The sequence below is a fragment of the Vipera berus genome (assembly GCF_964194415.1).
Source record: "Vipera berus genome assembly, chromosome: 9".
NCBI lineage: Eukaryota > Metazoa > Chordata > Lepidosauria > Squamata > Viperidae > Vipera > Vipera berus.
The window spans coordinates 15,669,827-15,798,813 of record NC_138212.1 but is presented as its reverse complement, the minus strand read 5'-3'; the positions used below and the strand labels follow the sequence as shown (position 1 = coordinate 15,798,813).

The window sequence follows — 128,987 nt, the reverse complement described above, 5'->3', positions numbered from 1 at the left end:
CTGGAGAGGTCACATCATCTGCTCTGGTCTCCTAATTCAGCCCGGTGTTTGAGAACTATACAGGAGACACTTCACACCTCCCTCGGACTCCATGCCCTAGAACTAAGGAGAAATTTCCTGATAGTTAGAATAATTAATCAGTGGAATGACTTGCCTTCAGAAGTTGTGGCCGCTCCATCACTGGAGGATTTTAAGAAGAATTTGGACAGCCATTTGTCTGAAATGGTATGGGGCTTTCCTGTTTGAGCAGGGGGTTGGACTAGAAGACCTCCAAGGTCCCTTCCAACTCTCTTATTCTCTGCACCTCTCCAAAGGAGGTCACCGTTTGGGAAATCCTGCCCTATATGTTTTATTAAAAACCGTAACATACAGCGCGGGGCTTCCTAAATTGGGAGGTGTACAGCAATGTTTAAACCCACCTTTCCCAAAGTTTCATTGCACTGTTTTCATAGTTCATTTACTGTATGTTCATTGTAGTGTTTGGATTTTTATGGAGATGCCTGTATGTTAAGATTACACTAAAGGAAGGATTTGAGGGCACAAATTTTAGGAACCTCTGATTTGGGGGATCTCACTCCTCTCAGCCTGTTGGCCGTTTTGGAATCTACCATCTGGCAACAACAGATTGGAAGGAGACAAAAAAAAATCCAGCTGTCCAACAGACATCAGAAGTTATTTATCTGAACTCTGCCATTCATCTGCTTGAAAAGAGCATGTGTTGGTACTGCCAGTGTTGTTGGCAGTAAGCTAAAGCAATTCTTTCCCAAAATGTGTTACACAGAGTTCTGTTTAGGAAGATTTATTGAAATGTCTGGATGAGCTTATTAGATTTTCAGCAACTGAATTATTTAGAATCTATCTCTTCTCTCCCTCTCTCCCTCCCTCTCCCTTCCTTTCCTTCTCCCTCCCTCCCTCCCTCTTCCTCCCTCCCTCTCTCCTTCCCTCTCTCCCCCTCTCTTCCTCCCTCTCCCCCCCCTCTCTCTCTCTCTCTCTCTCGTCCTCTCTCCACCCCTCTATCTCTTTATTTATATTGGAGCAGAAGCTTTCCGATTTTCTTCCTAACAGCCTTCTGATGAAATCATTGAGTAGATAAGTCTCTTCATTGTTAACAGGAAACTTTGCCTCCCTTATTTGTCTCTTGAATCTCTACTCTGTGAATCAACTTTCAACCACATAAGGAATTTGGAAATGCCTTTTGTGAAGATATAAAAGGCCATTAGAAGGGAAAGGAAGGAAGGAACCACTAAGGGGAACTTGGAGAAGAAATGATATAGTCCAGAGACAAAAGTATATATCTGAATGAAACACAAAATAATATCAGCTTGATTTTCTTTAGAAAACTCTGGCAGGCTTTGAAGATGGATATCAGTGTAGGCCAGGTAAAGAAACAGGCATGACAGAGGCTGCACAAATGCTACTTGATTGTTGTAGCATCTAGCAACAAAATCTTGAAACCCAGTGGCAAAGTGATGTGCAACTTGGCAGGTTGGGATAGCTTGCACATTCAATGAGCCATGTTTTGTAGCTTCCAATGATCAGGACTGACTGGCATCTGACAAGGTGAAGCAACCACTTTGGGAGGCTGGCAGAAGGGTTGCAAATTGTGGAGCATCTGGATGGGAACATTAGGTCATGGTTGTTCATGCTGCTGCTGTCTGAAACAGAGCCAGATGCTGACAGAGTAAGGAGGTAAGAATAGGGATTGAGGCTGGAGGTCTTCTGGACCACCCATGGCCATCAGCATTCCTGTATCTCAGAAACAGCACAATCTTGGCTTTTGCCTGAAAAGTAGCAAAATATTTTGGACCACCCCATGGACAGCCAGATCTTCAGAAAGCCAGGAACAAAAAAACATCTTGAGAACAGATGACTGGTTTAGTAGAAGGAAGGAATCTGGTCAAATATGTAACATTTTGTTTTAATTTGAAAGGTCTCTTTTACTGTCATGTTTTATACACATGTGAACTTTTGGTGTATCCAACAGTCTGATTTTTTTCTCTTTCTACAATATTTGGTAAAAGACATGAATCAAAACTTAGGAACTTCAAAATGTTTCCTGAATCTTACCAATCTGATTTGGGTTCACATATATAAAACATTTTGGCTTCATAGGCATGAGGGATTTTGCTTCACTATCTATCAAGAAACCTTGGTTGGATTCACACATTATGCAAGGACATCACACACTTTTTTGGCTCCACTTTGGCATGTTGTGTGAATCCAGCTAATGCAGTATATAAATCAGCATGTCTGGCTTAGCCAGAACACGAAAACCAATCAAAAGATTTCCTTAAGAAAATCATGGTGGAATTATTTTCTCTTTCTCTCTTTAATTGATTTGCTAGCAAGCAAGAATAATAATGAAAGAGGTGATACAAAAACATAGGGTAATTATGACAGACAGTACAGTCTGGTCCCTGAACAAGATTTTGAAAAGAAGCAGGATAAGAGAGAACATGACAACACTGATAATTTCAAAAATCTATTAAAAACACCCTTCCCTATAGTTTATATATTCCTTTTATTTAAGGAGATTTGATTTTATGGCATGCCTCATATTGGACCTGAAGGCATTTTTTAAATTTTCATCAGAACATATCAGTATAAGACTTTTAATAAACTGTTTACGCCTGAACACAACTGACAGGTTTTAAAATAGCCCATGTGTTACAGTGAAGAAACAAAAAAAATACTCAGCACACATGTCTCTATCACTCTTACATTGGTGAAGCTCAGGACAAGAAGACCAGCTTCAGGAATCCAACAGAGAGATGAACAACTGTTTTCTTCAATTCAAAATTCAAAGTGTTTTTGACAGGTTGAGGAAGAGCTAAGGAAAGAGAACTATTGCAAAGTGAAGTGAGGGTCAGGCTGGATGAAGCAATAAACATCTGTATCAAGGATTTCTGAGGAACCTTGTCCAGACTAGGAGTGTCAGGGACAGGCGGAGACACGGACATCTCAGGAACCTTTGGGTTAGTTAGGTGACTGCAGTGCCCTGGGCTTGGTGAAGATGGTTTGCCAACTTCAGTTAACATGGACTGGAACAACCGCGATGTAATGTGCACAACTGGAGCCACACCATACTTATTCTCAGGTCAGTTGTGCGGGTTGCCCAATGACTTATAAGATTATCTCAAGGTATAGATGTGTTGACATCAGGATCATAATGGCTTGGATGATCAGATTTTGTTGGTAGACCCTGGCATATCCACTGAATCTGCGAAAATGATCTAATTTGTGGTGCAAACAATGAATAATGGCTGAGTTACAATTAACAACAACAACAACAACAATACAGTTGGAAGTGACCTTGGAGGTCATCTAGTCCAACCCCCTGCTCAGGCAGGAAACCCAATACCATTTCAAACAAATGGCTGTCCAGTCTCTTCTTAAAAACTTCCAGTGTTGGGGCATTCACAGCTTCTGGAGGCAAGTTGTTCCACTGGTTAATTGTTCTAACTGTCAGGAAATTTCTCCTTAGTTCTAGGTTGCTTCTCTCCTTGATTAGTTTCCATCCATTGCTTCTTGTCCTGCCTTCAGGTGCTTTGGAGAATAGCTTGACTCCCTTTTCTTTGGGGCAGCCCCTGAGATATCAGAACACTGCTATCATGTCACCCCTTGGCCTTCTCTTCATTATTCATACAAGCTGTTCTTGATGTGGCCAGCCTCGTTGATGAGCTTTTTACCATTAGACCTATATCAGAATACATTTTCCCTTGAGTTTAATGTGTTTGCTTCTGACTGAAGAAGAGAGTTTGATCCTATTATTTTAATGCTTTGTTGGTTGCATGGTGATTGCATTGTGGCAAACTCTTTTATGTCAATTAGATGAAAAGCAGTATGCAAATGAATATTATTAAGATATTCTGGTTCTCATGATCTGCAAGAGGAAGGCCATAATGGATCAGAGGGCATCTGAGAAGAGTTTTTCCCTTTGCAAAATGCCATGAATGAGATGCTCTTGAACTCCTAGTTCTAAAATCCTTACACTTCTTTCACAACAGTCTTGTCTGTGTAAGGCAGCCTGGATGTTTTTCACCTAGGATTTTTTTGCTGCAAAGGTGACGTAATTCTTTTCATCGGAAAAGAAAAAAAATTCTTTTCATTCAGAAAAAGGAAAAGCAATGGGTTTGGCCTTGAAGGAAGCCCTGCCTGTCTCTCTCCCCACCTGAACTGATACTTGCCAAAGCTGAGAAAAGATTCTGCACAGGACGCTCAGCAGGTACAAACACATCTTTCGAACAGGTGGCTGATCTGAATGGGGTGGAAGTCAGATGCTCCAGGATTTTGCAAACACCAGTTGAGACAGAGAGGCTGAAAAGAATTCTTTTCATTGCTCCCGAACGGGCACTGAAGGGGCACCTGGAATGGTTGTGCTAGGGTTTCAAGAGAGGGGAATCAAAAAAGTTTAAGATGGCAGCTATGTCTCATCCTGTTTTACGGGTACTGTTCCTCTGATGCAAATTTACAAAAGGAACACCCATCCCAATCTCAAAACATCTCAAAATTGCAAAAAGAGTTTGCAATGCAAAAAACAAGTACCCTTCTTGATGATCTATTTCCCAGGAAATTTTTGTGTTTGCAAATCATACTTTATATGCAGTATAAATAAACATATATTTGGCAGGTTCTTATCAGGATTATGGTAGTAATTTTAAATCAAAGATTTCTGTTGATCAGTTGCTGTAGAAATACTCTTTTCTCTCTCATACAAGATTAGTTCAATAAAGCTAAGCTATGGGGAAATCTAGGACAGCTAAGAGGAATTTGATCTGTGGAATTCATCACCACAAGATGTAATGGTGGCCACCAGCTTGGATGGCTTTACAGTAAAGGCAATGAAACACATTTATAGAGGAGAGAATTGTCAATAGCTACTTTACACAGTGTTGCCTCCTAAGAGGTATAAAAACAAAACAGGAAGAGGTCATGTCCCGATTATTGTCTTTTTTTCAGATTTGGGGAAGTAGGAAATATAATATCTGTTTATACAGGTAGTCCTTGACTTACAACCACAATTGGAATTAAATTTCCAATCTTAAGTCATTATACTCAAGGCATCTGTATGATCGAACCTAATTTTACAACATTTATGCAGCAGTTGTTAAATGAATCCTCATGGTCATTAAGAAAATGCTGCAATCATAAGTTCAAATCCATTCTTTTGAGTGGATGTGTTTTGCCAGAAACTGGCAAAAAACATCACAGTCATGTGACTGTGGGAGGCTACCAGTTCTAAATTCAGTCTGGATGCCAGGCATCCAAAATGCAGTCACATTGATAAGTGTGTGTGTGTGTGTGTGTGTGTGTGTGTGTGTGTGTGTGTGTAAAATGACATTTTACGATGGCCAGAAGTGCTTTGTGGGCCGTAAAGCAGCTGTTCTGGTGTGTCAGAATTTCAAAGGGTCGGAAAGCGCTAATTGTAAGTTGAGGAAAACAGTCGCCTTTATCTTACTATTGTGTATCAGGTTCTGAAGTGTAGAGAAGATGCCAGGCAGATGAGTACAAGTGAACTATTGCTTTATTGGCAATCATGTCTGTACTGTACTGGGGAGTTAGGGCGTACATGCAAGCTTATATACTTTCATACAACCAATCAGATTGAACCTAACAATCCCACCACTAAGACTCCCACCAGAACTGTTAGCGTTCAAACATGTGAATAGTTGATTCCCAAAACCTAATACACAACACTTACCTTTATGGATTAAAATGAGAAGGAAAAGCTACCCTTTAAATTGTATTCCGGAGATCGTATGATACCATTATGGAGACTGCAGCAGCTGTGGAAATGTACTTCCGTAATCCCAGCTGTGGTGACATGACATACTCATTCAGGTCCCCTGTTTTCCTGTTATCTCTGAGAAGTATTACAAGTTTAACTTTACAGAAGAGTGGAAATAACCTATGGTCTTCTGACACAATAAATGGAAACTGGCTGATTTTTGCATGGACTCTGGCCCATAAAAACCTCTGCCAGAAGAAGACCTCTGAGGCAGCACAGATTCCATCAATGTCTGTTCTAATACTCTGCTGACATCCTCAGAAGCTCACAAGCTCAAAGGATCTGCTGTACTCTACTTCACATTGCAAGATGATTCAGATGTGAAAATGGAGTCCAAAGGCTGCAGACATTCTGTCTGTTCCTCTAGGTTGGAAGAATTTGCTCATAGGGATTTGTATCATGGTCATCTATAAATCCTGAATTGCTGTTCTTCATCTCTGAGCCCCAAAACTCTGGGACCTAGAGAAAAATTGGAACCTATAAGCTATACTTTGCATTTACCTAAAACAGAAAGATTTAGTCATGAATTAAGTTAGATGTGGCCATGATTTGATATGATGTGATGGAAATATCTCACTGTCACCCAGGCTACCTTTATTGATAAATAAAGGGATGCAACGTATTTTAGAAATAATAAACAGAAGCTATTTGGAGCCTAATATAAAAGAATGGATCTTTTGTTTTTAATTGTATTCCTCTTCATAGTAACTTAAGGCAGAGGGGAAAAACAGAACAAAATGTTTTTGTAAAGTAAGCTGGTGGGATAGTTATCAAACTAGTATTTCATGCAAAGCAAAACTGAAGAATCTCAAACAACCTTTCAAAGCAGGTTACATATTTGAGAAGGGAGACGATCACGTACCTTGATTTAATAATCTGAGGATGATAAATATTTCCCCAATGCTTAGGATCCCAGCGGACTAGAGGAAAACCTGAGCAGGGTTGGTGAAGTTCTGAGTTCTGAAGAAGAACAGCACCCACTGGAACGATGTTTGTCCCTTTCTTGATGGCATTAAGCATGACTATCTCCACAAGAATGTGTCTAAGGATAAACTGCCCACCCCTTCCGCCTTAAATATAGAATTATCTCATGTCACTTCAATGACAATGGAGGAAACCATCCAGGATTTATGATCTCTCTGCATTGAGACATCCAGATTATTTTTCTGGCTCGGGAGCAGTCATATCCATTGTCAGACCAGAGCTAGCAAGAATAGCTGGCGTGTGGATTCGCTCATAATGCTGCTTTGAACAGATGTCCATTTGGTGCATGACGAATTGGCTGCCTCTTTTGAAGACCATTCGTATGGAGCTGCCCTGAGAAACTGCCCCCTCTGCAATTGTCTCTGAGAATAATAATAATAATAATAATAATAATAATAATAATAATAATAATAATAATAATAATAATTTGGAAGGGACCTTGGAGTTCATCTAGTCCAACCCCCTGCTCAGGCAGGAAACCCTGAGGAATTCTGGGAGTTGAAATCCACAAGTCATAAAAGGGCCAAGTTTGAAGACTCCTTGTCTATACCCTCAACCCTTCCTGCCTTCTGTCCCAATTTAAATCTGACATAATCAAAACCGCTCTTGATTATAAAGTGAGCTACAGTTCCCAAAAGCTTATGGCTTTTAATAACATTTGTTCGCTGGAAAGGGATTGCCTGGCTTTTTGATCAAAATAATGAAAGTATGATTGAAAACAAAGAAAATGTCCATGGGGTGGGTTCATTAGCCTAAGGTTGTGTAAAACAAAGACACACACAAATGCCTCAAAGCATACAAGAGCAATATAACTGGAGGGCACAAGGCACACTTAACTCCGGCTAAACCCAGTGGCTGAGTTTCGGCAACAGAATGAATGACAGCCCTGTTTTAGCCTAGTATGTTATACAATCCTAGCCTCTCTATGTTGCTGTGTTTAGTGTACTTATGAAATGCAATTATGCAATTACCTCAATTTGCTACAGCGATTAGTGCCATTCAAGTAGGATAAAATCTAAGCAGTCCTTGTGCGTATTAGAAACAGGCAATCTGACCCAGCACATGCTTTTCAGCAAGTGACAAACCAGAGTTACTGGTGAGGGATTTCACTCTTTTTGATCTGTCGTGACCCTTGAATGGTGTCCACTTGAATGAACAATGGGCCCACAACCAGTTATTGCAAGTGGGAAACACCCCCCCCCCAATATACTGTATTGCTGACATGGAATCCCTGGACATTTGCTCCGGAAAGCCTGCCCTGTGAATCTCTTGGCAGATGAAGAGGCACACAGTCAGTCAATCAGAATAGAGTTGGAAGGGATCTTGGAAGGTCTTCTAGTCCAACCCCTCTACTCAAGCAGGAGACTTGATACCATTTCAGACAAATGGTTGTCCAATCTCTTCTTGAAAACCTCCAGTGATGAAGCACCTACCACTTCTAATGGCAAGATAACAACAACAACAACAACAACAATAATAAAGTCGGAAAGTACCTTGGAGGTCATCTAGTCCAACCCCCTGCTCAGTCAGGATACCCTATACCATTTCAGACAAATGGCTGTCCAATCTCTTTTTAAAAACTTCCAGTGTTGGAGCATTCACCACTTCTGGAGGTAGGTTGTTCCACTGGTTAATTGTTCTAACTGTCAGGAAGTTTCTCCTTAGTTCTAGGTTGCTTCTCTCCTTGACTAGTTTCCATCCGTTGCTTCTTGTCCTGCCTTCAGGTGCTTTGGAGAATAGCTTGACTCCCTCTTCTTTGGGGAAGCCCCTGAGATATCGGAACACTTCTATCATGTCCCCCCTCATCCTTCTCTTCATTAAAATAAACATACCCAATTCCAGCAACTGTTCTTTATATGTTTTAGCTTCCAGTCCTCTAATTATCTTTGTTGCTCTTCTCTGCACTCTTTGTAGAGTCTCAGTACTTTTTTACATAGCGGTGACCAAAACTGTTCCACTGTGTAATTGTTCACATTGTTAGGAGGTTTCTCTTTAATTCCAGGTTGCTTCTCTCCTTGATTATTTTCCACCCATTGCTTATTGTCTTGCCTTCTGGTGCTTTAGAAAATAAGTTGACCCCCCCCACCACCGCCGCTGCCCCTTGATGCAAGCCAAAAAAAAAAAGGAAGGGAAAAGCAGATAGGCAGACTACTGGTAATTTTCTGCAATTGGTGAATCGAAAAGGGGAAAATTCTTGGCAGTCCCTCCGGCTGAGCACTTTATTGCTTTTCAGAGAACACCGCAGTCCAATTCACTCTGCCACTCATTTTTTCTCCCCTAAATTATTTTGTTGCTTGCACAGGCCAGAACCTAGACTATTAGCAAATTCATGGAGATCCTCTTTCTCTCTCCTAATCTCAAAGTATAAATCACATGTGAATTATTTAGCCCATTTTTGTGGCCAATTGCTACTAGAAAGAGGTGCTGTGAGGATAAATGTCAAAGAAAGAAAAGAAAAGGTTGGCTGTGTTTACATTCTAGGCTTAACCAGGTCAGGTGTAAACCTAGTTGCTGCTTTTAAACATGCTAGTTACATGTTAGACTGGGTTATTTCTAACCTTGGTTAGATTTTTTTTTGGGGGGGAGGGAAATTTCACTGTGTTGCATCCATCCTACTTGTTTTGCCATTTTTTTTCCAACCTTGCCAACTTTTTAAGACTGGCTGGGAAATTCTCAGAGTTGAAGTCCGCCCATCTTCAAACTGTCAAGATTGAAAAAATACCTCATTGAAGTTTTTAATGCAAAGCACAACCCCAGGAAAAGGGACAATTCTGTGTAGTGGCATGTGAAAAAATGAATTTGAAGTAGGAGGGGAAGGGATGTCAGTGGCTTAAAGGAAGAAACATAGGATAGATTTGCCTTAGACTTGCCCTAACAAATCAAGCAGTCAAAAGTGGTGATGGGAAGTTTGTATTCTGTTCATGTAGCCTTATAAAAAAAGTAGATTTAGCTCCTCTAGTTGTGTCTCTTGTCTGGTTTACCTGGGAGGGCTGACATTCAGTGAATGAAATGTGCAAACAGATCTTAATCCTTCCCTGTTCCAGCACAGTATCCTTTGGATCGTCTTACTGATAATCCTCCCTTCTCTATTCTTTTGTTCCTCTGTTTTCTAAGTATTGTTCTCAGGACAGCAATCATTGGCTTTATTATATTACATCCCCAGCTACTTTTTCTGGTGTTTGTTTTGGAGGTTGACCCCAATAGAGGAGCCTGGGGGCTCTGTGCTAATAGGACTCCAGTAACGTCATCTTTGCCCATTTGAAAGCCCTTGGTGTGGGGAAATCTGGCCTGAAAGCTGATGGGGGCAGGTAGGACTCTCACCATTCCCTCTACCTGCTCACCCTTGGTTGCCATCTGCAACTGTGTTGGGGGCCAGGAAGGGGGTGATGCTGGGATGGAAGAAAGCAGCAGGTACTGGGAGTTGTTTAGAAGAGGTAGGGCCTAGGGGTGGAGTCAAAAGAGGACTCAGCCTAGAATCATTATGTGTCCACAAACTCTCCAAATCCAGCCCTCCTTAAATTCTGTTGATTCTTATTTAGTGCCAGTTTAGTGCTGACTTTTAGTTGACTAGATTCTTGTGTATAGGCTTCAGCAATAAATAGCAATAGCACTTAGACTTATATACTGCTTCATAGTGCTTTACAGCCCCTTCTAACTGGATTACAGAGTCAACATCTTGGCCCCAACAATCTGAGTCCTCATTTACCAACCTTGAAAGGATGGAAGGTTGAGTCAACTGTGAGCCAGTCAGGATCGAACTCCTGGCTATGGGCAGAGTCAGCCTGCTATTCTGCATTGTAACCACCACCACAGCTCCTCCTTAACTTAAATCTTCTTAACTGGAACTTAACGTACGGTCCTGACTCTTTGCACGTGACAATTGTTTGGGAATGAAGCCCTGCTGGACCAGTGGGGTAGGGGAGGGTTATGTCATGAAGCCTTGCCAGGATTTTTACAGACCAGTAATATTTAAACCATTTGATCCCAATTGTCCCTTTTCCCATGCTCCAATAATGTCATTACACTACCGTCACTAGCACCACCACTAAAGCCAGTCTGTGGCTACAAACAGGATTTACATAAGTGCAGCAACAGTTCCAAATTCAATTTTACAAATTGCCAATCACAAATTGCTCCATTTCCCCCAAGATGTCCCCAAGATACCCCTAATACATGTGCATGTGTGTATGTGCCTTGAAATCAGTTTCTGACTTCTGGGAAGTACCTGGACAAGTCCCTGCAGTTTTCTTGGCAAGATTTCAGAAGTAGTTTGCCCTTGCCTCCTTCTTCCGGAGGGGGGAGAGAGAGAGAGAGAGAGAGAGAGAGAGAGAGAGAGAGAGAGAGAGAGAGAGAGAGAGAGAGAGAGAGAGAGAGAGAGAGAGAGGTTATCTTTTTCACTCAAAGAGCCACACTGATTTCCAGGTCAATTCTCTTCTCCGACGGATCACAATTTTTTTTTACCAAAGTTGGTAAACGAGGAGGAAAAGAATGCCAAGGTATGCCAAGTTGCTTTTCCAATTGTTCTGGACCTGTCGGATCCTCTTTAGATTTTTTTGAAGCTGGAGAGAGACATCCAACCCTTTGATTTTTTTTTTTTGTAAAAAGCAAGTTTTTAAAAAGCGGGGAGGAATCCAGAAACTTGGATAAGTAAAGGGAGAAAAAACAAAATTGGAATAGGTTGTCCTACTACAGCTGATATTCTAGAAGCTAGGGGGAGCTGTTATTTTAATGGAAAGTAAAGATTAATCTAGTTGCATGTTTTCTGTCCTTAGCCCTGAATTTGGAGCAAAGTGCATTTGATTTCACAAACCTCTGTAAGTTCAGTGATAAACATATCCCCCCCCCCCCGGGGTGAGATTCCATGTTTTACAGGAATGATATCTCAAGGCAAACGGAAGATGGTGAAGCTAAAGCACAGACTTGTCAAATCCAGCCCTTCATGTCATTTGAATAAGCAGGGCCTGTTTTATGATATCGTTTAATTTCCTGGTCTCCAAATTTATCTTATCATTAAAATATACATTCCAGGAAGGATGGTCCCACTGTGTTCTGCAACTACTTTTTCCAGGCTTGCTTTGTTCCTGGAAAAGAAGAAAAAGTAAAAGAAATCTAGACACCTTTTAACATGACTTTAGTTTTTGTCAAACCGATAGCTCGCTCCCCATTAAACAGTAGCCAAGTTAGCTAACAATGATATGATATGAAGTAACGTAAAAACAGAGCAGGAAATAAAACCAAATTGACCCAATAATGAAAGATGACCTTTGGCTCAAATAAAAGCAACAGTTGAGAATATGGGCAGCTCAAGGTTGATTGTTAGGATCTTGATGTTCAATGAACTTTGCTTTTTTTCTTGCAAACATTTAATTACCAAACCAGGTCATACTGTCAGCATTTATCATTGGCTTTCAGGCATGGTAGTGGAGAGGAGAGAAAAATTATCAGATTATATAAACCAGCTTGGGAAATGGGTTTTTAATACTAGCTTCTCATCTCCACTGACGTCTGCCCTACTTGGCTGTCCCTGGATCATATCTTTCCTTCAGTGACCTGCAGGCTGTTTCTGTTGATCAGTTATTGCAGGGTAAATACTTTCCTATCATCTTTCTCACAGGATCCAAGGAAACCTGTTTTGCTAGTTATGGGGCACTTCAAACTTTATCTTGAAGGAGCCTTCAGACGTCCTAAAATAAGGTGGACTTCTAGGGACCATGCAATCCCAGGACTCGTTTGAAATGAGCACCCCCTCTATAGATTATATGAGTTAGTTGCAGGAACTTGCCAAATCAACCCAAATCTTTAATGGTACGTGGGAATGATTTTGGGAGATAGGAGGAAGAGCGGCAGATTTGGCAGCGATCAGATAAGAGATGGCTGAACCCCTAGAAGGAATGGGGCCATGGCAAACATCTCAGAAGGAGCAAACATCTTTCTGGCTTCTTGCACTGTAAAAGCGAGAGGGGTGCGTGGGTGGGAAGAGTGTGGTGGAATGTATTCTGGATTCTCAGTAGGGAGGGGCTGCATTCCAGAGGAGCAAAACACCAGAAAGCTTAGATAGTTTGCTGGGAGAAAGAGAGTTAAGACAGCTCCTCCCTAATAGTTCCCAGAGTACCGGTATATGTTTCCTGGTACAAGTCATCTGCTTTAGCTCGGCAACATTTCTATTTGTGGGTGAGGGACATTAAAAGAGGCTGCTTGGAAGAACCTCAGTGTATCTTTCTTGGCTTTTACAGCCTGACAGAGAGAGACGTACTTTCTGTCTCACCAGATTATGCTAGTGTAACCTACAATAAAGTAAGAACTAGTCCTTCTGAGCGTGCCTTTTTGTCTGGACTACCTCACAAGGCTGACAGCATCAGAGCAGTGGCATAGCGTGGGTTGTCAGCACCCGGGGCAAGGCAAGTAATTTGCGCCCCCTAACCCGGCGGCTCGGATCGGATTCGCACAGCCAGCACTGCAGTGAGAGAGAGTGAGTGAGCCAGGCAGGGGCAGAGAGATGCGAGTGCGAGCGCCCCCCCAGATGTTGCGCCCGGTGTGGCCGGCCCCCCCTGCACCCCCCACGCTACGCCACTGCATCAGAGGTGTATCTGTAGTCAGGGAAATGCCATTGCAGAGCAGTGGATGCCGCTCCTGCATTGACAGGGCATCACTACCAGATCTTGAAGAGATTGTCCATGCTCCTAGGGAAGGGATCCTCACTCATCCCAATTTTCGAGGGGTTATAATTGCAGTTGCTGGCATGACGAGTTAAGGAAGCCCCATGCACGACAGGCACGGAAACAGAGGGCAATTTCCAGGTCGTTTTTGACTTACGACTGGTTGCTTAGTGATTCCTCAAAGTTACAACAGACTCCCCAAAAGGTACTTGTGACCAGTTCTGAAGGTCTGATGGCCCACCCACCCCCTCCATGGTCACATGGCTGTATTTCAAGCGCTCAGCAACCAGCTCCCAAGATTTGGCACTGCTAAAATCAGATGCCGTAATTTCTTAAAAGATGGAGTAATACAAACAAAATAAAGCTAAACTAAAACTTATAGACAGTCCTCTCCAGCAACACCAACTTATCGCTGACATATCCCCTGCGGTATTTAGAGCAGCGGTCCCCAACCCCTGGTCTGTGGACTGTGCACTGGTCTGTAGCATGACAGCAACTGGTCCACGCAAACAATCGAAGCCCCATCTGTGGGATGCAGGCAGCAAATGAAACCAGCCCCCCCCCCTCTGGCCCACAGAAAAAATGTCTCCCCACGGAACTGATCCCTGGTGCCCAAAAGGTTGGGGGCCGCTGCTTTAGAGGATTTATGTATATATTTTTTCCCCAAAAAGTGTATTCCACAGCTGTAAAAGGATGCTATCTGATTACGCGTCAAACATAGACTAATATTTATTTCATTCTATTTTCACATTTCCACCTAGCCAGTATAAATATAAATGTGGAATGCAGTTTTCAAAAATGTCCCTCTTTTTAAAGACAGAGACATGCAGCCCACAGAGAGCAGTCAGGGTGCATTTGAAAAAAGAGTATCAGCTTTCCACTTCATTTTGTAGGAAGAGATTCCCAAAACTTTTGCACGTCTTAAGAAGTTGCTGCATCTTCCTCTGGGCTGCCATCCCACTGGAGCTTCAGCTCCAAGTCCCTGAACAAACTGGGGAAAGGTCCATTGACCCGATGAGTGCCCAGGATATTTGGGGGAATATCTGAAGTCTGAGGCTTATTTTTTAATCCCCAGCTTTCTTGAGCTACACAGTCTGTGATTTGGAATCCAAATGAGTTGGAAGGCAAGAAATTATCAGTCCAGGCTGAGAGGCTGAAGGCTGGCGGTTGCCCTGTGCTGTGATCCTGAGGGAGGTTGTTGCAAGAAGAGTGTGCAAATAAGGGTGGTGGGGAGACAGTTAACAGTAGAGAATCACCTCCATCCAAGATAGCATTTTGGCCGACTTCTGAGCTGGGAGGTAGAACCTCTGCCTGCTTTCTGTAGCTTCCTCCGCTTCTGTCCACAGTGATAGGTCTCCATTCTCCCAGAAGTCTCGGAGATTCTTGTGGTGGACCTTTTGAGTCTTCCTGAAGTGGGAGATGTTGAATATGGGGGCTGGTTTCTACTCCCAACCCTTCCTCCTGTGGAGTTGTGGTCTCCTGCAACTCTTTGTTAGTCCTTTCTGGTTTCTGGGTTTTATAGTGTCTATTGCTTATTAAAGAATTACGCTTAATTCCTTGGTTTGCCTTGTGGTTGGCTCCTTCAACGCATAATCCATACGTTAATGTGGAAGGATTGTCCCCTAGGATATGCAGATGGCTGTTCTTGATCACTTGTGGGGCATATCCAACTGAAAGACCATTCAAGGGTTGGGCAAGAGGCTGGAATGGCGGCATTTTGGATTGTTGCTGGCAAGATGTCGCTGTTGGTTTGAATAATTTTTGGTTCTCTGGCACACCCTGGATGTAATGGCTAATCTCATTTGAACATACCCCTGGTTGGATAATCTTGGATAAATCATAAGGGCTCAGGCCACGCTCCACATTTAATATGAGAGGTTGGAAACGAGAAATGCCTTTGAAATCCTATCAAGGAAGAAAATTCAGTATTAGCTGCTAGTTCAGAGCCTTGTAAAAAATGTGCAGTTTAAAATTTAGATTATTGATTAAAAGTTAACTTATCCCTCTTCAATTTCATTATTATATATTGATAAATTCAAAACTAAGTTCCAGTTACATGTACTTTCTTCAGGAACACTTATAACCTTAGACCAGTGTTTTTGAACCTTGGCAGCTTGATGATATGTGGACTTCAAGTCCACACATTTTCAAGCTGCCAAGGTTGAGAAACACTGCATTAGAAGGTGCCAGAATCATAGATCACAAATTAACTAGATCATCAGATTACTTTAATTTGAATATAATTAATTTTTCACTGAATCTGGTGGTAATCCATTCAATGCAATAAAATTTTGGTTTAACCATTTTTAACAGACAATGGACAATTTTTATTGTTCAGACTTTAGCCACATTTAACAGACTTATGTCCATTAAATCAAGAGTTTGTCCATAAAATCTTACTTCAAATTTCTCCACACTTTTTACATCAATTATCTCACTATCCAAATGATGTAAATTAATGCAAATGATATAACTCTGGATTTAGTGGACATTTGGATTTAACAGACATCCCCTCTCCCCAAGTACCCGATTAAATTCAGACTTTATCGTACAACATCTGCCAATTACAGAACAGAATTCATACTGGCAAGCCGTGCTTAAGGCAGCGGTATTCAGAATCAAAGAAAAATTCCATATTGTAAGAGATTATGTCACTGTGACTCTATCAAAGTTGAGATAAGGGAATGTCGTCTTAAGGTTTGCATTCACTAAGGATACATGATGCTCTGTCATTGCCCTCATTTTACAGTCCTATCGGACTTCTCCCAGACCAATTACATAGGAACATAGAACACCAAGAATTTTGGAGTTTTATTACAGTGACTGCTGCATATGAAATGTGACTTGAATATGTTGAACCTATTCTTCTGAACCAAATGAAGTTTATCTGGTTTCTGTCTCCAAATGGAGACACTTATGCTCAAGACAGAGGTTTTGTTTCATTGTAATGGACTTTAGAGGAGCAGAGAAGAAATAGAATTCCGGTTTTGATCTTTTCCAAACAATATTGATAAATGAGATATATATTGAGATCATAAATAAATAAAGAGCCTTGGTGGAGCAGTGAGCTAATGCCTCCTTAAGTAACACCAGCTGCCTGCAATTAGTGCAGGTTCGAGTCCCACCAGGCTCAAGGTTGACTCAGCCTTTCATCCTTTCCGAGGTAGGTAAAATGAGGACCCAGATTGTTGGGGGCAATAAGCTGACTTTGTAAAAATGCCGCTGGGGGCGGGGCGAAAGCCCTAATAAGCAGGCATATATACATAGAATGAAGGCTATTGCTAAGCACATTGATTTGTGCTTTAGATTGTAAGCCGCCCTGAGTCTTCGGAGAAGGGTGGGATATAAATGGGATAAAAATAAATAAATCATAATTTATGAGCCAGCTTGGTCTAGTGATTAAGGCATCAGGTTAGAAACCAGAAGACTATTCTAGTCCTGCCTTAAAACCAGTTGGATGGCTTTGGGCCAATCACAGGAGATTGTGAGTTGTAGTCCTGCCTTAGGCATGAAAATCGACTGGGTGACTTTGGGTGAATCACCAGGAGACAGTGAGTTTTAGTTCCGCCTTAGGCATGAAAAACCGACTGGGTATCTTTGGGTCACGATTCTCTCTCTCTCTCTCTCTGCCCAACCCCATCTCACAAGGTTGTTTTGCAGAAAATAGAAGGCGGAAGGAGTATTAGATATGTTCACCACCTTGAATTATTTACAAAAATAGCGTAGATGAAAAAAGGCAGATGAAAAAATAATGAAGACTTTTATAGTAATTGAAAATTACATACCAGAGATGTGGGCTGCTGAATGGTGTACTGTTTAACATACTTATACATAAAGTAAAATACAGCTCCAAAGGTAAATATGATTATAAATATAAACATTCCAAACAAATATGGCAGCCAGGTGTTATCTATGGACAGAAGACAACAAATTAATTAATTAGTTTGGAGACATGCAGAAGAAAAAAAAATTCCTGAATTGTCCAAAACGTCTAGGGCAGGGCTGATAATAACCATCTTTCTATCTGTATTTAAAGGAACCAATAATTTCGTTCTTTTGAGTTATCAAAACATGCCTAATTATATGGGAAAGAGAACAAAAATAAAAATCAACCAAAGATTGGCCAAAAAAAAGGCTACGTGGAGGCATAACCTCTAATCTAGATTTATATAACTGAGAGTCACTCTTACAGGGAAATCAAATAATTCTAGTTTGTTCACCTCATTCCTACTTGTTTCATTTTTAATCCCGCCAATACCTCCTACAAATGGAGGGGGACAAACAAAAACAACAGCAAAAAAGAACTGCTACAAGTAAAACATGATTTTTATTCAGATATAATGGCAGATCATGATTAGAAAATAGGATTATAACTCAATGGATTATTGCTGCAAATGGTCACTTGTTGAAAAAAATGAGCCATGGTTTCGTTTTGAGGTTGGGTCTAGCATGGCAAGCAAAACTAAACCAGGTTAGGGGCGTGTATACACAACAGAAAAATTCTGTTTGCTAATCCAGATTTAAATGTTAGCATGTTATATGACCAGCCACATTTCAGTCCTCGAGAAACATCTTAATAGCTGGCGCAGCTTATTTTTTCAAAAGTGTTAGTTTGTAAAGGTAAAGGTAAAGGTTCCCCCGCACATTCGTGCTAGTTGTTTCCGACTCTAGGGGCCGGTGCTCATCTCCGTTTCAAAGCCGAAGAGCCAGCGCTTGTCTGAGGACGTCTCCGTGGTCATGTGGCCGGCATGACTAGACGCCAAAGGCGCACGTAACGCTGTTACCTTCCCACCATAGTGGTCCCTATTTTTCTACTTGCATTTTTACGTGCTTTCGAACTGCTAGGTTAGCAGAAGCTGGGACGAGTAACAGGTGCTCACTCTGCTACGCGGCACTCGGGATTCGACCCGCCAAACTGCCGACCTTCTGATCGACAAGCTCAGCGTCCTAACCCACTGAGTTAAATGTTCTGCTATTCTGTCTGATGAAATTAAATTAAAAAGACCCAGTTTAAAACTATGATACCTATTAAAGGGCTTAATTTGTATTGTATCCAATACAATACGGTATTCAAGATGGACAGTGATTAATATTTATATCTTACTTATATGTAAGGGTGTAGGTCTATACATATGCTGTGTATAGTATGTTTTAATGTGTGTTATGTATGTTTACACTTTGAGAGCAAGCAACTAAATTTCATTGTGCCACAGTGAAAAATGACAATAAAGGTTATCTGTCTGTCTGTCTGTCTGTCTGTCTGCCTGCCTGCCTGCCTGCCTACCTACCTACCTACCTACCTACCTACCTACCTACCTACCTACCTATCTATCTATCTATCTATCTATCTATCTATCTATCTATCTATCTATCCATCCATCCATCCATCCATCCATCCATCCATAAATTAAAATATGGAAACCAAACAAAGGAGTCAATAAAAAGGATGAAATTAAAACTTTAAAGATTTCTCCTAGTTCCAAAGAGGATAGAGATAGGAAAAGAAAACAGGTAACACTTATGAATTTTAAAAGTTTGTTGTTTGGCTTTTTATTTTTATATATTTATTAGGTTTTTAGATCACTGCAATCTTATGACCATCAACAGTTTACATGAATAAATTGTCCACAATAATATACTAAAAATATAATAAAACCCCAAAGCATCATAATCATGAATTTAGTATCCCAACAATAGAGGAATAATTACCTATAATGTTCTCAGAATTAAGTTAAAAAGCCCCCTGAGCAGTGGTGGGATTCAAATAGGTGAACAACCGGTTCTCTGTGTGGATGCTGCTTCTGGAAGTCCATTCTGGGCCTGGGCAACAAAAAATTAGCTACCGGTTCTGCCAAAGTGGTGCGAACCGGCTGAATCCCACCGCTGCCCCAGAGAGCCCCATTTATCCGTTTTGTTATGCTAAAGATAAAGGCAGAACTATATGAGGACATCACCTGCTTGAACTGTTTTATTTATTTATTTCATATGGCGTCATAGAATAAAGGATTAATGCATTTTGTTGTTGTTAGCTGCGAAGTCGTGTCCGACCCATCGCGACCCTATGGACAACGTTCCTCCAGGCCTTCCTGTCCTCCACCATCTTCTGGAGTCCATTTAAGCTCACGCCTACTGCTTCAGTGACTCCATCCAGCCACCTCATTCTCTGTCGTCCCCTTCTTCTCTTGCCCTCAATCTTTCCCAGCATTAGGCTCTTCTCCAGTGAGTCCTTCCTTCTCATTAGGTGGCCAAAGTATTTGAGTTTCAACTTCAGGATCTGGCCTTCTAAAGAGCAGTCAGGGTTGATCTCCTCTAGGACTGACCGGTTTGATCGCCTTGCAGTCCAAGGGACTCACAGGAGTCTTCTCCAGCACCATAATTCAAAGGCCTTAATTCTTTGGCGCTCAGCCTTTCTTATGGTCCAACTTTCACTGCCATACATTGCAACTGGGAAGACCATAGCCTTGACTATACGCACTTTTGTTGGCAGGGTGATGTCTCTGCTTTTTAGTGTGCTGTCTAGATTTGCCATGGCTTTCCTCCCCAGGAGCAAGCGTCTTTTAATTTCTTGGCTACAGTCCCCATCTGCAGTGATCTTGGAGCCCAGGAAAATAAAATCTGTCACTACCTCCATTTATTCCCCATCTATTTGCCAGGAACTGAGAGGGCCAGTTGCCATGATCTTGGTTTTCTTAATGTTAAGTTTCAACCCAACTTTTGCACTCTCCTTCTTCACCTGCAACAAGAGGCTCGTTAGTTCCTCTTCACTTTCTGCCATTAGAGTGGAATCATCTGCATATCTTAGGTTGTTAATATTTCTCCCGGCAATCTTAATTCCAACTTTTGATTCATCTAGCCCTGCCTTTCTCATGATGTGCTCTGCATATAAGTTAAATAGGGAAGGTGACAGTATACAGCCTTGCCGGACTCCTTTCCCAATTTTGAACCAATCAGTGGTTCCGTGTCCAGTTCTCACTGTTGCTTCTTGACCCGCATATAGGTTTCTCAAGAGACAAATAAGATGGTCTGGTACTCCCATCTCTTTAAGAACTTGCCACAGTTTGTTGTGATCCACACAATCAAAGGCTTTGGCATAGTCAATGAAGCAGAAGTAGATGTTTTTCTGGAACTCCCTAGCTTTCTCCATGATCCAGCGTATGTTGGCTATTTGATCTCTAGTTCCTCTGCCTCTTCAGAATCCTGCCTGTACTTCTGTTAGTTCTCGATCCACATACTGCTGAAGTCTAGCTTGTAGGATTTTAAGCATAACTTTACTAGCATGTGAAATGAGTGCAATGGTGTGATAGTTTGAACATTCTTTGGCACTGCCTTTCTTTGGAATTGGAATGTAAACTGATCTTTTCCAATCCTGTGGCCACTGCTGAGTTTTCCAAATTTGCTGGCAAATTGAGTGTAGCACTTTTACTGCATTGTCTTTTAAGATTTTGAATAGCTCAGCTGGAATACTGTCACCTCCACTAGCTTTGTTGTTGCTCAGCTTTTCTAAGGCCCACTTCACTTCACATTCTAGGATGTCTGGCTCGAGGTCAGTGACCACCTCATCGTGTTTATCAGGGATGTTAAGCTCATTCTTGTATAGTTCTTCCGTGTAATTTTTCCACCTCTTCTTAATCTCTTCTGCCTCTGTTAGGTCCCTGCCATTTTGGTCCTTTATCATGCCCATTTTTGCATGAAACGTTCCCTTCATCTCTCCAATTTTCTTGAAGAGATCTCTGGTCCTCCCTATTCTATTGTTTTCTTCTATTTCTTTGCACTGTTCATTTAAGAAGGCATTCTTATCTCTTCTAGCTATTCTTTGGAATTCTGCATTTAATTGGGCATATCTATGTTTTTCTCCCTTGCCTTTCGCTTCCCTCCTTTCCTCAGCTATTTGCAAAGCTTCCTCAGACAGCCATTTTGCTTTCTTGCATTTCTTTTTCTTTGGAATGGTTTTAGTTGCTACCTCTTGTACAATGTTGCGAACCTCTGTCCATAGTTCTTCAGGCACTCTGTCTATCAGATCTAATTCCTTAAATCTATTTGTCACCTCTACTGTATATTCAACAGGGATATGATTTAATTCATACCTGAGTGGCCTAGTGCTTTTCCCTACTTTCTTCAGTTTAAGCCTAAACTTTGCAACGAGAAGCTCATGGTCTGAGCCACAGTCAGCTCCTGGTCTTGTTTTTACTGACTGTATAGAGCTTCTCCATCTTTGGCTGCAGAGCATATAGTCAATCTGATTTCTGTGTTGACCGTCTGGTGATGTCCATGTGTAGAGCCGTCTCTTGGGTTGTTGGAAAAGAGTGTTTGCTATGACCATCGTATTCTCTTGACAAAATTCTATCAACCTGTGCCCTGCTTCATTTTGTACTCCAAGGCCAAACTTGCCTGTTATTCCAGTTATCTTTTGGCTTCCTACTTTAGCATTCCAATCTCCCATGATGATAAGGACATCATTTTTTGGTGTTAGTTCTATAAGGTGCTGTAGGGCTTCATAGAACCAGTCAATTTCATCCTCTTCAGCACCGGTGGTTGGGGCATAGACTTGGACTACTGTGATATTGAATGGTTTGCCTTGGATTCGAACTGAGATCATTCTGTCATTTTGGGAATTGTATCCCAGTATTGCTTTTCCTACTCTTTTATTGACTATGAAGGCTACTCCATTTCTTCTAAGGGATTCTTGCCTGCAGTAGTATACCTGATGGTCATCTGAATTAAATTCACCCATTCCTGTCCATTTTAGTTCGCTGATTCCTAAGATGTCGATGTTTAGTCTTGTCATCTCTTGTTTGACCACGTCCAGCTTTCCTTGATTCATGGATCTTACATTCCAGATTCCTATGGAGAAAAAATCTTTACAGCATCGGACTTTCCTTTCACCACCAGACATATCCACAGCTGAGCGTCCTTTCGGCTTTGGCCCAGTCGCTTCATTCTTTCTGGCACTACTAGTACTAGCCCTCTGCTCTTCCCCAGTAGCATATTGGACACCTTCCGACCTGAGGGGCTCATCTTCCAGTGTCATATCGTTTTGCCTTTTGGTACTGTCCATAGGGTTTTCATGGCAAAGATACTGGAGTGGGTTGCCATTTCCTTCTCCAGTGGATCACGTTTTGTCAGAACTCTCTGCTATGACCTGTCCGTCTTGGGTGGCCCTGCACGGCATAGCTCATAGCCTCATTGAATTACGCAAGCCCCTTCGCCACGACAAGGCAGTAATCCATGAAGGGGGATTAATGCATAAAACCTCACAAAAACAGCATATAAAATGTGTATCAGAATATAAAACACGAAAGCAGTGAACCATTTTAAAAACATGCAACACACGTGATGAGTAATATTATGAATAAAATTCAATTATGTATGAGACGACGTATTTCATGCAGTATGATGCAGAACGCTTGAACTTTTAAAGAAATATTTCTGGTTCATGAAAAGAAAACAGCTGTGTGCAGAATCAAATTGGGCATCAGAACCACACCTGATAACGTCCGTACTCGAAACATGCAGGACTTGCTGACTTTGTCAGAATATCGGATGTATATCGTTCCATTATATTCTGTGTCAGGATCCAAGTCATCGATGTTAAATTCTTCACTATTTACAGTTTTTTTCCACTAAATCGAGAGGAGAGAGAGAGAGAGAGAGAGAGAGAGAGAGAGAGAGAGAGAGGGAGGGAGGGAGGGAGGGAGGGAGAGAGAGAGAGAGAGAGAGAGAGAGAGAGAGAGAGAGAGAGAGAGAGAGAGAGAGAGAGAGAATCAGTTTCCAAAATCAACTCAAAGTCCACACAACAGAGAATTTATGGAGAGCGTGTATGTAGTAGTGGATTACTTTGGATAATTTGGGGGGCGCTTATTCTAGTGGTAGAGCTCCCTGATCCAGCCTATAACCTCAAATCCCATCTTCTTTAACCTCTCCCCTTCCTCTGATCCTGTTTTTCCTAAGCCGCCAATTTCCCCCTGCATACTCCATACCCCTGGTATATGCATTGTAAAAGAAGGGTTGGGCTTCAATTATAATGTTATTTTTATAATTTTTAAAATTTTCATCTTAAATTAGCCTGATTTTAATGTTAATTTTATTGATTATACTGTATACCACCCAGAGGCCCTCTCTGAGGGAGATGGGTGGTTAAGAAACATGACAAACAAACAGACAATAGCTGTAGTCCTCATCTTGACATTTTTACGCTCTGAGGACATCCATACATGATCCAATTCCTTTTTAGGCTTATTGTACATGCTAGTCTTTGACTGTAATAATTTACATTTATTGTATCAACTGCATGTGCCATTAAGGTAAGCCAATGGTCATTCATGGGTCCCCTTTCTTACCTTCAGTTGGGTCTTTGCGCAGAACATAGTTATTTCATAGTGGAACTCAATATCAAGTTGATTGAAAATGTCCACTACAGTCAGAAGGGAGTCATTATCATCCTTCAAAGGTGTGTAAGGAGGATGAATAACAAACTTGATGGACTGAACGCTGGGTGTATATTTTACGTCAATATTCTCAATATGAGCTAAAAAAAGAAAGAAAAAGAAGGAAGAAAAAAAGAAAGAAAGGGGGGGATTAGTTTCAGACTAATGATAAATGTAGTCAAGTGTCTGAGATTAGTTGTTTTCTTGCAGACATTTTATGACCCACCTAGGTAACCTCTTCAGTGCTAGAAGGAAGTAGGGTTAACAGAGAGCAAACCCCATTCCTTTCTAGCACTGAAGAGGTAACTTAGTTGGGTCATGAAACATCTGCAAGAAAAACCAACAACATCAAAGAACACTAAGTAACCCACAATTCAACTGTGACCTACAAATGTTGTTTACAGAGTATCCTTCACAAGATTAGTTCTACTGGTAATCAGTAGCATCTACAGGGAGTGATAAAAAGAAGTCAAGGAGTGGTTGCAGCACAAAATTGAAGCCTTGCCCCTTTGCATGTATGTGTGCAGTCAGCACATACACAAAAAGAGGGGATTTCATTGCATGATCACCATTTTGACTTTTCTGGCAACCCCCTCCTGTACATCACTGGAGGTAACATTTGTGGACCGTATTCTAAACTTAATTTAAATGTCAAACATCCAGTGAATCACATCTGTCTATCTGCCTGCCTGCCTGCCTGTTCATCCTTCTGTCTGTCTAGTCATTCTTTTCCATTTTTGAGATTGGAAGCCATTTATTCTGTGTTTTCACAAGGGTTCCATGTACTACTCAAAACATTGCTAATTTCCCCCCCCCATCACTTCAGCCTTTACATTTAAGGTTCATCATGGTTCATTGGGGCAACCCAGAAGATGGCTCCATTCACACAGCCCACTAAACCAGCCATCACACTCTTGAATCACCCAATGTATTGAAGCATAACTTAAATGACCTGAGTTCACCCAGCAGGATAAGCTAAGCCAGGGGTAGGCAACCTTGGCTCTTTTATGACTCATGGACTGGCTGGCTCAGGAATTCTGGGAGTTGAAGTCCATGAGTCATAAAAGAACCAAGGTTGCCTACCCCTGGGCCAAGCAAAAACTGAACTTAGCCTGTTGTGAGAATGCAGCTGCTGGGTTTATAACTGATTGTGTTAAGTATTACTGCAACGTGCTTCTCTTTTATTCATTGAGGCCAAAGAAGGTCTACCTTATGGCAGATAGTAAAGAAATTAGTGAACAATTAGCAGAGCTTCAAAACATTTCAGAAGTCCTCAGCAAGTCTCTGGGAGCCTAATGTGCTGTAATTCCTATCTGGATTTCCCCCCCCCCCCAAATTATTCTTCCTCAATAAAGGCAAAATGCAAGAGGATCACAACATGTAATGAAACAAATCCCCTTTTCCTACCCATGAATTACTTCAGTTAAATACCCAGAGCCAATGGACAGTCCTGTCCTTGTTTACACAAACTTTCCTTTTTGTTTCTTGTATTGTTCATTATGTTTATTGATACCTTCGCTTATCCAAATGGTGCCCCCGTCTTTTGGAGAAAATTCAAATCGGCTGGCAATTTCCAGCATTAAAATCCACCCTAGCTGATCAATAAAACAAAGGTATCACGGGGGGGGGGGTAATAAAAAAAGTTAAAATGAAAGCAATAAACAGCTACTTGACAGATGGAAACTGACTCAGAAAAAAAGATCAATTCTGCCTGTCCTGGAGGGGTTTGCTGGGAGGTGTCCTTTGGAGGAGAGGATGGCACTCTTAGCAAGCCCCATGTCATGAACAAACACGCTGGAGATCCAGAATTCACCCTGTTTACAGCACGGTTCACAAGAAGCACTTACTGTCGTCACGAGGACAGAATCTTGAGGATGTGGCCCAATCGGAGACGCAACAATTGGGAACCAGAGCCCTCACTTGGGCATGATAGCGTTCGGTGAAATTCTCAGTCTCATGAGTGAGATTGCAGACGTTCTGGGTGGTATTTTGGCACTCGGGTTTACTCTGCCAGGTCAGGTCACCATACCTGTGATCAGACCAGACAATGACTCACAACAGGCTTTGCGTATGCTATACAGGTGTAGACCAGGAATCAAGAGAGATGGCATCCAAGATGATTAAAAGACAAAGTAGGTATGGGTCAAGGTAGGTGACTCTCAATCCTGCATTTACCAAAACTGAACCATGGGCCAGAAGGTGCAACCCCTTGGTGGCTTGACCCATAAATGTCACCATCACCTCACCACATCTTGTGGAAGGTATAACTTATTTTTAAATTTGCATGCGTATAATCAGTTTAATAGGTTACAAGATTTATTTTCTGGATGAGTTCACTCAACACACGTACATTCACACCAAACTAATTTCTTGGTTAGTTTTGTGTGTGCATGTGTCTGTCTCTCTTTCTGTAGCTAGCCATCTTGGATGAACAGGTAAATATGCTTCTTCTCCCATCCTTTGTAATGAATTAACATTTTTGTTCATTTTGGACGTGGCAGCATTTCACAACCTTGGCAACTTTGAGATATGTGGACTTCAACTCTCCAAATTCCACAGCCAGCATTCTGGGAATTGAAGTCCACATATCTTAAAATTGCCAAGGTTGGGGAACATTGGACTATGGTTTTATTGCAGAATGAGTGAGGCAGGCTTATAATCTGGAAATGTCCCAGTGAGTCATAGATTTTGGACCTATACCATTTCCCTGTGCAAGACAAGTTGTAGACAGTACCAAGGGCTCCACATATAGGCATGCTTTATACATCCCTTTCCCTAAGATAATTTATCATCATCATCATCAATTAAAAAATATAATAACCATGCAACTGTAAAGGACTTTGGGCTGTGTTTAATTGGTGAACTGCACTGTGCCATTTAGAGAGCAGTAAATTTTGAATAACTGAGGTTCAAATTATCCCCCCCTTTGGTGGGGGTTAATAATGAGGGGTGATGATATTAGCACATATAATGTTACCCAGTTTGAGTAATGAAACATCTGCAAGAAAACAACCAAGTTCAGAGAACACCCTCTCAGTTCAACCCAGAGCTACAAATATTCTCCTTTATGGGGATTAATAAAGAATGTATATCTAGAGGAGAGTCCCAACAGGGCAAACAAAATTTGAACTTTTTATCATAGGGCAGAACTAACTGTTCTTAGCCCAAAAGGTCAGTGGTTGCTATGAAAGGAATCAGTTACAATATTTGCTTTGGAATTAAAATAAAGTATATACACTTAGAGTATTAGGTATACTCACTGAATAAGGGAAGCCCATGGATGGCAGAGGTTACTTTTAGACCACACTGCTGTCCCCTTATAGCAGCAGTTCCCAAACCTTTTGGCAACAGGGATAGGTTTCGTGGAAGACAATTTTTCCATGGATTGGGCGGGTGGGGAAGGAGAAGCGTGCAACCTACATCCCTCGCATGCAGTTTTGTTCACCTGTCGCTCACCTCCAGCTGTGCAGCCTGGTTCCTAACAGGCCAAAGACCGGTATTGGTCCATGGGCTGGGTGTTGGGGACCGCTGCCTTATAGCTTCTCAAGGATACAAGCCAGGGTTCAAATCACAGAATTCGAAGCCAAAGAAAAGTATAACTTCAACTGCTTTCAGCAGAAGTAGAAGTTATTTATGGCCTCTAAAGTTAAAGGTAAAGGTTCCCCCACACATGCGTGCTAGTCGTTTCTGACTCTAGGGGCCGGTGCTCATCTCCGTTTCAAAGCCGAAGAGCCAGCGCTTGTCTGAGGACCTCTCCGTGGTCATGTGGCCGGCATGACTGGACGCCAAAGGCGCACGGAACGCTGTTATCTTCCCACCGCAGTGGTCCCTATTTTTCTACTTGCATTTTTTACGTGCTTTCAAACTGCTAGGTTGGCAGAAGCTGGGACGAGTAACAGGCGCTCACTCTGTTACGCGGCACTCGGGATTCAACCTGCCAAACTGCCGACCTTCTGATCGACAAGCTCAGCGTCCTAACCCACTGAGCCACCGCGTCTACTTCTAAGCAAAAACTGTCATTTCAGAACCTGTCAAGCAGAATAACAGAATGGCAGAATACTAGAGCAACAGACTAATAGAATAACAAAGTTGGAAGAGACTTTGGAAGCCTTCTAGTCCAACCCCTTGCTCATGCAGGAGACCCTATGCCATATAAAGAAGCAGATAAGCTTCTTTCGATTTCAAAAGAAAGTTAATAATTTGGCCACTTCACTTTTGCTGGAAAATGTGTGGGTTGACTATAATCTCTTTGTTTGTAGAAGTGGAATTTTAATGGATATCTTTGGCCCACTCCTCGTAGGGTTGGATTTGAATTCAGAGCTGAGGTCAAATTGGATGCATGCATTCCTTAGCAGTTTCCCCATCATGTTAGAACTGGTGAAGACCCTGACAGGGAACAGATAACAGCCTCAGTCAAGACAGTTGCAACTTTTGCATTGCATTTGCACAGCATCCTCAACTGGGATAGTCTTAACTCTATATGTGTGGATATATGTGGGTTTTAGTATGTTGTGTGAACTCCCCACAATTTGATTAGTTTAGGATTTAGTGAATTGTAAGTCAGAGCAGGACACAATAGGGGTAATTGACATAATTCAAGAAACAAATGTGTTGCAAGGACACAGTGCCTGAGAAAAGAGGAAAGTTAATCATTAGAAAGACTTTAAGGTCATTGTCTACTGATTTTTAGCAATGGATTGTTTGGGGAAATTTTGATCTTTCATTTTCAACAATGAGATAGGGAAAGGGGATTTGAATCTGTTTAAATTTCCTGAATTTCCTATCTGATTAGATATGTTAATACATTTTTTCTTCTCTTTTAAAAAATCCACTTAACAATGCAATATTGTATGTTTATCGGTAACTATTAACATGTGACTTTACATTTCACGATAATGAGTGATGCATTGAAGTTGATACTTAGGGGTAAGGACTGAGTTTAATTTTAGAAAGTTCCTATTGGAGTTGCACGTAACCTAATGTTTCTTCATTTGGTGACAGTAGCCTATTTGAAATATCCATGGATTTAGCTCATACAATACAGGACACCAATTTTTATGAAAAAGCAGAACATCCTTACGTCTTATACTGAACATCGTATAGGGTGCCTGGGGGTGTCTCCCCTTTAATCTTCCACGTGAAGATATTTTCAAAGTTTGTGGACCGAAAAGTTGCTTCTTGAATGACTGGTGATCTTTTCCCCAGTGAATTCCCTGAAAGGAAGCATGAACAAGCATTCAAGATTAGCTTCGGTGGAAAATTCTGTTATAATTCTTTGCTTCCATGAAAACCGTTGCTTTCTCTTATCCGAACTCTACCACAACGGGTCTCAGAGTTTGTAACAAGAAACACAGAAAAAAGGCATATCTTAGAATATCCCACAAGAATTATAACTGAGTTGTAAATTGTAATACACACACTCACTCACACACACACAAACACAGAGAGAGAGAGAGAGAGAGAGAGAGATTTTCTTGTCATTGGTTTAATTTCCTTATGAAGGAAGGATTTTCAGGCTATATCCGGCTACACTGTAGCAGGATTTCCAACTATGTTTGCAAAAAATGCTCAGGAAAAGATGAAGCCAGTGGCTCCAATCTGTGGTGGTTGTGTAATTTTAACTATGTTTAGAATTTTGTGAACTATGTTGGACCCATTTGGCAAGGTTAAGGTTCAACATGTAGCACAAATACCTCCAAAAGGTCCAAGCCATTAGCCCCGTTAAGCAGGCTGTGTGAAGGGGAGCCTCTGGGTTAGAAGATGCCTTTTCTAATGCTAAGGAACTCCAAGAAAGTCAAATTGCTCGGTCTCCCAGGCCTAATCCTTAGCCATAGAAGATGAGGAGCAAACCAATCATTTTTCTAGTTGTGCCATGGGACTCTAGCTGGAAGGAGAGATGGCCTAATCTGAGACTGGGTATCTGAGCCTGTCATAATTGGGCATCTGGTAAGTCTCACTTCAGGAGTGGTTTCTGATCCCCTAAAATCTCCTTCTCATTTTTGGAGACTCTCACTCATCCAAGTCATGGATCTCCAAAGGTGCTTTTCAAAAGGCAACTGGACTGGGGTGGTGGGTGGTTCCCCTTTCGCTTCTCATCCAAGAAGCTTCTTCAGAACTGAAGATGGTTTTTGGATGAGAAGCAAAAATGTTTTCATGGGGGGAAAAAACAACCAAGGAAGTTCAGTACCTTTTGAAAAGCACCTTTGGGATGTCTGCTCTTTCTCCTTTTTTGTATTTCTTAAGATATTGTGAGCAGCCATCAGATTAAGGAGGAAGTTAAGAAACTCCAGATCCCTTGACCTTTCTTACTAGGTGGTTTCACAAAACACGCCCAGTGTTGTGATTCAGGGTCAGCCTGTGGGTTCGGCAGTTGGGTCGGACGACTCAGAGGAGGAGGGGGGTGTTGAAGAGCTTGCTGAGGGGGTTGGAGAGCTTGCTGATGAGAGCCCTCAGCCAGGCCCCTCCAACCTGGTCACGACGGAGACCCAGCTGTGTGAGCCTGACAGCGTGGATGAAGATGACCCACAGCTGGCCCTGTTCAAGGACGCCCGACACAGGAGCCAGTCAATCAGGAGTAAACAGAGGAAGGCAATGGGGCACCTCGGAAGGAGGCAGAGAGAAGCCACGCCCTGAACTGTATAAAAGGGGAATGCGTGGGAGGGCTGGTTTGCTGAAGGCAACCGCTTGAATAGTTCCTGTTTCATAGCTCCTGTTTCATGGTTGGTGTCTTGTTTTGCTCTGTTTTATGTTAATAAATTTGGCAGGCTTAATTCCAGCCTCTTGCCGTTTGTAAAGGGGTTGTCCCTGCCTTTTCTGCAGGGCCGGTAGCAGGCTGGTACAGAACACCCAACTAGGACAATTAGAAGACAAACTGTAGCCAGCAAAATTTGTTAGCCTCATGTCCATTGCCCAATTAGAACCTGATCCTCTTTATTTATGTGTAAGTGAGGACTGGCACCCCATGGATACAAGGTGAGGGGCTCCTTAGAGAGGTAAGGAATCACTTTATATACGGTTCAAGCATGCTGGGTTGTTTAGCATCATTTGACTCATCTACTGTATGATCTAACAAGATCAGTTATTTTATATGTACCATGTAACATTTCATAGCCATCCCATAATTTCTTAGCCTGAGCTTGTTAATGATCATATTAAGTGGGGCTGGTCTTTAGATTACAATGAAGAATGATGAGTTTGCAAGTTACTAAGGTTCAACTCTTTGCACAATCTCTTTGAACCAGCTCTTATTAGAATCCACATTCCACATAGAGAATCTCCTATGTTACTTCAAAGAACTAGAAACATTAATCAAAGAGACACCTAGTTACTGAAATCATTACTCAAAGCCTTCCTCCCCAACCCAAGGCTTCTTTAAGGTTAACCTGATTAGCACCATTGGAGTTTAGCATGTAGGGAAAACACAAATCATTGTGTTAGCATATGACCAGAACATAAATAACTAGGTTAAGTGTGTGTTTGTTTGATTCCTATTTCTAAAACTCTTTGCACGGTTTTTAGCCTCTACCCTTTCCTGAGTGTCAAGAAGTAAACGTCTACCAGGATGGAGGTTCCCAATTTGTGACTTTTGAAGATAATTTGAGGTCCTCTTGATAAAATGTCTTATTTAGTTACATTTAAGATAGGATATTTCCTGAAGTTTGATACAGCCAGCTTACCAGAAAGATAGTGAGAGGGAACCATAGCTATCTCAGGGAAACAACAACAAATAGTTATAAAAGGTGACAGGTAGAAAAAATTCATGAAAACAAAAATTGCAACGAAAGTATTAAACCGATAGGACACAAAACATGAGAAAACTGTCAGGATAATGGGACAATTTCCATGGGATAGAGGTAAACAGAAAACAAGCTAATTGCAATTCCTTGTCAATTCTTATGGTTGGGTGGAAAGACAGTTAAATATCAGTCTTTTACAGTCACCGTGATCAACAAACAAAGAAATGCATTGCTTAGAAACTGGATCATTACCCTCTGAATTGTAAAACTCAACAAACAAGGCTGGGATTTGTGCACGACCTAGAATGGAATGTAAGAACTGGACTGTATCCCAAACTCAATGCTTACATTATCTGAGAAGTATAGTGACCTTAAATCCTTCATCCCAGCCCATATGGGGAGAGCCCTTGTGAATTATTTTTCCATACAAGAATTAAATTACATTGATACTGCAGGAGGAATGAAGAGAAGATATTGGTAGTCCTTGATCAGAACGGAGCTCAAAATTTATGCTGTTAAGCAAGACAGTTGTCCTATTTTGTGACCTTTTTTTAACCATGGTTTTTAAGTCAGTCACTGCAATTGTTAAGTGAATCATGAGGTTGTTAAGTGAATTTGGCTTCCCTCCTTGACTTTGCTTGTTAGCAGCCAGCTAGGAAGATTAGACATTAACCTGGAACAGTGCAACTTTTATCAGCGCCACTGCACTTTTGTGCAATGTCTGTGCCATCACTTATGGCCATTTGTCACACTTAACAACTACTGCAGCATCCCCATGGTCACATGATCAAACTTCAAATGCTTGGCAACTGGCATGTATTTATGACGGTTGCAGTGTCCCGGGTCATATGATCTCTTTTTCCGACCTTCTAGCAAGCAAAGTCGATGGTGTTCCTAATTTAACAATTGCAGTGATTCACTTAACCCCTGTGGCAAGAAAAGCCATAAAATGAGGCAAAACTCACTTAACAACTATCTTGCCAAACAGGGGAATGTTTAAGCTCAGTGGCAGTCATAAGTTGGGGACTATCTGTACTTAAATACTACTTCCCTCTACATGGGAAACTCAGCCATAGATTCTCCCTAGGTGAGTTGGGCAATCCCCGTTTCGCAATCGATGGTTGTTCTGCGTATAAACACGGAGAAGAAATGGTTGGGTATCTGATCTCCCTGGGGGGGGGAAACTCTAACAATGATTAACTCCCATAAAATATTCCCTGGGTCAGGGTCACCTGGTGAGTTTCATAACTGGGTGAAAATATGAACACAGGCCTCCTCTGAGTATAATTGTCTTTTGTTTGCTTTCGTAGATAATGAAAACATTTAACCAAGGGGAAAAACAAGAAAATAAAAAAGAGATGACCAAGCTGTACACAACTGACTCTCCAATGCTTAGCCATTTATTCTGTGATTTATTTATTTATTTATTTATTTTAATCCCATTTATATCCCGCCCTTCTCCAAAGACTCAGGGCGGCTTACAATCTAAGAAGCACAAATCAATGTGCTTAGCAATAGCCTTCATTCTATGTATATGCCTGCTTATTAGGGCTTTCACACACACCCCAGAGGCATTATTACAAAGTCAGCTTATTGCCCCCAACACAATCTGGGTCCTCCTTTTACCTACCTCGGACGGATAGAAGGCTGAGTCAACCTTGAACCTGGTGGGACGCGAACCTGCACTAATTGCAGGCAGCTGGTGTTACTTAAGGAGGCATTAGCCCACTGCTCCACCAAGGCTAGAAGCTAACATTTATCTCTGGAATGAATTCATTGCTGATCTGATGCTCTTTCCTGCAATCTTGTGCTTGCTCTCTGCATGAAGAAAACCCACCTCAACCTTCTATCCTGTAGGTGGGCTGGATTTCAGCACCACAGTTCTCAGCTAGTATGGCCAACACACCACTGCGAAGACCAAATGATGGGAAGTTATTTTATGTCTTTCCATATTACATATTCTAGTAACCTTTAGAAGCCACTGAAGCTGAGATTACTATCCATGTAAAGCTAAAACAAAGGGTGGGGTGTTTGCCCAAAGGCACCTAGGAATATTGATGTCATACTGAGATTCAAATCAAAAGCTTCCAAAATAAAATTGCAGGCTTCGGAACAGTCTATATCTGTAACCTTAACTTTATGATGTGGTCTGCCAAGAAATATTTATTTCCCATTGCATTCCCCCCCCCAAACCAGTTGGGCATCCTTTAAGTTCAGGCCAAGGACAATTCCTCCCTAAGACTGCGATGTTTTGGTACTTCACAGAATTTAGGCACTGTCTGCTTCACAAGGGCAGGAAATAAATCCAGTTACATCCAAGATCAAAACAAACATGATACGGCTCAGATCCTATCCAAGAGACGCATGATGTTTATCTGTTAAAAATATTATGCCGCCATCCACAGTATATAACAGAACTCTAGGTGGCTAACCAATACAGTAGATATACAAATAGTAAAATACATCAGATTACAAAGCAATATACTTATGGTACTTGTACTCCATCTTTTCGTGGGATGCATAAGGGAAGGCGTTTGATTTCCCATCACTGCTTTTATTTTCATGTTCAACAGAATAACAGACAAAAGGAACCTTGGAGGTCTTCTGGTCCTATACCATTTTTATACTGAAAGACATTCAGCTTGCCTGCTTGCGCACACTAGTTTATTTCCAGGAGGTTGTGCCGCTCTGCTCTGCAGTTCTTCAAAAACCCAGAGACAAAAAACCCAGGATCTTTAAAAAAAAGTTATTTATGAAAAAACAAACTCAAGCGGATTGCTTACCTGCTAGAGAGCACAAGGCCCAGCAAATGAAAAGCTCCTTCATTAATAGTGTAATGAGATTAGCCAGACACAAGCAATTTCCTTTGAGATTGGCTAGGTTATTCTCCAGAAGTTTTCAAATCTCCCTGGCCGGCAACGCTGGACAATTAATTCCTTTCCACTAGGTAGAGAAATTAACTTGGCATCTCCGTTCCCATGTAGCCCACAGAAGAATAAACACCTTTGGATATGATTAATCTTCAGTCTCTCCCCCAGAGGATAGACTGCTGCCAGATCAATGAGCTAAGGAGCTGGAACCGCTCCATCCTTATGAAGCAAGCGTTTCTTCTGATATAGAAGAACTTCCTGCAACCATTCCTTGGTGTCAGAGCAGTTTTTCTGGTCTGGCAGCTTATTTATTTATTTTCAGCTGCACCTCAACAGGCAGAAGCAAGACGCTCGCCACGCCCCAGTCTCTGAGACTTCTGCAGTACTGCTTAGGTGACTGCTGGAATCAAGAAAATTTAAGATAATCCAGAGTCAGTGGAAGAATGTCTGGACTATCATTCTAAGGCTAGATTTTTATTTTTTATTTTTCTTCCTTTCTTTTTTTGCAGCACCGGCATTCTCAGGCCCAAGGTAGGAACATCTTTAAAAGAAAAAGAATTGATGCCAATAAATAATAGTTGAGTGTTTCGAATTTCAGGACCGCTGAATTTATAAAGGATGGAATTGTCTAAATTGCTGTTCCAAGAGGTTTTTTATAAAAAGGATCGTTCTGTGGGATACCTGGAAATTCCTGGAGAATTTCAATGGAATCATCCAACTAATTTTCTTGTCTTCAAGTATGATGGGAAATTTCAAGAAAGCATTTAATTCTGCCCCTAGGCTCCTAATGTCTTTAAAGGTGCTGGGTTTAGAATTTGTTACCAGGGGTGGGGGGTGGGGGTGGGTGGGAAGTCTGAATTATTAGCTTATTGTGGTTTCTATAGCTGAGAAAGGGATATTTTGCTTCAGACAAGAAAACTGGGGGACACGATCCTCGAGATTCTAACCATGTGTAGGATGAGGTAATATATCTCTTTTGTTACTTTATTGTTGTGCTTTGCACTGAAGGTAGCATTGACATTTTTAGAGAAAATATCTCTATCAACCTCGTGCTTTGTTCTACAACGTCAGACTGTTTGTAGTGCCAATCCAAATACAGGCAGTCCTTGACTTATGATCACAATGGAGCCCAAACTTTCTGTTGCTAAGCAAGGCAGTTGTTAAATGAATTTTGCTTCAATTGACAACCTTTCTTGCCACAGCTGTTAAGTGAATCACTGCAGAAGTTGTTAGTAACAGGGTCGTTAAGGAAAATCTGGCTTCCCCATTGACTTTGCTTCTCAGAAGGTCACCAAAGGTGATCCCACGACCCTGGGACACGGCAACCGTCATAAATATGAACCAGTTGCAAGCGTCTCAATTTTGATCACGTGACCCTGGGGAAGCTGCAACGCTTGTAACTGTGAAAAACAGTCATAAGTCATTATTTTCAGTGCTGTTGTAACTTGAAATGGTCACTAAATGAATGGTCGTAAGTCAAGGACTATCTGTATTAGCAAACATTTTTCCCAGTCGTAGCCAAGCAGAATAATTCAGTTTATGTGGGTTTTCTGGCATGAGATCTAGTAAAAATCCTATGCCGGCTCCATTAGGAAATACGTTCTATTTTGAATGTGAAAGAACTCCAGATCCATTCTTGAGAATTGAATTTCGGCATTTGGCTTCCATTAGATTTGAGCAGAAAAGTTCATTAAAAGAAAAAAAAATACCTGCATGGTATGGAAAGTTTATTTAAAAGAGCTTACGGTGGGGGGGAATTTGCATTTTAAATGCCAGAAGCGTGTGCTTTTTAATCGCATTCATGGGCAATTGGTACTGTTACATATTTTAGTGAGAGATACCCGGAAAATGTTTCTGTGATCTGAAACTCTTTTTTTTTTTTTAAAAAAAATCAAAGCAGAAAAAAGAACCAGGAAAAAACTGTGTCACTCTTTTATAATCTGGATTTTTTTTTTCTTTACGAAGGCTTAGATTTCAGATCTTTCTATGCTTAGTCTAAGATGGTAGATAACCTGGCAGAATGCTTTTTCTACGAACAGCAGTGGGGTTTTTTTCTTTCAAATAAGTATGGCTCAAGATATGTACAGGTACTGATGACTGATGGAAGTAAGTTGCTTCTTGTTCTGCCTTCAGGTGCTTTGGAGAATAGCTTGACTCCCTCTTCTTTGGGGCAACCCCTGAGATATTGGAACACTGCTATCATGTCCCCCCTCGTCCTTCTCTTCATTAAACTACACATACCCAATTCCAGCAGCCGTTCTTTATAGGTTTTAGCCTCCAGTTCCCTGATCATCTTTGTTGCTCTTCTCTGTAGTCTTTCTAGAGTCTCAATATCTTTTTTACATCGTGGTGACCAAAACTGGATGCAGTATTCCAAGTGTGGCCTTATCAAGGCATTGTAAAGTGATATTTACACTTCACATTAAATGAATTATTGTCAGTCAAGGACTACCTGTATCACAAAACTCCATCTGGTGCAAATCGGATTCCACCATGCTGTTTTCTCTGATGCAATCCTACCACATTGATATTACATCATGGTAAGGCAGGTGCTTTCGTGTTTTTGTATATGTGTAATTTGCAGAGCCTGCACTGTTCATATATAAAGAGCTCACCTGACCTGTTGGGCCTCCCGTCTGCCTGTGTGTGTTGAGAGTGTGACACACCAAGGACACCACAATCTTAACCTCATTGAACCCTTGGGAACCAGTGCACGGTATGCTTGTTCTGTCTTATTCCAATCGTTCTCAGGAATGAGATAACATTAGCGTAGAGTCAACAGAATCAAGGCTACATAAGAGCCCTTGTAACAATAAAATAAAATAAAACCACTTCTGGAACAGGAAAGGCAGGTCAATCAAAGAAACAAGAAGCAAGGACATTGGGATTAAGGTGCTCAGAATGGCTTCAGAGGCATCTAAAGGGGTGAAGTCAGAAAAGTCAAGATGGCACCCACAACACCAAGGTTGAAACCTTACTCCTTTTCTGGACTGGAGTGTTGCAATTAAAGGCTGTGGAGATTTGGCTGCACAATTGCAACTGCCATCTTGATTCCTTTTTACCATACTTTCCTATTTCTGATTATCCCAAAGGGTTCCTGTGTCTGCAAGGTCAAATAAGTCAAAATGGCACCTGTGACTGCATTGTCACACTTCTAATGTGCAACAAAGGGGAGGGGGTTCAATTGCAGAATCCTGTGTGTCTCCCAACTAGAAGGCTGTGGCAATGGGCAATCCTCTTACCGTTAAAAAATATTCTTTGCAACAATAAAATGGGTGAGGTATAGATAACATTGGGGCTTTTTCAACATAACTGAAAACATCCCAATTAGTGTTATTTTATTTATTTATTTTATTTTATTTTATTAATGGGACTTATATCCCATTAATAACTTATAACTTATATCCTGCCCTATATCCCGAAGGACTCAGGGCGGCTAACAACAACAAAAATTAAAGGTCTCTGTACAGTAAATTAAAATTAAAAATTGAAATAAATTAAAGATTAGAGTTAAAATTGTAAACATAATTAAAATCCCTGTCAGTCCAGGTCAGCCAGGTGGAAAAGGAGTGTTTTGAGGCCGCGGCGAAAGGACCGGAGATCTTGGGCCATCCGAAGCTCAGGGGGGAGCTGGTTCCACAGGGCTGGCGCTCCCACAGAGAAGGCTCTTCCCCTGGGGGTCGCCAGCCGTCATTGTCTAGCCGACGGTACCCTGAGGAGGCCTTCTCTGTGTGAGCGTACTGGGCGATGGGAATTCGTTCCCGGCAGCAGATGGTCCTGCAAGTATCCCGGGCCTAAGCCATGTAGGGCTTTAAAGGTAAGTACCAGCACCTTAAATCTCACCCGGAGGGCAACCGGTAGCCAATGCAGCTCACGCAGGAGGGGTGTAATATGGGAGTATCGGGGTGCTCCCATCACTACCCGTGCAGCTGCACTCTGCACCAGTTGAAGCCTGGTTAGTTGAAGTGTTAGTCCTTGACTTATGACCACAACTGAGCTCAACATCTCTGTTGCTAAGTGAGACAGTTGAGTTTTGCCCCATTTTATGATCATTTTTGTCACAGTTGTTAAGTGAATCACTGCAGTTGTTAAGTTAGTAACATGGTTATTTAATCAATCTGGCTCCCCCATTGACTTTGCTTGCCACAAGGTTGCAAAAGAGGATCACATGATCCCGGGACACTGCAACCATCATAAATATGTGTCAGTTGCCAAGCATCGGAATTTGGACCACCTGATTATGGGCATGCTGCCATGGTCAGAAGTGAAAAATTGTCATAAATTGCTTTTTTCAGTGCCATTGTAACTTCGAACATAAACGAACTGCTGTACGTCGAGGACCACGTAAAAACAGAAGAAAAACTCCTTTCCTCCAGCAGGCCAGCAAAAAAAGCTGGAATAAAAAGCAGGAAGGACTCTCAAAGGCAGCACAGAAGCGAATTACGGAGAAGTAACTCAGTAATTTCCCACTTGGTGACTCATTGTCTCATTTCAAGTCAGTTCTCAGCATATCCTTTGGCTCTTCCTGTCTGATCTGAAATTATTACACATCCCAGAGAGGTGTAGTAATGAAGGTGTGGAATAAGGGAGGGGAGGTTCAAGTCCTCACTCAGCTACAGAAAGTGGGGGTGGGGAAAAACTGGCCAGGCCTTTCTTTTCTGCCCCACAGCCTGCACTGGGTGTTGGCTAAGGTGCTGAGCAGAGAGACATGAATTCTAGTCCTCCCTTAGGCGAAGTTGCTCTCTCCTAGCCCCAGGTTGGGAACTGGAAAAATACACATCTACTACAGGTAATTGTTAGACCACGGCAGAAAAGGTGATAAAATCAGGTACGGTCATGTGATGACCCGCTTAATGTCTGCTGTGACTTATGACTATAAATCAAGGACTACCTGTAATCTATTCTGGACCCAGCATGGAGTAAAGACGTCAATGAAAGGGATTTCATCCCACTCTGGCCTGCTTTGGGATAATCACAACAATAAACACATTCACACATGCACGCATACACGCACCCAGGCACACAGACGCACATAAATACAAAAACACCAGTGCATTTTAAAATTTATATTTACAAACAATAAAATGAACCACAGTGGGTATACATAAACAAGAAGAAAGATGTAGAAAAATAAATGAATCATTGGAATTTTTTTGTTCCATGTCAACTTGCTCAAAGAACTCCCTTTAATGTATAGGAGTCTTTTTAGTGCATTTTAGAAGAGGAATTCAGGCAGTTTGTTCACCAATTTATATTCATGAGCACAAAATACGAAATTATGGAATTTACAGAAGCACCTAGGTAAAAAGGGTAGGGCTAATGCAACTAATTATGGATACTATATTGGGTGTTTTTTTAAATTTCCCCCAATGGAAGCCTCTCCTTCTGAATACTTACTTCAAAATCAATAGGAAAGGCCACTCTAATGCCTCCCAAGACCAACACTTCCCTTTAAACCTGTGTTTCTCAACCTTGGCCATTTTAAAATATGTGGACTTCAGCTCCCAGAATTCCCCAGCCAGCCTTGCTGTGGGAGTTGAAGTCTTAATAAGAGAAATAACAGAATAATAAGAGTTGGAAGAGACCTTTGGAGGTCATCTAGTTCAACCCCCTGCTTAAGCAGGAAACCCCATACCATTTCAGACAAACGTTGGAGCACCAGCGTTGGAGTCTTAAAAGTGGCCAAGGTTGAGAAACACTGCCTTGGACTGTATTCTTGGCTTGATCTCACCCACAATTTTATCTTCCACAATTATAAATGAAGTTCTGAATTGGGAAGGGAATTTGGGTTCAAGAGAAGTTCATCGCTCTACCTTCCCATTCAGCAGAACACTTGGAAAGTCCGTGCTGAGTTCTAGTTGCAGCCTTATTTATCAATGAACCTAGGTTTGGTTAACTTAATAATACTGTCTCATTTAAGACATAAAGGCTAGTTGCCAGCCAATTCATGTAGAAAGAAACTGTTGCTCCATTGAAGCAAGCCAAAAATGTCAGTAAGAGGGATTTCAACAGTTAGTTGAAACACGTATTTGCACATAAAACTTTATTGCAATAAAATCCCTTACGTAAACTCTGTTAAAATGCCATTAAGTGTATATGGGCCATGTCTCCAACCTGGTATCCTCCGAGTCTCCTAAACAGGTTAGCTGGAGAACTTTGAGAGATCAAAACTTCTAGAAGACACCCAATAGAAGAACACAGGTAAGGATGGTGATTTCCCATGCCCTCAGCTTGGTGAGGAAGAACTAAGAGAAGAAACTGAATAGCAGCTTTAGATAAGTAGCGGGTCCCCTCTTAAGACGTGACCAGGAGAAGCATCCAGTGTACTCTAAACTGATTGAAGGAACCTCCCATGTTAAAACAGGAATTAATGTCATCAGTTGGATGAAATCACATCCCGACATCCCCTGACAAAGCTTGAGAGCCCTGAAGGAAGATGTCTACAAACGAGAAGAAAAATGGAGCATTCTCTTAACATGCTTGACTCTGCTTTTTTTCTTATGCCATCCTTCTCTCAACTCCCCAAACTTGTTTATTTCAGGGGTGTCCGAGCTTGGCAACTTTAAGACTTGTAGACCTCATTTCCCAGAATTTCCACTCTATGAATTTTGTCACCCCAACCAATGAGGGGCACACCACGGCAATCTCAATATGAGATATAAATGAAGGCATGTAACACAAAAACACAAATTCTGTAAAAGTATTTAGAACCTGAGAGTGGCTCTTGGTTTGAAATACTTCAAACCTTGGTGCTCCCCGAGTTGCTTGTTTTCTTCATGGCCCAAACCAGGTAACATCAGTGACAGCATCACTAGCATCTATTGGCACTGACGATGTTACCTAGTTGGGCAGGGACCCCTCATTTCGACCCTGAGCTACAGATATTTTCCTTTGTTGGTACTTCAGTTCAATATAAACTTAGATCCAAGTTTGTGTGCAGACAGTTACACAGTAAAGAGCATATCTGATATTTCTTTCTTCTCTTTGCAATGAGTCGATGAAAAAAATGTTATCAGGGGCCTAGTGCAAGGTTGGAAAAACTTTCTCCAAAGAGGAAGAGATTATCCTTTCCTTAATTCTAGAAAGTGTGCTTTTCAGTTTTAAAAGAATAGCACCAGTCTGGATTGGCTTAACACAGGGGTCTTCAAACTTGGCAACTTTTAAGACTTGTGGACTTTAACTCCCAGAGTTCCTCAGCCAGCCCTGGCTGAGGAATTCTGGGAATTGAAGTCTACAAGTCTTAAAAGTTGCCAAGTTTGAAGATCCCTGGCTTTAACACTTCCACAAGAATCTTCTGTATTTTCTGTTCTCAGTTCTTGATCACAGACTGAACTGTTATTTGTTCACATATTGGGGTCAGCAAGATAAATCCAATTTGTGAACATTGAAACAGACTTGTGAATGCTAGTTATGATTCTGATTGGAATTTGCTGTTCAAAAAGACTAAAACAGGCAGGGAAAACATATCCAACTATTCACAAATGGAGAAAAGGACACGGATATCTAAAATATGGATAGACATTATTTTCAAGTTGAACATTACTCAGTTGAGAAAGAATGCTCACTTTTCCAGGACAAAAATCCAATTTTCTATAGCAAAATTCCAATTTCCATGACAAAATCAACCATGAAAACTGCTTGTTCCGGTTTTGAATCTCAATGGAATTTCACTTAGGAACGTTCAGCTTTGCTTTGTTTTGTTTTTAAAATAAGGTGCAATGTAAGAATATGGCAACCTAGAAATACACTGTAAATATACTGCCTGTCCTTTTTGGTTCATTCTGATTCCAAACAGCTCCAGGGAAGGGGATTTTTTTTGTTTGTTTCACAAAGTGAAATGTATGTATTAATATATACATATGCAGTCTTCTGCTATTTTTAAAGTGCAACTCTCACCAAAGGATCTAATTTAGAAAAATCACGGTAAGATCCTCTCTAGTCTTAGAATATATACCAGTAACCAGCATCAGTTTCTTGAAATGTAATGCCTCTGTCTGGGTTGATAATTGTGGCACGTAGATTTCACAGTATTGTTTTCAACCCCTTCTCCATTTTCAACCCTGTCTTTACAAGACATGTCAAGCAGAGGTTCTTCTAGCTGGAGATCCTCACAATTGCTCGAGTCATTTTCACATCCTTTTTCTTCTGTGACCTGTCCTTCGGCCTCACTACAAAGAGATGTCTGTGAGTTTTGTAGACTGGCAGAAATGCTTCTGCCTTGGACTCCTGCCATCCTGATTTTCAAGTCCGTAGAGAAGTCGAAGCCATGGCTTTCTAAGAACATTAATTTGTTCAAAAAGTCAATATCTCTGTTTGTGACTTCTTCACTTTCTCCACTAGCAGCTGAGAAATCTCCTGCAAAGCTAATTGATTCATCCATAACGGACTCCTCAGAAAGGAAAGTCTTCTCTAAGAGTCCAGAAGAAGCATCCGTTGTCATCCATTCGGCTGTAAAAAAGGGCTTTGACATCACTGCAGGCAGCCAGCCTTCTCCGCTTAGCTGAGAATTGCCAGATCCAGAAGAAGAGTCAGAACATTTTGGAAGCGTCTCAACTGTTGAGCAGTTTTCATCCTTCTTCTGGAATCGAAGAGTTTCCATGTAAGGGATGAGGCTACTACTATCCTCCTCCTCCTCGCTATCCTCATCTTCTTTGAATAAAGAATGCGCTGAAAGCAGGGAATGTGTGTTTTTCTGGGCAGGTGTGTTTTTCTGTTTCAGAATAAAGAGGACGTTTACGGTCAAATTCCTTTCATCAAATTCCAGTAGGTTCTTTGGGTGCTGATACTTAGAGAAATCCTAATTTGGAAAGGAAGATGGGGGAGAGGGATAAAAGAGAGACAACACATTTTCATTTTTTTAAAAATTGAGAAACGGGAAGTAAGAAGAACAGCTAACAAGAATAAGTGGAGAACAAGAAGATTCTGCTTTGTTTACTTGTTGTGTAAACACGAATTTATTACAAATGGACATCTGCATTAGCTACCTCAAAATCTTGACTTGAAATTTAGAAATGTGGCAGAAAGTAAAATTAAGCTTATTCAACAAGAACAATATGTGGAAGTTAAATTGAATTCATTTAAGATGGCAACTAAAACCAGTAATTTATTGCCCCTAATAGTTCACAGAGAATATTGTAGGTGCTAAAAGTAGAGTGCTTAGTTGGGCAGCATTTTGACTACAGGTATAAAACAATAAATAACTCAGCCTAGAGGAACTGCCAGGTGTCAGAAAAAGGTGTTAGTGCCTACTTTTTCCTGGTGCAGAGAAAGCTTTTGATCATTTGGAATTCTATCATCATGAGCTTGAAGAAGATGAATTATGCCGAGATTTTCTTTTAAGGGTGCAGAGAGTTTGCAATGGACACAAAACTAAGATAACTGTAAAGGTATTCTGTCACAAAATGCATTATTACAAAAAGACAAGGTTTGCACCCCCTTCTCTGTTTTTTTATTGGCATTGCAGTCCCTGGCAAGGAAGATAAGGCAAGAGAGTAAAAAAAAATCAGGAATTTTTCTCGCTGCTTTCAATATCTTTGAGTTAAGTAACACAGTTTAAACAGAGCCAGAAAAAAGATGTCCTATTTAGAGATCCAAATTAAATGAAATGCTCATGAAACAAAACTCAGAACATCTGTTAAAGAATATATATAAGCTGCTACTGAAACATGCTTAAGAAATGAAACAGGTCTAAGATTACAGGATTAAGTGGATGCACGGTTTAAAAACAGAACAACTGGTACTGCCCCACGAGAATGCAGTTCATCATTTAAAGTTCGTAGTTGGATTTTTTTTAAATGACCCATTTTAGTTTGAAACTGGTATTTGCACTTATTAATACACCGTGCTAAATCTGAATTCTCCATAAATCTGATTCTTATATAGGCTAAACCCACTGGGGTCCTTAAGATGGGCAACTCTGAGGGAATCTCTAGGTATAGAAACCAGATATGCTAAAGGGTGGAATAATTGTCATCAGACATTATTACTCCTAGACCATCAGCTGCTAAATACCAATTATAAATCCCATTTATATGAGCAAAGGACATACTGCTCAATGACAGCGCATCTGTTTAAAATGAAGAAAATCTCTAAGTCCACATTAGCATCCTCAGTTAAAAAGGTGTCGGGGCACAAGGAAACAAGACATCTCCGAAGGATCGCACACTGATAACATTAAACATCTGTCCACAATGCAGGGCAATATTTATCACGGGATACATTAAACAATTGAATACTTTGAAGAATTGCTGATCAATGGTCTTATTCAACATCAGCACTCTGGGCTAAGAGAGTGGCAAGCAAATTTTGTGACCATGGTTTAATTGGCAAGGGTTATCAATGTAGTGTCTTCCAGATGTTCTAAAGCACAACTCTCACAATCTCTTCCCATCGATCACACTAGCTGCTATTTCTTCTGCACTGACCAAATGATGGTTGATGAGGCCAAGAAGGGTGGTGGGCCTGGCAATTTCTCAAAGATAGTCACTCCCTTTAGTTACTAAAGAAAGTTTCTCAGGTCCCTTTCCTCTGCTCGCTGTCTTCTTTGAGAACCACCTGCTTTGTGGCTACTATATTTAACTTAATTGCGTTCATGTCCACCAGAATGTGCAACTGAATTCCAAGCAAGAAGCAAATACTACTTCCCCAAACTGATTCAGACAGATGTTACCCAACAGTTTACATTTATGGCTTATTTTTCACATTAATTTGGGATCTCTGGAGTTCCTGATGCTCTCTAAACTTGGTTGTTTTTTTTGCAGATGTTTCATTAGCCAACCAGGTAAAGTTATCAGATGGTGTTACCTAGTTGGGTAATGAAACATCTGCAAGAAAACAACCAAGCTCAGAGAGCACCAGGGACTCCATAGTTCAACCCTGAGGTACACATATTCTCTTCTATTGGTACTATGGAATCTTGTTTATCAAACCAGGACAGTCATTGCCACATTCAATGTCCCCTCCAGTTGACCAATGGGGAACAACAATGTGAAAAATGACAGATGGTGTACTTAACCTTGTTTTTAACTCGCTGTGCATACCTTCTACAGTAAGAAAAAATAAATAAAACTCTACTCGCCACTGTCTAGAACTGTAAAGCTGTCCCTCCAAGCAGCCAGAAAGCATATAGACGAAGACAGGAAAATGCTACATTGTCTTGACTTAGGATGCGAGGTCCTCTAAGCTAGGAGACAAGAATTCCTGCTAGAGGCCTGATCCACGTGTCCAGAAGAAATACTGAAAACTGTTTTTATGGTATTTCTTCTGAGCTGAAAATTGGTTTTGTTTGCAGGAGCAGTGGTGGCGCAGTGGTTAAGTGCAGTACTGCAGGCAAACTGTGCCCACAGTCTGGAGTTCGATCCTAACAGGTTCAAGGTTGACTCAGCCTTTCATCCTTCTGAACTCGGTAAAATGAGGACCCAGCTTGTTGGAAGCAATATGCAAATGCTTGCATTGTAAATACCTAAAGAGTGCTGTAAAGCACTATGGGGCAGTATATAAGTACTAGTGCTATCCTATTGCTATTGTGAAAAACCCATGCAAGCCCCATGTGCCTGCACGTGCAGGCAGGGCATCCATCTCACATCTGTGCAGCCTCTGTGTATCAAAAGATGAACATTGTTATGGAAGTCCAACTTTCCCCTACTCATTTCCAACACCTTCCATATTTCCCATACCAAAACTGAAGACATCTCAGCTTGCTTGATCATCTTTTTGTAGCAGAAGTAAAGCATCACACCACCAAAACCCAATATAGCAAGCAAAGGAAGGGCAATGATTTTCCATTTTCTTGCTGGAAAACAAACAAACAAAAAAACAATTATGAGATACTAAATGTATTGTTCAGATATTAATAGAGAGGATGTTGGAATTGTTAATTACCATGTTATCTGAAGTCAGGCCACTGATGTCCAACACTTCTAGAGAATACCAGGTACAAAAAGACTGAGCTAAACAACACATTCCCGTTTGTAGCAAACTGACAATATCAAGTAATGGCCTAGGATCCAAAATTTCAAGTATTTTTTCCTAGCTCTCTCTGGTGATGCCAAATCAGGACTTTGGCAGACAAGCTGCTTGTTCTACCAATGTATTATTGTCCTGCTCAACTCTGGTAGCTACTGGGCCCTTTGTGGAGAGAATCCCAGTAATTGTCATGTCTCTGTGTTAAAGGTAAAGGTTCCCCTGCACATGTGTGCTAGTCGTTTCTGACTCTAGGGTGCTCATCTCTGTTTCAAAGCCGAAGAGCCAGAGCTTGTCCGAGGACGTCTCCGTGGTCATGTGGCCGGCATGACTAGACGCCAAAGGCGCACGGAACGCTGTTACCTTCCCACCGTAGTGGTCCCTCTTTTTCTACTTGCATTTTTACATGCTTTCGAACTGCTAGGTTGGCAGAAGCTGGGACGAGTAACAGGTGCTCACTCTGTTACGCAGCACTCGGGATTCGACCCGCCAAACTGCCGACCTTCTGATCGACAAGCTCAGCGTCCTAACCCACTGAGCCACCGCGTCCCTTTGTCTCTGTGTTAGGAGGAAGCAATATGGGACTCAAATAAGATCCCTGAACCTGGTAGCTAACCTTGCTCCAGGCCACTAGCAAAGGCAAGGAGGAGCTGCACCCCAAAACCAAGGTAAATGTTCAGAAGCCAAACCGTGATGAGGAAGAAAATGCACCCATGTAGCAGATAATTCTCTGGAGCTGCCAGTGAAAAGAAGGACAAAAAAAAAGAACCTCTGCAACTCTGTCTTGAAATTTCTTGGTTGATTTGATTTCTACAGCCACTCATCTCTGCAAATGTCTCTAGGTGGCTCACAATTCAAAATGAAGGAAGAGTCATCACGGACTCCTGTGATTCTTGGATTTGGGGTGTGTTTCTTGTCTATCTCAAAAGACCAACCACATACTATTTTAATGGGATTGCACTGGCCATGGGTGCACAGAACTGGAAGTTTGCAATCCTACGCCAAGATCTCCTGTGTCGGATCAAGCTCACTGAGCTCTAGGCCTTTGACTCCTCCTGTACCTTCTTTGTGCAACAACAGGCAAAGTGGTTCCGAGAAATTGCTCCGCTTCCTGTCTCCATTTCTGAAGAAGGATGTTCGGGCACGAAGGCAGTGTTCTCCATAGGGCCACTCTGTGGTGTTGACCTCCACTGAAGGCTCGTGAGTGTTCTCTAACGTCACCTGGAAAACAAGCAAAGCCAGACTCGAACCCAACAGAAACATTAGCGAAAGAGCACAGCAGACAGACGGAGGGCAGGAGACTTGGCCCTCATCCCTAAGGATCCATCTTTCCTTCCCTGGTTTTCTTCTTCTGCGTCTTTAAGAATGAGTCACACAATTAACGGGGGATGGATGAACATGGAGGGATATGGATTACTGCTATTTGATATGGAGAATGGTCTCCAAGTTGGATGCCTCGAACAACAGATGAAATATTTCTGGGGCATTGGGCTAACAAGAGGTACTAATTTTGCTGGCTATTTGCCTAACTTCCAAATCAAGGCAGCAGACTTTAGACATCAGACATCACCAAAGAAGCCGTGGCGACGCAGTGGTTAGAATGCAGTAAGGTAAAGGTAAAGGTTCCCCCGCACATGCGTGCTAGTCGTTTCCGACTCTAGGGGCCGGTGCTCATCTCCGTTTCAAAGCCGAAGAGCCAGCGCTTGTCCGAGGACGTCTCCGTGGTCATGTGGCCGGCATGACTGGACACCAAAGGCGCACGGAACGCTGTTACCTTCCCACCGTAGTGGTCCCTATTTTTCTACTTGCATTTTTATGTGCTTTTGAACTGCTAGGTTGGCAGAGGCTGGGACGAGTAACAGGCGCTCACTCTGTTACGCAGCACTCGGGATTCGACCCGCCAAACTGCCGACCTTCTGATTGACAAGCTCAGCGTCCTAACCCACTGAGCCACCACGTCTGCAGTATTTCTGCAGTATTGAGCCACCATGTCTGCAGTATTTCAGGCTAATACATTGCCCACAGCCAGGAGTTCGATCCAGACCGGCTCAAGGTTGATTGAGCTCCTTTTTCCTTCCAAGGTCGGTAAAATGAGGACTCAGATTGTTGGAGGCAATATGCCGACTCTGTAAATCGCTTAGAGAGGGCTGTAAAGCACTATGAAGTGGTATATAAGTCTAAGTGCTATTGCTATTAATTGCTGGGGAACAATGGTGGAAGAAGCCTATCCCTTTCCTGCTGTTCTACTGAGTTCTTCAGATGCATCTGGTGGCAACAGATTTAACTTTCAGGATGCCACCCCCTGGTTTGTCCTTGTCCATTTATTTTATTTATTTTAATCCTTGTTTTATTAAGATGCTTTATTTTTAGTATTTCTGAATATTCCATCCAAGGAGGAAGGAGACACAGCTCTTCACATTTAAAGAAACCCTCCACTGTTAGATAGCAAACATGGTCAAAGAATGTGCAGAGGATCCTGCATTTTATTTCATTGGTCATGGCAAAAAGAGTCTTCTCCAACTGAAGATCTTTGGAAGAAGGACACAATACAGTTGTAATACATATTTTGCAAACAAACCCACAAGAGAAGAGTAGCACCATTCTCTGGCTCACCAATTTCTGGAATCCAACTCTCCAAATCTCCAAATCATATGTCAGATCCTGAAAGACTTCCTTTATACAAGAAGGGTAGGTGAAAGAAACGTTCACATCAAGGATATTTCTGCTATATTTTACTTTGAGAACTGGGGGAGCGAGTTGCACTGGAAAAAATAAAAGCAGGTGGTTAGAACAAGTGTGGATGTAATCTGGATTCCCAGGAGGGAGGGGCCGCATTTTAGAAAACCAAGAGACAGTGAAGTTTAGATAGTTTGATTGGGAGGAAGAGGGTCAAGGCTGCTCCTCCCTAGAAGTTCTCAGAGTCCATCTTCAATGATGCAAGTAGTTGCTTCACTTTGGCAAGATTTATGTCTTTAGGTGAAGGAGCAATAAAAGAAACTGCTTAGAAATAGCTGTGTGTGTCTTTCTGGATTTTTGGAGCCAGAATGTCATATTTTCTTTAGACCAGGGGTAGGCAACCGTGGCTCTTTTATGACTTGTGGACTTCACCTCCCAGAATTCCTGAGCCAGGAATTCTGGGAGTTGAAGTCCACGAGTCATAAAAGAGCCAAGGTTGCCTACCCCTGCTTTAGACTAACCTTCCCTAGCTGGCTGCCTTATAGACGAGATAGGAATACAACTCCCATAATTCCTGCCACCAGGAATTTTGAATCTACAAGTCCTATAAAGCTGAAAGGTTGCAGAAGCTACTCTATGCGCACATCCTTCACCATCTATCCTCGGAGTGGCCTATCTCGACATCTTTGAAACCTGCGGACTCCGACTCCCAGAATTCCCCAGTCAGCATGGCTAGCTGAGAAATCCTGAGAGTTGAAGTCCTCAAGTCTTAAAGTTGCCAAAGTTGGACCCCCTTGATCTATCCTGTTGTACAGGCTCCCCTCTCTTTAATTTCGCCAGGAAATTAAAAACTTGTACCACTTAGCAATCCTGCCCACTTTGCTGATGGCTACAATTCTTCTTTCTGCATCACCTGGATGCTCAAAAGGATCCTGCTGGATTTTCCATCTTCTTCATAAAGCCGTAACTCTCTAAATCAGGGGTAGGCAACCTTGGCTCTTTTATGACTCGTGGACTTCAACTCCCAGAATTCCTGAGTCAGCATAGTTGAAGTCCACGAGTCATAAAAGAGCCAAGGTTGCCTACCCCTGCTATAAATCTTTCCCACATTTTTTTTTTTACTTCTTCAAGGCTATCTGAGAATTTAGACTTTATCCCAGAACACCCCTAAGTGGCTCAGTTACAAACCCTGGTGCATGATGGCAAGCTCATGACATGTGTGTCACAAGTGACTTGCCATGTCCCTTTTGGTGTGACGCCAAGCTTTTGGACCCTCCAGAAGCTGTGCAGGAGGTCTCTGCTCTGAAGATGGCCTTTGGAGTCTCTGAAAATCGTGTGAGAGAATGGGGCAGGCTTTCCTGCTCTTTTCGGAAGCTGCAAGGCCGTGCAAGAGATGTCTAAGGCTTCTAAAGTTTCCAGGGCTCATGCAACCTGGAGCTGCCTTGGATAGGCATTTCAATATATATGACATGTATATATATATATATATATATATATATATATATGACATATATATATATATGTCATATATTTTTTTTAATCCCATTTATATCCCTCCCTTCTCCGAAGACTCAGGGCAGCTTACAATCTAAACACAATGTGCTTAGCAATAGCCTTCATTCTATGTATATACCTGCTTATATATATATATATATATATATATATATATATATATATATATATATATATATATATATATATATATATATATATATATATATATATATATATATATATATATATATATATATGTCATATATATATATGTCATATATATATGTCATATATATATATATGTCATATATATATGTCATATATATGACATATATATATATATATATATATGTGTGTGTGTGTGTGTGTGTGTGTGTGTGTGTGTATATATATATATGTGTGTGTATATATATATATATATATATATATATATATATATATATGTGTGTGTGTGTGTGTGTGTATATATATATATATATTGTATATATATATATATTGTATATATATATTGTATATATATATATACAATTCAGTAAGCATTTATTTATTAAATACTAAATTTAAATCATTTAATGTAATGCATTATGCCTTCTTATGAATTGTTTATCTTTTGCCTGGGTGGGTGTGTTTGTGAGATACATCAGTAGAGTTAAGGTAAGTGGTTTTTGGTTTTTTTAAATTGACATGTCATGCTCAATTATTGTTTAGGGCTACTTGGTTTAATTTATTTTAATTTTTGTATATTATGTGTTGTATATAGTGTTTTAATTGCCCTGTACACTGCCCCGAGTCCTTCGGGAGAGGGGCGGTATATAAATCCAAATAATAAATAAATAAATAAATAAATAAAAGGTTCGCCATCACTCTCCTAGTGGTTGCATTAATACACCATGGCAAACCTGGTTAATTTTAACCTTCTCTCGTTTTTGTGGTTAATCGTATTAAATGGAGTCAAGCCTAGGTGGCTACAAACCCAGAAAAGCAGCCCTTTCAGTGAATAGCGTAATCATAGTTATGCAAAGTGCTCTTTCGCCTTTTGCCCTGCAAGGAAGCAGCCATTTTCCTTCCCAGAAATTGCTACCATGAATCAAAACACATTCAGCACCTCCAGGGTTCCTGGGAAGAGGAGAGCTACACCCACCAGATCATCATACCCTGAAGGATGTAATCAACGGTTTCAGGCGCTGATGAGACGAATCCAGCCCAGGTTCTGCTGCGAGCTTCCACCTTGAACCAATATCGGTTGCTTGGTTCTTGAAACGCACAAGTAATATTGCAAATGGTTTCAGTGATATTTCGGCAGTGCTGCACCTCCTCCCACTGAAGATCAAAAGACTCCCTGAAGGAAAAAAAAAACAAAAACCAGAAGGACCATCTAAGTTTTGCATTCACCTGAAATGCTGTGATTTCTCTCTTTCGCATTGAATCCTGCAGAATGGCACACGTTGGGTCTTAAATGCCTCCCACTAGGGTTGTCCATGCAAAAAGGTCAAAAAAGTGAAGATGGCGTTCAGAACTGTGCAATCAAAGCCCTGGTGGTTTTTTTTACACACGTCACAAGATGGTTGCAGTCGTCATTTTGACGTTTGTGATCCAGACACTGCACACCCTCTGCTACCACGTAATGGTATGTGAGAAGGCCCTCAGGAGACATGGAGAAGAGCCACAGCCTAGACTGGCTGAGGAATTCTGAGAGTTGAAGCCCACAAGTCTTAAAGTTGCCAAGATTGAGGACCCCTGGCCTAGACAATGATCTGAGAAGCAAAATTTGAGTCCAAAGGAAGGGTGGAGATAATATTTCAGAAGGGATCCTCCCTATTTTTCGGGAGGGTAAAGGTGAAGGACTTTCAGACATGCAATAAAAACACAGCGTTATTTTTCATGGTTTGTAAATCTTGTCTGGATTAACTTGTCAGGCTGACATCCATCTTGCAAGTCTGAAAGTAAATCCCCCCCCCCATCCTTCCCTTTTACTGTCTTGAAACCTAGGGGGTCCCCATATCGCTGGCTGCAGCTCTTTCTCCCATCTTCAGAGGACGTTCCCACACAACATAACATCCCACAAAAAATTTCCTTTCTGTTAAAACAATAGGAAGAAGAAAAAGTACCTGATTAGCCAGGAGTTGTGCTAAGATTATATAAAGCAGAGTTCCCCAACATTTCCAGCTTTGCAGACTGGCCGGGGCGGGGGAGGGAAAGTGCCTGCTCACACAAGTGGGGATCCATGCAATGGCGTTTGTGCTCCCCTGCCACTTCTGCGGCCCGTTTCCAAAGGGCTCAAGGCCCGGTAGTGGGCTGTGGGCCATGGGTTGGGGAACCTGGTATAAAGCTTTTAGCTGGCTAGAAAAATAGAAATCGATGGACAGATAGACTAGATAGATAGATAGATAGATAGATAGATAGATAGATAGATAGATAGATAGATAGATAGATAGATAGACAGACAATCAGACAGACAGACAGACAGACAGACAGACAGACAGACAGACAGACAGATAGATAGATAGATAGATAGATAGATAGATAGATAGATAGATAGATAGATAGGATAGACAGGCAGGCAGGCAGGCAGGCAGCAGGCAGGCAGGCAGGCAAGCAGGCCGGCCGGCAGGCAGGCAGCGTTCCTATTTAAAAGGGGGGGACTGTGTTATGGGCTATATCAGTATGGGGAAACTGTGCTTAGGATTGGTTTACTTTAAAATAATGTCCAAATCAGGCAGTACATTAAGCCATGATTTGCTTTACAACAGTTTGTTGAGGATACCACAATTCTCTGAGTTCATACAGCACATGACACTATAGCCATTCTTTGGTTTACCAGAATTGCAAATATGCATCAAACATGCCCCACTGTGGTCTAGCAGCCAAACTCCTGTCCCGTGCAGAGGTATGCATTACATCTGCTCCCCCTCCCCCAAATCTGCTATCTCTGAGATGGGTGGAGAAATGCACCATGGCAGCCCTTTGGGGAGAATGAACACAATATGGCCTCAATGTACCCACTGGAGCCCCCAGACCTCAAAACCAACGTCCCTTTCCGTCAATGCTCACATCCAAAGGACAGTATAGGACATTCCTGGTGGGGAACCGTCAGGCGGCAACCACTTCATGAACAGACTGTAATCCTTGGAGACAAAAGTGAGGTTCCGGGGTGGCCGGAGGTCATCACCTGTCAGGGATTAAAGCCAGAGATTGTGTTGCTTTTTGGGTCAAAAGGCTGGGTTGTATAATCCATTTGGACGCTTGGGGACAGCAAGTTTCCCCACTCCTCCAATTTGCACCTGGCACAAACTACAGATAAGTTCTCAACTTATAACCACAACTGAAATCAGAATTTCCACTCCTAAGCAAGGCCATTGCTAGTTGTGAATTGTGCCCAATTTTATGACGTATTTTGCCATGAGTTTTAAATGAATCACTGCTGTTGTTAAGTGAATCATGCGGTTGTTAACCAGATCTAGCTTCCCCCGCTGACTTTGCTTCTTGGCAGCCAGCTGGGTAGGTGGCAGATGGCGATCCTGTCCCCCTGGCATGCTGTAACTGTCATAAATACATGCCTGTTGCTAATACTGATCATGTGACCCTAGGGATGCTGCAGCGGTTCTAAATGTAGGACTGATTGTAAGTCACTTTTCCAAGGTTGTTATAGCTTCAAATGGTCACTAAGCAAATGGTTGTAAGTCAAGGACTATCTGTAATTAGGAAGTTTTCCCAACCCTGTGTTTTGGAATGACACGTTCCTAATTTGTTGATATCGAACAGGACAGAGATAGTTTTGAAAAACTATTTACAAAACTATTTACAAAAAACTATTTACTATTTACAATGGTAAACTTGGGGAAAACAGCTTAGTCTGGAGAAACAAGAAACTGTGAGAAAGAAACTCAAGACTGCCCCACCTTGACTCTCTTTCCTATAAAGTGGAGTGGAGGGAAAGTCCTAGTCCTGCCTTAGGTTCAAAGCCATCTCCGTGACCTTAGGCCTGTCACTTTTTCTCAGCCCTAAGAAGACAACGGCAAAGCACTTCCAATTTTTTTCCCCAAGAAAACTTCAGGAATTAGTCCAGGCAGTCAACACTGACTCAAAGACACAGAGACACACAAATAAATATCTGTCAGTCTATCTCAGCAGTTAAAAATCATGAGAAGGTTCCGAGTCTAGCAAGAACTTGATCGTGGTCTGGTGGGCTATAATGTCTCACTCCCAACAGGGGAAGTGTATGGGACACTGAGGCACCAGGGCCTGTCCCAATTTTAGCCAATTGTTTCTATTTTCTATTTCATTTCCAAGAGCCTTGGTGGAGCAGTGGGCTAATGCCTCCTTAAGTAACACCAGCTGCCTGCAATTAGTGCAGGTTCGAGTCCCACCAGGCTCAAGGTTGACTCAGCCTTCCATCCTTCCGAGGTAGGTAAAATGAGGACCCAGATTGTTGGGGGCAATAAGCTGACTTTGTAATAATGCCGCTTGGGGTGTGTGTGTGAAAGCCCTAATAAGCAGGCATATACATAGAATGAAGGCTACTGCTAAGCTTGTAAGCCGCCCTGAGTCTTCGGAGAAGGGCGGGATATAAATGGAATTAAAATAAATAAAATAAAATAAAATAAACCACCTCTTTCCCCTCTGAATACGGGAGATGTACAGTGTGCACTGTGGGCTTTGCCTGAAATATCTCCCACCCACTCCTGTGGCTCAAATCAGGTGCCAATGGCTACACCCTGAATCCAGAGACTTTTGAAAAGGGAAATGCATTCCTGCTTTGGTTGCATTTTCTGAAAACCCTACGGTTAAATCAGGCTGTCCCAGAGATTCGGAGGGAGGGGAGAAGATCGTACCTTGAATGGGCTGGAAAGGAGCAAAAACCATCAGTAGCAAGACGCTAAGCTCCACAGCAGGCATTCAGAAAGATGTCAGCTTAAATCTGGGCCCGATTTGCTCTCTTACTTTCACTTCCGTGCTTCCTGTGTGGTATCAGCACACGTGAACCGTGGCCCCCTAGAGGAAAGCATCTATGTCACCTGGTGCTGAAAAAAAACCCCATCTCTGCCCTCGTGGGGGCCGTGGGAAAGCCCCACGGACGTCTTCTTGCTTCTCCTGGCACCGTCCAGCTCCTTGCAATCAAAGTGAAATTTATTACAGTTCTAAGGCGGGACGCAAACAAAATATCGGAAAAAATAAGCATTGTATCCTTCAGCGTGTATGCGTAGGTGTATAAGAGGAAAACAATAAGGATCACGGGAGTCTAAAAACAATTCAGAACACAGTTACTAAGCTAAATCCAAATAAAAGACAATGATAAGAAGTTCCAATCCTCAGGAATGATCTGGTGTATCGTACAGATGGTAACCGCAAAATGGGAAACTTGGGAGGTGATTTTCGAAGTCCTTGTTTTTGATGTAGTGGTTAAGGCACCACGCTAGAAAGCAGAAGATCGTGAGTTCTAGTCCTGCCTTAGCCATGAAAGCCAGTTGAGCGACTTTGGGCCAATCTCTCTCTTTCTCTTTCTCAGCCCAACCCACCTCACAGGGTTGTTGTTGTTGTTGTGGGGGAAATAGGAGAAAGAAGATGTGTTGGATAGGTCTTCCACCTTGAGTTACTTATAAAAGTAATAAAGGTGGCAAAATATTAAGTAAGTAAGTAAGTAAGTAAGTAAGTAAGTAAGTAAGTAAGTAAGTAAGTAAGTAAATAAATACAGAATCTGCTTTGTGGGGAATGTGCACATTCCGAGGCTCTGTAGCCCTATTATTGGAGATCTATTATCACAAATTATGGGATTTGGGAGTCTCAGGACTGGTTAAAGAAATGATACAAGAACAGAAGGAGAAAGCTCACACCAACGCGTTTTTATGATACGTTGTTGATTTAAAATTGTTTCCTTTCTTCCTTTTTTTGAACAAAGAAGGCATTTTTCCAAAAAGTCACGTGTTTAGTTCTGTTCCTAATAACGTTTCTCACACCTCCCCTTTTGTTCTTTTGATATCAGGATTACTCACGTTGAGGTTAAAGTCTTTTGCTAATATATCGATACCTTTTCTTTCATCCCTCTCGATGGTGGTAAAAGAGTTTGATATTGTGGAAATCCAGAAAACGCGTAAATTCAGCAGCCCCGCGTCCAAAGACGCTATTCCGCGAATTAGGGAGGAAGCCCGTTTGAAAAACGATACGAAGAACAAAGTGTAAATAAATAAATGAATGAATAAATAAATCCGCTGAGCTTTATTTCTCCTGCAAAGAGGGGAAACCAGCTTTGACGGCCCGCCTACAAACCTCGTCCTTTTCCTCACAATTTCCACGTGAGTCAATCTCAACAGGCAATTTTGACCCACGCGATTCACGAAGCAATTGGCCCTTCGCCAGATCGCAAAGGAAGCCCCGCCCGCTCCGCGGTTTTTCTCCAGTCTCTGTTGCCGCCGCCTGGCTCCAAGCGGGACTTGGCCAGCCGCCGGTAACTAAGCCCGGGTGGGCAACCTCGGGCCCGGGAGCGCCACCGGGGTTACTGTTGCACCGTTATACCGTTCCTGCAGCTGGATGGCCGTCAAATCCAGCCTTGCTCAGTCCAAATTGAAGTTTCTCCAACAGACGACTTGCCTCGTTCTGTTGGGACACATTCGGTGATGGGGAGCCAAGCACAAGGGGTGTGTGTGTGTGTGTGTGTGTGTGTGTGTGTGTGTGTGTGTGTAAGATATAATCCCATCAGAAATGTGCTTGCTCCCCATCACCGAATGTGTCCAAACAGAATGAGGCTGTCTGCCTGCCTGCCTGCCTGCCTGCCTGCCTGCCTGCCTGCCTGCCTGCCTGCCTGCCTGCCTGCCTACCTACCTACCTACCTACCTACCTACCTACCTACCTACCTACCTACCTACCTACCTATCTATCTATCTATCTATCTATCTATCTATCTATCTATCTATCTATCTATCTATCTATCTATCTATCTATCTATCTAACTAACTATCTAACTATCTAACTATCTAACTATCTAACTATCTATCTATCAGAGAATAGATGTTAACAGCTATAATGTAAGCAAATAGCTTAGTTTCCTTATTTAAATGGTTATTTTCCACTTAAGAACTCTCTCTTCCACGGGACACAGATAAGGTGTGAGTGGCCTAAATTTGGGGTGTGTGTGTGTAAAGTACTTCATTTTGACATTTCAGGAGCAATAAGGGCTATTCTGAGCATTGCTGAAAGAGTTGCGCAACATTTTGAAACAAAATAAGGATATACACCAGCTTATTTGGGACTGAGTCTGTAAAAAGTATAACATGAATCAGATTATTGAAGTATAGAACCTGTTCAATACTCCAAAAACATGAGGAATAAACTTGGAACTTTAAACAATGTGCATCATCATCATCATCTTCATCTTCTTCTTCATCATCATCATCATTTGATGACACTATCAGGCTGCTAGAATCCCCCCCCCTAATTTCATTGGGATCTGCCTTCCTGTACTTTTTGTTGTTCAGTTGCTAAGTCATGTCTGACTCTTCATCACCCCATGGACCACAGGATGCCAAGTTCCCCTGTCTTCCTCTGTCCCCTGGAGAATGCCCAAATTCATGTTCATTGCATCGATGACACTAATCATCTCCACCTTTGCCTTCCCCGTCTCCTTTTGGCTTCAGCCTTTCCCAGCATCAGGGTTGAGTCCTCCTCTCTTTTCCTTGAGCGGCCAAAGTATTTGAGCTTCGGCTTCAGTATCTGTCCTTCAAAAGTTTAGTTTAGTTTAGTTTTATTTAATTTATATACCGCCCTTCTCCCTAGGGACTCAGGGCGGTTCACAGGGCATATATAAATTACGATACAAAAGTTAAAATAAGATTAAACCAATGCCCAAATAAAACAATAATACAATAATAAAACAACAATTTTAAAAGCCCATATTCCCCCTTCAGGCCAGACCAGCTAATTCGAATAAGTGGGTCTTCAGGCCGCGACGGAAGGTTCGGAGGTCTGATGTCATCCGGAGCTCCACCGGCAGTTGATTCCATAGTGCCGGAGCGCCCACAGAGAAGGCTCTCCCCCTGGGGGCCACCAGTCGGCATTCCCTTACCGGAGGCACCCTGAGGAGGCCCTCTCTGTGGGAACGCACAGGGCGGAGGGGAGTTGACGCCGGCAGCAGGTGGTCCCTGAGGTAACCCGGACCCATGCCATGTAAGGACTTAAAGATCATAACCAAGACCTTGAACCTCACCCGGAAGACAACTGGTAACCAATGCAGCTCGCGGAGCAAAGGTGTAACATGGGAGTACCGGGAAACTCCCAAGACAACTCTCGCGGCCGCATTCTGTACCAGTTGGAGCCTCCGAGTGGTCTTCAAGGGAAGCCCCATGTAGAGAGCATTACAGTAGTCAAGACGAGAGGTCAAGGACCGTCTGGGCTGATTTCTTTTTAGGATTGACTCACTGTTGACTCCTGGTGATTGGCCCAAAGTCACTCAACTGGCTTTCACACCAAAATCAGGACTAGAACTCACAGCATCTTAACCACTACACCGAACTGGCTCTCCTTCAGGTCCTGCCATCCTTGAGGAACTGTGTCAAATGAACAAGGAACTGGTAAGTAGCAAACCCGTTAGTTTATTTTAGATCACCTTTATTGTCACATTAAAAAATGAAATTTAGTTGCTTCCTCTCAAAGTGTACACATACCTAACACACATTTAAAACATACTATACACAACATATGTATAGAGCCACACCCTTACATATAAGTAACATATAAATATTAATCACTGTCCGTCTTGAATACATAACGGCAGGAGGAAGCTTTATTTTATTTTATTTATTTTATTTTAATTCCATTTATATCCCGCCCTTCTTCGAAGACTCAGGGCGGCTTACAAGCTTAGCAGTAGCCTTCATTCTATGTATATGCCTGCTTGTTAGGGCTTTCACACACACACACCCAAGCGGCATTATTACAAAGTCAGCTTATTGCCCCCAACAATCTGGGTCCTCATTTTACCTACCTCGGAAGGATGGAAGGCTGAGTCAACCTTGAGCCTGGTGGGATGCGAACCTGCACTAATTGCAGGCAGCTGGTGTTACTTAAGGAGGCATTAGCCCACTGCGCCACCAAGGCTCTTTAGAGCTCACAAGGTTAATACTGTATGGAACAAAGCTGTGGCTGAATCTGGATGTTCTGCTTTGGATACCACGAAGCCCCCTCCTCCCAGAAGGTAACAAGGAAAACAGGTCGTGAAGAGGGTGCGTGGTGTCCCAGACAATCTTGCGGACCCCGCTCGAGCAATGCTTCTGTGCCATGTCCTGGATGGGAGGGAGAGAACTGCCAAGGATCTTTTCTGCCGTCCTCACCACTCTCTGCACTGCCTTCAACTTGGGATGATGCCCGGAGCCAACATGCGCTCGTGACCTCCCGTTTGGACTACTGCAACGCTCTCTACATGGGGCTGCCCTTGAGGACCACTCAGAGGCTTCAACTGGTGCAGAATGCGGCCGCGCGAGTTGTGATGGGGGTCTCCCAATACTCCCACGTAACACCTCTACTCCGCGAGCTGCATTGGCTTCCGGTTGCCCTCCGGGTGAGATTCAAGGTGCTGGTGATGACCTATAAAGCCCTACATGGCTTGGGTCCGGGATATCTGAGGGAACACCTGCTGCCGGCATCAAGTTCCCTTCGTCCAGTGCGCTCCCACAGGGAGGGTCTTCTCAGGGTGCCACCGGTAAGAGACTGCCGGCGGGTAACACCCAGGGATAGGGCCTTCTCAATGGGGGTGCCTGCCCTTTGGAACCAGCTGCCAGTGGAGCTGAGGACTGCCCCCGACCTCCGTTCATTCCGCCGGGGCCTGAAGACCTGGCTCTTCAAGCTCTCTGGCCCAGGCTGAGGATTAATTTTATTTTAACTGGGGTTTTACTTATACAGGGATAAATTTAATCTTTTTTAAACTTGGTTTTTAACTTTTGTATTTTTGGTTTTTAATTACCCTGTAAACCGCCCTGAGTCCTCCGGGAAAGGGCGGTATATAAATGTAATAAAATAAATAAATAAATAAAATAAATAAATAAATAAATAAAACATGACGGTGGGTTCAGGAAACCAACCCAGAGAAAAGGGTGGCTTGCAGACCCTGGGGTGGACTTTGTACCCTGCCACTCTTCCCCACCTGTGCAGATGAGCATGCAAGAAATAATGTTCCTCCTTTATGGACGGGTGACTGCAGCCAAAAAAGCTTTCAGAACAATCTTGCCCTCAGGCTTCTGATCGAAAAGAAAACAGCCACAGGGAAAGAGACGAGGGAGGGAGGCAGAGAAAGTTATAAAAATATGGGCTGGTTGCATCGCTCTTTTTCCCCCCAGCTTTCTGTTTCTGATTCTGTTCTTGAGACCAGGCCAAGGTTGTAACATCACTGGAAAAAGTGAGTTGTGACTGTTTTTTCACACTTATGACTGTTGCAGCATCCCCGCGGTCACATGATCAAAATGTGGAGACTTGGAAACTGGCATTTATGACGGTGGCAGTGTCCCAGGGTCATGTGATCGGTTTTGGTGAGCTTCTGACAAGCAAAGTCAATGGGGAAAGCCAGATTCACATAACAATAATGTTGTCAGGACCCACCCCAAACCACGTCTTAGGAAGACAAAACTCTTGGAGGCAAATCTTAGTCCAAAGGGAATCTTTACTATGACATGCTTGGTTGTAGGAATACAAGACAGGACTTAATATTGTTCTACAAACTAAAACCTTATAAAGAGTTCCCAGTTCAACCCCCCCCCCTTAACCCCATTTGGTCAGCCCCCCATCATTTACCTCGTATCATCCCTCTCGTGGGAAAAAGGAACTTAGGATCTTTTATGTTTATTGCTCTCTTCCTTGACACAAGCCAGATGCTACCTGCCCTAACCCCCCCTTTTGTTCCCCCAGTTCAAAAGGCTTCTCTTTTCCTTTGAAATGCCTAATACAGGCTCAATACACATTCGTTCCCTCCTCCTCGGGAGATGGCAGAATCCAGGAACAACGTTTTAAACATACATTTATGAATATGATATAAATGGATTCTGACAAATGTTACTAAAAACTGCAATGATTCACCACGATGTGAAAAAGATGTTGAGACTCTGGAAAGAGTACAGAGAAGAGCAACAAAGCAGTCTGGAGGCTAAAACATACGAGGAACGGGTATATCTAGTTTAATGAAGAGAAAGATGAGGGGGGACATGATAGCAGTGCTCCAATATCTCAGGGGCTGCCCCAAAGAAGAGGGAGTCAAGCTATTCTCCAAAGCACCCGAAGGCAGGACAAAAAGCAACGGATGGAAACTAGCCAAGGAGAGAAGCAACCTAGGACTAAGGAGAAACTTCCTGATGGTTAGAAGCTGTTAATGCTCCAACAGTGGAAGTTTTTAAGACTTTGTCTGAAATGATATAGGGTTTCCTGCCTGAGCAGGGGGTTGTACTAGATGACCTCCAAGGTCCCTTCCTATTATTATTACCGTACTATTATTGTTATTGCTATTGTTGTTGTTGTTATTATTATTATTAAACTGCGGCAAGGAAGGTCATAAAATGGGGCAAAGGTCAGTGAATAACTGTCTTGCTTAGCAACAGAAATGTTGGCCTCAATTGTGGTTGTAAGTTGAGAACTACCTACTCAGGTGACTTACAAAATGATAAAAGAATAAATATAAAGCCAGTTAAAATTAGTAAGTTAAATAAAATGTTGGTCTAGCACTAAACAGATCCAGATTCATATTCACCTGTTTCATAGAAATTTACTGCAGTGTGTAGTTTTGGTTCAATCATTCCTACTCAACCCAATCTACCTCGCAGGGCTGTTGTTGAGAACAATCGAAAAAGGGAGTGGTACATAGGGCACTTTGAATTCTTGACTGAAAGGTAAGATATTAATGAGTGTCTAATACATAAATCATTGTATTTTATTATTACTATAGCTATAAATTATTGTACTATAGTCTGCCTGGAGTAGTCCTATGGTGAGATAGGGGCAAACAAATTTAACAAACAAATAAATAACAATAAATAAATATATTTCTTTTTGGGAAGACTTTTCAAGAGCAAAGCTGCTGACCTCTCTATGGGAAAACCTGGGAGAAAATCTCGAGCATGCACATCCACAAATTCGACCGGAAATTTCGGAAGGAGGCCGCTCTGCCGATAATTGGTGATGCCATGAAGGAGGAATGTCACTGGGTGGCAGTGTTTGCCTTCAGAATTGCATTAATTCATTGCTTCAATTTCTGAAAATCAAATGAACGCCCTGCTTTGGCATTACTCTCCTCTAGAAGTGGAGTTACCACATTTTCACTATTAATTTTTACTCCACATTATCATTATTGTCGGACAGACAAATGCTAGAAAAGTAGCTTTTTTGAAAGGAGGGTCCTTGGTGCTTTTTGGATTTGGTTGTTTTCTTGCAGGGGTCTCTCTCTCTCTCTCTCTCTCTCTCTCTCTCTCTCTCTCTCTCTCTCTCTCTCTCTCTCTCTGTGTGTGTGTGTGTTTGTGTGTGTGTGTGTATTCCATAGCTTTCTTCCTTTCCTTTCCCTTCCCTCAAATGGGTCATTTTCCTCAGTCTGGGTTCAAGTTCCTTATCAAGTTCCTTCTGCTTTTCACAGCAGTGCAACATTCACCGTCCTTGTTGGCCGTGAACAGTTACCGAAAGAATCTCTGTCAAAACAGCCCTAAGGCTTAGGCTAGCCACCGCCTTGCCCCACCCCCAGGTATGTCTCTGCAGCCAGGTGAGAGACAGGAGGGCTTTGGGAGAAACCCCCACACCCCGTCTCCAGACAGCCAGGAGGCCTTTTTCCCTTATGGAAAGTGGCTGGGATTAGCTGCCCATCTTGGGGATGCCAGGCTGACATTCTTTCCAGCTCCTCCTTTGAAGGGGCTTTTAACCCCTAATTGCCCTTGGAAAGGAAAGCCAGGTGAAGCCTCCTGAGAGAGAAGAGTCCAGGGTCAGGGGAGGGAAGGGAGGGAGGAAATGAGGGAGGGAGGGAGGGAGGAAGGGAGGAAGGAAGGAAGGAAGGAAGGAAGGAAGAAGGAAGGAAGGAAGGAAGGAAGGAAGGAAGGAAGGAAGGAAGGAAAGGAAGGAAGGAAGAAAAAGGAAGGGAGAGAGGAAGGAAGGAAAGGAAGGAATGAAGGAAAGGAGGGGAAAGAAGGGAGGGAGGGAGGGAGGAGGAGGAGGGGGAGGAAGTAGGAAAAGGAAGGGAGGGAGGGAGGCTGCAATTATAGATGAAATGTGCAAGAGGTTCTTCTTAGCCTTTGAATCCACTTTTTTTCCATTTGTAGAACAATTTATTACTTTCTCTAATCATCCAAAGTAAAAGACCAAAACCAGAATACCCCTAAACGGAGTGATCTGTGGATTTGATGGTTATTTTAATTAACAAGTGGAAGAGTGTCAAGCCTCAGAACAGTCAATTTTCCTTATGTAATCATTTGTCGGATTATGTCTTTATTTGGTTTTTTTTAGATTTTTTTAAAAATCCCATCTTTATTATTTTTATAAATAATTCAAGGCGGTGAACATACCTAATGCTGCCTCCTCCTATTTTCCCCTCAATATCAAAACTGTCGGGTAAGCTCCATTGAGAGATATGTTGTTGATATTTATTTATTTCTGCCAGGGGGCGGGGGGAGTAAATTATCTAGGAATAAGTGGCACGATACAGGAACAAATTGTTCCAACTGGCACCATCTCCTTTTTTTAAATCACTTGCTTTAATTGCAAGCTTTGCAGCCTTCCTTCCATACTTTGGTATGATCCAGGGGTCTCCAAACGTGGCCACTTTATGTCTGGTTGGCTGAGGAATTCTGGGAGTTGAAGTCCAGAAGTCTTAAAGTTGCCAAGTTTGGAGACCCCTGAAAGCTATCAGTCTCTAAGCACTTTCCTACAGCAATTGCTTAAACTCAATTTACTTCTTCTGGAGTAAACGTGGTCTAATAGTGGGGACTTTGGAATGAAAATAGATTAAGCTTAATTATCCACAAAATCAACAATAATTTTGTTTCAGCTACCAAATAAAGATACATTTGAAGAGGAAGATTTTTGTACATGTTTACTTTGGCCCAGTTTAAAGAGGCCAATTCCCTCTGAGTTGGCCTGGAGTACCCACAACAGGAGCCTGAATGACGCCAGCAGCATTTGTGTTGTTCCGTCACAAGCCCCACCCCTTTCGACTTGCACATGCTTGCGGGGCAACGCACCGCATTTGTCATTTGGACAAAAGCAGGAATCTGCAGCAGATGCTCAGGCACTTGCCTTTTAAAATGTTTCCTTAATAAATCATCTGCTATAAATAAAGAGAAAACAGGGGCAGAGGGCGGGGGCAAAATCTCAGGCTACCAGATAAAATTAATTTTAGGCTTGGCTGGTTATGAGAATCTGGGACTTGTGGGTCTCCAGCATGAGGGGGGGGGGCGGGCTGTCTGCAGGGAGGCAGGTCAAAAAAAGACGACAGCCCCCAGCCTCCAATTGGCCCAGCATTTGATTTATGTGACAGCTGCAAAAAGAACTGGGGCGCCCACTGTGGGACTGTGGCTGCCATATTGACTTTTTTGACCTTCGTCCCTGAAGATCCTGTTGGATGAGGTAAAACCTGACTTTTTTTTTTAACCTCCATGCAGAAATATCCTTTTCTACCATTCTGAAGAGCTCCCAATTGGATTAATTTGCCCCTGTTGGAATTCAGCCTGAACCAACCCTTCTTTAATAGCAATGGTTAATGACAACCAAAGACACAAGATGGTGCACAGGTAGTCCTCAACTTACAACCATTTGTTTAGTGACCATTTAAAGTTACAATGGCACAACAATCATTGTGCTGGCAAACAGGGCAGCATCCCCACGGTCGCACGAGCAACGGTTGTAAGTGTGAAAAATGGTGCAAGTCACTGTTGTAACTTCAAATGGTCACTAAATGAACTGTTATAAGTCGAGGACTACCTCTATGTCTTTGCAATTGATTTTGTGCCCCAGACCTATTTAGGCCAAACCATGTAAAGCAGGGGTGTCAAACTGGATGCGTCACGCGGAAGCTGCGCCCACCCTATTGCCGGCAATGGCAAAACCATCCCCATACGTTGCGCAATATCACGTGACATCACGAGTTTGACATGTCTGATGTAAAAGCTTCTTTGGAATTTGAGAAAATAAATTTCTGCTGGAACTGTGTTTCTTTTGGTCTTCATTAAGACTGGATGTTTTTCTGATTCTTTAGGCCCGATTACCAGATCCACCATGTGAGAAGCTGAATCAACCAAGGTGTGTCAGTCACTTCAACAGGGCCCAATAGCACCTCAGCACCTGAGAAAGGTGGGTGAGGAAGAATTTCTCTGCTGCACCAACCCTTCCTGATTACTCATTGGAAAATAATGGCTTGCCCTGATGAGGAAAAAAAAAAGATGATTTTTTCCCCCAGTGCTGTTTTTGTAAAATATGAAAAATAATAATAAATTAACCTTAAATAAAGTCTTATTTTTGTGAATTAAGATAAATAATGGCGCTTAGGAGCCTTAGGCAAAATGCCTGGGTATCTCAAAACACCTGAACACTGATCGTGGTTACAAGATACACTTAACCCGGTTACTGAATTAATCCATTTCTGATTTGTACAATATCCGGCACCTTGAACTTGTATAGGACTTGAAGTCATTCAACGTATTAAACAGCTGTAATAAACTGAATCAAAAAGCAATATTAACGGTTGGGTTAAGACTAAGCATATTGTAGGAATGCAGTCTCTAGAATAGAGCCAGTTTGATGTAGTGATTAAGGCACCAGGCTAGAAAGTGGGAGACCATGAGTTCAAGTCCCACCTTAGTCACGAAAGCCAGCTTGGGCCAGTCACTCTCTCAGCCAAATTCACCTAAAAGGGCTGTTGCTGTTGTGGGGAAAATAGGAGGAGAAAAGTGTATGTTCACCCCCTTGAGTTAGCTATAAAAATAATAAAAAGATGGGATAAAAATAAAATAAATCGAAGCAGATCAGGCCTATTATTTTATTTCAGGGCTCTTCAAACTTGGCCCTTTTATGACTTGTGGACTTCAACTCCCAGAATTTCTCAGCCAGGCATGCTGGCTAAGGAATTCTGGGAGTTGAAGTCCACAAGTTCTAAAAGGGCCAAGTCTGAAGACCCCTGTTTTATTTGATCAATACAGATTTTGTAAACTTGTGCATGGGATGTCAAAGGAAAGGCACCTGGTCATCAGAAAGAGGGATTGTGACACTTCATTGCGACAGTAACAGCCTGTTCATCCTGACTCATAAAAATGTCCGCCTTTGCATCCAGGAATTCCATTTATTGCATATTTTTGCTCCTTGCTTCTGTAATATTGCATTGGCCCAACTTTACAACACCAGAGAAATGTGATCGGCAGTTGATGGGCAGAGATGCCTAACAGTCCGAGGACAGGCTGCCTCCCAAATATCTCTTTCTATGAACGTAAGTGAATGATGAACTTTAACACTTTGGTTCTTTACCTCTAAAAAAGCCTTTAAATGTCACCCCTGTCCTTGCAACACCCTGCACACCCAGCCCTTGTGCCTAGTTCATTCACAAACAGGCTGATGCTGGATGGGGCCATCCACCTATCTCTAATTCTCCCCTTTAACCTCCATTGCAACATGGAAATTGTGAAATATGTTTCCCCCTGACACAGCATTTTACTACTGCTGGGCAAAACAAACCTTTCCTGCATTTATTTGTAGGTATTTTTAAAGGGCGGGTTGCATTTCTATGGGGGATACCCCCAAAATACTGGCTTTTCTCTCAGATACCATATTTCTTTCCTCCATTTGCTGACTACTGATTGGCAACACAAACTACCTATGGAGATAGCATCCAATCACAAAGTGTCTAAAAATTAGAGTATTTGGGGACTTAAAAATGGAAAGTACACGGCAATAGCAAAATTAACCTTATAGGTACGCAACAGAATGAAAGCATTAACTAAATGTAAACAGGAATGGGTCCTATACATATAACACATCATGAAGCATGACAAATACAATCACTTACAGTTTGGTTTCTAAGGGGGCCTGTATATCTATAAATACTGAGAATTAGCAAATACACAAAATTGGGGAATTAGAAATTCAATAGTCCTTTTCTTATTTTCTTTCTTTCTTCACCCACCCCCCACCCCCCGCTTTTTTGGTATTTTAATTCTTATTAAATTTGCTCATTTTATCTATAGTTTTTCCTTTGTTACCATACACACACACACACAGAAAGAGAGAGACAGACACCACTCTGTGGAGATTTTAATATTAAGTAATCAGTTTAAGATTGAAATCTGTATACAAATACTTTGATGTGAGCCATGGTGATTCTTTTCTCAACGTCTGAATGAAAACGCCAAATAATTTTTCGCCGGTAATATTGCCACCCTAAATTATAACCTGTATTGATAGAATATTTTTCCTCTGCTCTCTTATCTGTAGACTAACTAAATACAGTGTAATAGAATGTTAATAAACTTTATTGTGTAAACAGGGTTGTATTGAAACAATACAAACTATCAAGATTTATAACCATATAAAATGTATCAAAATTTATAAAAACATAATAAAAAGGAGGGGGGGAAGTTACATTATCTCAGCTCCAGACTGCATCAGAGTCCTTTGTGCTGCGTAGAGCACAGATTGCTTTTGATGCCAAGTTGAATCGGCCGTCTCTGAGCTTCAGGAAAAGCTTTAGCAACAAGGCACATTTGGATATGTCACTGAGCAAAAGTCATGGGTTGGTACAGGGGGGGTGTCTGCAGACTTGTATCAAAATATTAATAATAATAATAATCAAATAACAGTGTGACTATGTGATTAAAACCCAGTTCTTTTCATGGGCATTGTGATACGTGTAAAAAAGAGGCTTTTGATGATGCAGTGGTGGCCACCATTTGTGGCTGGCTGCTGTGCTGATGCTGTGCTGATGTATCAACTCGTGTGCTTGTTCTTTTACAGGTTGTCCTCGACTTACAACTGTTTGTTCACTTAGTAACCGTTTGAGGTTACAACAGCACTGAAAAAAGGGACTTATGACCATTGTTCATACTTATGACCATTGCAGCATCCCTATGGTCATGTGATCAAAATCCAGATGCTGGGCAACTGACTCGTATTTATGACGGTTGCTGTATTCCAGGATCTTGTGAACACCTTTTGCGACCTTCTGACAGGCAAAGTCAATGGGGAAGCTAGGTTCACTTAACAACTGGGTTATTAATTTAACTGCAGTGATTCGTTTAACAATTGTGCCGAGCAAGGTCTTAAAATGGGGCAAAATACATTCAACAACTATCTTGCCTAGCAACATAAATTTTGGGCTTAGTTGTGATCATAAGTCAAGGATTACCTGTATTTGTTTTCTTGTTTTGTGCTGTCTGTTGGTGAACTATTGGTTGTATATTTGTTTTACGCTACAATATGTGTCTGGAAAACGGCTCCGAACCACTCCAGATTTGCAAGTCTGCAAGTGTAACCAGTCAATGTTTATCATTATTTGAATCCATCTGTGTTACTTGCCTAACCCAAACGATGTTAATTAGCGTGGAAAATTATTCCATTGATGAGAAGTGCAGTAAATCATGATTTCCCTGGACGCTCAGAACTGTTTCGCTGTTAAAACACCTTTAAGTGGAATTGTTCTCTGACTGTAATAAAGGAAAACCTTCCTTCCATCACTTTGGTGTGTGGAGATCAGGCTGGCGTGGGTAACGCATAACCCCCTTTTCGCCATGCAAACAGGGGAAAGGATGTCCCGTCTTAATTTATTTATTAAGAAAAAAATTATCGGGCCGGTGAGTCCAGGCGGTTTACAAAAATAAAACCCCAATGCAAAAGCCAATAAACTCCCTCCCCCCACCTGGTGGCAATGATCAGACCAACCACTTGATGGGCTCTATGTCATCCTGGGGTGTCCAAGGCTACAGGCAAAACCACGTCTTTAGGGCCTTTCAAAAGAGTACCAAGGTGGGGGCCAATCTTATTTCTTCAGGGATGATGTTCTCCAGGGAGGGCGCAACCACGGAGAAGGTCCTTCTTCTTGGTCCCACTAGATGGAGCTCCTTAAAAGAGAAGACCCAATAAAATAAAATAAAATAAAAAAAATACGCTGCCTCTCTACTCTAGTGGGTCAGGGAGATGTAACGTGCCAGCTTTCTTCTAACTTAGCTGCTAACGCAATTCATCCTGTGTCAACAGAAACGGCAGGAGTGAAAAACAAAACAAAAACAACCCGAAGCCAATTAGATACAAGAGAAGACCTTCTTTCTTCTCCCCTCTGGCAGATTTTAGAAAAGTATGAAGTAGGTCTGACCTCTCTGAGTCAGCTTGGGATTGTTTGTTCCTCCTCTGTCAGCTCCACCTTCGTGGGTGCCTATCGCCAATTGGTCATCCTCTCCAGAGACAGTTTCTCAAGGCAAAGGTGAGTGCCCAGAAGGTACATCCTCAACCAAGTCATAAATCAGCGTATCATCCAGGAGAATCCAGGTAGTGGACTTCTGCTCTCTCCTTGGCCTTGTTTTAGCTCTTGAGCTTTTCTTTTACCACCCAAGAAAGCGTCCATTTTGAAAAGCTTGTGTACGTGTGCATATGCAAGTGTGTGCCTTCAAGTCAGTGTAGACTCCTAGCAAATGCCAGTTTTCTTGGCAAGATTTCACATTTCGTTCACCATTGCCTTCTTCCTAAGGCTGGGAGAGAATGACTGGCCCAAGGTCACCTGGCTACTTTGTGCCTCAGGCAGAACTAGAACTCACAGGTCTCCTGGTTTCTAGCTTGGTGTCATAGCCACTATCCCAAAATAGTTCTCTTTGAAAGATTAGAGATCAACAATAATAGATAAAAGTACGGAATTTGACATGCATGGTTCTACAGATACTCCGAGGATTATGGGCGTACCACCACATGCTATGCTGGAAGTGGTCAGGTGATGGGGGTGCATCCACCAATCACAGTGCTGTTGGTTTTGGCAGATTGCTAGGCGTGCTTGGTTAGCTTTCAATTAAAACTCACCTCTGGCTTTGCTTCATACTTTACCTGTGCAAGCTTGGTCCATTTCATTGTAAACCCAGCTCACAGGTTTCTCACAACCCTCTGGGTTTAGGGGTTACAATCCAGAGACTCTGAACCTTTGGCTTAGCTCCACCACTGGCTAAAACAGCCAGATTGGCATCATGGTTTAAGAAACAGGGAATCCCATTCAGAATTTGCAAGAGGATTCACCTTCCTTGTGCAGTGGATGAATTATGCTTCCTACATCTTTCATATCGTCTTCAATTTACAGCCATTCCTTTAGCAATGAAATTACAACTAAAAGAGGATCAGTCTTCATTCACACTTAACAATTGTCATAGCATCCCCAGAGTCACATGATCAAAATTTGGTCGTTTGCCAACCAGCATGTATTTCCTATGGCTGTAGCATCCTGGGAACACAAGATTGTCATTTGCAACTTATTCCCAGCTTAAGAACCAACTGCCTGAGTCGCTTAATGGCAGTGATTCCCTTAACAACCATGCGAAAAAAGGTTGTAAAATCAAACACCATCCACTTAACAACCACCTTGCTTAGCAACAGAAGTTCTGGTCTTCGTTGTCGTTGTCCTTCAAGGACTGCCTGTACTGAATTAGTCTGCTTTCTAACAAGTGCTACTAACAAAGACCCAGGATTTAAAATGAACGAGGCTTCCAGAGGTTTGTAAATGCCAAAGGTTATACCAGTAGTCCTCGACTTACGACCAAAATTGAGCCCAACATTTCTGTTGTTAAGTGAGCTAGTTAAGTGAGTCTTGTCCCATTTTACAACCTTTCTTGCCACCATTGTTAAATGAATCGCTGCAGTCGTTCAGTCAGTAATAAGGGTTGTTAAGTGAATCCGGCTTCCCCATTGACTTTGCTTGTCAGAAGGTCATCATAAATATGAGTCAGTTGCCAAGTGTCCAAATTTTGATTCCGTGACCCTGGGGATGCTGCAATGGTCGTTAAGTGTGAAAAAGAGTCATAAGTCCCTTTTTTCAGTGCTGTTGTAACTTTGAACGGTCGCTAAACAAACTGTTGTAAGTCGAGGCCAACCTGTAGCTGACTGAGCTGTGTGCTCAAAATGCATGAGTTTGCATGCTGAGTGGTTCAACAACAACCGGACAATAGATGCTGGTTTAAATCCTAACATGCCTGCATCTGTCCATCTCTGATGACTGAGAAGGTGTGGTGGGTGTGAAGCCGCCCAAACTCTCCTTGAAGTTCAGAGGAGTAGATAGCAAGGGTTAATTCACACCTCATTAAGGTGTGCAAATTAGCAAGGATTAAAGCATCCCTAGACCACAAGTGTGAACAAGCCCAATCTGAAATGTGTTTTGCAAACAGTCGTGGATATTTGCGGCTTGCCCATCAAGAGGAGAAGAACACACTCACAGGCGACTGGTGTGTTTTTCTTTCTTCGGCAATAAGCAAAGCTTGAGGTTTCACTTCAAAGGATTGCTGTTGTTGTGATAAGGAGGGGTGCCTTCAAAGCTGCTGCATCGCTCAAGGGAGAAAGCGTGTAAGTGGGTTGCCCACCCAATCGACGTCGCAGGAGATTTGATCCCTTGCTGATTTTTTCCCATGTCAATTTGATATGTAAGATGGTGTGTGTCACTTTTGTAAAGGGGTGTAAGGGTGTGTGTGTGTCACTTTTGGCTGACACAACAGAACACAACAAAATTGTGCTGGTCCATCAAACTCCCAAGAGTCACATTATAACTGAAAGAGATTTTACTTAAACCACCACTCGTTTGGTAACCCTTTTTCCAACTAATACATTTTATAAAAAGACACAAGCTATATCTAACGAAAGTTTGTTTCTTCTCCTAAAATATGTTACTTGGAAGAGGTGCTACCAGTTTTCTGTGACCATAAACTGACACAGTTCTTCTCCTTCAGTGTCTAATCCACCATAGTAACAGCAACAGAATTGGAAGGGGTATTGGAGGTCATGTAGTCCAACCCCTGCTCACGCAGGAGACATACTATTTCTGACAAATCACTGTCCAGCCTCTTCTTAAAAGCATCCAGTGATTGGGCACCTACCACTTCCGAAGGCAATTTGTTCCGCTGATTAATTGTTCTCACTGTTAGGAATTTTCTCCTTAGTTCTAGATTGCTTCTCTCCATCCATTGTTTCTTCTCCTGCCCACAGGTGCTTTGGTAAATAAGTTGGCCCCCTCTTTCTTGTGGCAGCCTTTCAAGTACTGGAAGATTGCTATCATGTCACCCCTGGTCCTTCTTTTTATTAGACTAGGTGTACCCAGTTTCTGCAATCACATTGCTAAGCACATTGATTTGTGCTTAGATTGTAAGCCGCCCTGAGTCTTCGGAGAAGGGCGGGATATAAATGGGATTTAAAAAAATATCGTTCTTCATATGTTTTTAGCTTCTAGGGCCCTAATCATCTTTGCTGCTCTTCTCTAAAGTCTTTCCAAAATCTCAACAACTTTTTTGTAATGGGGTGACCAAAACTGGATGCAGTATTCTAAGTGTGGTCTCACTAGAGCTTTATAAAGCAGTACTTTTGCATATTTCAGTAGATTGACTTTCCCCCCATTCTGTATGGAAGGCTGGATTCATTTACAGGACTTCTATGCCTCTCCAGTCAAAATGGACTCCTTTCCAACAGAAATGAAGGGAAATAGGTACATTTGATAAAGTTACCCCACTTGTAAAACTTTAAAATTTCTCCTCTACCAAGACCTACTTGAAAATCTTTCCCTTCAAGTGTTATCTGAAACATCCCTGCCTTGCAAACTATAGCCGTTAGCCTGGCTAAAAACAATGAGGAACACAAGATTTTGGTTAAAAAAAACACACCACCACCACACAGGCAAATTTGTGAAGATTCCAAATTGGTGGCCGGGGGGGGGAGGGAGGGAGTGGATAGAGATTGGCAAGGAACCAGTCATTAATTTGTATTTATTCATTAAATTTATAGGTCAGGCATCTTACCTCAAGGTAACTCTGGGCAGTGTGGGTGCAACCAGGATACGATGAGGGTGGAGTCACCCCTTTTCTCTTTGTTCTACTTTTCTCTCTTTTTTTACAGCATTACTTTTTTCTCTTTTTTCCTTCTTTCATTTCCCCCTTTGCGTCTCTTTCCCCTTCTCCATATTGCGGAAGGGGAAGAAGTCATTTCGCTGCCTGCCAAGAGAGCTGTGAATAGTCAGCTGAGGGCTGTATAATACAGGCCGTCTTTTCCCACCTTTCCCACCGGGCTGCACGGACGGGAGAGACACCCCTGGGAAGTGATCAGATGATTAGTGATGGGCACCGAAGAACAAACCTGCTCCTTGAAAAATTTTCAATCCTAGAAGAGGAGAGTCAGTGCCACTGCGCACCTTTATCTGAGTGGCACTAGGTTTGCACGACGGTGATAATCCTCTGTTCAGACAAAACTTTAGCATGTTAGCCGGGGAGAGTCAGTTTGGTGTAATCGCGAAGGAAGCAGTTTAGAAACAGGGAGACTGTGAGTCCTAGTCCTGCCTTAGGGACTGACCTTGGGCCAGTCACTTTCTCTAAACCCTGGGAAAGAGTCAAGGGCAAACCACTTCTGAGAAACCTGGCTAGTCCAGGCAGCTGTGAGAAGTAAAGGCTGACTTGAAGGCAAACACACACATGCGCTTGCATGCGCGCGTGCGCACACACACACACACACACAGAGTAGCCACTAGGTTCATAAGAGAGGTGGTTAAATAGGCTGTTTAAGTGCCTCGCGCAAACGGCAGGGAGGTAGATTTCTTTTTTAAAAAAATTACAGTAAAGGTTATTATAAGATAGCAATCATTTTTAATTAAAGCTTATTATAAGATAAAATATAAATGCAAACAAAAATTGAGAAAGAAATAAGAGGGAAGGAAAAAGAAAAAGAAAGAGAAAGAAAGAAAGAAAGAAAGAAAGAAAGAAAGAAAGAAAGAAAGAAAGAAAGAAAGAAAGAAAGAGGAAAGGGGAGAGAAAAGTAGCGACTTCCAACTTTTTCAGTGGCATTGAATACAAAAAGAATCACAGTCTTCATCTTTTGCCGTACTTTTTGAAATATTTCAAGCCATTTTACAACAACAAAATCAATCTAATAATTAAAACTTAAAATTAGAGGGTTTCCCCCCCTCCCCAGTTTCGAGTACAAAATCCAGATGTGGTTTCCAAATGGAAACACAGCTAGATAAATTCTTATCTCTAAACCTTCTTGACAAGTAACTTATCCAACTGTTGGAAGACCTCTAGAAAAAGGAAGCCCATTTTCTCTCCCGGACTTTGATTGCACGGCTGAACTGTTTTTACTCTTTGAAAGTTTTGCTCAACATTCACCTGGAATTTGCTTTCTGGTAACTTAAGCCTTTCATTGGGTGCCCTGACAACAAGGAACAGGTCACGGCCTTAAGCTTTCCAGATGTGCAGGAGATAACAGTACTGTGACATTTAGTAAAATACGTTTCTTTCTTCTTTTGTTTTTTTTTCTTCTTCTTCTTACGAATGAAGCCCTGTGCAAATGATTTACCTTTTCTGGACTGAAATTCGCCAGGGCCACCAGGATAGCTCTCTGAAAGGGGGAACATCAGTCCACGAGATCTTCTTACGGAACTGAAGCGCGAGAGGAATTCAGCTTTATCCAGAATCAACCTGTTCTCGACGGGGCCCAAATTTCTTCCACTTTTGTAAAGTTTTTTTCCAACTCTGCACCTTGTTTGGCCCTTGAGTCCAAATGAGGAAAGGAAAACGGGAGGTGTATTTTTATGGGTGGCCAGAAGAGGGCTTAATTTCTGGTGACTTATCCTGGCAATTAACTGCATGTAGTCCTCAACTTACAACAGTTCATTTAGTGACCGCTCAAAGCTACAATGGCACCGCAAAATATGACTTTATGACCATTTTTCACAGTTGCCACCTTTGTAGCAGCCCCACGATCATGTGATCAAAGTTGCGACGCTTGGCAACTGCTTCATACTTGTGACCGTTGCTGTGTCCCAAGGTCACGTGATCCCCTTTTGCGACCTTCTGACAAGCAAAGTCAATGGGGAAGCCAGATTCACTTAACAACGGGGTGAATGAGTGAATGAACCTTTATTGTCAAAGTACAACCATGTATACATTGAGATTGGCTACCAAGGGCAGTGATTCACTTAACAACCGTGGTAGGAAAAGTTGTAAAATGGGGCAAAACTCACTTAAGAAATGTCTCACTTAACAACAGATGTTTCGGGCTCAGTTGTGGTCGTAAGTTGAGGACTACCTGTATTTATCCTATCATGGTTTTTAATTTGTTTTATCTATTATTAAATTTATATACCCCCTGTCTCACTCTGCAAAGTGACTCTGCACAGTGACTGGATTTCAGATTGCCACCCTCTTTTCCTGCCTTATCTCCTAAGATAGTTAAGAAAGACAGGAAGACAAGATGGTATCAAACTCTAAATATAAAGAACAACTAATGTCGCCATTCAACATCTGGAACATTTTGGGCAGAAGAGGAAGCAAAAGTATCTGCTGGAATTGGGAGTAGTTATAGTGCATTTATCTAAAACCTGCTTTTTCTTGTATGCATCACAACAAACATCTAAAAGGCTGGGAGTTTGATTGGGGGGCGGGATGTCTGTCCCATCTTGACTTTTTTTGCCCTTCTACTGCCCTGCAGATGCTGGAGAGGAATTCTCCACTGCTTTCTGCAAGCAAAAATAAGGGAGGTAAGTGTAATTCTAGAGAAGCTGTTGTGCTCCATAGCTTGAGAGCAAACAGGAGATTGTGCTCTTCTGCAGGGTTCCCGTTAAGGAAATTGGAAGTTTTTATTTTTATTATTATTTTTATTAGAAATGTTTTAGAGAGATCAAAGATAAATACGAAAAAATACAGAAAACAGAATATGTAAAAAAAAGGGGGGAAAGAGGAATAAAATGAAATTGGGAGTTTTTAAGTGGGAATTTCCTTCTAATCTTAGTGCCAGGACAAGTTTGCATCAAGATAGTTAGAACAGCCATTTAAGGCTGCTACTTTTGACATGAAATTTGCAATCAATGGAAACCTTTTCAAGGGGACATTGTTAGCCCTTTGAGGCAGATGAGTCAGGAAGCACAAATCATAAGACTCAGGCTACCTTTATTATGAGTTTAGAGTAGCAGAAACTTCCATGTTCCTTTACTTTTACTTTCCAGAAAACTAGGGAGGGCTCCTTCTGATATTCTTCCCACTTCCCTTTTCCTTGTGTGGGCTGAGACACCTTTTCCATGATGGTTGACTACTAGACTATGCCTTTTTTTGCCTCCCAAGGTTATTGGCACAGACCATTACAGGCACGATATGATATTAAAGTTTTATGCCCTTTAGAAGCCTCCCTGCCATATTTTGTATTGATATAAGATTCAGGATATCCTTCTAGGGTAGGCCCCCAAAGACCACTCTGCAGTAGTCTAATCACAGGGTAAGCAGGCATGGTTCATTGTTGCAAATCCGTTGAATAATAGAGGACTTGGCAGTTCAGTTAGATCCAGTCATTATCTCTAACAAAGAGCAAAATCTCAGAAGGAATGCTTGAAATAAATAAACGAAAACCTGTTCCTCATTAATTTCCTTATTTACTAGCAATTCACAATTTGCTAAGTTGGTAATTGCCTCCCTGCATACCCACACATATGCATATTTATTTCACTTGACAAAAAGAGGGAGCAGTTTCACTTGTCATAATTTTTACTTCCACGGTAAACAGGATGGGTGGTTAGAGTTACTCCAAATGTATATGTTTTAAGATATTTATGTATTTTAACCATCTCTAATTCATTCCTTAGGCAAAAATGTTCCAAGGGCTATGTAGTTGATCTTTTTTTTAAAAAAAAATGGCAGAATGCAGCTACAGGATTATACTCTAAGAAACTTTTTTTTTGATGTGCAATTCTTTATTTTATTGAAAAGTTTTATAAAAGTTACAATATAAACCCCCAAACCAACCCACCTTAAACCCCCGCCCTCTCCCTCTCCCACTTCCCAGAGCTGAGTACAGGGTTACAAATATAATAATCATAATCTAACTAACATTAACCCACTATATAAATAACCAAGTCCATAATGCGCTTTAACTCCCCTTTAACATAAATATAAACTAATTAAAAGTAAACATAATAATAATAAAAACATAAAAAAATTAATATCCTAATTATTAAACAATACAATATCCAAGTTGTTAAACAATACTAATACTAAAAATAATAATAATATTATATAATTAAAACTAATAAAAATCCCACTATAATAAACTATTAATAATAATAATAATACTCTAAAATTTACTCATAGGCTAAATGGAACTTTTTCGTCCCATATTTATTCTGAATATAATCTATCCATCTTCTCCAGACCGAAATGTATCTTTCTTGTGAATGATCCTTCAAATAAGCAGAAATCTTAGCCATTTGACACTTTAAGCGTCCATTCTTCTATAGTAGGCAAGCAATCCTTCTTCCAATATTGCCCTACCAATAACCTTTTTAAAAGAAAAAGGAAAAAAAAAACAAGAAGACGGAAGAGGAAAACAAATCAATTACGTAAAAGTTTTTAAGAAATGAGAAGTCTGGTGGGCACTTCAAGACCAAGAAAATAGCTTGAGAAAACATCTCAGACAAGCCCCTTCTTTATATAATAGGATATAAAGGAATGGGGAAGCACATTGAGACTTGCAAGAGTCTGTTACTATAGCTTTACAATAAAGACAGTCCTGACCTGGCTTAAAAATTGGCCCCTACCTGGGAAAAGATGGCTTTGGAAAAGTCATTATAAAACAGTGTTTTCAAACTTGGCACCTTTAAGGGGAGTACTTCAACTCCCAGAATTCCCCAAGCTCCACATGCTGGATGAGGAACTCTGGGAGTTGAAGTCCACCCATCTTAAAGCATGCTGGCTGAGGAATTCTGGGAGTTGAAGTCCACCAGTGGTGGGATTCATCCAGTTCGCACCACTTTGGCAGAACCGGTAGCTAATGTTTGGTTGCCCAGGCCCAGAATGGACTTCCAGAAGCGGCATCCACACAGAGAACCGGTTGTTCACCTAGCTGAATCCCACCACTGAAGTCCACCCATCTTAAAAGTGCCAGGTTTGAAAAGCAGTGCTCTCAAAGTACTGAACGGAGAGGAGTCGTGTCCTTCTGGAGGCCTCTGAGATAGGCAAGGGGTATGATTCTAAATGAATCGAAATTGAAAAAAAAAAAATCCAACCCTCAAGAGAAACTTTGCCCCAGATAATGCTTCCTCTATCCCACAAAACCAGCCCGCCTGTCTTCCTCCAGACAGGCCCGTGTTTTTCTGGAGTATGCAAAGATGGCACAGCAGGCATAACGTTGGCGAAATTCCTCGCCACTATCGCAAAAAGCGGAAGGATTACCTAAGGCCTGGCAGCCAAGCCCTGGAGAGGGACAGTATCTTCTTTCCCGAAGCATTTCCTAATTATGCCCTGACTCGGTTAGGCAGAAGGGAGGCTACCATCATCTCATGGAGGTGTGTGTAGGTGGCCAACAGGAGATGGATAGGATCTCAGCTTCAGGAGCTCAATAAGGCAGCGCCTCTTTTGCTCTTATCACCTCCTTTTGCTTGCTGCCATAGATTGTTTTGACAACAGCTGACTGTCGGGAGATTCACCCAGGGGCTGGGAGGAGGGGGTGCTCTTAATTGCATTTGTTATCGCATTGGGTGAAACTGGCAGCATCTGCATAAAGCCAGGATTACTGCAGGTTTTTGCATAAGGTGGGAAGTGAGGTTTGCAACATCCAAATCTGGTTTCTGCTAGCAACTGCACCTTCTTGGCTGGAGAAAAATCTGCCTGCTCTCTACCCTTGGGAACAAGAATAGGGCATTATTCTTGACCTGTGAAACACATTATGGCAGAGGGTCCCAATCCCTGAGCTGCAGACCAGTACTGGTCTGCGGCTTGTTAGGAACCAGGCCAGGTAAGCGAGTGAAGCTACATCTGCGCATGTGCCAGATTTAGGTAGCGCGCCAAACCACGCTGCCCTGGGCCATGGAATATTTTTTTCCCCACAGAGCCACCCCTGGTGCCCAAAAGTTTGGGAGCCGCTGTGTTATGGGATCCCTGGTAGAAAGTCTTGAGGCTGGGTGAGAGGACGTCAAGAGGCTGCTGAGTTTGGGTAGTCAGAGTTGGAGAAACCACCAGAGGAGGTTTGAGGAAATCACTAGGCCTCGGAGGCTCAGGATGCTTACCCCAATGGAGATATCACATCTGCATTCCCACAACTTGCAAAACTTGAGTTTACAAATTTAGCCAGTGTTTATTTGCTTGGTGGAAATTGATACGCTAATTTTTGCTCAGGAGCTCAAGGTGACATACATGTACTCCTCGACTTACAGCCATTTGCTTAGAGACTTTTGAAGTTACAACAGCACTGAAAAAGTGATTTATGACTGGTTCTTGTACTTACGTAATACCTTCGCAGCATCCCCATAGTCATGTGATCAAAATTTGGTACACTTGGCAAATGGCATGTATTTATGATGGCTGCAGCATCCTGGAGTCATGTGATCACCTTTTGTGACCTTCCTAGCGAATTATCAATGATCAAAGTCAATGTGTGTGTGTGAGGGGGAAGAGGGATTCATATAACAACTGCATTATACACTTAACAACTGCAATGGCTTGGTTAACAGGCAAAAAGGTCATAAAATCAGGCACAACTCACTTAGCGAGGGAAATTCTGATCCCAATTGTGGTTGTACATTGAGAACTCTACCTATGAACAGTATTCTCTCCTCCAGTTTTTCCACCCACAACAAGCCTATGAGGTAGGCTAAGCTGAGAGAAAGGTACTGGGCAAATGTCACCCAGTGGGTTTCCACAGATGTGAAGGATTAAATTAGAAAGTGAATTTCTAATGAAATCAGTCTTCCTGTCTATACAGGTAGTCCTCAACTTACGATCGCAATTGAGCCCACAATTTCTGTTGCTAAGTAAGACAATTCTTAAGTGAATTTTGCTCCCTTTTATGACCTTTCTTGCCACAGTTAAGTGAATCACTGGAGTTGTTAATTTATTAACACAATGGTTAAGTGAATCTGATTTCCCATTGCTTGGGAAATGACACTGCGACTGTCATAAATATAGAGCCAGTTGCCAAGCATCTGCATTTTGATCATGTGGCCCTGGGGATGCTGCAACGGTCATAGATGTGAAAAACAGTGGTAAGTCACTTTTTCCAGTACCTTTGTAAATTTGAGCGGCCACTAAACAAACTGTTGTAACTTGAGGACTACGTGCGCATATCTATATTTATTGGCAAGATATGACCACAGCCGAAGAAAGGACAGTTTGGACAGAATAGAAATAGATTTCGAAAAATCTCTGCTATGCCAAAGGTGGAGAAAGAGAAAATTCTCTTCCTCTTTCGTAATACTCGAATGTGGGGAACGTCCGATGGTGGGAAGATCTAGAAGATTACAAGAAGCCAGGCTACACACACACACACACACACACACAAGCACACACAGAGCTCCACAATCATTTGTGTCCTGATGGGAAGTGTCGAGCAAGCCATTCAGCTGATGAGCCCAACCAGGCAAAAGTTCCTTTATCACGGGTGGGGAACTGTGGCTCTTTTATGACTGGTGGACTTCAGCTCCTGAAAATAGGCTGCATTAGCAGAGGGATAGAATCAAGATCAAGTGAAGTACTAATACCACTTTACAATGCCTTGAAAAGGCCACACCTGGAATACTGCATCCAGTTTTGGTCACCACGATGTAAAAAAGATGTCGAGACTCTAGAAAGGGTACAGAGAAGAGCAACAAAGATGATTAGGGGGCTGGAGGCTAAAACATATAGGGAACGGTTGCTGGAATTGGGTACGTGTAGTTTAACGAAGAGAAGGACGAGGGGTGACATGACAGCAGTGTTCCCATATCTCAGGGGCTGCCACAAAGAAGAGGGAGCCAAGCTATTCTCCAAAGCACCTGAAAGCAGGACAAGAAGCAGTGGATGGAAACTAGTCAAGGAGAGAAGCAACCTAGAACTAAGGAGAAACTTCCTGACAGTTAGAACAATTAAATCAGTGGAACAACCTGCCTCCAGAAGTGGTGAATGCTCCAACACTGGAAGTTTTTAAGAAGAGACTGGACAGCCATTTGTCTGAAATGGTATAGGGTTTCCTGCCTTATCAGGGGGTTGGACTAGATGACCTCCAGGTCCCTTCCAACTTCTTCTTCTTCTTCTTCTTCTTCTTCTTCTTCTTCTTCTTCTTCTTCTTCTTCTTCTTCTTCTTCTTCTTCTTCTTCTTCTTCTTCTTCTTCTTCTTCTTCTTCTTCTTCTTCTTCTTCTTATTATTATTATTATTATTATTATTATTATTATTATTATTATTATTAAAATTTTGAGCCAGCATGACCGGCTCGGGAATTCTGGGAGTTGAAGTCCCCAAGTCATAAAGGGGGGCATAGTTTCCCCCACCTCTGCTTTAGATGTTGAACATGTTTGGATGTGTGTCACGAGGCTAAATAAGGGTTGTTTTTCGGAAGCAGCCTCAGTTTTTATCAGAGGACGCCACATTCTCCAGCTATGCACGCTTCCAAGGAGGAAGCAGATCATGTGTTTAACTAGCCTGCAGGCTGAAGAGGCCCATCCCTCTGAGCATGAAACAAGGTTGTGGGGATAACACAGGCGTTGTTGCGATTTTTCTCTTGAGCAACTGAGTGTTCTGACCCATGGGAGCAGATGCTGTAATTACCAAAGGTTCCTAATTACTACTAACATCTCCACAACTAACTGTGCAGCTCTTCCTCCGGCCTTTGCCGAAGGCCCTGCTGTAACGAGTGGTTAATTGAAACTCGGCTTGTTTGGGTTGTCGTGAGAAGGCCAGTGGGGCTATTGCGTGGCAAACGCCTGAGCGGAAGCCAAGCAAAGGTGGGAAGGACGCCATTAACAGAGACATAGAAATCAGACAGTTGGACTCGGCTGTTGGGTTTGATCAGGTGAAATACAATCTTGATCTGAAAAACGGTCCCTGGGCTTGCAAGGGAATGCTAGGAAGATGAAGAAGAATTCTTGGCAACTTCCTGCCACTCCCCCCCCATTGCTTTAATAAAAACTGATGAAAAAAAATGCAGAAGTGTTACAAAGACTTCTTCATTCATCCTAGTGTTTTCCTGTAGCTTTTTCCTTTTTTTTTAACAAGCAGAAACAAAACTGAGAAAGTTAAAGAGAAAAAAAGTGCAGGAAAAGCAAAAACAAAGGAAGAACAAGGAAAAAAAACAAAGGAAGAACAAACTTTTTTTTCAGTGCAAATAGGATACAAAAAGAAAGTTACAGCCTCAACCGGCTTTACCTTTCGTAAATATATCAAGTCATTTCTGTAACAATAAAGTCATTTCTAGTGGTCAACACGTAAAATCAAAGTTTCATTATTATTTTTTCAGTTTCGAGTGCAAAGCCCAGAATGGTATCCATATGAAAACAAAATTAGATATTTTGTTCTCTTTAATTAGAACATTCAATTTTATGATCTCCATCAGTTCCATTGTCTTCACCGTCCATTGTTCCAGATCTCCTGCCATGATTGGCGCTTCGGGAATGGGTGGAGCTGAGCGGTAAACGAGAGAGGATTTGGCCAAAGAAGATGGAGCAGAAGACGCACCAGGCGGATGGAAATGAATTGTGTGCTAAACAAAACAAAACAAAAAAGCTACACACACACACACACACACACACACACAGAGAGAGAGAGAGAGAGAGAGAGAGAGAGAGAGAGAGAGAGAGAGAGAGAGAGAGAGAGAGAGAGAGAGAGAGAGAGAGAGAGATTTAAAATATTTTTTTAATCCCACCTTTATTACTTTTAAAAATAACTCAAGGTGGTGGACATACCTCATATGTCTTCCTCCTCCTATTTTCCTCAGAACAACAGCCTTGTGAGGTGGTTTGGGCAAAGAAAGAATGACTGGCCCTAAGTCACCAAACTGGCTTTCATATCTAAGGCAGAACTAGAACTCACACATACATATAAGAATTGCAGTGATTCACTTAAAAAAACCATAGCAAAAAAGTTCATATGATCAGGGTGACTCATTTAACAACTGCCTTGCTTAGCAATGGAAATTCTGGTCCCAGTTGTGGCCGTAAATTGAGGACTACCTATATTTGAAACACATGCATTTTTCCCTACATACAAAGTACAGCTAAAAGAACGTCACCGCCATTGGGGTGGCCCTTTCCCTTTTGTATAGTTTATTGTATTGAAATAAACAGTTGTATTCATACAACCCAATATGGTAAAGTCTAGCAAATGCACCATATACTAAGCTTGGTTAATATTCACCTTACTTTTGTGCGTGTGGGGTGTCTGTCTGTCTGTCTGTGTCTCTGTCTCTCTGTCTCTGTCTCTCTCTCTCTCTCTCTCTCTCTCTCTCTCTCTCTCTCTGTGTGTGTGTGTGTGTGTCTGTGTGTGTGTGATCTGACTAGTGACTGGGCAGCTGGCTATGGCTTAATTTGTCTGATTAGATTGGGGTTCCACATTTGTGGGAATTTGTTACATAAGCACTCTCCCAATCCTAAGAATCGCTTGGGGCAAAGCTCCATTTTAGGTCTGATGGATAAAGCCTAGTTTCTCCACCCCCCACCCCAAGTAATCTTTTAAAGTCAGATATTCCACCTGCCCATCCAATGCACCCTCACAAAATTTAATCCCAAACTTCAGCCTGTGTGCTCAGCAAAGGTGGGACACCCCAGATGATGCTGGCTTTGTTTATTTACATTACCTTCTTAACAATGACATAGATATACTGCAGTTTAGATCCTGCCCTTGGTTAGAGAGGATCACAAGTCAACAGGCGATTCTGCAAGATAAGCTCTTGGAGTTACTTCATGACAATGTAGAAAGGTAAATAAGTAAAACAATAATCAAATAAAATCATAGATAAAGCTCAGGAAGGTTGCATACCAAAACGATTAGACACAAAGACAGTTTTTCCCCCCTCATGCCCTCACTTTGCTAGCACCTAATTCCCACAGCACTGTCTTATTAACAGAGATATTTACCCATGTAGTAGGGTAAATTAGCAGCATTGCTATTGTCCTTCTCATCTTTCGCATCTTCTCATTTCTCATCTTTCTCATCCTCTCATCTTTCCTACTACCTTTATCACCTTTTGTTTGTATCTTAAAGATTTACGATCTATGACTTTCCACTTCGTTGTTTGTATCTACATTGAGACCTTACGCACCGGAGACAAATTCCTTGTGCGTCCAATCAAACTTGGCCAATAAAGAATATTCCAATATTCCAAAAGTCACCTCGCAGTGTGAAATGAGCAGCGTATCTATATGATAACTAAATAAATAAAGTGGCTGCAAAACCAGGCACTGATCTTTGCCAGCACTGATTTCCCCCCCCCATCATACTATATTCTGCAGACTCCCTAGGAAGAATCACACCCTGATCCGAGATTGATTATTAGAGGATGTTGCTTCAATGATACTGTATGAGAATTTTAAGGCAAACGCAAGGAGGAATTTTGTTTCTGCCTGAAGAGCGTACATTCCTTGCAGTCTTAAATCCTCTTCTGGACCACTGTGCTGCATCTAAAACCCAGGTCCCACCCATTTCCCTTTCCTTGCTCCCTGACAGTTGACAGCAATAATTTTTAATGACAGATACTGAATTCACCTTAGGCGAAAGACTACCCTGATGGAAGTTTCCTGTGGGAAAAAGCCTTTTTAAAAAAAGCACTTAGAGATTTTTTTTCCCCCATCCCCTTCTAGTTTCTGTCTTAAGGGCCTGATCTTAGAGGCCCAGCCATACCTCATTTCTCAGACAGGAAAAAAAAAAATCCCCAGTTTTTGCCTCGAAGCTAGAAGTGCAAGGAATATGCATTCTGTCTAATTGCTCTCCGTTCTTAAAAAAATGATAGGTTTGCCAGCCAAATAACACCGAAATAAGGAATGTAATGTAAGATTTTTCATGTGGCGTTTCCAGCGGTTTATTAGAATATACCGTCATGGTTATATTTTGAGGCAGCTTGATAGATCTTAAGAGATTTTTTAGATTTTGTATTTCTCTATCAGTTGCCTAATGCTTGTATTATTATTCTTCGTTGCAGTCAGCCAAATGTTCAGGCTGGATTTGGCATTTTAATCCACCGTCTCAAAGACCTGGGATAGACAGGTGTGGATGTTTGATGGTGTTAAAGGTATACTATTATTTTTGTTGTTATTATTATCGTTATTTGGTGTTTTTGTTGTAGACTACCCCACTTCAGACTGGTTGAAGTGGGCAGCTTTATGAACAATGAAATAAAGAAGTCATTAAGTAGAAATAAATTCGTTTGTAGAGTTTAGATTAAGGAGATCAAAATCAGCCCCATTAACTTAAGCACGTCACCGTTTCAGATTTATTGGGTGCGCACAAGTTGCTGAAGTGAGATTGGGCCACTTATGATACAGTGTATAGTAGGAACCTAATTATTGGCTTAGTGTGTCTTCTGCTAAACCAGGTTCAGTGTAAAATTTGATTCAGAAGAAGTGTTTTGGAATGTGTAGAAGCACAAATGTAGTCCTTGTACACTATACTTGAAAGCAGCAGGGTCTTCTTACAGGATCACAGGAACTGACATAGTTGCTTTAATGAGTTGCTCACAAACAGTTGTTTGTATTCCTACCTGTTCCAAAGCACTTTCTCTGAATCAAATTCAAAGCATTGCACAAGCTTAGTGGGGACCTTATTTCCATTTTACTAATTTTAGTGGCATTTCTGGGACAGCCAACTGCAGTCCTTATTAATTTTTTTAAAAAGCCCCTACATTTTGAGTCTGTCTTCCTTGAGGGTGGGAGGCAAGCCAAGGGAAGAGCCCATTTAAAACAAAACAACAACCTGCCTATGATTTGTAGGAGTTTGTATCAGAATGTGAATAATTCAACCAGCATAAGCCCTTGTTAAAATTCAGAGAGGCCCGGAGGAAGAGTATTAATTTAGATGCTCACCCACACAGTTTCTTCCTACAGCACCCTGTATTCAAGTAATTTATTTTCTTCATTGTCGTTAATCTGTTGAACAATAGACCAATCAACGACAGCGTGTGGGGAAATCTAAAACCCGAAACCTCGTGTCATATTACCTTTTAGCTGATCAGTTGTCCTGTTTGGAATGAAAAATATTGACCTAATCATTTCCAGGATTCTCAACTCTGGCTTAGACAAGGGTCTCCGTCTGTGGGAGGCTGAGAGCAATTTACCCTGTGCAAATGTTCCCGGACTTATAAAATCTTTTGAGAATAAAGATAACAATTTCCTAACCACACGGATTTGAAAGTTGATCATCTGCATGGAGCAGACACAGAAGTTAAAGGATTCTAGGCGGAGTGTGCTTTCTTTGCTTCTAAAATGCCAAGGTTCCATCCGATCGACATTCCGTTCAGTAAATAAGACGTTTTGCAAAAAGGCAGCAGCTTCGCTGTTCTTCTTCCCCTTTTGTTGATCCTTACTGAATTTCTAGGAATCACAGCCTGGCAAAAGGGAGGGTGCCAGACTGGAAAAGGTTTACTTCATTCACCCTGTTTCTCCAACATGTATTATTCGCCTGAGTATTCATAGGCCTTATATCAACATGGTTCACTTTTGATTCTGCAAAGTTGGTTCAGCATGAAAGAAAGCTTCTGTCATCTTTGAAGAAAATCCCATTACACTCCTTTTTTCGGTGTTCCAGATGTAGGTAGACGGATAGCCTAAAGCTTAGGTTTAGGTTAACATTGTGAGACAATTCAAAGGATCTAATCAGCCTTTTATTCTGCTCTGCTTGAAAACACTGACATCATTAAATGAATTAAAGAGGGTTTGCTTGTTTTTTTTGGTGAGGGTGGAAGAAAACAATAGGGATATATTTTAGATGACGCACAAATGGGGCATGGGAGATGTCAGGTTAGCAAAGCTACAATTTATCTAGCGGTGGAAAGAAAGGGGCTTCATATAAATTTAATGGATTATGATTCATACTATGTGTTGCTTTACCAGAATGTCATATGCCACCCAGAGTCGCTTTTGATAAGATGGGCCCCCAAATCTGAGATAGATAGATAGATAGATAGATAGATAGATAGATAGATAGATAGATAGATATGATAGAGATATAGATATTAGATGAGAGAGAGAGAGAATTATTAAAATTGTTGGTCACATGATCAGACAGATATTTAAACTGGACTTGGAATTTTTATTCGCCCATTGAATCTTTCCCAAGGACCTGGGATAAGCAGATGTTGCTGTTTAATAATATTAAAGGTATTGTTGAAGGATGTGAGCAGTTCCAAGAAAGGTAGCCTTTTGCAACTGACTGATGGCAAATTTGTCAATGCTATTGGTTTTCACCCAAGGGGTCACATGGCCAGAGATTTAGATTGGATTTGGCATTTACATCCAGCTATCAGATCCTTGACAAGAACCTGGGACAGGCAGATGTTTGCTGGGGTTAAAGATATTGTTGCAGGATGTCAGCTATTCCAAGTAAAGCTGCCTTTTGGAATTGACAGCTGATGGTGTTCAAATGGTGCTCCAGATATTGACAGCTGATGGTGTTCAAATGGTGCTCCAGATATTTTGCGATGGCATCCAAGGCGTCTTTTACTACTGGTACTACCTTTGCTTTCTTATGATTAGTAGTATATAATGCTTGGTGCCCATTTTTGTAAGCCAAGAGAGGGTGCAAATTCTTTCAAGGCAAGAGCCATACTTAACCTTTGTGTAGTGAGGATCTGGACTACAAAAATTAAAGAGGACAAGAGCAGACATGTCTGCAGGGATGTCAAAGAGTCAAGATGGCAGCCATAACCAATCAAAACTCTACCCTTTTGACGTGTATTGTGCCTGGCTGAGGAATTCTGGGAGTTGAAGTCCACAAGTCATAAAAGGGCCAAGTTTGAAGACCCCTGATTTAAGGCAACATAAAAAGAGGCCAACAGAAGATAAAGTGGCTTGATATTATTACAGATGATACCAATGTGAGCTTATAAGAACGACTGATTTTCTGGTTTCTCTCTTTCTACACACACAGGTATTCCTCAACTTACAACCATTCGTTCAGGGACTGCCGTGATAAAAAGTGACTTATGATCATTTTTCATACTTATGACCATTGTAGCATCCCTATAGTCAGATGATCAAAATTCAGGTGCTTGGCAACTGACATGTATTTATGATGATTGCCGTGTCCCGGGGTCATGCTATCACCTTTTGCCACCTTCTGACAAGCAAAATCAGTGGGGAAGCCAGATCCACTTAACAACATAAGATAAATAAGTCTAACTGCAGTGATTTACTTAGCAAGTGTGGCAAGAAAGGTTGTAAGATGGGGCAATACTCACTTAACAGCCATCTTGCTTAGCAACAGAAATTTTGGGATCAATTGTGGTCATAAGATGAAAACAATCCTGGCAAAAACAGATCACCATTAGGTCCCAGAGGTTCAGAGGAGACTAAGTCCCTGAACAACAACACCTAGTGAGTGAATGATTGTTGACATGAACATTACAGTTTGACAGGTGACTTTCAGAGCAGCTTTGAGACTCACAACAAAAATATTTGCAGGGTGCCCCAGGCGGTGTGCTACTGTTGTTGGTAAATTTATTTATTTATTGCATTCATATTCAAGCAGAATGAGGTCCACTTCCTGGAGGTTTACAGCATTACAACACAACATAGCAAAGCAATATTATAATGTAACCAGCTGTGAAAAAGATGGCAAGGAGATAAAATGGAAGATAAATTAATTTAACCATTTGAAACACCTACAAACCATCTCAGAACATGAATTTTTGGATTCCCAAAGTGGCTGCTGCCTGCATCCTAAGTTTGATGCTCTCCATATCTGTCAGGCTACATAATCCCCAGCATCGGGATTCAAATGCCTGCAAGATGGGGAACCAAGACATCTGAATGGCATTGCTTGAGGAAAGCCTTGATTAAGTTTATCGTGCTTGGGATCTGCCTTTGATGATAAGGTGAAACATTATTCATTGCTTACATTGATCTCCATATATTTGCATAATGAGCTGCTAATTGATTTGATATTGAAGATAAGAAGGGTGATACATTGTGTAGTTCATTGTTTCTCCCCACATTAAGGGAGGCTTGATGTTGAGTAAGCATTCCTTGGAGCAGAGCTGAAGTTAGAATTCCCACTTTGCATTTGGGTAAATTTCCAAAGGTGACACAATGGAAGCTGTTCTAACTAAGCTTTGATTCACAAAGGAAAACTGTGCTAATCTCTGCTCAAAACTTCCAAAAGATGTTTCTGGTTTCGTATCTTCTTCTTACTGGGCTTCAAAATTTTTCAGGGTACTTACAAGGATTGAGCTGGTTTGATTATTGACAGTGATAAAAGAAGTTGCGGCTGTAGTTGTTTTACGTCACCTATCTTTAAGGCTCTCTGAAGCCTTCCTGGCTACTCCTATCTCCCAATTCGAAAGAAAGAAAAACTCCCCCTGAAGTTGGGTATTTTTTAGGTTTTATTTTAAGAAGAGGGGGGGGGTCCACCTGTTCTCTAAAAGCATCTGAAGGCACAACAAGAAACAATAGAGGGAAACTAATCTAGGAAAGAACCAGCCCGGAACTAAGGAGAAATGTCCTGACAGTGAGAACAATTAACCAGTGGAACAACCTGCCTCCAGAAGTTGTGGGTGCTCCAGCACTGGAAGTTTTTAAGATGAAATTGGACAAATATTTCTCTGAAATAGTATCGGGTTTTCTGCTTGAGCAGGGGGTTGGTCTAGAAGACCTCCAAGGTCCCTTCCAACTCTAGTATTTTGTTCTCCCACCTTTATTACTTTATAAGTAATTCAAGGTGGTGAACATCCATAATACTCCTTCCTCTTCTCCCCCCCGCCCCCCAACGATAACAGAGGGGGGTGAGTTGGGCTGTGAGAGAGAGGGACTTGCCCCAAAGACTGTGGTTGACAGAAGATCACAGAAGGAAAGAAAAGACATTATTTCTCTACCACTCAGCCCCCTAATCACCCCCATGACCCAGGACTGAGAATTCTCCCAGAACTGACATTCGAAAAACTGTAGGCAATTTCGAAAGCAAGTTCTGTTGATAAAATTCAGTGTGAACGCCGAGGGGAAAACAATCTGAATGCAAGTGGTCCTTGACTTATGACCACAACTGAGCCCAAAATTTCCGTTACTAAGCAAGGCAGGTGTTCAGGGAATTGTGCCTCATTTTATGAGGTTTTTTTTTTGCTACAGTTGTTAAGCAAAACACTGCAATTGTTAAGTGAATCATGCGGTCGTTAAGCAAATCTGACTCCCCCCATGGACTTTGCTTGTGGGAAGCCAGCTGGGAGGGTCACAAGTGGAGATCACATGACCCCGGGAGAGTGCATGTGTCATAGATACATGCCAGTTGCCAAGTGCCTGAATTTTAGTAACATGACTATGGGGATGCTGCGACAGTTGTGTGAAAACCACTCACCAGTCACTTTTTCAGTGCTGCTGTAACTTCGAATGATGACTAAATGAATAGTTGTAAGGGAGGATTCCCTGTATCTGCTGAGGTCTACATCAGACTGCTTATAATTATTTAACAGAATAACAGAATTGCAGAATAACAGAGCTAGGAAGGACCTTGGAGGTCTTCTAGCCCAACCCCTGATCAGGCAGGAGACCCTATACCAGGGGGTGTCAAACTGCCAGCCTGCAAGCCGGATGCATCATAGCGAAACCATGCCCACCTCATTGCTGGCAATGGTAAAAAAAGTCATGATAAGTCGCAAGACGTCACGTGACATTCTGAGTTTGACACCCCTGCCCTATACCATTTCAGACAAATGGCTGTCCAGTCTCTTCTTAAAAACTTCCAGTGTTGGAGCATTCACTGCTTCTGGAGGCAGGTTGTTCCACTGGTTAGTTGTTCTAACTGTCAAGAAATTCCCCCTTAGTTCTAAAGGTTGCTTCTCTCCTTGATTAGTTTCCATCCGTCACTTCTTGTCCTGCCTTCAGGCGCTTTGGAGAATAGCTTGGCTCCCTCTTCTTTGTGGCAGCCCCTGAGATATTGGAACACTGCTATCATGTCCCCCCTAGTACTTCTCTTCATTAGACTAGACATACCCAATTCCAGCAGCTGTTCTTTATATATTTTAGTCTCAAGTCCCCTAATCATCTTTGTTGCTCTTCTCTGCACTCTTTCTAGAGTCTCAATATCTTTTTCACATTGTGGTGTCCAAAACTGGATGCCGTATTCCAAGTGTGGCCTTACCAAGGCATTATAAAGTGGTATTAATACTCCACGTGATCTTGATTCCATCCCTCTGTTAATGCAGCCTAGAACTGTGTTGGCTTTTTTGGCAGCTGCAGCACACTGCTGGCTCATCCCTCTCACAATTAGTACTATTGAGCCAGGAACCACCTATGCTATACCTGTGGGAAGTTGTGTGCCAGTTAAAAGTATCTATAAGGATAAAATAATTTCCTGGTAACCTACCCTAACATACGCCTTCAAGATGAATTGAAATTACTACACAAACTATCCTCAGGTGAGAAGTCTTGGCTTATAGCAGAGTTCTCCAAACCTGGGCAACTTTAAGATTTGTGGATTTCAACTCCATGGCTGGCTGAGGAATTCTTAAATTGTCTTAAATTGACCATGTATGGAGACCCCTGGTTTATACTATGGATTTTATCCACAGGTTAACTTTAGCCTGATTTGTTTGTTATGCAGGTAGTCCTTGACTTACAACTACAAATTGGGTCCAAAATTTCCATTGCTAAGCAAGGTAGTTGTGAATTGAGACATGCCCATTTTTACAATATATTTTTTTTGCCACAGTTGTTGAGCAAACCACTGCACGTGTTAAGTGAATCACACAGTGATTAAGTGAATTTGGCTTCTCCCATAGCTTGTTGGAAGCAGTCTGGAAAGGTTGCAAATAGCAATCACATGACCCCAGGTCGCAGCCCATTCAGAAAAAACAGTCCTTCTCCAGCTAAGGCAACAAGAGGAGGAGGTATTAATAGAGAAGTTTCATGGGAAGACAATAAAGCATCTCACCTACAATTACATCAATCACATCGCTCGCTACAAACACACCAGGTTGCACTGAGAATCCATATCAACAGGCTTAATTATGGTCGCTGGAATACCAAGAGTGCTATACTAAATTCCCTAAGCCAGCTTCTTCACTGTCACTGGGGGCAGATTGATCTAAGTACTGCGGAGTGGCTTCCTGAGCCCCCAAATTGGAAGCTGATTGCCAAGAGCCCAGGTTTTGATCATGTGACCATGGGGATGCTGCAACTGTTGTAAGTGCGAGACCAGGCATAGGTGACTTTTCTCCAGTGGCATTGTAACTTCAAACGGTCGCTAAATAAATGGTTGTAAGTCAAGGACTACCTATATCTCAAAGCTAATATCCAAGGAGGAGTAAACTCAGATGTGGTGATGGGATAGACATTTAGTTAAATGAGCTACTTTGAAGACATTATGGAACATTTGAGTAAAACTAGAACCTAAGATTATTTTATGGAGATTCTCAGTCATCCAGGTCATCATTGTCTCAAATGTGTTTTTCCCCCCAAAAGGCAGCTTGACTGTTTTTTCTTTGAGGAAGAAGAAGACGTTTTGCTTCTCATCCAAGACGTTTTGCTTCTCCTCAGTTGTGATTGGATGATGAAGGGATGGAAGGATAGGTTCTGACAAGATGGTGGTGTGGTGGTGGAAGGATTGTATTTCTTTGCAGTCATCTGGTCATTAATATTCTCTCTGAGAGCTGTTGAGGCCACTTGGGGTTTTATCTGGGCCCTCAGGATAGAACCTAAGAAGGTGCCTTCAGTGGAGCTGAATCACTAGAACCAATAATGCCTACAACTCACTGGTTGTTGTTGTTGTTAGCTGCGAAGTCGTGTCCGACCCATCGCGACCCTATGGACAACATTCCTCCAGGCCTTCCTGTCCTCTACCATCTTCTGGAGTCCATTTAAGCTCATGCCTACTGCTTCAGTGACTCCATCCATCCACCTCATTCTCTGTCGTCCCCTTCTTCTATTGCCCTCGATCTTTCCCAGCATGAGGCTCTTCTCCAGTGAGTCCTTCCTTCTCATTAGGTGGCCAAAGTATTTGAGTTTTAGCTTCAGGATCTGGCCTTCTAAAGAGCAGTCAGGGTTGATCTCCTCTAGGACTGACCGGTTTGATCGCCTTGCAGTCCAAGAAACTCGCAGGAGTCTTCTCCAGCACCAGAGTTCAAAGGCCTCAATTCTTTGGCGCTCGGCCTTTCTTATGGTCCAACTTTCACTGCCATACATTGCAACTGGGAAGACCATAGCCTTGACTATACGCACTTTTGTTGACAGGGTGATGTCTCTGCTTTTTAGTGTGCTATCTAGATTTGCCATGGCTTTCCTCCCCAGGAGCAAGCGTCTTTTAATTTCTTGGCTACAGTCCCCATCTGCGGTGATCTTGGAGCCCAGGAAAATAAAATCTGTCACTACTTCCATTTCTTCCCCATCTATTTGCCAGGAATTGAGAGGGCCAGATGCCATGATCTTGGTTTTCTTAATGTTAAGTTTCAACCCAAGTTTTGCACTCTCCTTCTTCACCCGCAACAAGAGGCTCTTTAGTTCTTCTTCACTTTCTGCCATTAGAGTCGTATCATCTGCGTATCTTAGGTTGTTGATATTTCTTCCGACAATCTTAATTCCAACTTTTGATTCATCTAGCCCTGCCTTTCTCATGATGTGCTCTGCATATAAGTTAAATAGGCAGGGCGACAGTATATAGCCTTGCCGGACTCCTTTCCCAATTTTGAACCAATCAGTGGTTCCGTGTCCAGTTCTCACTGTTGCTTCTTGACCCGCATATAGGTTTCTCAAGAGACAAATAAGATGGTCTGGTACTCCCATCTCTTTAAGAACTTGCCACAGTTTGTTATGATCCACACAATCAAAGGCTTTAGCATAGTCAATGAAGCAGAAGTAGATGTTTTTCTGGAACTCCCTAGCTTTCTCCATGATCCAGCGTATGTTGGCAATTTGATCTCTAGTTCCTCTGCCTCTTCGAAATCCTGCCTGTACTTCTGGTAGTTCTCGATCCACATACTGCTGAAGTCTAGCTTGTAGGATTTTAAGCATGACTTTACTAGCATGAGAAATGAGTGCAATGGTGCGATAGTTTGAACATTCTTTGGCACTGCCTTTCTTTGGAATTGGAATGTAAACTGATCTTTTCCAATCCTGTGGCCACTGTTGAGTTTTCCAAATTTGCTGGGAAATTGAGTGTAGCACTTTTACTGCACTGTCTTTTAAGATTTTGAATAGCTCAGCTGGAATACTGTCACCTCCACTAGCTTTGTTGTTGCTAAGCTTTTCTAAGGCCCACTTCACTTCACATTCTAGGATGTCTTGCTCGAGGTCAGTGACCACCTCATTGTGATTATCAGGGACGTTAAGCTCATTCTTGTATAGTTCTTCTGTGTAATTTTGCCACCTCTTCTTAATCTCTTCTGCCTCTGTTAGGTCCCTGCCATTTTGGTCCTTTATCATGCCCATTTTTGCATTAAACGTTCCCTTCATCTCTCCAATTTTCTTGAAAAGATCTCTGGTCCTCCCTATTCTATTGTTTTCTTCTATTTCTTTGCACTGTTCATTTAAGAAGGCATTCTTATCTCTTCTAGCTATTCTCTGGAATTCTGCATTCAATTGGGCATATCTATGTTTTTCTCCCTTGCCTTTCGCTTCCCTCCTTTCCTCAGCTATTTGCAAAGCTTCCTCAGAAAGCCATTTTGCTTTCTTGCATTTCTTTTTCTTTGGGATGGTTTTGGTTGCTACCTGTTGTACAATGTCACGAACCTCTGTCCATAGTTCTTCAGGCACTCTGTCTATCAGATCTAATTCCTTAAATCTATTTGTCACCTCTACTGTATATTCAACAGGGATATGATTTAATTCATACCTGAGTGGCCTAGTGCTTTTCCCTACTTTCTTCAGTTTAAGCCTAAACTTTGCAACGAGAAGCTCATGGTCTGAGCCACAGTCAGCTCCTGGTCTTGTTTTTACTGACTGTATAGAGCTTCTCCATCTTTGGCTGCAGAGCATATAGTCAATCTGATTTCTGTGTTGACCGTCTGGTGATGTCCATGTGTAGAGCCGTCTCTTGGGTTGTTGGAAAAGAGTGTTTGCTATGACCATCGTATTCTCTTGACAAAATTCTATCAGCCTGTGCCCTGCTTCATTTTGTACTCCAAGGCCAAAGTTGCCTGTTATTCCGGTTATCTTTTGGCTTCCTACTTTAGCATTCCAATTCCCCATGATGATAAGGACATCATTTTTTGGTGTTAGTTCTATAAGGTGCTGTAGGGCTTCGTAGAACCGGTCAATTTCATCCTCTTCAGCACCGGTGGTTGGGGCATAGACTTGGACTACTGTGATATTGAATGGTTTGCCTTGGATTCGAACTGAGATCATTCTGTCATTTTGAGGATTGTATCCCAGTATTGCTTTTCCTACTCTTTTATTGACTATGAAGGCTACTCCATTTCTTCTGAGGGATTCTTGTCCGCAGTAGTATACCTGATGGTCATCTGAATTAAATTCACCCATTCCTGTCCATTTTAGTTCGCTGATACCTAAGATGTCGATGTTCAGTCTTGTCATATCTTGTTTGACCACGTCCAGCTTTCCTTGATTCATGGATCTTACATTCCAGGTTCCTATGGAGAAAAATCTTTACAGCATCGGACTTTCCTTTCACCACCAGACACATCCACAGCTGAGCGTCCTTTCGGCTTTGGCCTAGTCGCTTCATTCTTTCTGGCGCTACTAGTACTAGTCCTCTGCTCTTCCCCAGTAGCATATTGGACGCCTTCCGACCTGAGGGGCTCATCTTCCAGCGTCATATCGTTTTGCCTTTTGGTACTGTCCATAGGGTTTTCATGGCAAAAATACTGGAGTGGGTTGCCATTTCCTTCTCCAGTGGATCACATTTTGTCAGAACTCTCGGCTATGACCTGTCCGTCTTGGGTGGCCCTGCACGGCATAGCTCATAGCTTCATTGAATTACGCAAGCCCCTTCGCCACGACAAGGCAGTAATCCATGAAGGGGAACTCACTGGTAGGGACCCATTAAAGTTTCAAAGGAGAGTTCTCAGCCCTCAGCTATACTTATTGTGATATATATATATAAACAGTTAATAATACTTCATTGTATAAACCAGGGAAAGCCGCCTGACAGAAAAACACGCGGGAACCTTGACAGCTGTCAAAGTTCCCCGCACTGCGCAGGCGCCACCACTGACAGCTCGCGGCTGTCAAACTCCGGACCATGTGGAAGCCTGAGCTGTCAAAGTTCCCCGCACAGCGCAGGCGCAACCACTGACAGCTCGCGGCTGTCAAAACACCAACCCATGCGAAAGCCGGAGCTGTCAACAGAAGACGACGCGGATTGGTCCCGGTTTGACACGGCGCCAAAATGAACACTCCTGATTGGCCCTCGCTGCCAGCTGCCGGCTATAAAAGCCGGACAAGTTATTCTATGTTTGCCTTGCTCTAAATAAACCTGTTGTTAACTAGCCTGTCGTCCCGAGTGGTCCTTAGGCTACTTCACTGGCGACGAAGGTGGGATCGCTCCGGAGCTGAAGTCACGGCCGAGGAAGAGAGTTCCCGGCAAGAGCTGTCACGGAAGTTTTAACTTCCATCGGAGCAACCCAGGACCGGACGACATGGCAAACTTCGGGCGTGTGAGGGAGTTTGATACCCGCCATCCCGAGAGATGGCAATCACACCTAGGCCAGGTCGAGGGATTCCTCCTCGTCAGTAAAATCACTGACGACAGAGCAAAGGCCGCCGCTCTACTATACATCAGCGGACCACCAGTGTACGATGCTGCCGTTGGCCTGTTCAGCCCGGTACCCATCACCGAAGTCTCCTACGCAGATCACACTTATTGCCAAACTTTGGCCTTCTGGAGGTGCTCTAGCATGGAGCGCTACAGTCATGTGCTCTTGTGCCCACCCACACTTATTATAATGTCCAAAGTTGTACTTAGGGAGGCTACACTGCGGTCCAAGAGAGCTTCATTTTCCAAGCCTTCTCCATGGGTGTGTGATCTCTTGATCTTCAGATAATCTCCGTGTTTGATCAAAATTAATTAACTTAGTTTTTGCAATCACAGAAAAATAGCTCCTTTGTGATTTGGCAAACTCCTCTGAAGTCCGTAGGAGTTTATCTCTCTTATAACTACCCTGATAGGACAAATCAAGAAGAACATTATAGAATGAGCTGGCTTGTATTATGCCAATCCTGAGAACACGGCTGACTCCAAACCTAAAAACAAAGTGTAGATCTTGCACTGAAAGGATCATTAGGTTTGGGACAAAATCTCTTTCAAGCCAAGGTTGATTGAGCATGTAGATCTATCTGTCCAGATACCTTTAGAGCTACCTGTATGTAGACACTCAGTATCTTCTGCCTTCTTTTGACTCCCCAGTCTAACCTACAGACCTGGAATTCCCTGGTAAAATCCCAGCCAAATACTAACCAGGTTTAGCCCTCTTTATCTTCGAAACTCAGATAAAGTCTAGTAAAGTCCTACCAACTGCTGAGACACCTAACTAGCCAGTTTGAGAATGCCCCATTTCATTGGTCTTTGCTACCTGTCTTTTTAATTACTCCGACTGAAGCCAGAGCAGTTTGGGAAGGATTATTTGGCATCAATCCCAAATAAAACATTACAGGTATCCTTGACTTAAAACAGTTCATTTAGTGATCGTTCGAAATTTAAGTGAGTGATTTATGACCGTTGTTCACACTTATGACCACTGCAACATCCCCACGGTCATGTGATCAAAATTCAGACACTTGGCAACTGGTTTATATTTATGACGGTTGCAGTGTCCCGGGGTCATGTGATCCTCTTTTGCGATCTCCTGACAAAGGAAGAGACAGATTCACCTAACAACCTTGTTACTTAATTAACAATTGCCATGACTCACTTAACAACGGTGGCAAGAAAGGTCATAAAATGGGGCAAAATTCACCGAACAACGGTCTGTCTTAGCCACAGAAATTTTGGGTTCCATTGTGCTCAAGGATTACCTGTACTGAGTATTAGTGGTTGGATTCGAACCCCCCCCCCCGAGGTCCCTTTCCAACTCTGTTATTCTATTACTCTGTTATTCCTTTAAACAAAAACAGGACAGAACAAATAATCTAAGACCAGGGTGACATTTTCCAGAGATATCACCTAATGCCCTGCAATTATGCCTTACGTTGGGTAACTTTCTTTGCTAATCCTCCACAGATAGCTTGGTTTATGAGTCATCGCTAAATGGTTCCTATCTTGATTGGCAGCAGGTAAGACTTTGGCAATGAAGCCTGAACATCCATTTCGGCTGATCTGCATGTAGGCAGTGAGTGTGAGCCTGATGCCGCAGATCTTATTCAGCCCTGAATTTGGGCTGTGCTCTCAAAGAGATGTTGTCACTGAGTGAAAAGGATGAAATGCAGAAGAGATGGATGGATTGGGAAATGCTCTGTGTTAGTGCCAGCGGAATGTTGCCTGCCGCCCACCTGGAAAAGAGATGGAAAATAAATGAATTTGGACAGTGTAACTCTAAGGGGCAAAGAAGTATTTTAAAAAAATATTTGTAAATCTGGTGGTGGTATGTGTGTGGGGGGTGGGGGTGGGGGTGGCAGACAGGGGATCTGGGATCCCGACTAGAAAATAGAGTAGGATTGCAGGAAAAAGAAGCAGGAGGAAGAGGGAGACTTTCCCTTGACCCACTGATGTCACACACACACACACACAAACATATATATGTGTGTGTGTGTGTGTGTGTAAATTTTTAGATTGTTAACAAGCATTTAACATATATATATATATATATATATATATATATATATATATATATATATATATATATATGTAAATTACTAACAAAGAATTGTTAGTAATTTACATAAATATATGAGCTGTCCGGTGTGACTACTGCCTGTTCGATGGCCTTCAAGATAGGCTGAAACAGGAAATAAAGATATATATATATATATATGAAGTGTACAAATGCATTAAACATCTAATTGCAAATGCCAAACAAAATGGATATGCTAGACAAGCTATGCTTTTTGCCTTTAGAAAAATTACTTGCTAAAAAATAATTGCCCTGAAATTTTAGGAAAAGACTGGGCTAAAATACATAGGAATATGCTTGTCACCTTTCCTAAATTTTGTGGCCAAATGAACTTGAAATAGTTAGGTAGAAATCTCTGTGGAGTCAAAATGTGAGCATTATCTGTCTCTATAGGCTGAAACAAAAAGGAAAAGTCATCAGGATTCAGGTGTGTGCACAAATCTTTTCCTGTTGCCTGGGCTTTTATTCTGAATATTCCATGTATTTTTACACCACGTTTAATGTTGATGTTTTTAACCTTCATTTTAGAATGTTGTAGATGACTGTGGGAAAACTGTTTGAAAAAGCTACATGCAAAGTGTGAAAATAAAGTAATAAAATAATCCTTGTGAAGATGCCTAGGGTAGAATAAAAAATAGTGGAAGGGACCTTGGAGGTCTTCTAGTCCAACCCTCTCCCCATGGCAGGAGATCCTATACCATTCCGGACAAATGGCAGTCCTGTTTCTTCTTGAAAACCTCCAGTGATTTTCAAGGTTAGATGGTCAGTGACAAGCTAATGGTTTTATAACTTGACTTTTATTTGTTTTGATACTTTTTGCTTGCAATATTTATATATTTGCCCATTGTCCAGTTTTATTCCAGGATGGATTATAAAATCTCTAGGGGGTTACAGGATCTCCCTGTAAGAAAACAATGTATTTTACAGAATCAGGTTTGTGGCCCCATGAAGCGTTTGGTCTCATCTCCAAAACCTGTCCAAGCCATCCGTTTGGGTTGTGGGAAAAATCTCCCTTGCTGTTTTTCCCCAAAGGTTTTCTTCAGGTGCAAAAAAAGGCTTCTGTTTTTCTACCTCATTCTCAGGATGCTTGGCGAGGGCCATTCCCTTAGTGTTTTGTAGTTGGAGATGAGATTGTTTTCATTCGCCTCTTTTGAAAAAGCCCCACAGCTCTCCTCCTTTTGCGTCGTTTCAGCTCTTCTGCCCTCCACTTGTTGCAAAGCCAGATCGAAAAAGCAGGACCTACATTATGTCATCATTTCCTTGGGAAGCCTTCTCTGCCTATCCCACCTGTATTTTTTTTTCCTGGAGCAACTGCTCATTGCTCTTAATTCCAACAATAGCAATTTAATGCTTTTTATCTGATGGAAAGCACTCCCATCTCTAGGGCCTCCTTTCGACAGCAGAACAGTGGGGAGAATAATAATAAATCTCAGCCAGCCACGAAGGAACCCACCCCTGCTAAAAGCAAAGACAGAAGGAACTAGCCCAACGAGAAGGATGACTGTCACCAGAGGAATCTGGGAGGAGAAATTAGCAAACAGCGCTGCTAAAAGAGCAGAATCTTATTGCTGCTTTCAAAGCAAAAACTTCAAGGGCCCCATTTCCCTGCTAGGTGTTCCACAGATGTGTTAGGACTGCATCTCCCAGAATCCCCTTCGTGCAAGATGAAATTAATAAATACTTAGCCCCAATATTAATGGTTGCACAATATGCCACATACACTGGTTTTCCTAACCACCAGCTACAAGAATCAGTCATGACTGGATGGCACATGATTAATTAATCCAGGGGTCTTCAAACTTGGCCCTTTTATGACTTGTGGACTTCAACTCCCAGAATTCCTCAGCCAGTGTGCCTGGCTGAGGAATTCTGGGAGTTGAAGTCCACAAGTCATAAAAGGGCCAAGTTTGAAGACCCCTGAATTAATTGATCAGTTCAATTCTTATTCTTTTTCCTTTTGATGGTCCTTCACTTATTTACGTTCTCCAATCAGCCTGTCTCAATCTCAGCAGCATTAAGATGCGTTGATTTTAACTCCCCAAATCCCCCAGCCAGCATCTTAAAGCTGCTGAATTTGAGAAACACTGTCTTAGACCCACAGTATTCAAGCTGTATTCTCTGGAATCCAGAACTTGTGAGAATCCTCCAGGGGTTCAACTTTACAGTTTCTGTTTACATTGCATGAGATCTGTTATAGCAATCTGAATTGTAACATTTTGTTCAGACCAAACGCACTACACGAAACATAGCAATTCTGGATTCTGCACTGGTTTTTTTCAGAGAAGAGTTTGACAACCACTGCCTTAATGCTAAGGGAAGCTTCATTTTGGAGATGCAGATCTAATAAGTAAATAAATTGGAATATAATTTGCTCAAATCAGTGTTCTAAATCAGACTGGCATTTGGATCAAATTGTCATACTGAGCTGACTTAATCTGACAGTTTTGATTTGTTTTGCAAATCTGGTCAATCAAGCATCCTGAGCCAAGTGCCATTCCAAGTATCCAGAATAAGGTGAAAAATCAGCCACTTGAACATAGAACGTAGAATAATAGGGTTGGAAGGGACCTTGGAGGTCTTCTAGTCCAACCCGCTGCTCATGGCAGGAGATCCTGTACAATTCCAGACAAATACTTAACGACCGCAAGATTCACTTAACAACTGCAGTGAATTATACCCAATATGCACAGTCATGCTATATATTATTTGGAACAGTGTTTCTCAACCGTGACCATTCTAAGATGTGTGGACTTCAACTCCCAGAATTCCCCAGAGCTGGCTGAGGAATTCTGGGAATTGAAGGTCACACATCTTAAAGTGGCCAAGGTTGAGAAACACTGCTTTAAACTGTTAGGTGAAGGGATACCCCATCTCTTTATGAAAAGAAAAAGAACATTTAATATATACAGCTTAGGGAGGATAAATTTCTCTCTAGAGGCCTCCAGCCTAGAGATCACATTCCCCAAATAGGTGTAACCAAAGTGAAACATGGCCCAGGCATTTTAAACCAGTTTATTAATGTGGTTGGCAAGCGCTTGTCTATCTAATGAACTTCCGGTCTCTAATTGCTGTAGTTACAGTGTATTGTGTTTTTTTTTACTGTGTAGAGGACTAATTCCATAATGTCCTGCTATCACAAGATAAAAGACAGCATTACCAAAAAACAGTGGGGGTAAATCAAGTAAATAGTGACAAACCCAGTATCAGATGTGCTAAGAATCTTCTGATGCATTGGGAGTGCGTGTTAGAGCAGAAGCGACTTCAGTTATTGTCTCATCTTATAACCTGCCCTAATCTGAAGATGATGAAAATCAAGAAGAGAAGAAAGACAATATCAAGCAATTAACTGATCCCAAAGCAAGAGATACGTATCCAACACAATCAATCAGAATTAAAGGCATGATGGAAGAGAGCTGTTTGGGCAACTTTGCAAATTGCCCGGAGGGACGTCATGGCATGGAACTTGGAGGAATTGAGTGCCACTTCCACTGGGGGTGGGGTTGGGGGGGGCACCACAATGGCCAGGGCCTAACTGTCAGGTTTTGTGGAGTGAGCTGCTACAATAAATGATAAAGCAGGTTTTCCAAAGTTTTAGGGTTTGTTGGGAATTCTTAAGGGATGTTTGTCCTGGTTGGGTACATTTGATAAAGTCTGCTTGAAATATTAAGGAATTCTAAGGGATTCAGCACTGAGATAATTGCAAACTTTGAAATTTGCCAACTTGCACTTGTGGGTTTATTGGCATGTGGCTTCGCATGCTGTTCGTCCTGCAAGGTAGTCCAGACAAACACAGCCCGGAAGGACTAGCCCCTATTGTTAGTGTAAGGCTACATTAGCAGAATCCTGCAAGATTGAAAGTATTTCTCCCCTCCTTTCCTTTTGCTCTCCAGAAAAGTAGGGAGGGTCCCTTCTGAAACTTTTCCCTCCTTCTGTGAGCTGAAATACCTTTTGTACCAGTTATGTCTTCTGTGCCTCCTCCTTCTGTCTCCCAAGGCCATTTCCACAGGCCATTACATACACAGAGATATCAGGACTGTACAAGGCGATCATTGCTTGTCTTGCACAGTGCTCTTAGGCCACAATCCATTGCTAAAGCCACTGCGCTTCTTGGATGGCTTCCTACGGCACTTTCAACAGCCAGAAGAGGCTTCTTGGTGCATAGTTTGTTTTTATGAGCTGTGAATGGGTTGCCCTGCCCTGCTTCACAAAACAGCTTTCGTCGGCTGAGAGGCGGGAACATGTTCATGTTTTCAAAGCTTTGCACGGGTCTAAGAGATGTAGTCATTTTGCTCCTTCATGATTTGCTAATGGAGGAAGATCTCCCTACTCAGATCTTTGGGAAGAGAAGGGTTGCTATATATCCCACTTGTCTGACATGGGAGTAGCCTTTTAAAAATGTGTTGTACTTCAGTAAGTCTGCGGTGAAAGTAAAACTATCGCTGTATGACTTTAAAGCAGTGTTTTTCAAACTTGGCAACTTTAAGATGGGTGGACTCCAACTCCCAGAATTCCCCAGCCAGTATGGATGGACTTCCACTCCTAAAGAATTCTGGGATTTGAAGTCCACCCATCTTACAGTGCCAAAAATCTTATGTGCACAGAGAACTGGGATGCTCATCTCCCTAGCCAGTCGTCCCTATCTCAATAACTCAATACACTCAGCAGCTTCTATCCATTCCCAATAGGATGAGGGTGTTGTCCATGTTTGCTGCTCATTTCCAGGCTGATATTATAATCCCACGATCATGCAATAAATAGAGTAATTCCAAAGTACAGAAGCGTCAGCTTATTATGTTATGCAATGTGCTTCCGCTTGTATGCAGATTGTTTTTGTCAAAAAATACCTTAAATAAACAAAAACAAAACAGTGAAGGCAACCAAACAACTCTGAGTTTTTAATTAAGTTGTTTGTGAATCTCAGAACTTTCCTTAGTTTCATTAAGCGGACTGATTGGCCAGGCTAACCAAAAGCTTGTGAGATCCACTGACTAGTAATTGGCTTGCATCCCACTCCTCCTTCACACGCAGGGGTGCAACCACTGTGCTCATATGGTATCCAGGCTGAAACATTCTCCTGCCTCTTTTTGTCCTTAAATCTTGTTCCACTTGGAGATGGTGAATTTGCGTGGAATGTTATATGCTTAAGAAAGAAGAGAATTTTGGTCTCTTTTCATAGTCCATGTGGGATAGTGTTGCACTTATTTAGTGACCAGATAGCCACAACGGTGCCCCGTCTTTCATTATAAGAGCCCCTCTCCCTCAAAGGCTATGACAGTCTTTCTCAATCTTTGCAACTTTAAGATATGGGCTTCCTTGGATATCTTGCTCTTTCTGACTTTTTTCTTCTTCTTCTTCTTCACTTTTTCTTTTACTCATTCATAATCTTGTTCTTTTTCCTATTTCTTCCATGTTTGTGTAGTTTTTAAAGTCTTTGCAAAATCCTCTTTTACTAAAACTTATTTTTAAAAAGACTTGTGGACTTGACTCCCAGAATTCCCCAGCCAGAATTCTAGGAGATGAAATCTACCCATGCTGGCTGAGGAATTCTGGGAATTGAAGTCATCCATCTTAAAGTTGCTAAGATAATCTCTCTGGTTTCTCTTTCTTCAATTCAACCCCAGGTCAAGACCTCTGACAAAAGCTGGCTGAGGAATTCTGGGAGTTGAAGTCCACAAGTCTTAAAGTTGCCGAGGTTGAGGACCCCTGGAGGGATAGAAAGATACAATAACAGGAAAATCTGCAGAGCTTCTGTGGAGCTTTATGATGCTTAGGCCCTGATTTCTCTTTCTGATGAGGATCCTTCTGAATGTAATTGTTAGAAAAGCAGGATATAAAGTATATACATGGCATGGGATCAGTTATTTGAAAAACAATCCTTTCCTAGTCACATCTACCCCACCCACCAAAGCAAAGAGGCAAGGAATGTCCTGTCCTAAGGAGGAACAGCTAGTGAAGGGGTCTTCAAACTTGGCCCTTTTATGACTTGTGGACTTCAATTCCTAGAATTCCTCAGCTAGGCATGCATGGCTGAGGAATTCTGGGAGTTGAAGTCCACAAGTCATAAAAGGGCCAAGTTTGAAGTCTCCTGATCTAGTGGAACCAAGGAGAAAGGTCTTCTCCATGGTGGCTTTCTTCCTGTGGAAAATTATCTCCACAGAGAGAAGATTGCCCCCCCCCCCACTTTGACACTCTTTCACAAGGCCCTGAAGACCTCTGGGGACCTCAGAATGGGATGGAACCCATCAAACGGCCCATTTGATTTTTGTTGTCAGGGTGGTGGTGATAGGGGGTTATTGCTTTTTTATTGTTTTTGAATTGGACTTTATTATCCTTGACAGCTGCCTGGAGTTTCTAAGAGTGAGTTGGATGGCCATATACAGGAGAAAGAAAGAAAGAAAGAAAGAAAGAAAGAAAGAAAGAAAGAAAGAAAGAAAGAAAGAAAGAAAGAAAGAAGAAAGAAAGAAAGAAAGAAAGAAAGAAAGAAAGAAAGAAAGAAAGAAAGAAAGAAAGAAAGAAAGAAAGAAAGAAAGAAAGAAAGAAAGACAGCAGCAACAGCTATCTCTTTAATCCAAAGAACTGCCAGGGGATGTTGCCATTCTCTTCCCTTTCACAAAGATTGTCCCTCCTTTTAACCATTAATGGTGGTGATTGTAGAACTAGGCATTAGCAGCCTTTTGAAACAGTTCACCTAATTCAGGGGTCTTCAAACTTGGCCCTTTTATGACTTGTGTTGTGTAGTGAGTTCTTCGCGCAGGAAAGGAGATGAGGCAAGTGAGTTCAACAAAGCTCATGGTTTATTGCTTGCTGGAACTGAACTGAGAATTGGGCTGCAGCTTGCAGCAATTTATAGCCTGGCCCCTAGGCGGCGGTTTAAAGCAACCCATTGCCGCCTAGGGACAGCCAATAGCAGCACTGGAGACCTGGAGTCTGGGTTGCTGGACAGTAGCTGCTCCAGCTTACTAGTGGTGTTACAACTGAGTCCAATACATAACATTCCTCAGCATGCCTGGCTGAGGAATTCTGGGAGTTGAAGTCCGCAAGTCATAAAAGAGCCAAGTTTGAAGGCCCATGACCTAATTTGTAGGCAGGACTTTCTCCAAAGGCAGAGAAATTCTGCAGCCATTTTCCCTTAATACAACTACAGTACAACAGTCCCACAGAAGGAGTCCTTCTGATGCCTTCCTTGCAGTGGGACAGATGCCTGCGGATGTCTGGGAAGAAGGAAGTTCTCTCATCACTCAGAGAGGTGACTTCAGAAGCAAAGACGGGACCTTCACACACACACACACACACAAACCTTGGGCAGCTTGTCATAATGCAGGCATGGCTATTGTACTCCACCTGCAGCAATTCTCAAAAGAAGTCTTTTGCTTTCCAAACCGAATGAGAATCGGTTAAACAAATGTAGGAGAATACGTATATTTGCCTGGCCCAAAATGAATTGGGACCTTTTTTAAAAATGAAAAATATCTGCTCTTTTCTGTCCCTCCTCGTGCATTCTGGGCCACTCAATTTTTGGCTTTGTGTAGGAACTAATCAGCAGTCGGAAGATTGCTAGAGCCTGCATGAACTTAGCTAAACAACAGCAAGGACACAGGCAAAACATTCCTTCTTGTGTGCATTTTCAGGTTGCCCATGGCAAAAGGCTGAAGATGCCTCTTTTTCTTCTGAAGAACAGTCAGCCTTTGATCTGTTAACATGCACTTGTTGCTTTGTGATTGTCAAAAGGTCCAACTTATTTTGTAAAAGCCCGAATCACATGTTCATCTTTTGCAGTGACTTTCCTGCAGCCTCGGTTGTAAGCGGCAAACTTTGTGTGTGCCACTGCTTTTTTAGGATAATAATAATAATAATAATAATAATAATAATAATAATAATAATAAGAAGAAGAAGAAGAAGAAGAAGAAGAAGAAGAAGAAGAAGAAGAAGAAGAAGAAGAAGAAGAAGAAGAAGAAGAAGAAGAAGTTGGAAGGGACCTTGGAGGTCATCTAGTCCAACCCCCTGCTCGGGCAGGAAACCCTATACCATTTCAGACAAACGGCTGTGCAGTCTCTTCTTAAAAACTTCCAGTGTTGGAGCATTCACCGCTTCTGGAGGCAGGTTGTTCCACTGGCTAATTGTTCTCACTGTCAGGAAGTTTCTCCTTAGTTCTAGGTTGCTTCTCTCCTTGACTAGTTTCCATCCATTGCTTCTTGTCCTGCCTTCGGGCGCTTTGGAGAAGAGCTTGACTCCCTCTTCCTTGTAGCAGCCCCAGGAGCCCCTCCTATCCTGCACTACTGTACAGGATGCCCTTGATTTAGGACCATTCATTTAGTGATCAAAGCTACAATGGTACTGAAAAAAGTGACTTATGACCATTTTTTATACTTACAACCACTGCAGTATCCCCACAGTCACATGATCAAAATTTGACACTTAGCAACTGGTTTGTATTTATGATGGTTGCAGTGTCCTGGGGTCACCCTTTGCAATCTTCTGATAAGCAATGGGGAAGCCAGATGCACTTAACAGCTGTATTACTAACTTTACAACTGCAGTGTAAGTTGGAGATCTACAACTGGCAGATCCAACTGGAAAACTGGGGTGAGGTCCAAGGCAGTAGTGGGATTCAAATATGTGAACAACCGGTTCTCTGTGTGGATGCTGCTTCTGGATGTCCATTCTGGTTCCGGGCAACAAAAAAATTAGCTACCGGTTCTGCCGAAGTGGTGCGAACTGGCTGAATCCCACCACTGTTCCAAGGCAGCCTGGTGGGGCAAGGTATAGTAAGCTCCGCTTTGCCGTGGCATCGTTTGCCTTGTTCCGGCCTCCGACGGTGATGGCGACGATGGCGTTTTCGGGGCTTGCTGGCCCGTTCCATCGGCAGCGATATGGCGGTGGTCGGTGCTTCTTCATCTGGTCTGCGGTGGCCGTAGCAGCTCCGGTGGACTGCCAATTACTAACTTTCGATCTGCCTCCCTATTCCCCGTTGGACTGGGACGGACCTGGGTGCAAGCCGCAGTGGGAGAGCGGCTTGTTTTACATCGGCACTCCCATAGAGGTGGGAGCTCTATGGGTTATGCCCCACCCAGGGTGTACATTCTGGACCATCCCCTGGATCAGACTTTCGACCTGTCGTGGGAGGACGGGTTGGGGTCTGCCCCCGGGAGTATCCAACCGGGTGGCAGTAGGTTGGTTGATGGCCCGAATGTCTCACTCCCTTCCTTTAGAACCTCCTACTGGACTTTTCCATTATGGGACTGCCATATCTGGACTTGTTGGACTTATGTACAGATACTCCAGCACGGACTTGCTCGCTCTCAGGGGTGCCCCCCTCTCCTGGGTGCGTCCCGCCTTTTTTGCCACTCCCAGTCTCAATGAAGGGCCCAATTATTGGGACCCTGAGAGATGGCCGGGTAAGGTCAGGGGCTCTCGATCCAAATTTAATAGGAGGCCCCTGGTTAATTTTTTAGTTAAAATTTTTAGGGGGTTAGGGAGAGGGGTGGGGGGTAATGGTTGTTTGACTATGGGGGGTGGTCATACAACCATGGTGCAGGCCAGGCCTGGGTCTGACTGCGTTCGGGGGGAGCGGGGTGTGGTTACATCTGGGGCTCTGGAGCGGGTCGTGGGATTACCGATTCCCACGACACTGGGGTATGGCAGCAGGCGTATGGACAGAGGGCCGTATCGTTACCGGGAGGGCCGTCCCCGCTGTTTACAAGCGGTGAGGCGCTCCGACCCTCTGTTTCTTCCCCGAGGTGCCGGGAGCGAGGATGTGCTGCCTCCTGAGCTCCGGCTGGTTTACCTGAATGCCAGGTCCGTGGTTAATAAGGCTCCCCTTGTGCGGGATTTGGTGGAGGGTGAGCATGCGGACCTGGCTTGTATCACCGAAACCTGGTTGGGCCCAGAGGGTGGGGTCCCTTTGGTTGATCTTTGCCCACCAGGTTTCTGAGCGTTACACCAGCCTCGGGCTCAAGGTAGGGGCGGGGGAGTGGCGGTAGTTATTAGGGAGACCTTATGTCCGTGGGAGACCATCGTCCCTCAGATAGTCGGGTGTGAGTCTCTCTTTTTGAGGTTTGGTTCGGGGGCGCAGTTGGGCTTGCTGCTGGTGTACGTTTCGCCTAGTCACACAGCGGCAGCCCTGCCTGAGCTACTCGATGTCCTCTCCGGTTTGGTGATTGAGTTCCCCAAACTTTTAGTTTTGGGTGACTTCAATCTACCATCCCTGGGAGGGTCATCTGAGTTAGCTCGGGAGTTCATGGCTTCCATGACGGCCATGGACCTGACGCAGGTAATTTCTGAACCAACTCATGAGGGAGGCCACACCCCGGACCTAGTTTTTTTATCTGGACGATGGTTGGATGATCTTGGTGGGGGCTCTCCATTTATTATGCCCCTGTCATGGACCGATCATCACCTCCTGCGGCTGGTCTTCCGGTTTACCACCCCCCGCCGTGGGGATACGGAACCAATCAGATGGTACCGCCCCAGGCGCTTAATGGACCCTGACGGGTTCCAGGCAGCGCTGGGATCCCCACCTGCCTCCGTCGCTCACAACTCGGCGGATGCCTTAGTGGAAGCCTGGGAAAGGGCAGCCACTGAGGCACTGGACCGAGTTGTACCCTTGCGGCCCCTGACCCGGTGCAGATCCCAGCGAGCTCCATGGTTTTCCGCGGAGCTCCGGGAGATGAAGCGTTGGAAACGGGGCCTAGAGAGCTGCTGGAGGTCCAGCCGATCCGAATCCGACCGGTTGCGGTTAAGAACCTATATTAGGTCTTATCTCGCAGCAATGAGGGCGGCGAGGTGTAATTCCTTCTCCACCCTCATCGCGTCCGCAGATAATCGCCCGGCCGCCCTGTTTAGGGTGACTCGCTCACTTCTTAATCAGGAGGTGAGGGGGGATCCCTTGCAGGGTCGTGCCGAGGAGTTTGGTCAGCATCTGTCGGATAAAATCGCTCGGATCTGGACCGGTTTGGACTCCAGCTGGGCAGAGTCTGACGATCAGGACACGGGCGGTCTTGTCAATGTTATCTGGGAGGAGTTTGATTCTGTGACCCCTGATGAAGTGGACAGGATTATGGGGAGGCTGAGCTCCACCACATGTTTATTGGACCCGTGCCCTTCCTGGCTGGTTTATGCAGCTAGGGAGAGGACACGAGGCTGGTTCCAGGCGGTGATATCTGCTTCTTTGAGTGAGGGTAATTTCCCCACCGTCTTGAAGGAGGCGGTGGTGAGACCCCTCCTCAAGAAGCCAGCCTTGGACCCAGCTGTGTTGAACAACTTTCGTCCAATCTCCAACCTTCGCTTTCTTGCGAAGGTTGTTGAGAGTGTGGTGGCGCATCAGCTCCCTCTGGTCCTGGATGAAGCGGATTATCTGGATCCGTACCAATCGGGTTTCAGGCCCGGGTACAGCACGGAGACGGCATTGGTCGCTCTGGTGAATGATCTCTGGAGGGCCCGGGATAGGGGATGTTCCTCTGTCCTAGTCCTATTAGACCTCTCAGCGGCTTTCGATACCATCGACCATGGTATCCTGCTGCGGCGTCTCAGGGGATTGGGAGTGGGAGGCACGGTTCTTCGGTGGTTCTCCTCCTATCTCCTGGGACGTTCGCAGTCGGTGTTGGCAGGGGGGCAGAGATCGGCCCCTAGGTCTCTCGTTTGTGGAGTTCCTCAGGGGTCGGTTCTCTCGCCTCTCCTGTTCAACATCTACATGAAACCGCTGGGTGAGATCATTCGTGGTTTTGGAGTTGGGTATCATCAATATGCTGATGATACCCAACTTTTTATTTCGACCCCAAACCACCCCAGTGATGCCCTCGCTGTGATGTCCCGTTGCCTGGAGGCGGTTCGGGTCTGGATGGGGAGGAACAGACTTCAACTCAACCCTGACAAGACTGAGTGGCTGTACATTCCGGCATCCCGGGACATTCAAAATGTTCCATCTCTTTTTATGGGGGGTGAGTCTTTACCCCCCGTGGATAGGGCGCGCAACTTGGGAGTCCTCCTGGATTCGCGGCTTACCTTAGAAGATCATATAGTAGCCGTGACTAGGGGGGCTTTCGCTCAGGTTCGCCTGGTGCGTCAGTTGCGGCCCTATCTAGACCGGGAGGCCTTGTGTACGGTCACTCATGCGCTCGTGACCTCTCGTCTTGACTACTGCAATGCTCTCTACATGGGGCTTCCCTTGAAGACCACTCGGAGGCTCCAACTGGTACAGAATGCGGCCGCGAGAGTTGTCTTGGGAGTTTCCCGGTACTCCCATGTTACACCTTTGCTCCGCGAGCTGCATTGGTTACCAGTTGTCTTCCGGGTGAGGTTCAAGGTCTTAGTGATGGTTTTTAAGTCCTTACATGGCATGGGTCCGGAATACCTCGGGGACCACCTGCTGCCGGCGTCAACTCCCCTCCGCCCTGTGCGTTCCCACAGAGAGGGCCTCCTCAGGGTGCCTCCGGTCAGAGAATGCCGGCTGGTGGCCCCCAGGGGGAGGGCCTTCTCTGTGGGCGCCCCGGCTCTGTGGAATCAACTGCCGGTTGAGCTCCGGATGGCACCGGATCTCCGCTCCTTCCGGCGCGGGTTAAAGACCCACCTATTCGAACAAGCTGGCCTGGCCTGATGGGGAGTTAATTTAGGGTTTTAAATATTTGTATATTTTATTGTTTTATCTTGGGCATTAATTTAATTCTATTTTAACTTTTGTATTTTTGTATTTTTATTATATGCCCTGTTCACCGCCCTGAGTCCTTCGGGAGAAGGGCGGTATAAAAATTTAATAAAATAAATAAAATAAATAAATCATTGTGTTAACTTCTCCTTTGCATAATTGGAATTGATTGATTGGGAGCCACCCAGAGCTGGTTGAAAGATTGGAGGGAGGGGACTATATAAATGCCTTAAATAAATAAATAAAAAACAAATAAGTACATCGTGACCTCACTGCGGGTTGCATTAAAGTCACTGCACTTTTCAGAATTTGTGAAAGCCCATTTTGACCATTGCTTGCCAGCAAAAAAGCAGGCCAGACTTCATCTTCAATTTGTTTTCCGCTGGCAATGGTCAATTATAGTAGCGGCTATGAGAAGACTGGCTACAATCTGCTGTTCTGGCTTGTTTTTTGCTAGTAAGGAAAAATTAAAACACATTGAAAAAATATGCAACCTTCTGCTTGCATTTTTTTTAAATAAAAAATCTGGGAATCAATTAAGCATTAACTTCTGGGCCGTATTCTGGCTACTGCTAATGGAGTCCTGGGGTCCCCCTCAAAGCAATTGATTATATTGATTGAATTTTCAGACTGCACCCCAGTTTTCATCAGAAGACAACTTTATTGAGGGCATCCCGACTAAAAGATACAAAAGTAAGTCCTCAACCTACGACCACAAAATTTTTGTGGTTAAGCGAATTTCACCCCATTTTACAACCTTTCTTGCCACAGTCGTTAAATTAATTTCTTGCAGTTATTAAATTAATAATGCAGTTGTTAAGTGAGTCTGGTTTTCCATTGACTTTGCTTCTCAGAAGATTGCAAAAGGTGATCACATGACCCCCAGGACACTGCAACCGACCTAAATACATGCCAGTTGCCAAGTGTCTGAGTTTTGATCAGGTGACCCTGGGGATGTCGCAATGGTCATGTGAAAAACGGTCATAAGTCACTTTTTTCAGTGCATGGCTGGCTGAGGAATTCTGGGAGTCCACACATCTTCAAAGTGCCAAGGTTGAGAAACATAGGCCTAGAAGGAAGATCTATAAAATGTTGTTAAGTTGACCTCTTAAGTGAGACCTCTTCACCCATAGAATCCCTTAGGAACAAATATAGCTCCAGGCAACCCAGTTCAGGGTTGAGTTTCCTCATTCTCCTTTGTCCTTTACCTCTTCTCTAGGGCCTTTGAAAGACTCCACAAGTTCTGTTTCAATGGGGGAAGTGACAACACAGCTTTTCATTCTGCTGTTTTAGGACCCTGGTTTAAGCAGCCCAAAAGTTATCTGTTACCTGGCAGAATTCTCTCTCTCTCTCTCCTTCCCTCCCTCCCTCTCCCTCCCTCTCCCTCCCTCTCTCTCTCTCCCTCCCTCTTCCTCCCTCTCTCCCTCTCTCCCTTTCTCTTCCTTCCTCTCTCTCTCCCTCTGTCTCTCCTTCCCTCTCTCTCTCCTTCCCTCTTCCTCCCTCCCTCTCTCTCCCTCTCTCTCTCCTTCCCTCTCTCTCCCTCTCTCCCTCTCTCCCTTTCTCTTCCTTCCTCTCTCTCTCTCCCTCTGTCTCTCCTTCCCTCTCTCTCTCCCTCTCCCTCCAACCATCCCTTTCTGTCTCCTTCCCTCTCTCTCTCTCCCTCCCTCTCTCCCTCTCTCTCCCTCCCTCTCTCTCACACTCTCCCTCCCTCCCTCCCTCTCCCTCTCTCTCATATAGCAGCAGTATTTAGACAATTCTGAAAAGAGGTTTGAAGGCGCCCCACCCAGAAGAGCGAATAAGCAAGTATCAGCTTGTCCAGCTACCTGCGGAAATCCACCTGTCCTCAAGTACTGCTGGTAGCACGATGTGTCATGCTTTGGCCTAGTTTTGGAATGGGGATCAATTATAAGGCAGGGAAAGTACACTGAAAGAGTGGCACAATTAAAGTTCAGGAGGTCAATTGCCATACAGGAGCCGCACTCAGGCCATTGGTTGCCAATGTCCCCATCCTAATTTGCTTGCTGGCATTCTGCCCACCCCACCTCAAGCTAGAGTTCTCGTCTCAGTCTGCTAGGAAATGCAGCTTTCCCCAGAATGACAGAGTTGGAAGAGAGCTTGGAGGTCTTCTAGTCCAACCCCCTGCTCAAGCAGAAGACCCCATACTATTTCAGACAAATGGCTGTCCAATCACTTCTTAAAAACCTCCAGTGATGGAGCACCCACAACTTTTGAAGGCAATACCAGAATACCTGAGAATAGCAGACAGGTATTACCAGGTGTATGGGCTTCAACCATCCAGCATGTGTGAACTTTGACTCCCGGGATTCCCAATCCAACATATGTGGACTTCTACTTCTAGAATTCCATAACTGGCAATGTCTTTACTGAGATTTCTGGGTATCATCTAGAGAACATCCAGATTGAGAATGGTAGAGGTAATACCTTTCTTTGGTTTTCCAAACATTTTGGCAGTTGCCAAAATGCCCACCATTCTCCAACAAATTTTTAGAGGAGGGTCAAAAAGGAAGAGAAGGCAAGGACCCATAATGGGTTTTTTAAAGTCTTTCTGAAGGTTAAATCTGGAGCCCTCCAACTGCAAAACCCAGCACCACCACACTTAAAACAAGAAAACAGCACCTATTGTTTCTGGAACCAAATAACAAACATACATTGTTCATGTTTTTGAATACTACTGGGTGCTCATTTCCCATTTGTTTCTGCCGTTACAAATATCCAGATATATAACAGAATAACAAAGTTGGAAGGGACCTTGGAGGTCATCTAGTCCAACCCCCTGCTCCTCTACCATTTCAGACAAATGGTTGTCCAATCTCTTCTTAAAAACCTCCAGTGATGGAGCACCCACAACTTCTGGAGGCAAGTTGTTCCACTGATTAATTGTTCTAACGGTCAGGAAATTTCTTCTTAGTTCTAGGTTGGGTTTCTCTTTGATTACTTTCCATCCATTGCTTCTTGTCCTGCTTTCCAGTGCTTTGGAGAACAGATAGAGATGGAAGTGGAGGTGGAGGTGAAGGTGGACACGAAGCAGAGGAAGAAATCAAAAGGATGAAGGTGGAAAGATAGATGGAAGTAGAAATGAGCACAGCCCATGTGCCTTCAGAGAAAGCGAGATAATTTCTTGATTTCCACACTGGTTTATAAAGAAGAGATGCTGAAATCCTTCCATTCTAGATCCCAGATTTTGCACATACAGTACAACAAAGATTAAAATTACTCAATCTGCAGAAATATATTCTATATCCATTCTGGAGTATTTTTAGTATATTGCTAGAGCCTGGGGCCCTGGGTGTGTGACAGAGTCTGTTTCTTGGTTTTGTTAAGTGACTGATTGAAATGTTTGTCATTTTTCCTGGCTGCTCTGTGTTTCATTTTATTGTATATATTTTTTTATTTTGTTAGCTACTCAAAGTCCTGTATCTGAGATGGGCAGCCATATAAATCTAATAAACAAACAAACAAACAAATTTGGGGCTGAGTGCTAACACACTTGAAAATTAGCAGCAAGATATATTATTTATTTATTTATAATATATGATGGATGATGATGATGGAGATATTGTAGAGATAGCCTTTAGTGTGTAAATGTTCAAGGGGACATATTAATGTCATTCATACATCTCTAAGCTACATTAATATGTTACTTGATTATTCATACATTAAAAATAATCCTTTTCTCTGATTACACACATAACATAACTAGTAATTTTTGTCCTCAGGACAATATCCTTAGCACTGTTTTGTTTTGACAACAACCTCCATCAAGTAAGTTAGGCTGAGAATTAGCAGCAGGCCAAAGTCACATTGGGCACACAACCATTGGATGTTTGAATCTCAAAAATTTCTTAATTCTAAAATTCAACTTCCACCCTATATATTGCACTACAAATAAATCTTGCCTGAAATGTTGTACACTTAATTTCACTATCCTTCGTTTGCTTTGATGCCTCTGAGGACTGCTTGACTTGAAGATATGGTTCACACAGCTTGTTAAACCAAAGCTTCAACTATAATTGTCTGAATCACACTAAACTCCAAACTATAACTGTATTTAAAGTTACAATTGCTTGGAACAGAGAGCATTTTAACTCATCCTACCTTCCCTCAACATTATGGCTTATCGTCACAGAAAAATTGATATACATGGAGGTTTCCACTGCAAGTCCAACACCCAGAGACCATGTTGCATCCAGGAAGGAGTTTGTGTGTGTGATGAGTGTCAAAGCCACTGTCCTGGATGAAACCCAAAGCATCCAGGAGCACATCAGCAAGATGGCACTCAAAGATGAGCTACTAAGAGAATGCCTGGAACAGGAACAGACACTGGAGGAAGATCAAGCAGAGGAATGCCATGACAAGACAAGACACTGCATGATGTACCATCGAGAGATAGCTGAAACAGCAGACACCAGGAAATCCTACTAGTGGCTAGAAAGGGCTGGAGCAAAAGGCAGCACTGAGGCGCTGATCATAGCAGCACAAGAACAGGCATTAAGCAACGAAACCATAGAACCAGGGATTTGTCACACTAGACAGACCCAAGACTATGCAGAGGGGCTGCAGAGAGGCTTCAGAGAAAGTGGCAAGGTGTAAGATGTAAGCAGGAACAGCATACACTGAATGGCACAATCAAGTAGTTGGTATAGTATTCAGAAGCCCCTGTATGGGCTAGAGCTTCCCATGTCCAGATGGGAGATCCCACAGAAGGTCATGACGAATAAGAAGGTTAAGATCCTGATCCAGATAGACAGGCAGGTACTAGCCAATGAACTGGACACCATGGTAGTAAACAAGGACCAGGAGACCATGGTGGTGATGGAAGTAGTGGTGCCAGGTGACAGCAACCTCAGGAAGAAGGAGTAGGAGAAGCTAGAGAAGGATCAGGGCCTGAAGGAGGAACTAGAGCAGATGTGGAAAGTAAGGGCCAAAGTGGTCCTAGTGGTAGTAGAAGCACTTGGGGCTGTGACACTAAAGTTGGGAGAACAGCTCCAAAGATCCCAGGAATGGCATCAGAGTCTCTGTCCAGAAAAGTGCAGTGCTAGGAACAGCTAAGATGCTGTGTAGAACCCTCAAACTCCTAGGCCTCTGGTAGAGGACCTCATACTGTGGACACACACTACCCATAGGTGGGTGAGGAGGGAATTTTCAATCTCTTTATTTATACATTTTAAGAAATACCATGACATTCAGAAGACAAGAAGAACCACGATGCTTGTTTGTTTTGTTTTTTCAAACGACGGTGGCAGTTCTTCATCCTTCTGGATCAACCATGAATTATTTGGCAGGGAACAGTTCATAACTCAAAAAGCAGAACTACACCCTAAACACACACGCATACACACCCTAAACAATTTCCTCTGCCTTTGCCCAGGTGCGCCTGGCCTGCACATACAGCATGTGCGTCTCCCGTATATGAAAGAGAAAAGGGCCTGGTTCCCCACTGAAACCAAGCTGGTTGCTTGGATGTTTGCAATGCTCACCCCTTTTATTTCCAAGGAGGGTAACCGTGGAGGACAAAAGCCTTTGGGAAAGCCGTCGCCAGTTGCCCTACATACTGTCCCTGCGATCAACAGAGCCATGCAGGCGCCTGAGGCCAGGGTGAATTTGCAGCCTCCAAAAACTACCAGGATATACAGTAGTTAGCAATAAACAAGACCTGCTGTTTATTGCCCTGTCTTACTCCATCCTCCTGGGAAACTTACGATGTGGGGAAGATGTTCGGAGATACCAAAGACGCTTAAGGCACCTGCCAACAAGACCTGGGAGGAGAGAATGGAAGAGTTGCTCACTTATTTTTCTCCCTTTGAAAGTTTCCTCTGCTTGGGATTAGCCAATTGTGGCTCCTGCCTTCTTGACTCAGCGGTGGGAGGGGGTTATTTGTCTTCTCTTTCTCCCGCTTCCTTCTTGTTGTCATAAATGGTTGCCAAAGAGTTCATCTCAATAAGTGTGTTATAGTTCTTGAGGCTGAAAGGGTTTTTTTCATCGAACCGTTCTCGTAGACAACAAGGTTTTAGGGATCAGACTGAGCTCTCCGGACGGCCTGCGCTTATTTGACAGTCTTCAAAATGCTGCCCTTGCTTTCTCATTTTGAATTTTTTAAAAAACAAATCTCAGATTATGACTGGGGGAAGAGACGGACAAAAAGTCTCACTTCCCAAAAGGTTGTCCTGTAGTTAAGGGGGGATTGGAACTGAGCTCTACCGTGCGCAATGGCTAATGGAAGCCATCGTTCAGAAAAGAGGATGCTTAAGGAGACATTGAAAGGTGCATGGAACACAGAGGGAAGATGAACGCTTGATAGAGAGGAAGGCGATAATTCTCTGACTGACCAGACAGAGAAGAATGGCTGCTTACCAAACCGTGGAATGAAAAGGACTGAACTTCACTTGTACAAAGTTCAAGTTGCAACCGTTGGATTAACTGTTAGGAGATGCTCCATCCATCCATCCATCCATCCATCCATCCATCCATCTGCCCTTCCTTCCTTCCTTCCTTCCTTCCTTCCTTCCTTCCTTCCTTCCTTCCTTCCATCCATCCATCCATCCATCCAGCTGCCCTTCCTTCCTTCCTTCCTTCCTTCCTTCCTTCCTTCCTTCCTTCCATCCATCCATCCATCCAGCTGCCCTTCCTTCCTTCCTTCCTTCCTTCCTTCCTTCCATCCATCCATCCATCCATCCATGTAGCTGCCCATCTCAACAAGCGATTCTAGTGGCAAGCAGAATTAAAATAGAATAAAAACAATAACAAAAATTATTAAAAGTTAAAATTCAGGCAGCCAAAGAAACAACCCAAATAATTAACACAACCAAGAAGTGGGTCCCTGTACACAGGAGACTCTCCAAAGATTTGTTCTTTTCATAAGTAATCCTTCCACACAATCAAAAGGGTTTCAGTGTTGGTTTTGCAAAAATCTGTACTATTTGATGCATTATCTAATACAATAAGTTTTCTTTGGAACAAATCCATCTCTGTATGTATAATTTTATTTAAAATTAAACTGAGACAATTAGCTAGTAAATTAATTTACATAAACAGTGTTTCAGTTGTGATATGAGTCTATCTGATGTTACATCACTTGATTTCAGAATAAGATAATACAGTAGTAAGATTTTTCTCCTTGATGTACAGAATTGTATATTAATAAAATTGTGGTATTAAAATGTATTGTATTGTTTATAAAGTTTACAAATTAATCCATGTGGTTTGCTGTTTGTCATTTTTAAAAAAACTACTTACCAGACTCAAGACAGAAACTACTTAGGTTCAAGCTACAACAGTTTGAATGACTATTATATGGTTGTCGTGCTGATTAGTGACCACAATAAAGTTAAGTTAGTAATTGCCTTCATAACAGTCCACTGGAATGGAGTTGTGAGTTGGGAGATGGGATATTTCTCCACGGGTCTTTCTAAAGACTAGTTTGCTCCCATGTGTACATCAGAGTTAGGTAAAAATGAGCTTCCGAGGGGAAGATTTCAGGTAGCCATCAAAAAGAAGTGGCAATTTTTGTTCTTGAATTGTATCGATGCAGATGACAGATGAAGGAGAAAGGAGAGAAAAAACAAAAGGGAAAGGAGAAGGGGAGAGGAGAGGAGAGGAGAGGAGAGGAGAGGAGAAGAGAAGAGAAGAGAAGAGAAGAGAAGAGAAGAGAAGAGAAGAGAAGAGAAGAGAAGAGAAGAGAAGAGAAGAGAAGAGAAGAGAAGTCTTCCCATTCACCTGGACTACAGATCTGTCCAATCTTCTTCTTCTTCTTCTTCTTCTTCTTCTTCTTCTTCTTCTTCTTCTTCTTCTTCTTCTTCTTCTTCTTCTTCTTCTTCTTCTTCTTCTTCTTCTTCTTCTTCTTCTTCTTCTTCTTCTTCTTCTTCTACTACTACTCCTTGGAAAAGAAAAATTCATCCTCAAATCAAACTAAACTCCATGGTGACTGCATGGATGTACCTTTACTGCTTTCTTGGCAATGGTACTAAAGTTATTTGGCTTTGTCTTCTTCTGGAATGTGTTTCGGACTTCCTAGTCTAGCCTATAATTGTGGGTGCATAGCTTACCGTTCAAGAATTAACCAGGTCTGACTTTGCTTACCTTTGTTCAACATCATCCAAGGTTAAGTAGATGCTGCAACTACACTTCTTCTTCTTATTTATTTATTTATTTATTTATTTATTTATTTAGTTAGTTAGTTAGTTAGTTAGTTAGTTAGTTAGTTAGTTATATTTATATACCGCCCTATTCCCTGAGGACTCAGGGCGGTTTACAGGGAATTAAAAATCCAAAATACAAAAATTAAGAACCAAATTAAAAAATATTAAATTAACCCTGTAGTCAGTTAAAAAGAACCCCAAATTAAACCCCAAATTACTCCTCTTCATTGGGGGAAAGGAGTACTGGAGAAAATTTCAAATTTGAAGAAAATTTGGGAAGATGACACCAGTCTAAAGGAAACTCCATATGATTATTCAAAATCTTTCCAGGAGAGCACCAGCAATGATCCCAATAGCATAAGATGCCCCCTTCCCCACCCCACCAATTTTCACTGGCTGGATTTGCATATTGCCCCAAGCCATAGCTTACTTAACCATAGTTTATTGTATAAATTATGATTGGTTGGGTTTCTGCATATATACAGAGCCACAGACAAACAAATTAAGACGAAGGCTTCTGGGTCCCAAAGATCAAGGAGAGGCAAAGCATAAGAAGTGCAGATACAAATCTTTTCTCTGTGCATTATAGAAATGAGAAGCTGTTGCTTGAGTTACCCTGAAAACATTTGCTGTTACTTTTGTTATTATTTGTTATAATTACAGTTTCTATTATTATTATTATTATTATTATTATTATTATTATTATTATTATTATTATTATTATTATTATTATTATTATTATTATTATTATTATTATTATTATTATTATTATTATTATTATTATTATTATTATTATTATTATTACAAACACCAAGCATTTTCTAAACAACAGGGGAGGTAAATCTTCCAGTTTCAGAGTTGCTCAATTTCTCATTTTCTCAGTAACTTGGTGGTTTTAGCTGTTTCATCCTCACTCAGTCAAATCTGGCAAACGCTGCCAAATGCAACACATTGCATTAAAAATTATATGCATTTCCCTCTCCTCTCCTCTCCTCTCCTCTCCTCTCCTCTCCTCTCCTCTCCTCTCCTCTCCTCTCCTCTCCTCTCCTCTCCTCTTCCCTTCCCTTCCCTTCCCTTTTCCTTTTTGCTTTCCCCTTCCCTCCTCCTCCTCCTCCTCCTCCTCCTCCTCCTCCTCCTCCTCTCCTCTCCTCTCCTGCCCTCTCCTCTCCTCTCCTCTCTTCTCTTCTCCTCTCCTCTTCCCTTCCCTTCCCTTTTCCTTTTTGCTTTCCCCTTCCCTCCTCCTCCTCCTCCTCCTCCTCCTCCTCTCCTCTCCTGCCCTCTCCTCTCCTCTCCTCTCCTCTCCTCTCCTCTCCTCTCCTCTCCTCTCCTCTGCTCTCCTGTCCTCTTCCCTTCCCTTCCCTTCCCTTCCCTTCCCTTCCCTTTTCCTTTTTGCTTTCCCCTTCCCTCCTCCTCCTCCTCCTCCTCCTCCTCCTCCTCTCCTCTCCTCTCCTCTCCTCTCCTCTTCCCTTCCCTTCTCATCTCTTCTCTTCCTCCTTCCTCCCTTCTTTTTTCTTTGTTCTCCTTTTCTCTTCCATTTTTTCTTAGGAAGCACTCATTTGTTTGTTTATTGTGTGGTGAGCAGGGGAGGGAGGCATATCTTTATGGGAAAGGTGGAAGGAAAGAGTAGAAGAGGATGACCAGCAGCAACACTTAGATACAGCAGCAATGAGTGCACCATTGGAAGACCCGAAAAACCCAGGTTAGGGACAGATCATCAGGGTGAAAAAACTTTCTATATGGTCACTAGGAGCTGACATCGTCTTGATGGCTCTTAATCAAATCTTTACGTAACAATTCCCTTATGCCCCTTGATATGATCCTAGCATGCAAGGGACGTAAAGTTCACCATCACCCTTGGTCTTCTGGCCAAGGGCAGGAGCTCGAATATGTATCCATTCCATCCAATCCATCCATCCAATATGCCAGGGGTCCCCAACCTTGGCCGTTTTATGACTTGTGGACTTCAACTCTGGCTGAGGAATTCTGGGAGTTGAAGTCCACAAGTCATAAAGCGGCCAAGGTTGGGGATCCCTGCAATATGCAGTTCAGTTGCAGGGGAAGGCAATGCAATAACCCTTCTGAAGCTAAATAGGAATGAGCCCCATGAATGTAATGTAGTGGGTCCGACGCAAGAAAGAGACGCCAGCCGGAGTACATGTTCAGCTCTTTATTGTGGGGGGTGCGTACTGAGGAACAAGGGCTACCTGGCCTCCTTATATACCAGGCCAGGGAGGCGGCCAGCCAATGGGGTTGGCCCGAGGTTTCCCGCCGAAACTAGGTTTCCCGCCAAAACCGTCCAGGCCAACGCCCCCTAGTGGCTGTTGCTATGCAGATGCCTGCAACTGGATACATAACAATGAGTATCAAGTTGAGAAGCTACCTGGAAACTCCTCTGTGTCAGGGCTTTTCAACCTTTTCACCTATTGTGCAACTTTTAGGATATGGCGCTCTTCCTCCTGTCCGAGGTTTTCATTGTTGTGAGCATTTCAGTTGAGGATTGGCAGTGGAGGTGGGGTGGGGGTGTTTGGTTTTTATCCCCCCTGTCTGCTGGGTGGTTGCAGCAGGTTTTGGTCACTTCACATGATCCTGGGACACTGTGACCATCATAAATATGAAGCAGTTGCCAAGCATCTGAATGTAAATCACAAGACCCTGGAGATGCTGCAACATTCCAGCTGATCGGCGCTTCTTCTGGGCTCAGCAGAAGTGCCAGGATCAGTGCTGCTTTCCAGCTGATTAGTGCTTCTTCAGGGCTCAGCAGAAGCACCAGGATCAGCACTGAGCTCCAGCTGAAGCCTGGCACTTATCCTAGCACTTCCGCTGAGCTCTGACAGCCCTGCAGCTCCAGTCATCTCTTGCTCAAGCTTGTGCAGTGCTGCCACCAGTTCAGCTCATTCCCCTCCCCCGCTACCACTTTTCTAGGATGGTCGCATACCACCTGCCAGGTGCCAATGTACCACACGTGGTACCCATACCACTGGTTGAAAAGCCCTGCTCTATGTATTTTGTTTCAAGGAACCAAAGATATCAGCATGTAATCTAAACTGCTTCCTTTGGAAGAAATACAAGATGTGACCAATAAACATAATATTGGTGACATGGGGGGAAGCCTGTGCAAAGATCTTTGCATGCCAAAAATTGCTGATAAACTTGCAAAGTGCCCCAGCTCATTTTTTTTTACTTTTCACGTTTTCTGCATATTTCTATTTTCTCCATATTTGAACTGCTTCTCTTTAAGCAGTCTTTTAAGCAGTCAAGCTGGATTTCAACGGAATCAATAAACAGGCAAGGTGCAAGAGGGACATGAGACTCAAGATTCTAAGGAATGTTGCAAAACTTCATAGAATGTTTGCTTAGACCTTCTTGGAATTCTTTAACATAGAATTATGTTTGGGCTCTGTTTTCAGAACTTTAAAGAAGCGGAGCAATGGAAGCTTCCCTTTTGCAGACCCAGCTGAAACAACATGTATGTCATAAAACACTAAGGTCTGTGGAGATTCTCAGCCCTCCAGGTCATGGCTGTCCCAAGGATGCTTTTTCAGAAGGCAACTGGACTTTCTTTGTTTTATTTATTTTTTTAATTTTAATTCCATTTATATCCCGCCCTTCTCCGAAGTCTCAGGGCGGCTTACAAGCTTAGCAGTAGCCTTCATTCTATGTATATGCCTGCTTATTAGGGCTTTCACACACACCCCCAAGCGGCATTATTACAAAGTCAGCTTAATTGCCCCCAACAATCTGGGTCCTCATTTTACCTACCTCGGAAGGATGGGAGGCTGAGTCAACCTTGAGCCTGGTGGGATGCGAACCTGCACTAATTGCAGGCAGCTGGTGATACTTAAGGAGGCATTAGCCCACTGCTCCACCAAGGCTAGAAGCTAACATTTATCTCTGGAATGAATTCATTGCTGATCTGATGCTCTTTCCTGCAATCTTGTGCTTGCTCTCTGCATGAAGAAAACCCACCTCAACCTTCTATCCTGTAGGTGGGCTGGATTTCAGCACCACAGTTCTCAGCTAGTATGGTGGAGGATGGAAGGAGTTGTATTCCTTGTGGTCATCTAATAATAATAATAATAATAATAATAATAATAATAATAATAATAATAATAATAATAATAATAATAAGAAGAAGAAGAAGAAGAAGAAGAAGAAGAAGAAGAAGTTGGAAGGGAACTTGGAGGTCATCTAGTCCAACCCCCTGCTAAGGCAGGAAACCATATACCATTTCAGGCAAATGGCTGTCCAGTCTCTTTATAAAAACTTCTAGTGTTGGAGCATTCACCACTTCTGGAGGCAGGTTGTCTTCAAACTTGGCCCTTCTATGACTTATAATAATAATAAGTTGGAAGGGACCTTGGAGGTCATCTAGTCCAACCCCTGCTCAGGCAGGAAACCCTATACCATTTCAGAAAAATGGCTGTCCAGTCTCTTCTTAAAAACTTCCAGTGTTGGAGCATTCACCGCTTCTGGAGGCAGGTTGTTCCACTGGTTAATTGTTCTAACTTTCAGGAAGTTTCTCCTTAGTTCTAGGTTGCTTCTCTCCTTGACTAGTTTCCATCCGCTGCTTCTTGTCCTGCTTTCAGGTGCTTTGGAGAATAGCTTGACTCCCTCTTCTTTGTGGCAGCCCCTGAGATATTGGAAGACTGCTATCATGTCACCCCTGGTCCTTCTCTTCATTAAACTAGACATACCCAATTCCAGCAACCGTTCCCTATATGTTTTAGCTTCCAGTCCCCCAATCATCTTTGTTGCTCTTCTCTGTACTCTTTCTAGAGTCTCGACATCTGATCATTAGCATTCTTTCAGAAATGAAATTATAAGGAATACAAATCCTTCCATCCTCCACCCTTCGGTCAGAACTGAAAAAGCTTCTTGGGTGAGAAGCAAAATGTCTTCAAGGAAAAACGAAGTCCAGCTGCCTTTTGAAAAAGCACCTTTGGGACAACCATGACCTGGATGATTTAAAATCTCCACAGACATTAGTGTTGTATTAGTGTTGCCTTTTTTTAAAAAAAAACACCTTCGGGATAAAACGCTCATGCATAATTTGCTCTTCCTGTGCATTGTTCCTGGGCAGCTGAGTTTCACTTCTGTCAGCCTTTTCAGTTTGTAAGGAGATGGATGTATGATGCACACATTTCAAGCTGTGTTGTTGGCATGAAACATGTCTTAGCCATACTTCTGTTGGAATTAGCTGGTTCCCATCCAGCTTTCCCACCATATCCCTCCAATCATGTTATTGTTTTAGCTACAAGTGTGTGAAAACCATGCCTTCCCTCAGGGTTTCTTTACAAGCTCTTGTCCCTCGACTGCACAGTCCTAAGGAGACTTCAGTCTTACAGTTCCTAAGACATCACAACATCGCTTGAAGATCTTTACAGCACAATGAAATGTTGGATTGGCTGCTGGTGGAAGGGTGATGGAATTGAACTTTAAAACAGGAATGGAGGCCTGTTGTTTGTCTAGAACAGGGGTCAGCAACCTGAAACAGTGAAAGAGCCACTCGGAACCGGTTCCCTCACAAAAGGAAAAACTGGGAGCCGCAAAAAATGTGTGTGCATGCGCGTACATGCACGCATGCGCAGAACAGGGTTTGACTGAAGAGTGGAGCCAAGGCGAGATATGCACCTACCCTGCATATTTGAATTGATTGGTTGAACTTTTTTAGTCCCACTTTTTTTTTTTTACTCCTCATGGCAGAAGACCGGGAGCCGCAGGAGATGGCTGAAAGAGCCGCATGCAGCTCCGGAGCCGCGGGTTGCAGACCTGTGGTCTAGAAGAAAAGCTTCTTTGGATGATCAATGGTTTTTTTTTCTCTCATAGTATACATTGCAGGCAGGATTCCTTGGGCTGAGGAAGCTATCACAGCTAAATGTCTATGGAGGTTCTCAAACATCCAGGTGACGGTTGTCCCAAAGGTGCTTTTCCAAAAGGCAACTGGACTTTCTCGGTTTTATTTTTCTCCTTGAAAACATTTTGCTTCTCACCCAAGAAGCTCATCCAAAACTGAAGAAGCTTCTTGGATGAAAAACAAATCATTTTCAAGGGGAAAAAATGCCAAGAAAGTCCATTTGCCTTTTGGAAAAGCATCTTTGGGACAAGCCATCACAGAAAGATGGATGAATGGGCAAGGATGTAGAACGAAGAATGATACTCCTCTCTCAGATTCCTAGGCCCTGACCCTCATCTAGAAGGAAGGCCACTCTTAATGATTTTAATTTTAAAAATATTTTGAAAAGTGGCTTATTATGTGAACAAAAAGGTTTTTTTTGACCATTATTGCTTTAAGGGCAAAAATAGATTCATATGAGGGAGTTTTCCTATAACCATAACTAACTTGAGGAGAACTGTCTCCATACATCCCTTGTTGATGAGGCGAGAAATGCACAGATTAGACTGCCTAACCCTGATTATACAACATCGGGTGTGGTTGAAAAAAGACATCCATCTTTTGTCTTCAGAACAAATTATTAATCCCTCCCCCTCCACAGGTAGGCCTTTAAATAAGAGCTTCAAGTTCTAAAAGATTTAAAAGAAAATAAACTTAGCCACATAGTTTTCTATTTCTGGCAATGGTTCCAAAGATTAAAACATTCAAAATGGGGCATTCCTTAGACATCTGTTAGTTGGTTTATTTCCATTTAAGCTAGAGATCATGCTTTTCTTCCACAGGACTCATAGAGCAATTTTCTTCTGCTAGACTTCTAGGTAGTTTACCTAGATTCTGTTAGAGACCAGACCATGCTGTGGACCTCATGTGGCTCTAGACCATAACAACCTTGAAATGAGGTTAGGGAGAAGAAAGAACAGTGTTGTGGTATGAAGACTACCTGATTTACTATGGCAGAAACATCCTTAGATTTCACCCACTTCTTCAGACACACAACTTTCTCCTGAGCTATGAGTGTCTGTACCTTAGGGACCCATCGTTGCGTTGGAAGTGTTGCAAAGCATATGGCCTGAGACAGGAAGCTGGGAATTCTACATCACTCTTATGCGAAGGGCCAAGTCTCTGGAGAAGGCCCCAGCGCTGGGAGAGGTGAGCAGCAGTGAGATGGGTGGCCTTAATTCAATAGCATTAGGGGCACCGTTGGAGGACAAATGAAAGGTTAAATGACATCTGTCTGTCTGTCCGTCTGTCCATCCATCCATCTTTAGCATATCTATCTATCTATCTATCTATCTATCTATCTATCTATCTATCTATCTATCTATCTATTATTTATCTAGTTATTGATTGAAATATAAATATATTGAAATCTAGGTATATTTGTCAGATATTTTTTTAAAAAAATATGTATAGCCTCTATTTCTTTCTCTCATATCTCTCTATCATCTATCTATCATCATCTCTCTCACTGTCCATCTCTCTCTCATCTATCTATCTAAGTATCTATCTATCTATCTATCTATCTATCTATCTATCTATCTATCTATCTATCCATCTTTAGCATATCTATCTATCATCTATATGTCTATCAATTATTTATCTTAATCATTGATTGAAATATAAATATATTGAAATCTATGTTTATTTGTTAGATTTTTGTAAAAAATAATATATATATAGCTTCTATTTCTCTCTCTTTCTCATATCTATCATCTCTCTATCATCATCTCTCTCACTGTCCATCTCTCTCATCTATCTATCTATCTATCTATCTATCTATCTATCTATCTATCTATCCATCCATTCATCTATCTATCCATCCATCCATCTTCAACACATAATACATTTATTCCCTGGAGTGCTCATTCTCTCTGATTCTCAAAGAACCAAATGCCTGGATACCTGATCCCTACCTGACACTTGGCAAAGCAATGACCCAAGCTATATTTAACACTAGTTTCGCACATTTTCTCATCTCAATTTTTCCACCCCATCAACTTCATGGGGTAGGTTGGGCTGAGAGGCAGCAAGTGGCCCAAAGTCATCTTGTCCTGATCCAACACCTTAATCAGCAAAGCATTCAACTGGTATCAAAAGATAAAAAGTTTCCGGAGAAGTGAATTCCTTCAGTCCCAACATTTATTCTTTACCCTAATTATAAGGGGTGGGGTGGGGTGGAGTGGCAATCAAATTCTGGGAGAAAATGTGCAGTGGAATGCAGCACATTTCCCAACAATCAAATAATAATAATAAAAAAAAACAACACTGTGCCTTATTTCCCATCCCAGGCTTGGAAATTGCCTCCAGAAGCTGTGTCTTTTCGCAAATATCTCAAGAAGAATAAGGGCTTGCTGATAAAGCAGATTCCACGCCAAGCTGGGAGCTTCTCCAGTGGGAATGATGCTTAATTGTCAGCCCTTCCAGAGAGGAAATTTTGCTTGTTAATTCAATGGAGGCAAATTGTAGCTCTTGGGAAAAAAAAGAAAAAGGAAAAAAAAAGGACACCTTAATTGGTGAATACAAAAGCAACAGCCCTATGTGGTGTGCCACACCGGAAGTTCACACACCCTTGTGTCCTATCATTAGTGATTTCGAAATAGCCCCAGCTGTTTACTCATGCAGGCCAATAACATGTTTATGTTTCTTCATATATATTTTTCCACATAGTTCCAAACAAGGATAAGAATAGAAGAAAGACTGAATAAATGGGCATTGCAGAGAATCACAGAGAATACATTTCTTGGTTTTCAAGTTTTTGGAAATCTGGATGTTTTTTTCCTTCTTAAAATACAGTATCTGTGCTTCACTAAATCAATGTAAGGGAGGGGAAGAATTAAATACAGGTAGTCC

The 128,987-nt window shown here is 42.5% G+C and overlaps 2 protein-coding genes across 2 annotated transcripts; both read right to left on the bottom strand.

Annotated features, from left to right (window-relative positions):
* Positions 1–14,144: 14,144 nt before the first annotated feature.
* IL22RA1 (interleukin 22 receptor subunit alpha 1) lies at positions 14,145–34,567 on the bottom strand. Its single transcript, XM_081334442.1, has 7 exons — positions 34,372–34,567; positions 28,933–29,065; positions 25,700–25,881; positions 23,766–23,953; positions 22,913–23,048; positions 17,214–17,338; positions 14,145–15,333 (listed from the first exon to the last, which is right to left on the bottom strand). Exons 1-7 carry the CDS (start codon positions 34,412–34,414, stop codon positions 14,350–14,352), a joined length of 1,791 nt encoding a protein of 596 aa, XP_081190568.1. The 5' UTR covers positions 34,415–34,567; the 3' UTR covers positions 14,145–14,349.
* A 4,993-nt stretch (positions 34,568–39,560) lies between these two features.
* IFNLR1 (interferon lambda receptor 1) lies at positions 39,561–108,343 on the bottom strand (the record flags this gene model as incomplete). The annotated part of the gene is given in 11 exon segments (XM_081334375.1): positions 39,561–43,255; positions 46,134–46,249; positions 47,036–47,155; positions 47,481–47,640; positions 49,033–49,181; positions 51,744–51,928; positions 53,641–53,758; positions 55,422–55,485; positions 55,489–55,557; positions 55,561–55,581; positions 108,230–108,343. Coding segments are annotated over 11 exon segments (1,947 nt in total). The 3' UTR covers positions 39,561–42,424.
* Positions 108,344–128,987: the final 20,644 nt, after the last annotated feature.

What these genes read in the sequence shown, in the direction of transcription:
- IL22RA1 (XM_081334442.1), bottom strand. Translation starts at nt 34,414, where the DNA reads ATGAAGGAGCTTTTCATTTGCTGGGCCTTGTGCTCTCTAGCAG. An exon ending in GCGCAAAGACCCAACTGAAG is followed by an intron (nt 23,049 to 23,765) that starts GTAAGAAAGGGG and finishes CTCTCGATTTAG; the next exon opens with TGGAAAAAAACTGTAAATAG. An exon ending in TTCAGCAGCCCACATCTCTG is followed by an intron (nt 15,334 to 17,213) that starts GTATGTAATTTT and finishes CTTCCTTGATAG; the next exon opens with GATTTCAAAGGCATTTCTCG.